Source organism: Gracilinanus agilis, chromosome 3, assembly GCF_016433145.1.
Source record: "Gracilinanus agilis isolate LMUSP501 chromosome 3, AgileGrace, whole genome shotgun sequence".
In the NCBI taxonomy this organism is placed as follows: Eukaryota; Metazoa; Chordata; class Mammalia; order Didelphimorphia; family Didelphidae; genus Gracilinanus; species Gracilinanus agilis.
In genome coordinates, this window is record NC_058132.1 from 482,927,589 (window position 1) to 483,071,767 (window position 144,179).

A 144,179-nucleotide genomic window follows, 5' to 3' on the forward strand; every position below is an offset into this window, starting at 1 on the left:
CCAATGCCTTCTCTCTGAGATTATCTCCAATTTGACTTTTATTTATCTTATTTAAACATTATTATTTCCATGTTGACACCTCCAGTAGAATATAAGTTCCATGAAAGGAGTATTTTTGTTTAATTTTTGAAGCTGTCTACCAACTTCACAAAAGTTCCTGGTGTGTAGGACACTCAGAAAGGGGGACCAGAGACCGAGAGAAAAATAGATGATGGGTTAAAGTCTAAGGGAAGGAGAGCATAAGGTCAGAATAAAAATACAAAGACAAAGAAAGTTCTGACCTGAAGTAGTCAGACAACTAGTTAGCCCTGGTGGAATAGAGTTTCACCCTTAGCTGACATACTGGTGTTTTTATTCAGGTTACAACAGTATGGGAGAAGGGAGAATGATAATTAGACAAGTGGTCTGATACATTAACATTATGAGGTGGTCATCACAAGATACAAATTGCCTGATCCTAACATAATAGGTATAGCTAATGCCCAGAGCAGGAGTTCATATGGCCTAAGGCATCTAAGCTTGTTTGATACATACATTAATTGATTGTTATTGACAAGACAAGTGGGCAGAGATAACTGGTCAGTCTTCTGGAATGTACCCTCAGGGAAGGGCTAGGAATTTGACAAGGTAAAAGGTTCAATTTAACTCAAGGTTACAGAAACCAATCATAAAAAAAATATCCTGAGTCAGCTTTTTTAGCACCCCCCCCCTAAAATATTATCAAGATTAATATGTGCCTGGAATCCTACAATTTTATTTTGCCAGTCTTTTTGTTTATCTAGGTCTCAGTAGTGGGCCTAGCATACGATAAGTACTTAATAATACTTGTTGACTTAAATTGACTTGACTTTACTAATTGTGTCTCAGAAGTAACCATGGTTGCTCCAACAATATGCAAGTAGGTCAGAAGGTCACAAAGGTCTTACCAAGCTGGAGTGGACTCAAATATGACCCACTGACAGACTTTGGGAAACAGTATAGCTAAATGGTTTGAGGCTGGTTGTCAGTTGGTTGACTGTTCTCCAATCAATTCTTTTGGCCTTATACCCATAGAAAACTGTTTGCTTATCTTTAGAGGGTTCTTTTCTACTATAGCTAGAGGAAGCACTAACACTTATAGAATCTGTTATGAGTAATTTATAGGGTAGGATAAAAATTTAGGATAGGTAGCAGGCAGGCTAAAGGCAAAATCTAGGCTGCCAGCCACGGACATTCTATAGAATGCAGGTAGAGAAGAGAGGAGAGAACTGTCAGGGCTGGAGAAAGGAGGGTTTGGATTTGTTGTCCAGCCAGTTGTGACTCTACAATCTGTGGATCTTTGGGATTCTGGAGAAGATTGGAGATACCATCTATCAAGGCAAACCTAGGTAGAGGAAGAATCTGCATCTGATGGACAGCTTGCAGATAGCCTTCCCTCCCTAGTGTTCATTGGATTACTGGCTGAGCAAGGATTTGGTTCCTGTACTCTGAAGTCATCAAAGTATTATAGGGGTGCAAATGGTGAACCTGTGAGTTTGGGAAGGAAACCTTTCTCAAGAATGAGAGGATTCCAAACTTAGCTTAAAAGTAAAAGGAAAGATTTGTTAGTAAGATAGGATTAATGGCCAGCAAGACAGCAGGAATGGCACAACCAGGGGGGGGGGGGGGAGTTGCACACCAATACATGGCAGGACAGAATGTGTGGAGCAACTGTTGGGGGTTGCTCTCTGGATGCCCCAGTTCAGGGGTTTTTGTATCCTTTACAAGAGTGTGGACTTGACTTCTTGCACTCAGGCATTCGGTGGGGGGGTGGGGAAGGAGTAGGGCTGGGGGGTCTGTCTGAGATCCTTAGGGCTCAGGCTATCAAGGTGTGGCCCAGAGGTTTATCTCTTTTGTCTAGCTTAACTTAAAGGACATCCAAGGATAATGGTTTTTGCCTCAGAAGTCACAAGGACAGGAAGGGGGAAGGGAATTTCCCTGTTCACAGGCTGCCTGAGTTAAGGGGTAGAGGGTCCCTGCCATCTCTGCACAATGCCCGTGTTAAAAGGAGCAGCCTGGACCAGTTGTGAGAATCTCAATATCCCAGCCCTCTAGCCTTCAGTCAAGGTTGTCTGCATGACAGAAGTTAGTTTAGCAGAGAAGCAGAAAGCCAGCTCAATCCTTAGGATTCTATTTGACAGTTGGCTGTTCCCTGAGTTTTAGATATACCTTGCCCACTTTCCTAATCCTGAAAATATTAAATTGGTTTTGTTTACTTCTGATGTCTTCCTCTCATAGGCCTGGGAAGCCAATTGAGCCCCAAATAATAAGAGCTGACTCAAACAAGCAGCATCTGCAGAATGACAGGAAAACCCCAAACCAGTAACATCTACTGAATGACAGGAAGACCTACAAGCAGTAACATCTGCTAAATGACAGGAAGACCCTCAAACAATAGCATCTGCTGAATAAAAAACAACAAACATCCAGCCCCCGAGTTCCTGGTACTCAAACTATATAAGCTGGCTAAGCCCCTCATTCAAAGTTCCATTTATTTTGGAGGCTGTGGGACCCAAGCTCAAGCTTGCAATAAAACAGTACCTCTTGCTTTTACATTATCTAGTGTGCCTCCTAATATGGGAAATCAGAACTGGGCCTAACACCTCTACCCCAAGGAAAGAGCCCACTATTAGATATCTTCCAAAACCTGAGTTTCCCTGGCTAGACTGGTGACCAGTAAACTGTCAACTGCCATTGACAACATGAGTGTGTAGTTTGCCCATTACCCATTTCCCACATCCCTTGTGAAGGTTATCTTGTGTATCCTATCACTAATGGGTTTCTGGGAGTGGTCCCTTTTCTATTTAACAAATCAACTGTGATCTCACTGATATACTCCTTTAAATATTATGAAACCCCTTTCATCAACAAAATAGACACTGATTACAATAATGTAAATAGAAAGAATGACAAAATAATCAAACCTGCATATTTTACAATTTTAATGACTAGGTTTGTATTGGAAGAAGAATTCTGAAGAGGCTTCTCCCTTCCCTACTTGCAGAGCTTCAGGAGACTAAAGCTATGAAACACTGCATAAAATCTCAGACTTTTTTTAAATACATTGATTAATTTTCCTCAATTGTTTTTCTTTTTTCCCCCTCTTTCTAATAAGGAATGCTCCCTGGGAAATAAAGAAGAGTGATAGATAATGGGAAATGTAGGTAGCATAAAAACAAATAATATGAATAAAAATTTATTTTTAAAAAGTGCTTTCATTAAAATATACATTAAACAACCATTTAGTATTACTAATATAATTTCATCTTTATTTGAAAGAAGTGTGTAGAACAGCCATACTTTGTACCTAGAAAAGTGAAAAATAAATGAGAAGAAAAAAATGCAAATAGTAAAAGAGGTTAAATCAAATAGAATTTAAAATTATAGGATATTACAAATGGTAATAGGATATGACCCTTCGCCAGTCTTCTTTCTGTATCTCTCTCCTCCATATATATGTCCTACTCTGGCCAGGCAACATTTATAAGTTCCTGGGGAAAAGCAGAATGAAGCAATTGACCTGATATCTTTTCTGGATGAAGACTTGATTTCTAATTATATCTGGGCATTCCTATATGCTTTTCCCTTCCAATTTTAATTTTAATTTAGCATCTTGGCTAATCAAAGAAAAACTAAACTAATGGACAGTCAGACTACCAGCATGTCTAATAGAAATGCGAAATGTGATCCACTATGTCAGAGTATGCAGGAAGTTGACCTTGAAGGTAGGAAAAACTGGATTCAAGTCTTGTGTGAAATATATTAATTGGGTAACCCTCAACAAATCACTTAGACTTTCAGTGTTTTAAGCCAGTAAGACTATAAGCTTCAGATAAGATATATTCCTATAAGTCTTTTCACTTTCTCTTCTCAATCATGTTGCACCACCCATATATCCATCAGGACAGATTCTTATAAGGTCTGATGGCTAGACTGAATTTTCAAAATAAGCAGGTCTCTACTAAGTTTTCATTTCCTCATATGGCTCAGAAAGTGCATGTACCTACATTTTGTGAGGCAAATTGTCTACTTACTTTTGATGATCATCCATATCTATTCAAATTATATCCCTCTCCTCAACCCAAATCCTTTAACAATGAAGTCTCCTTAAAACTAAGAAATGGATCATGGATCATAGATAATATGAACTGTGACTTGGAGTCCAGTCTCCAAGTTTGGGGCACAAAGAGGCTGAGTGACTTTCCTGGGGTCACTTGTTAATGGCAGGATTTAAGCCTCAATCTTCCTCATTTTGATCCTTTGCCATGCATCATGAAAATACAGATATTGTTTCAGGACAGCAACTTAATGCTTCATCACGTTAAAGGGCTCTCCATTTTTTCAAACAAGGCTACTCAGCAGTGCAGAGCATTTGTGTGAAAAGAGGATATAAAATATCTCTTCATTTAAATCTCGAGTCCAAAACTTTTTTCAAGTGACAAGTTTGTGCCCAATGAATAATCAAATCTCTCCTGCTGCTTCAGTAGTGTGCTAAAAACAATAATAACAACAACAAAAACCATAAGAGCCTAATTCCGTGTTTATTTAAATTTTTTTTGTTCTTTCCAGATTACATGTGACACAATTTTAATGATTGTTTTCTGAAATTTTATGATCGATATTCTTCCTCTCTTTTTTCTGAGACTGCAGGTATTTGATATATGTTACACATGTGCTGTCATGCAATATATAATTCCATTTTGTCATACTAGGAAAGAAGATTTTATATACAGATATTTCACATATATATAGTGATACTTTGGTTTTCCTCTATAATCCATTAGAAAACGATCGCTGAAATCCAAAATCAACAAAAACAAAGGCAATTATTTCCATACAAGTCAATGTAAATACAATTAATTTGTTCTAGACACTCAAAAATACATAAAAAAACACATTTTATAGGGAACAAATTTAGTGTTTAATACTAAAAACAATAAGAAATAAATATAAAATGAACATAAAAGACTAATGTAAAGAATAAATAAACATGTAATATGTAATTTACCTTTCTGAAGACTGTTCTAGGCATATGAAAGACAGTGGAGAGGGGAGAAAGAGGTTACTGTTTGGAAGGGGAATCCCCCTCTATAAGGACCTTAGGTATCAAGGCACTATCTGGAAAGACTTTGGAAAAAAATGACATGCAGAGGAGTTGTTACCTTGATTATGTCCCTCTTCTCAGCTGAGATACTATGGGAGAATTTCTACTTGACTGAAATGAGATATCTCACTCCCAAAGAGAGAGCTCATTCATTTTGTGTATTGTCAGGTATATATTCTATATTCTCCTCAGTATGCGATCTGTAAAGATATATGGATTTATTTGATTTTCAATACATGTATTGCTCACACTGAGCAGAAGAATGAGTGAGTCTTCTTTTTTTTTTTTTTTCACAAAATTAGCATCAAGGTCAAAGAGGCAATCCATGAAAACTGAGACAAATTTTTTGCAGAATTTTGATGAAAACTGATGATAACTGATGACAACAAAAACCGAGGTATTATTGCATATGTTATGTATTATATATTATATATACATATATATTATATACTTATATTGCCTATATGAAAAATTCATGGCCCAAATTTATTTTTCTAAAAACAATGTCACTAATAATGAATTCTCACAAAGTCCTGAAAGGTCAATTTGTAAAAGTGAGATCTGTCAAGTCTGACAGGTTCAAATTGAAGTATATTTTCAGGCTCAAAAAATTATAGTGCCATCCTCTAGATAAGGCTTTCCGTTGTCTTCCTTTAAAAGACACCCATTGAATAAAACCAGATTTCTCTAATTTGTTCTTTTTTGCCTCCAATTTCTAGCTTAGGGGGAAAAAGGCCACATGAACTTAATGTTTTTTTTTTTAATATACACTTTCTGCTGAGAAAAAAATTCCCCTGCTGGGAGATTATCCCAAAGTATTCCTGAGGATTAGACTAGAGTCCACTCTCACTAAGAAATCTCCTTGAATGAATTATTCCCCTGAATCCTGTTGTAAACAATAAGAGCAGCTCATGAAATATGTAAGATTTGTATCCAATCTATTCAAACATTTTAATTCCTTTTTATAAATGTCAGTGTTCTTCTTTCAGTTGTATTGGCAAACACCAGTATCTTTAGCCTGTATTTCTCTTTCCATCTGACAGGATGTTATTGTTTCCATTTTTTCCCCTAAGCCCCAGCAAACTCTAACTTTCAATCTTTAGATAGATGATTGCCATAACTCTCCTTTTTGGTCATGAAAAAAATACAGCAGACAGGCATAAATACAAAAACTTAAAAAAAGAAATTTTAGATGAGCATTTGATAGGAAATAGTGCTCAAAGAAGAATCTTTGTCATAACTTTGCTGGCATGTACGTATTTCCACCCCACTCCCCCTAACAATCAGTGCTTACTGTATGCAAAGGATTCAATCAGGTGTGTATGTCTCCAGTGTGGGGTAGTGAAAGAAGATGCATATTGATTAAATTAGAGAAAAGATCATGATGGAAATAAAGTAAAATGTTTTAATCTGCTCTCAGACTTCAGTTCCTTCTATGTCAATTGATAGTCTTTTTCAACATGAATCTCTTCTAGTTGTCCTGGATCCTTGCATTGCTAATAATAGTTAAATCTTTCACGGTTGATCATTGTACTTTATTTTTAATTTTTATTTTGAATATTTTCCCCTAGTTACGTTTCATGTTCTTTCCCTCTCCCCCAAACCTCCCTAACCCCCCTTAGCTGATGCACAATTCCACTGGGTTTTACATTGATACAAAATTTAGGTATGAAAGAGATTTTGCCCTTATAGAATTTACAACCTTATAGGGAGATCGAGTACAAAGAAAACTATAACACAGCTGTAATAGATAACTATGACACATATCACATAAATGCTTGTACAAAACATGTTGTGAGAGGTCCTGGGAGAAAGTCCTTATTGAGAGAAGGAATGAAGGAAGGAGAAAGAAACAGTGAAGTTAGATTTAGAAGAAATTCTACATTAAAAAAAGGAAAGGGAAGGTATTCTGGATATAAATGTCTATCTCTAATGTATTAGGATGGTATTGGGGATGAGATATGATGGTTAGAATTGGGCCAGTATCAGGATGTTAACTGTGGTTTGGGAAGGCCAAAAGAACCCAGTCCAGGCAGAGCCTGGTCTGAGACCAACACACACAGACCATTTAGCAATAGGGAAGTTTTGTTTATTCTAAGAGGAAAGGATGGCTGGGAATTTGGATGACCCTAATATTAAATAAAGTCAACTAACTAAAATCCCACAGATCTAATTGTCCCTTCACAGGGAATCTTCATAGTGTTTGATCTACATTAACCCTCACCTCTCTGACCTAAAGAAAACCCAGTCCCTGCTCTATCTAAATCTGCACTAAACCTCACCCCTTAGATGGTATTAGAGGTAGTGGTCTATGGCAGTGTGGCAGGGCCCAAGGAAAGGTCCTGGATCCAAAAGGAACCCAGACCTGGTCTTACAGTCAGATAGCCAGATATTCAGGATCACAAGGAAACACAGCAGCCAACAGCAAGGCAGCACGTAGGACGGGGAATCAGGGTAGATCAGCAACAGCAGGACAGGCAGTCAGTTTCTCCAGGTAAATCCAGAGAGAGACAGCCAAACCCCTCAGTTAACAGTCTAACCCCTATTTTCATATTCTAGAATCTTTATCCTCCTGCATCTCTCCTCTGCAAACCAACCTCTCTTGCTAAAAACCTCTCTTCCTTATGACACTAGATGTGTAGCATTAGTTTCTGTGGTATGAAATGTTGGCCAACATTTTGTTCTTGTTTCTGAAATACAGTACCTTGAAGATTCGTTTTTGATTCATTTTAATAGCCATTTATTAAGTATCTACTAAGTGTCAGGTACTGTTTGGGGGAGATGAAGGCAAAAAAAAATTAAAACCAAATAATACTTGCCCTCAAGGAGTTTACATTCTACTCAGTGGAGGATGGAGACATTATGCAAACTGATGCATCAAAGTAATTTGAGGAGATAGAGATGGTTTACAACTAAGTGTCAGAAAAGACTCAATTAGAGAAGAAAGTACTTCAACTGAGCCTTGAAGGAAAATAAAGATTCCTAGAAGTGGAAAGGGGGAAGAAGTATCATCCACATTGTTACTTTTATAAATGCCAGGAAATGTGAGATACAATGACAAATTTTAGGAATAGCTAATTTGATTTAGACCATTTTAGTTGGAACTAAGGTGTGTTATAAAAAATAATATGGGAAAAAAGCTGGAAAGGTAGGCTAAAGCTGGGTCATGGAAGGCCTTAAATGCCAGGCTGTGGAGCTTATATTTTTATTCCAATGGCAATAAGAGACCACTAAAGACTATGGAACTGCAATGACACTGTCTCTCCACCACTACCCTTTTCACCTCATGGCACACACCCATCCACCGCAATAGTATGTATGACTAAATGTTGCTATACTTTGATTTCCTTATTTGTGTTTTCCTCATGCAAGAAAGCCTTCTATTTCCAAAATATGTTACTAAACTTCCCATTTTTCATATACAAGTGCTCTTTTCTCTTTGAACATCAAAATGTGTTGTATGTTGAAATATTTGTATATTAAAATATTTCAAGTTCATTATGATCCAAAGAAAAAAGAAAATTAATTTTAAAAAATTCTCCTGAAAGTGTGTGTGTGTGTGTGTGTGTGTGTGTGTGTGTGTGTGTGTGCGTGTGTGCATGTGTGTGTGGTATAGGTGAGAAAGGGAAGATAAATAGAAAGCAGACCTAGAGAGTGAGGAAGGAGTACTCAGGGGCCTCTAGAAATCTGAACCAAAGATCAGTCTACAGAGCTCTATAAAGCTCTGCTGGCCTGTATTGCTGGATGAAAGGATATTTTAACTAAATCTTGGGGAAAGAAGGCAGAGAACTCAATGTCAGAGTCTGAATTTTGTGTGAAATTTTAAAAAGCATGTTATTTCTCCCAAGCAACATCACTTGAATGATAACTTGGATATTTGGCTTAAGTTAACTTTAGAATGAAATCTGATCATTTTTTTTTGAAAAAGCTACCAGAACTGAAGAAAGCTTCTGCGGTGTTTTCCTGAGTCCATCTGATCTCTTCTGATAGGGCAGGCATTTAAAGAGCCAGATGAAGAGCATTATGTTATATTTGGACAGTTTAGCACATTTCTAATTTAGCCGACTTTCATGCTGCTACCACCTGTCCCTAAACTTGCTTTTACAAAATTATGATTAAAGGGAAAATAAAAGTAACTCAGCAGTTGGTAACAGGTTTTATTGTTACCCAAAGATTCACACAATCTAGACCTTAGTGTTTCTTAGAAGCAGCTTGTTTCATTAGCTGTCTGCCTCCACACATCTCCTCAGGAGGGCTTACACATTCCCAAGACTCAGGTCTCTTGGGAGCCTCCTTTGATTCAGTCTGGTATAGACCTCTTTTTGGATTTTTACTGCCTCAGTCGTCAAGGCTCCCATTTATTTCTTTACTTTTTAGAGGATGAATAGACACTCACTTTTCCAGATAGGATCTTCCTAGACCTTGCAACTTCCTTTGCTCAGGGGCCAAGTCTTCTAAGAACCTTCTAAATTCAATCCTCAGGAGACACCTTTAATGACAGAAAGTTTAGAAAACTACTCAGACAGGGGAAAGTGTTCTTTTCTTCTCTGAAGCAGAGCATAAGTATTTCTTTTGTTTTCTCAGAAAGTTTAGTGCATTTCAAATGAATGAAGTATAGTGGTTCTAATTTTTGCTTAGTATAGGAGGGTGGACAGCAGTCTGATTCCCTGTTAGGGATCTCACATAGTTGCTGGAAGTATCAAATAACTGAGAGAGAAAGTATTTGGAAAATAAAATCTCTTAAATAAATTTTGAAGCTTAGGTGTCATACTCAATTCCTCACTTTGTTGCTAAGACCTGTTGATTTTTACCTTTCTATCTTTCCCATACTCCTCATTCTTTCCTCTGACACAGCCACCAATTGTGCTGGTCCTTAGCACTTTATGCCTGGACAATTACAAGTGGGTATGTCTTCCTGACTTGTGTTTCTCTCCCCAAACTAGTCAGTCCTCCACTCAGCTGTCAAAGTTATCTTCCTAAAGAAAAAATGTCAATCATCCCCAATCTCCTGCTCAACAAATTCCAGTGACTGCCTATCACCTCCCCCCCTCCAATTCTCTATTTGATATTCAAAGGCCTAATAACTAACCACCCCCAACCTTTCCAGTTTCCTCACACTGGATTCTTGGCTGTGTTCCATTCTGAACTTGGTTTCATCTTTTTCCCATTTATTTTTGATGTTTTATTGTTGTTCTTTTTTGTTTACATTTTTCATCTCTAATTCTATACAATAACTCACCTACCCTCCTTCCTCCAAATAGAAGACCTCTCACAGCAAAAAAAAAGTTAAACAAAACAAATCAACCTATTTACTATATATGCAAGTGTCTGTAGCTCATTCTGCAGCTCAATTCCATCACCTCCCATTCAAGAGGTGGAAGCCCTGTTTCCTTATTAATCTTCTGAAGTTCTAATTGGTCACTGCTTTGATTAGAGTTCTGAAGTCCTTCAAAATTACTTTCTTTTATATTTTCTTTACATTATTGTGACTGTCATTTAAATTTTTGCTGGGGTCTGCTCTGATCAAACTGAGATAACAACATGGGATAACTCATTCTGATGAATTGCACAGGGGAGGATTTCTTAAGAGGATTATAAGCATTGAATGCTTAGAGGTTATTAAGACTGACTTAATAACAGTCTCTAATGTGAAAAAAAATATTTATGAGGACATGGCCTTGAGTCTAACGATGAGCTAAAAAAGGAGAGATTTAGAAATGATAACTCTTCATGTCAAAAGGTGTTGATGTCAACCCTTTGGGTCACAGATCAGCACAATTATAGGATATAATAGCTAGGAGAGGTCTTTGCATTATCTCCTCTTATTTTATAATTGTTAATGGTTAAGCAAATGTTTAAATTGAAGGAAGGGGTAGAAGAAAACTTGCTGGACCTCAGAGAGAATCCATATGTTGCATACCTAATGCCATTGTTTTCCCAGAAGAGAGAAGGATGTGGGTTTGGGAAAGGCCTCCTGCTAGCAGATAAAGGAAGGACACATTTATTTATTTCAACTTCTAAAACTCTATCAAAGGGTTCACTGCAACTAACCCTTCCTTTCATTGCTTCTTTGCCCTTGAAAAAAATGCTGGCTTGAATTGGTAGAGGGAGCATTAAAATCCTGTATTAGCAATTTTCTGGCATTGTTTCCACTTTGGTAGAAGACATAAAACCCTGAATGTAGTAGCATCAGCTTCAAAGAATAGACACTGTAAGGATAGGGAATGTGTAGCTGGTGTATATGTTTGTCTGAATTTGTGTAGCAAAGATTGACCCTGTTTTGAAGTCCCAATCCCAAGCTATCTATTCCTGCAAACAGATTTGCATAATCATTTCAAACTCCATGTGATAAATGTGATCATGATTATTATTAGAAGCATTTAATCAGTCCATAAAAATTTAATGAAGTCCCATTATACACCTAGTGCTTTAGTAAATGTATGTCTATGTATGCTACTGTGCAAAGACAGTTTGTTAAAGATAAATTTAGATAAGTTTGTGCATGACAGGTCCGCTTTTTCAGACCTATGTGAATGATCCTTATTGTTAGCATCATAGACTCTCAGAGCAAGAAGAGACCTTAGGGATGATTTTAATCAATCTAAATCATTTAACAGTTGAAGTTAAAGTGAGTCATCTAAGGTTCCCTGGATACCAAAGTAGCTAAGTCAAAATTTGGACTTAGATCTTTTGATTCCTAAACTATTACTCTGCTTTTTGTACTGGCCCCCATTCCATTTGACTTCTAGTACTCTGCCCTCTCTGTACTGAACCACACACTATTTGATTTCATAAAGTCCAAAATTTGGAGTCAGAGGTGCTGCATTCAAATTTTAGCTCTGACACTTATTTTCTTAGTGAATAGAGTCCTGGGTCTTGGGTCAGGGAGATAAATTCAATTCCAGCCTCAGACACTTACTAATTTTGTGACCCTGATCAAATCATTTAATCTCTCTTTGTCTCAGTTTCCTTGATATATAAAATGGGGATAATAATCACAATTGTCCTATAGGTTTGTTGTGAGACTCACCTGAGGTAATTTTTATAAAGTGCTTAGCACAGTGACTGGCACACAGTAGGTACTTAATATGTATTCTCTCTTTGCTTTCCCTTTCTGAGTGACCTTAGGCGATTCATTCAACTTTTCTAGGCCTCAGAGTAAGATGATCTCAAATGTTTTTTAAAGCCTTAAATCCTATGAATTTTGCTACAGTTGCCTTTTGTAGACTTTATACTGAGTTGGCTAGACCAAGGATGAGATCCACTGTAGATTTTTACAATTTATCACTTTTTCTTGAATAAGCACTTTTTACAAAGAATAATTTAATTGTTGTGGTTATGGTTAGGCACTGACCTAGATCATTTCTGTTTCACTGTCTTTGTTTTTGCCTCCTTAATATGTAGAGAAATTTTCAGGGTTTGTGAGGTCAATATAGCAGATGTATATAATAAAAGTAAGGATGCTGGAGACAGATAAAGCTTCAGTTTTCAGGTTCATTTTCATATGAATCAGGAAAATAGAGGAAACCTTGCCTTGCCAACTTCTGCTAGTCTTTGTTGGGCAGAATTCTAAAAATTGTTTTGAGAAGACTAAAAATAAGAAATTTAAAAGGGATTTCCTAACCCTGAGTAAAAATAAGTGGTCAAAGCTTCAGAAACAGCAGCAAGAGAAAAATGATAAAAACAAAACAATAGAATTAATCTTAACCTGGGGCCTTCTTCCAATTCTTCTTAATTGTCTGGTAGGGTGTTGTAGCTCATCCCCTCTGCTGCTCACTAAAAAAGACTTCATTCCCCTTTTGTCAGGGTGAAGTTTACTATCTGATATACACCAGCAGATGGTACCAGAGAGAATGCTGGTCACCACCAGGCAAGCTCAGATGCCTACCTCTGAGGAGCAACACTATATTGAGCAGAGATGACCCAACCTGACATCACAAAATAACATCAGGAGCTCTGCAGTATGGGAAGTATGAGTTACTCTTCCTAGACATGACCCTGGCCAAATGTGTTCTCTTTGCATGTTCTCTGGTCATTTGTGTTCTCTGTATGTATATTCTCCTCATGCTGCCATGATGGTCTATTAATAAAGGAGAGTTACTTAACATATACTTGGGGAAATCTTTCTTGACATATCTTACTATGTTGCTTAATTAAAGGTCTTTTGTTTCCTTTCTGGTTGGATTAGGAAAAAAAAACAACCACAACAACTAAGAGTATCAGGGAAACCCAGGACTATGGTTTTAAATAGTAGTGACCCACACTTACCATGTATCTCAAGCTTGAGGTAATATTTAGGAGGTCAGTGGATTCTATGTAAAGTGTAAAGTTGTCATTTCCCTTTCTTCTGGTAATCTCTTTAACCAGAAGGGACACTGCCTCATTTAGTTTTAGGTCTTCTTTAAGGGAGGAGTTTCTTATCCTAAATATTTGTTGCCTCATTAATTTCACACTAATAGTGACTGTTGATTCATAATCCATTTAAACATCTTATCTTGGATCTAGTCATGTAAAAGGAGTCAGAATAGAGAATGATACCTGATATAAGAGAGAAGCTGATAGGACACATCAGCTAATGTGAATTTACTTGCCTAAAAGGAAGTCTTTGGTCCTTCTATATGTTGGTACTTGTCCTTCCTGTTCTAAGTGAATCAATGTGGTCATGGGATGAATTAGAATTAAGTAACACAGACTTGCACAAAGTCATCAGGTTCACTCTCATTTCCAAAGTTCAGTGGCAAGACAAGGGTAAAGATGACTGGCATTAGTGTAGGATGCAGTAGATGACCTTGGCATGTAAATATCTGACCAAATTCTCAGCACTCATAGCCCCTGCTTCAGTTGCCTTCATGGTCATTGGAACAAATTATTGTCATGTGACTATTATACTGGGGGAAGTCTTCATGTGCTTGGGGTTTGACATGTCTCTAACTCATCTTCCAGTTTGAGACTGTAAGGATGGGATTTGTGCAAGGGGGATGGGATGAATGGAGCCAAAGATTGACAGTTGCTGACAGTTGGGACCAGAGAGAATTCTGGGAATCTCTCTGGGGAGGAAGGAGAGGAGAGGTCTTCAGTGGAGGACTGGAAGGAGAGGAGGAGGATATCCCAGCTTGGATCCAGTCCTGAGGGTTTCCTGAGGATATTTCTTTGGAAATTGAAACCCTGATTCCCTGGTCAAAACCATTCATCTCAACCATCAAGACTTCAATCATTGAGTCAGCTAAATTTTTGGACTCCATTTTGGGAGCAATATCTTAGTCTCCTTCTCCCATTACTCAACCTTGCTGAGAGACTCCTTTTGGTCAAACTTACAATTATAGGAAAGGATAGAAATAGAAGTAGAAACAGAAAAAGAGGTGAGGGGAGAAGCTTAGAAGTAGGAACCATTGGGTTTCCCATCTAAGTGATATACCCTGTAGGAATAGTGAAAAGGGCACCCCAAAATCCCTTTGCCCTTCACCCCTTTCTCCATTCCCTGAATTGCAAATAATAAAAGCCATTCATTAGTCAGATAGCGTTCCAGAGTGCCTGAGAGACAATGAGGGAGAGGGGAACCACAGCTTGGTCTGGCTGCCTCCATCTTGAAGCTGGACCACCCACAATGAATTTAATTGATTGGGGGTGGGGAGAAGTTTGTGTGAACCCCATCCTTATTCGGGATTGTATTGCTGTACCACATACCTCATCTTTTAGGGAAGCCTCACCCCCAACTCCTGAGGGGTGACACAACCATGCAGTGTTGGGTTGACACCCCCTTAAAGTCTCCCAGTATATATTCAGCCCCAGGGGAGAGCTGGAAGAGAGACTCACCATATAGACTCTCTTTCTCCCCTCTATCAAACATTGATTACTGGCTCTCTTTATTATTACAAGACCTGTTGGTTACCATCAATTTGGTTTAGCGTATCTGCCAAGACAGTTTTATTGGGATGTGGCCTTTGTGTATGTTTCAGTGGACATCATAGATAAATGAGAAACCCTGAAAAGGGCTTGGTAAGCACTCCCAGATGCTGGTCCTGCTTGAACACTATATGCCTCTCCTTCTATGTGAGAAATATATGAGAAGCAAATCTGAAGATTTAGCTGCAATTCACTATACATTCTATGCTACTGATTAAAAGACCTCAATTGAGCAAGACAGAATCAAGATAGTGCTGTTTCCTTTTTCCTTTTTCTTTTAATGATGGTGCTAGAATTGCAGCTCATGTCCTAATTATACAGGTATAAAATAGCTTAATTGCTATTTTATTATAACAGTGTTTATCGCATGCTTAGTTTTATCAGACATCCTTAGAAATGGAGAAATCATTTTCTCCACTGATGTTTCTAAGATCATCTAGTTATTCATTTTGTTTGCCAATTATGGAATCATGATGGAAAAGTAAATCAAATGCTAACTCATATAAGTAGCAGTAAACATTTCTGATTTTAACAAAATGCTGCTACTTAAAATAAACAATTTTCTTCCCTTTCTTCATTCAATTCTTCAATGGTTCAGTGATCTTATTAAGTTGGATTCTGTCTTCAGCTGTACAGATCATGACATATACATGTGACTTCTCATTCTGTGCTAGTCTTGTCTATGCCAGTCTGTCTGTCCATACATATTTATTATGTACCTATTATGTGCCAGGTACTGTGCTCAGCACTGGGGATACAAAGAGCACCCCCCCCAAAGGAAAAAAACAACAGTCCTTTCTCTTAAGAAGCTCCTAATCTAATGGGAGAGAAAATATGCAAAGAACTAAGTACAAATGAGATTTAGACAGGATAAATAGGTAATAACCAATAGAGAGAAAGTTAGTAGCATTAAGTCATATTAGGATAAGTGTCCAATGAAATGTAGGATTTTAGCTGGGAATCAAGCAAATCCAGGGGAGGAGGCAAGGGTAAGGATCTAGCATGCATAGAGGACAATGGATGAAAATGCATGGGACTTGTCTTGTCAGAAGAACATCAAGGATGTCAGTGTCTTTGGATTGCAAAGTAGGGGGGTGGTGAGATAAATGTAAGAGGGCTGGAAAGTTAAGAGAGGGACAGTTTATGATGGATTTTGAACATGTTGTTCAATCATTTTAGTCATTTTTGGTAATTTTTTTTGTGATGTCATTTGGGGTTTTCTTGGCAAAGACACTGGAATGGTTGGTCATTTCCTTCTCCAGTTCATTTTAAGATGAGTGATTAAAGCAAACGGGGTCAACTGACTATGTGACAACAGGCATATAGTGTCTGAGGCTACATTTGAATTCAGGTATTTCTGACTCAAGACTGGACACTCCATTTACTGTGCCAACTAGCTGTCAGCTTTGAACATGTGATCCCATATATCCTTTACAGAGGTATTTTTTCCCGGATCTATTATGTTTGTATATAAGCAATATGTGCAAGCTGTGTTCTCTGGATACATGATATGCCAGCTTCCTTTTCTGGTCTTGTAGCTCCCTAATAATATTTTTAACTCTGCTTCCCTGGTGCAATTATTCATTGGTAATAGGTTGTAGCTTGCTCACATCTACTATGTGCCTATTTCCTTTTTAATAAGTCCCATTCTTGATTTTTTTGAGAAATTGTGGCATCTTATATTTGAAGTCATACACTATCACAGGAAGAACACTGATGATGAAAGTATAGGCTTTTGTGTCAGAGAAAAGCCTGTGATCATTAAAAGTCCCATACAATGAACCCAAAGCAGCCTATTCTGCTCTCCATTTCCTGTTTAATTCTGGCTCCAGCTTCTCGTTCTTGAATAATGTCTGTGCAGGATATTTGGATGGACCAACTTTTTAGGTTATCATCCTGAAGGTGTCCATTTTGAAGGAAGGATAACTTCAATACTAGTCCCTTCCTGTGAAACTGACAAAAACCTGAGGTCAGTTTCAAGCTGTCTTGGCTGACTCTAACTTGGCTCTGTAAAGTGTCCTTTACTTGAAGGGATCAGTCTATTTCCCTTCAGTGTTTGTATTTAACCTGAGTCTCAGTCTGTATTTCCCTGCTGCTGTTTGCCTGCCTTAGATTAATTCATCCTCTCCCTTGCAACCCTTGTTACATCAGTGTCATACTCCCTAAACTCAGACATTCCCTTGTTTTTCCTACCACCTCAGCTACCAGCCTTCATCATTATACCTGCCTCATCCACTATATTGCCTTAATTTCCCTACTACCTAGTTTATTCCCTTGATTATCTCCAGCCTTGGGTCCCTTACCTTGCCTTATTCCCTGTTCTTACCAGTTATTACCCCTAGCTTCAGCTTCATATTACATCCTGCAGATTCCCATATTACATCCTACAAATCCCCTTATTACATATCTAAGAGATGAAACACAGCATTATATAATGTATAATGGCCAGCCTTCGAGTGTGGATCTAGGTTCAAATTCTGACTTTCACAAATGCTATCTCTTAGATTATTGGCAAATCATGTCAGCTTTCAGTGCTCATAAGAAATTATTTGAGACTATAAAATTATAAAGGAATGATGGGTCTATATAAGTCGAATGAATTTTTACACTGGGATTTCCATACACTGGTTACAGATCTAGTTTTAGAGATCTTTTGTGGGAAGTACACTTAAGTTGGCATTTTGTTCAAAAGTAGTAGCAATAGTAACTAAACAATAAGTACAATAGGATCTTGCATTCTCCATATCTTTCAGTAAATTGTGATTATATTGGTAAATTTTAATGATCATTATTCAACTGGTAACTGAAAAAGGTGTGATCTCTTGAAGAAAGTAATTTATGATGGCTTGACAGTTCCCCATTCAAAATTTTATCAATTTTGATAGTAGGATAATTAAGAAATATTTTGGAGAGATTATAAAATTAATAATTTTGATATTTTCTTTGCCTTTTGTAGTAATAATTACCTGTGATTTTTCAAATCTTCCTCTCAAGTATATTGAGCAATCTCTCAACAATCTCAAAATAGTACTCCTTGTAGCACAGATCTTTTCTTGATATTTTTGGTTTAGTAAGTAGCTGTTTTTACATGTTTTCTATCGTGTTAGTTCTACTTCTTCATTTTGCACATTAGGAGCTATGATCTTAACATACAAATGTTGTGATTGTATTGTCACTGATGAAGAAAATAGCTCATTATATAAATTTTATCAAATCCTTTCTGTCTATTCTCCCTTCATTTTCATTTTCATCTGCAAGTGACCTTAAGGTAAGATGGTTAATTGGGTCTCTCACTAACCTTTCCATAAATTTCTGCCTCCCACTATTTTCTATTATTTTATGTACTGATGCTTCTTATCAAGTCCAACATCCTCCTGAGTGAGATTTTTACAAAAAAGTATACATTTTAAACCAACATTAACCTTGAATGTCATGTCTTTATGCTAGGCAAGTTGATCAACTTCTAAACTTTTTGATCTCATTGCATTGCCTAATTAACGCAATAAATTTCCTTGGAGAATAGTGATTGTCTGGGTTGACATCTAATCTTTTCTCTATTTTTTTGAGTGTGTGTGCACCAAGAACTTATTATTAAACTAAGGGTAGATAAAGTTGCCTCAATTCTGTATCAAGATTTTTATTCTGTCACTATTTTGTTTTTAATATTTATCATTATTCTAAAAAGTTGTTAGATAATATGACTTGGAAATGATTCCTACATAAATAATCCATCACTGTCTTTTAAAATAGAATAATTTTTAAAGTGTTGTTTGGTGCTTTTTATGGACAGAACCTTACAACTTTCTTTTTTAAAATAATGTATTAATGCTTAGGTAGGAGGATTTTTTGTTATATGTGAGCCTTTGGTTACGCTATTTTTTTCAGTCTGGAAGCATATTTTTAAATACCTTTTTGTCATCTATCCTATGTATGTCTCTGCATTGAAGTCACTGAATGTTAAAGTAAATATTGATTTAATTTTGAGTTCTTTATAGAATCCCTCTACCTCCTTATCCTCTGCAACAGATTTGGTACATGTGATGTTCCAATATCTTTATAATGAGGACTTGGCATATGTTGAAATTATTGAATGTAATTTCATCAACATGAAAATGCAGAGACCTACTTCTAAGCACAAGAAGAGGTTTAGACATTTGCCTTGTTCTCCTATGTGGCCCGGATAAGTCTATTTTTATTGTCTGCATAAATTTGACTATCTAGATCTTGAAAACTTTCTAAATACAATAAGGCCACTGTTTCTTGGATTCCTGCCTGAGGGTGAAGGATCTTTTCAATAATACTACCTGGTAAGGGGAAAGGACCTGAAAGACTTCCCCCTTTAGGCCCTACATTCTGAAGAAATGAGCCTGGAGTTTTGACCTTTTTTTTTGTCCTTTTCTGTTCTAGGTACAAGAAGTGGAGTATCTGACCTGAGAGCTCAACTCTTAGGGACCCAGGAATTCAGGTCATATATTTTAGCCATCTGAGCAACAAAGGTCTGAGGAGCCTAGACCAGCAGAGCTTTTGATGTGATATTGATGGACTAATGTTATGTTGGAATGAAGTTGTAAGACTAATTTTTCTTCTCCTCCTAGAGTCTCAATGATATATATGCTTGGGAAAAGATTATTTCTTTCATTTGTTGGGGGGAAGTATTCATATGTTTGCTTTTGCTATTACTTGGAAATAAATATGCTTTTGTGAAACCGTTTAGTTACTGATGTTAAGTGGGTAAATGCAACTGGAGTGCTAGTCACTGGACCGCTAAACCTGGAGAAATCACAGTTAATGGTAGTTCAAGCCAGTGATGGGAAAGACAGAATTCCAAACTGTCTTCAGGGTACTGGAGAAACTTAAAGGTGGGGAAAAAACCTTCAGAGAGTAAGGAGCAAGATTAAACCATGTAACATTTTTATGGTATATTTTTTGTTTTGCAAGTCCTTATGAAATAACCAAGTGCCCAAGGAAATGATGTGTCTTGTTGACTTTGGAAAACCAACTCTGCCAATGGCCTTATTAGCCTCATCAAGAAAACCCTGTATGTCACCTCTTCATTTTGCTGTAATGAACCTTTATCTCCTGGTTTCATTTTTAACAAGAATATAGAGATTGAAATTATTGTCTCCTTACTTCTCAGCAGACATAAAAGAATGGTTATTGTACAGATTGGAAATTTACCAAATACTCATCTCAAATTTGAGAGCCAGTATTTACCAGATTGCTTCTTGCTTTGTTTCCTCACAAAATTGGAAATATGTAGATGCTTCTGGAAAATAATTTATCAGCATATTTTCAGTTATGGGCTAAAGAACAATGTGAGGATCAGTATACCTACAGACTGGTGTTTGTCTGTGCCTTAGAATTAATGGTCAAGGAACTTAGAAACTTTCCAGATATGTTTTGGAAAGGTATGGGAAAGAGCTGTCATTAGCAATATTGTATACAATGCTGCTTGATTTCTGTGCCTTTCCATACTCTCTCCTCTCCATTTTGCTTTTTTCCTTCATTTTGCAACTTTTCTGAATCTACTTGCATTTTAAGAACCTAGATTCCTTTTATTAGATAGGAAAGTGGTTTGTTAAACTAATTTACTTTAAGGTATTAGTGTTGTAGACATCTTAATCTCAATATGTCCAAAACTGAACACATTTCCCTCCAAAACATTCTCTTTTTAACCTCCTCAATACTGTTGAGGCATCACCATCTTCTCAGTCTCTCAAGCTCATATCCTAGGTTTTAGCCTTGACTCCTCACTCTCTTCCATGCCTCTTGCTTTATATTCAGTCTTTTGCCAAAACCTGTCAATTGTATCTTCATACCATCTCCTGTATATTCCTCTTCTCCCCTCTGATATTGTTGTCACCTTGGCTCTGGTCCTCATCACCTCATGCCTGGATTATTGTAACAATCTTCAGGTTGGTCTCTGTCTCAGTTCTCTTCCATTTACAGTCCACTCTCTTTGTTCACATGTTGATAGAATTTTAATGTCTTTTACAACATTTCACAATCTATATTCTGTTCCTACCTCTCTCTTTCCCTGCCTCCCCAAGACATCAAGCAATGTAATATAGGTTGTTCATATGTTATCATACTATACATCATTTTTTCTTTTTTTTCCTGGGTTAATACAGCATGTTTTGAAAGAAGATACATATTGCTTATACTAGATAAAAATTAATGGAAGAAATAAAGTGAAGAATGGTATGCTCCAATTTGAATTAAAACACTATCCATTCCTTTAGGGCAGTGGATAGCTTTTCTTCTCCATAAGTCCCTTGGAGTTGTCCTAAATTCTTGTTCTGCTGATAATAGTTGCTATTCACAGTTGATCAGCATACATTTTTGCAGTTACTGTGTATAAAATTCTCCTGGTTCTTCTGACTTTATTTTGCATCACTTCATATAAGTCTTGTGAGGATTTCAGTTCATTCTCTACTTAGCTATGAAGGTGGTCTTCTTTGGATCATTTCACCTTGAATCAATAAATCCTAGTATATTTCTGTAATCTCCAGGATTGAATACAAAATCCTCTACCTGGCTTTTAAAGCCATATAACTCGCCCTTCTATGCTTCCAGTTTTCTTATATGTATTGCTTTCCACATTTCCCAAAATCCAATGTCACTGACCACCTTGCTGTTCTTACAAAAACACTCTGGCTCAGTGTCATTCCCCCACTCTTAGATTTCTCTCCCTCTTCCTGGTTTCCTTAAAATTCCATCTCTAATCATTTCCTGTACATGTAGCCATTCTCATTCCCCCTTAATGCTAGTGCCTTCTCCTTGATGAGATTTCCAATTTATTCTGCATATATTTGGTTCATATATGGTTGTTTGCATGATGTAATCTCCTTAAGACAGAGCTCTTGGAGAGTAAGTACTGTTTTGTTTTTGTTTTTGTTTTTTTTTACTATTCTTTGTATCCCTAGCACTTATCACCGTGCCTGGCACATATCTGGTACTTGATAAATGTTTGTTGACTTAACTAAAAGTATTATCCCTCCAAAGGAAATTTAAATTTTTAAAAGGGACATCTGGGAAGACCAAAGGATAAATCTTTGGGTCAAGATTTTAGGTACTGTAGTTTTTTGGTAAGGGAACAATCCATCAGGGCCTACTATGTACCAGGCATTGTGGTAACTAAAGACATTTGTGAGATCATATTGCTGAGAGGGGTTCAAGCTGCAGAGGGGGGGTCAGGCTACATCACAGAATTCCATAGTGCCCCCTAGAACTCTAAGAAAGAGGGCAGTTAACAGTATGTGGAGCTCTGGGATAAGAAGGCAGGTCACCCTGCTTGTGGGTCTTTGAGTCCTGGATCTTGAGTCTGGGGGCTGTCTTTTCAATCTGGGTGACTCTGAGCTGAGCCATTCAGTACCTGACTGCCAAGCTATTTTACTTTGATTAGACATTCAACAATATCACAGTCTACCTTAGTTTAGCTGTCTGGGTTTTAGAAGAAGAATATTTATAGGATTAGAATGCAGATTGGCAATCCAAGATACCTTATCCCCTTTGGGGGGAGGGGCTGCTCATCAGACATAGCTATATTAGGAAGCTTTCTCCTTACTTGTCAATCTTGAACCATTTCCCCCTTCCTGTTTCCTGTTATTATTAAACCCTTAACATCTAGGAACAGGGTCTGGATACTGATATTTTGGGGGATATACTCACAACCTCCATAAGTCAAGTTTCTCTTACTAGTGGCTCTGTAGTTGATCCTGACTTCTGAGCCAGTGAGCTGTTTCTAAACATCAAGCTTCACCTATTCTATCCTTTGGGGAATAATACAGAGAAAGATGTAATCATAAGGAGTTTGCCTTTCTCCACTTACCATCTTGGCCCAGAAGATATTACGTCAGATTGTCCACCATTTCTGAACTGTTAACTGACTTTCCAACTGCCTAGTAGAAAGGGAGAAGTGAAGGAGCACTTTGACAAGATCCTGCCCCTCCCTTCCAGTCAAGCCTGCTTGTGTGGGTGTGTCCCTCCATAGACCAAAGAATTAGGGAGACTACATTGCTACTGACCCCTGTCATCTTACAGTGTTTCCCTAATACAACACATGGAAATAATTTTCCTGATATCTTCAAGTTAGTCCTTATTCTTGGAGATATGTAGTAGTGGTGATAGGAGTGGGAGTGATAGACATGGTTTAAAGAGAGACAAAAAAGCAACATGAATGGAATTCTTGGTGGAAGTGACTAGTCATAACCAATACTCTAATGTAGGAAAACCAAAGTATTATTTGAATCCAGTCCTAAACTTAACCATGAACTTAACATATTTGAGTGTAAGCTTTTTGAGGACAGGAATTATATTTTGCCTCTTTTTGTATACCTAGCACTTAGCATAACATCTGGGATATGGACATGTGTTATTGAAATTTTGAGGTCTCTGATCTAAACTTTCTATGGAAGTTTAGGGGGTCTTTGAAACTACATTTCCCAAGATCCAACTGGCTTCCTGTCTTATGTAATGACATATATGATTATGTAATAACATAGACAGAAGGATAAAAATTGAGTGGCTGGATGGGCACTCTTTCTCTTTTCCAACTGAAGCAGCATGGTGGAGGGGATAAAGGCGGTTTTTTTCAAACTGACTCTTAACATGGCATTTGGCTTCATTTTTCTAATGGTTACCAATAAAACTTTTAATACCTTAGTATTTTTAAATCTATCCTTTTATATATGTTTTATTTTTTTACACTGATGGCAACCACTTGAAGTTTGGAAAAGGGATTCTCAATTTTTCAGATAGCCTAAAAATCCATGTTTCTTCTGCCATGACTCTTTACCCTCCCCCCACAGGCAGAACTCTGAGCGAACTCCAAATTCTCTCTGAAGCTTTGAACCTGCTTCTGCTGTTTTTGTGTTTTTGGTTTTGTTTTCATTTTTGTTTTTTCTCTTCTCCCTGTTCTCCCCAGCTACGCAGCTACTTTTGGGGGAAAAGGGAAAGTTACTTTTCTGGCAAAAGCCATGTCTTTGCTGATAACTCCTGCTGCTTGTTCCTGTCTGCCATTTCTTACATCCCAGATCCCCATGGCTGCCAGTCCAGCCTATGCTGGCCACCCCCATTAACCACTCCATGGTAGCTCTGCCTGACCACTGATCCCAGATCCTACCTGTTCCTTGCCATTCCCAATTCCAATTCCCTTTTCCCTTGGATGCTAAATGCCTGACCCTTCCTGGAGAACTCCAGCTGATCCTGCTAAGCTTTTGCTGCCTTCACTTGAAACTTGGGAAGTATAAAAGCCTTCTTTTTCTTTGTGCATACCAGAGAATTTACTGGGTGTGCTTCCTCTTAGACAATGACTTTTAACAGAGGAGAGCTTCTATGTCCACAAGCTCCTCCACATGGGTTTTTTTCAAGCTTGATCTAGATGCTTGTCTAGCCACCCCAACACCCCACAAGCCTACTCCAAGTGAATGCCCCAGCCTGCAGCTTTTCTAGCCCCTATGCCATTTGGCTTCCATGAGGGCCCTTCTTTTTACCCTTCAAACAGGAAGTAGAATTGGCAAGCATGACCCACATTTCCTATTTGAAACAGACCCCAGTTGTGGGTTGTTTTTTCCTCTTACCATTCCTTGTGATTATCTTGCCTGAGACTCAGGGAAGAAATTCACCCCTCTACACATGCTGACCATTTGGGCCTGCCCGACTTCAGAACTATACCCATTATGAGGGTCATTCACTCTATGCTCAGTGCAGAGCTCAGATAAAAGGAACTTGAATGGAACTTTTAAAAAAGCAGAGGTGGATTTTAAGCTTCCTCAGACCACTGTTTTTTGAAAGTCTCTGTATCTTATCGTACTTTGCCGACTGTTTGTTTTGTTAATAATTTTGCTGTTTTAAATTCATATATTAATCTGATCAATATCTTTCTGTTACACATAATTGTTTTAAGCTAAGGTTTTAGCCGCTAGATAAATTCTGCTCATGATTTTATTGTAACTCTTTAATAGTGAACAAGTCTATTCTGATTGGTAAAAAGGTTTTTAACTACACTGCTTCTAATTTGTCATTTGCTTATATTATTGTACTTCCTGATTTCTTTAAGGTTTAAATTTTTTTAAAGTTTAACTGTATTAAGCTATTTAAATATCTATTCTGTTATATGATTCTTTATCTGTACCATTTTCCTATGATTTTACTGAAAAACATATCATTGTAAAAAGACCATGAACATCTTACACAAACATTTTTTAAGTTGTAAAAGCTACTAAGTCTTATGTATACTGGATTTGTCATATCAACTACTGAGATCACATGTTTTTTATCCTATCTTGACAATTAGTACAACCTTGAAGACTATGATGCCTTAAGAATTTAAATTGTAATTATATAAGAGGTCTTTAAAATTGGTTTTAGGATTTTATAGTAACTTTTGAATGGATGATAGGTGTATATATATATACACATATATATATATGATATATGTATATATATATATATATATATATACATATGTTAAAGGATGCTGTTTTAAAAGGCAGAGAAAACAAATAGAAGTTTCCTACCCAGACTCTTTATATATAAAAGCAGGAAGCCAAAAGAGCTCCTGTATGCATGATATTTTAAGTCTTTATTTTAATTTACTTTCCCATCAGAATGATCTAGAATTTTGGTTATATTTTAGACCCAAAAAGTTTTTTTATCAGATTTTTTTAGGCTCTGCCCCACATTTGGATGGAGGCAGGTTTTGTTAAAAATATCTCAGCCAAGGTTGAATGATTTGCTATACCTGTTGAATTTGTGACAAGTATACATTTTTTTAAACATCACATCAAGTGGTTATATAGAAAACTCATATGGGTTTGTTTGCTATTGTCTTTAAATATGTTATTGTAATTTTGGGAGATTTTGGTACTTCATTTGAATTGAATTATAAATCTGCTATTTTGTATAAGCCATTTGCACTCACAGAAGTTCATTGAAAAGATTAAAAGAAAATAGATCTCCTTTTTGGGTAAGAAACATTTCACTGATTCTAAGCTATATATTTTTGATTTTTAAAACATTCTTTTATTATTTTTCCCTTCTATGTGCAATAGAGTATTTGAGTTTTTTATTTTTTCTCCTTTTCTCATTTCTTGTACTTAAAGTCTTTTAATCAATGTTAATCCTTTTTTGATTTTACAGTAATATATAAGTTTAATATCTATATCTATATCTATAAATAACTGCTATAATATTAATGCATGCCCAAAAAGCCTTAGCCTTTGGTAACCTGCCAATTATTGCTAAATATTATGGGACTGTGATTAATGATTCTGTCTGATTCCAGGAGAAGGAAACAAAAGAGCCACAAGGTCAAGGTGACCATCCAATCCCACTGGGATTGATGAGACACCACACAGTGCCAAGGTTAAAAAAGACCATACCAATCCAGGAAGGACTGATGAAACTTCCATGCTAATACTGAAGGACTTGAACCTACTGTTTGGGATTTGGGGTTGTAGCATTTCTGACACATGTTACAGGCCAGACTTCCCTGAGTTTCATCTTAGTCAAGTACCAAAGGTTGGCCATCATCCTGGCTCTCTCTATCCCTAAGAGTCAAGGCAAATCAGACCAGGGAAAGACACTTCCCTTTCACAAAGAAAATTTGGTCTTTTTCTTTCTTTTATAAGTGTGGCAACTTTCTGTATTCATGGCTACTGAATGGGTAATTGTACAATTGCTTAAATCACTTTAATTGGGCCTTGATTCAAGGACCTGTTATAAGTTTATTTTTCCTTACATTTTTACAAATAAGACTTTGATATTTTACAGTTCATTCACAAGTTGTTTTTTCCCTTTTATTTGGATTTTTTTTTTTATATTTATTTCTTTTTCCAATCAACTCATACAACCCTATAACTCAGTCATGTATCCTTAGCTGATCAGGGTTTTGGTCTTTACCCTCTTCAGGGGGAAATGTGTTATTAATTCTCCTCAGGGGAGTATGTATGATTTATAATCAGAATATATGTATTATAATCTATAAAGTAAATTTTAAATTCTTTTGAGAGTAATTTCAGGATAAGAAATTTGCCACCTCCCCAGAATCCAGACAATGAACCTGTTTCGGGAAGGCACCATGAAGATGTCTGGAGAAACCTATACTGCATCAAGAAGATCCAAAATGAACTTTGGGGTGCAGTTGGTTGAACTATGGGGAGTTGAACACATTTGTGTTGAATGTATATTCTTATGCCAAAGAGGATCACCCCCTAATTGATCTTTTGTCAATGAGCCTAGCAATCATTGGATCATTGATTTTGTCCTCTTTCCTTTTAATTCCAAATTTCTGTAATTTATAACTTAGTTATGTTTTCATGATCATTTTGGGAAGACTGGTCTCCCAACCAAGATCAAAGGGGGGAATGCGTTATTGAAATTTTGAGGTATATGAGGTAAACTTCCTATGGAAGTTTAGGGGTCTTTGAAACATTTCCCAAGAGCCAACTGGCTTCCTGTCTTGTGTAATGACATAGACGGTTACATAATAATGTAGACAGAAGGATAAAAAGTGAGTGGCTGGATAGGCACTCTTTCTCTTTTCGAACTGAAGCAGCATGTTGGCAGAAGTAATGGCGAGTCTTTCAAACTGACTCTTAACATGGCACGTGGCTTCATTTTTCTAATGGTCACCAATAAATATTTTAATACCCTAATATTTTAAGATTGCTCTCCAACAGAGTCCATGATGTGTGCTGGCAAAAGCCAACAAACTCCAGGTCTTTGTTGATGGGTGCCTGCGTCACATCTTGGACATCGGATGGCCTGAGGGGATCTCCAATGCCAGACTCTGGGGGGCAACAGTTCGGTGTCCCATCAGTCAGGATGCCATGAAAATCGGAGGACAGCGTTGCTGGACAGGCACTGAGCTGGGGCCACCAGGGAGGAGGAGGGTCGGGGGGCCAAAGCAGACCTGGCGGAGATATGCCGAGAATGAGACAGGGACCATCGGAGTGACATGGGCCCAGTTGGGGGAAGTTTCCCAGAACAGAGTCCATTGGCGTGAGATGGTTGCGGCCCTAAGCTCCTCTGGGAGTCAATAGGAATAATAATAATAATAATAATAATAATAATATTTTAAAAAACTATCCTTTTATATCCATTTTATGTTTTACTGACAGTACTTGGTAAATGTTGATTGACTGAGCTATTATTAATGCTTATAAATGTTTATAAACCTGGGATAATGATGTCATTATATTTCACTGAAGAATTATGAAAAGGATTTTTTACCATGTTTTACATATGAATACTGAATTGTAAAAGAGCTCAGGGGGCATATATAGGATTTCATAAGTGCAAATTGCCTTCTTTAGCTTTATTCTGAGTCATTAACACTTTAAAATTCATGACTTCTGACAACAATGATATTACAAGCTACATTTCGTAATGGTGAAAAATAGTGAGCATATCTAGATAATAACTATTTATCAAACTGCTAAGATGAATTTCAGTTCATAAATATTGGACTCTGTGACTGGACTATGTATTAATTTCCCTCTCAAATACTAAAATTCATATTGATTCTCCAATTTTTTTGAAAGAGAAAAAGAAAACCACCTCTATGTTTAGTGCTAAGAATTTTAACAAGCCTTATTTTTGTACCTGTATTCTAGAGCCTGCTAAGTCACTTAGGTATATTTCTGCAAGAGACAAACCCAGCAAGTCTTACTGAGTGACACGAATACTGATAAACTCCATATTTTTGCCTGTCCTTGTAAGGAAATTGATCATTTGACTTTAGGGACTCAGTATATGACAAATTCTGAATTTTTGGGAAGGAAGAGTGAAAAGTCCATTAAATGTAATGGAATAGTTGAAGATATATTCATTAAGCATCCACTGTGTATTCAGTCCTTGTGCTATTGGGGATTTGTGGCAGATAAAGAAAAGTTTGAGTTCCCTATCCTAAGAGAATCTATAGTCTATTTGAGAAAATAAAATGAATGTCCATAGGATAGCCAGTAGACAACCAAAGATTTCATATCATTCATTGCTAAATTGTGTAGGGAAGTGCTTGCACAAAGTAGACATTTAGTTTATGTTTATATATCCTTGAATCTGGGAATTTGTTTAGGAACCTTGTGAGAAGATAAGAGGTTCAACATTCTCCAAATCCTCTGAAGTTGAAAAAGGCCCTTATCTGATCAAAGGTGGGGATGAGGATGAAGACTAGCTAATGCTAAACCAAGGACTCTCTATATCCTGCAGATGGTTCCCTCTCAGGATTTTTAGCCAGAACACCATGTTTGCTCAAATTTCTAGAATACAAATCCCTTCTCTATTTTCTTGACAATTTATTGATCATCCCAGAGGTATGGCCAAGTTTTTTTGGCTTATATAAATCAATCCTTTGCCAACTCATTCCAGTTTAGACTCTTCATACTTAGTCTAAGACCTATGAATGAATTGGTTGATTGGACATTTTATAATTTACTTTCAGCTGGTAAGGTTAAATAAATCAATCACCTCTCCTTACATTTATACAGCATGGCATTCAATCCAATTTGTACAAACTGTAAATGCTAATGTAGGAGTTGAGAAAAGAGAAAAACTATTGAACTTTGGAGATGCTGGGGAAAGTTTCATTTAGAGGAGATGGAATCCTAGCCCCATTCCAGAGCAAGAAAACATAAAGTTCTGAATTTCTTAGGGATATAGGAAGTTTCATTCTATTTTTTCCTAGGTTCTGGAAAACCAAGGAGCTTCCCTGAATAAGAAATGAAGAGAGAAAATATCTTTCAGTAAGAACCTTAAACAGATTGTTCTTTTAGGGATAGTGAGGACACCCCAGCCCATCTTTATTGTCTCTAAGGAGGGACCTAAAAGCTCACGGTCAAAGAAAGGAAATTATAGTTCCCTAACAAACCTTAGAAACTTCCAAGCCCTGGAATGGCAAGTCACAGAATTTCAGAATTAGAAGTGATACAAAAAGGGATCTAGTTCTAATCCAAACTTAAACATGATTCTAGCTACACCAGTGGTGTCTAACTCAAATAGAAATGGATCATTGCAGGCAGTATATTGAATTTTTTAAACTAAAAATGAACAATATTTATATTCTATTGTATTTTTGTTGATTTTAATTACATTTTAATCTGGTTTTTACCCACTTGCATCTTTCCTTTGTTCCTTTGTTCCTTCCTTCGATTGTTCATTCCTTCCCTTCATTCCTGCCTTCCTGCCTTCCTCCTTCCCTTCCTACCTCCCCTCCCTTCTTTCTTTCCTTCCTTCCTTTTTTTTCTTTCTTTCTTCCTTCTTTCCTTCTTTCCTCCCTTCTTCCTTCTTTCCTTCTTAGAAAACAACTTACAGGATGATTATAAATATGAGCATGGAAAAGAACAAAATGAAATGAAATGTTATGGAATTGCAAAGACTGAGTTTGTCTCCAGGAAAAGATGAGAAAATATACTCCCTCTTTTTTGTACAGGAAGAGAGAACCTTGAGTGGGGAATATAGCAAATATTGTAAAATTTTAGTCATAACTTGGTTAGTTTTGCTGAATTGTTTCCCTGCCTCTTTTTAAAAGTCCTTTATTGAAAGAGATATTGTGCTGAATAAGTAGAAGGGGATATACATATACAAATACATATAGTTATAAATGAAAGTGATTCAAAAATAAAAGATATTGACATATTTTTAAAATATAGAACTTAGTAATTTGCTTAACAATTGCTGTACCTTTTCAAATGTTCTTAGATAATGTTTAGGTTCTCTATCTGAAATCAAAGTAAATAGGATCATTAGAAAATCTTCAAAGTTTTTCTAGGGGATTGCCTTCCTTTTGGCAAGGGAAAGAAAATGATGGGGGATGAAATTCAAACAGTCCCTTTTATTACTGAAAACAAATATTTCCATCTAAAGTGATTCTGGAGCAATACAGGTCAGGCCAAAATGCAATAGCTGAGAACTAAGATGTTGCCAAGCAACATAGAGCAAGACTAAAGATTATAGAAGATGAATTTATCAAAGCTATGTAAAATGAAATTTAAAAGGAGTAGAAGGGAGGGAATAATTGCTTTGGGGTCTCTTACAGAAAGTCATTGAGGAATGAAGGGGAAGAAAGAAAGAAAGAAAGAGAGAGGGAGGAAGAAAGAATGAAGGAAAGAATGAAATAATGAAATAAAGAAAGAAAGAAAAAAAATAGTAAGGAAGGAAGGAAGCAAATGAAAGAAAAAATGAAGGAAGGGAATAAGAGAGAAAGGAAGGAAGTAAAAAGAAAGAATCTTTATTTTCCTGATATTCAGATTGGGGAAACTAAGGCAAAAGATGAGTGTGATTTATTTGCAAAAAGCAAGGGTCTGACAGTTCACAGTAAAATCTGTGTAGTAATTATATTTCCCTACTTGGTATGCCTTATGAGGCTTTTTATAGTGGAAGTCATATGTATAATTTTTTCCCCAATAGTCATGCGGTCATTTTATATTAGTCAGTGCAGTCTAGCAAAAAAGGGATAGATTTGAAATCTGAGGATCCAGGTTTCAGACCTGTGATTTTGATCAATCTCCTCACCCTCCCTAAGCCCAAGTTTCCTCATCTTTAAAATGGGATATTTGGACTATTTACCTCACTAGGATACTGTTAGTCTCAAATGAGAGAATGTTTAAGAAAAAAATTGGCAAACCTTAAAATCCTATATAAATGTGAGCAATTATTTCCTTCCTCCCCTCTGTACAATATGTCTCCAGAGTTATCGTCAGTATTTCAAAGACATATCATTTTGCCTACATGGCTACTCCTTCCTGTGCAGATCCTAACCCTTCTATGTCTTAGAGAATAGTCTTTGAAGGTTCTGATGATTGAACAATTAATCACCATATGTCCATACTGGTAAAAGCCTCTCCAAACTTAGTAAGGTTAGTTTTTCCAAAAGAGATATTGATGTTCACTGAGAGTATGCGTGAAAATACCAGAAATGCCAAAGCAGTGTATTAATTAGCTTAGAGACTAATATGTAGGTTTCATATAAGTTAAGAAGAAAAATTTCCTACTTGTTTTTTTCTATATCAAATACATGCTAGTTAACTGTGTGTGTGTGTATGTCTGTATGTATGTGAACTGAGGCACAGCTATCTTGATAGATTTTTTATTTTTCTTACATTTTAATGAATTTTAGAGCAGCTTCTTTTGACTTCTATTAGTCTTGAGATCATTGGATGTGGCAGTAGGATATGATGTTGCTTAGATATGTCAACAAATTGATGATAGAGTTATATCTATGGAAGCAGAAGTAGGAAGCAAGTAATAAGCATTAAAGTGCAAAGTCTGAGGATGCTAGAAATGGCTATTCCTAGCAGAGAACCTAGTAAAAACATGGAGGATAGCAGCAGGCATTGATTCAATGTACCATTTGATGATTTCTCATTTTTTAAAAATACTTTTAATATAAGATATAAATCCACAGAAAATGGACCCAAATTCATTCATTATATGGCACTAAGTGGGAAGGAATTTATTCTGATGATGATGATAATGTTCATACTTAAGACCAACATTTAATTAAATCATTCAAAAAAATATCTTGTTTTTCTTATTCATATTTCTAGTGATAGTACAGACTTATGGGTACATGTGCCTATTGGATTCCTAGGCTCAACATATACAAACAAGCTATACGGCATCTGGTGAATAGTTGTCTTTCTTAAGTCATAATGAAGCCAACATAAAATAATGTTAGGATTATAATTCTCTGGTGAACTGTATACTAATTTACATTATTTATTTGATAGTAGAAATAGTTTGGAGAAGGTACAGACATATATTTACATGGATGGTTACTTAGCTAATCTGAATTCACCAGTCACCTTGCATCTCTATTCCTTCCCATTTCTTCTTAGCCAAGAGCATACAAATTTCCTTCATTCCTAACTTATAATCCCATTGACATCACTTTTTCTGGGACTCTATGGTTGGACAGACCTGACATCAGTCTGGGTCACATACCAGTCTTCTGTATGTCAGGAGTCACATGGACCAAGAAGCAAGCATCTTCTGAGATGCCAGGAAGCCATGAGGTCTCTGGCATCCTCCCATTGTACTCATACATGCCCAGTCAAAGAATAAGACTGAAACCAAAATCAATTTTCAAAATTTTCCTTTCTAAAAGGAAAGAGGGCTAAAATTTATATTAAAATCACACAATAAGGTTTATTTAAAATTAGAATTTAAGGTAGAATTATCCATAAGGATGGAGGAGATTAAACCCAAAGTCATTTCCATTGAAGTCTGCTTGTATAGAGGATAGCTCTAGATTAGGATATACTAGGTTTAAATTTTAATTTAGATATTATTAGTTGTGTGATCCTTGTCAAGATCTTTCTTTTCTTCAGTTTCATCTGTCTAATTGGGTATAATACAACATTGATCTTACTGTATTGTGAGATGAAATTAAATAATACATCTAAAACATTGAAATTAATTGGTTAATCAACAATTAATTAATTAACAATTAATTTATTAATTAAAATTTTACCTAAAACAGGTGACAAGCTATGTAAATATGTGGCTCCAACTTACTTTCACTCTCTAATAAAAATTTATAAATTAACATGCAGTTTCCAGGGAATTTTTATCCCAACATCATTTTATGTTGACTTCATTGTGACTTAAAAAGACAATTATTAACAAGATACCAAGGATGTGACAGTACTATGCTAGACCATGGGAAAATAGACAAAATTTAAATAAGGCCTGTCCCTAAGAGATTCACATCCTTTTAGGAATGTTTTTAGAACTAACAAAATAAACAAAAGCTGATTTGAAGAAAGAAGCACTAATGGCAGGAAGAAATAAGGAAAGATATCATGTTGAAAGCAGAAATAAAACTAATTTTTGAAGAAAACTAGGCATTCTACAAAGTGGAAATAAGGAGAGAATGCATAATTAAAAAGGTATAGGGATTCCATTAAATTATGTGAGTTCAAATTTTCTGTGCAATTTGTATGTTTTTCTCTTTTTTATTCTTCCCCACTCACTTCTCCACAGCCTGGTCTTGACATTCTGATGGTCAAATTGACATCCCAGCACATGACATTTGCAAATGTCAGTTAAAAAAACAAACTCTAGAGACCCTTTCCTTTGTTACTGATTTGGCAAAAGATTTCAAGAATGAAAAATGACCTTACTTTCTTTCTGATCAGTGAAGTTATAACTTATTGCCTTGGTATTGTATTTTATTGATTAATAACAAATGCCTTTTCTTCACTTTAAGCACCTAGCTTATTCCCCAATCTTGTCTATAACTCATGATGATTAAACTTAAGGCCATGGCCAATATAAAGTTAATTTGTCTTTTGCCTTTGTTTTCCCAAGTGATAAAGCTTACTTGTCACAAGTTGTAATCATTTTTTGCATCCTTTAGGTTGTGTAGTTTGGAAATTGTCTTTAAAAATAATCCTTCTTGCTTTTTCAGTTTATACTGTGTGTCCATGTCCCAAGCTTATCTTTGTTTTACTTGTTGGAATTGCCCATTCTTTGCCAGTAGAGGCAGTATGATTGAACATTCTTCTATTTCTCTTTTATGCTAACAAAGAACAGAAAACAAAGTAGATACCATCAGTTGGAGAATGGCTGTCCAAATTAAGGTAGATTAATATAATTGAATAATACCCTGCTGTAAGCAATGATATATGTGATGAATACAGAGAAGCATGATGAGATCTTTATGAACTGATGCAGAGTAAAGTAAGCAGAGCCAAGAAAATAATATACATACAACTACAACAATATTAATGGAAGAAACAATCCCCCCAAATAATCAAAAGTGAATACTGCAAAATTGCAAGTATCAAAGTAAGATTTGCATGAATGGTTATGAGAAGACATTCCCTACCCATCCCTATGTGGAGGTGGATGGTCCACAGGTATTATTTTACACATTGCAAGTTTTCAGACTTTTTCAATGTATTGATTATTTGTGCTGAACTTTTTCTTTTTTAAAATTATCATTTATTATATGGGGTGACTCTCTGGGGAAGGAAGGGGGAAGTATATTTGATATAACTATGATGATGTAAGAAATAAAAAAACATCAGTGAAAACTCATTAAATATAGAATTCTGAATTTTGCTGCTAATGAATAGATATGATGTTTAGTGCCTAAGCCAAACCATCAGGCCAATAATGTGAAATAAAGTGGAAATAGCTTGGGAGAATGTTATAAGAATATTTTAATTCTGAGGAATGAATGAATCAGAAGACTTGCTATCAAAAAGAAAGTGATGCAGGCTTGTAGAAGGGCTTTTTGTATTCTGCATTCTCCAAGAACTTCTTAAAGCATCCCATAATTCTTTAAGGCAAGAGCTATTAAATTGTTTAAAAAATGTGCAAGGCATCTTGTTAGCAGCCCACTTAAACCTATAAACCCTCTTTTAGATTAATTGTAAATGCATAAGATAAAATACATATAATTACAGAAGAAAACAATTATATAAACTAAATTATCAATCAAAATATTTTAAACAACATTCAAAGATTCCAGGTAAAGAACTCCCCAGAGAAAGTCCTCTATTTTCAGGTAATCTTAACAGGATGTACAGACCCCAGTATTTTATATGAACCCAAAGGTGGGGTATAATTTAAAAAGAAAATAAAATTCAGGATATCTAGGATCCTAATCAATCCATTTAATCCAGTTAAAACTTACAGAATTAGGGACATCAGGCCAACGAATCATAATTACTATAAACTTCATCTAATGCAGACGTTTTTTCCTTCTATGAAAAGCATTTCTATAAGGCTAAATTCAATGGTTTGGCTATTACTTAATTGATGCCACTTTCTTTTGCTACAAAAAGTTTAGTACTATTAAGCTTCTTAAAGTTTAAAAGTATATAGAGACTTTTGGGACACCCAGTAATGTTCCTCAGTGATAGAAATATTATGGTTCTATTGTTTCTTTTCTCCTCTCCAATTAAAATACATATATGATTTCCCAGATTCCTCTGCTCAGTGGGAGCTAGCCTCAGGTACTTTTCTCTCAGAGAGGATGGTTAGGTAGAAGTGCGTAAGTCATATCTCACTACCCAAAAAAGGATTGATTAATTTGGCTCAAAGAGTTTAATATAAAAAAGGCAAATAGAATTAATAATAATCTGATGGTTCTACAAGAAAGTGGTGTCTTGGCAGAGCCAAATGACAGCTCTATTTTCATTTATAATGCTCTTCAGGTTCACAGAAAAGAGGAATTTATTGAGTCACTTAATTTTGGTTTTGTGTTCAGTCTTGTGATGCCATCGGTATAGGGCAGTGATGGGCAAACTACTGCCGGAGGCCAGATGTGGCCCCCTGAAATGTTCTATCCCACATGCAACATTATTCCTAATCCGACAAATACAAAGAGTAGGATACAATAAAATGAAACTTTGAAAGAGTTGCCTTAGAAACAGACTGACAGATGAGCATTTCCTTTCCTTTGGCCCCCTCTTTAAAAAGTTTGCCCATCACTGGAGAGGGAATTCCAAATACAGATATCACCTCCACCAGTAGAGATGTCCAGTAGTTCTTCAAATTGTAGTCATATAAAATTGGCAGGGTCACTCCAAGGTTAAATTACTTTCCTTGGAGTCACAGAGCCTGCATGTGTCAGAGGTCATACTTTAACCCACATCTTCTTAACTCAGGCCGGATCTCTTTGTACTGCTTCTTGCTACTTCTCTCAATAGGCCTAAATGGATGAAATTTGTGTCAAGAACCCTCTGAGATTACTGTATTCATCCCTTGGTAATACTTTACTTTCCTAGTGTTTGGTAGGCAATGGCAATTAGCCCAATACTCACTGAAGATCAATAAAAGAAAACCTAATCAGAATCCAGTGATAAATCTGCACAATTAAATTGTTCTATTAAACTGGGACATTTGCTGATTTGGAGAAAGTCCCTGACATTTTATGTCCTCTGAGTATCACAAAAAGCTACACTTTATAGTGATTGTTTTCCCACATCAAATCCAATAAATGGCAATTAGTTAGAATTCCTTGATGATTGTTCTTTAATCTTCTTTTTTCTCACAGAATTAGAAATTGTTTTCGATACAGACAATGAAGAAAAATTACACATTTCGTGGTTGTTGACTGTGTGTGGGAAATATCCTAGGCCAAGTTTTAGTTCACTTTACTTAAGTGGCAATGAAATCTTATTCTTAAGTGGCTTTGCATTACCAATGAGAGTTCATGGGGTCTAGATGACTATTCCAATGGAAGAATAACTCAGGAAATTAACAGTGGCTCATAGAGATGAATAACTTTTTTCCCCTCTTGTGGCTGCTAACAAGTGTTAAATATTTATGCAATGCCCATAAAGACTCTTCTCAATTTGGGTAACATTTCATATATAAAGAGGATCTATGTCATTAGCCTGCCATGTCTATTATTCTGAAGATGTAACAATATTTTCTATATCCCTGAAGCCTAAAGATTTATACAAGTGGCTTCTCATCCCTCCTTACAACAGCTGATTCTTGCCACATTTAAGTGGCATGCCCATAATCCCCTATTTCCCCAACCACCAGAAGTGCTTTTTTCTCCCCCCCTCTTCTAGATAAAAAAAAACTCCATGGTATTTTTTACTCCCTTTCATATATGACACACAGAGCAGGCATAGTATGTACTGTGTGGGCATCCCTGGTAACTTGTATCGCATTAGGAGTACTGCCAATACCACCAAGCCCAGGACTTGCTTTCTGTAAGCCTAAAGCACTGGTCTCAAACTTTTGGGTGTCCAGATCCATTGCTGAGGATCCCCCAAATAACTTTTGCTCATTTGAAGTATATCAATATTTACTTTATTAGAAATGAAAACATTTTAGTATTATTATGAAAATAGTTCTGACCTCCTAAATCTCTGAAAAGGTCTTGGGGACTCTAGTATCCCTGGATCACACTTTGAGAAGCACTGGATTAGGGAAAAGCAGATTATCATTTCATGAATTAATTAACCAAAGATGATAGCTTTCTCTGTGCACCTGCGGTACACTTGTGCCATCTTCTCTCTTTGCCAAATTTTCTAAAATGGCTGGTTAAGAAGGAAACCTTCACTGACCAGGGTATATATGCCTGGATCTTAGAGTTTAAAGAGGAATACGAGAGGTTGCATGTCTGGATCCTCTCTGCTGGGATTGTCAACTGGAGAAGCATGAGGAAATTATGAACAATCTCCTACCTCAACTCTTGGTCTGATCTAGGCTTGGCTTTCTGCACACTGGCTTCTATCTGGCTGCTTTGGCTCTCATTCTGATTTAGCTTTTTTAGTGATGCCAAGTTCTGATATCTTTAGATAAAAGGGAGCAGGTCCCACCATTTCTGGGAGTTTCCAGAACAACTGCTATAGCCATTTGTTAACTCTGGGGGCTGGGGGTGGAGAAGGGAAGGAGACAACAAGAATCATGTAACCATGGGAAAAAATAACTGCTATTGCCATTTCTTATTCATATTTTGACTCCAGGCAACTGGGAGGAAGACTTTCCTGTGTTATGGCTAAAGTTAGTGCTCACATCAATTCAACAGACCCAAATCCCATAGCCAGTTGCAGCTAACCCATTTATTAGCCCACTGGTCTTGGCTCTACCCAGTAGTCAAGTGCCTCCATCTCTTCTTATCAAGTGCCTCATCCGAACCCCAAAGAAAGCCCAGTCCAAATTTCAAGGACAAATGAGAAGGAAGTATGAGTTTATAATATGAAACATGGAAGTTTTTTCATGACTATTCTCTTGCACAGTTCTCAAGACATTACTCATATCTTGCCATTTCTCCCCTATCCGACTGAACAACTTGAACCAGAATAGTACCTCACTGAGATGAAGGTATTGGAGAAATGATAATTAGAAATAATCAGAAAATAAACTCCTGAAGAAAGGGGGTGGGGAATCCTCAGTGCCTGCTCACTGCATGCTGCCATGAGACAGTTTAGTGGTACAGAATAGAATCCCAGATTGAGAGTCAGAGACCAGAGTTCAAGTCCTGTCTCAGACACTAAGACTCAGAATCCTCATCCGTGAAATGTAAAAGCACCTACCTCACAGGGTGGTTGTGAGGATCCAGTCAAATGAGATAATGTGTACAGTGCTTCACAAACCTTAAAGGATATAAATCAATCAGTTTACAAACATTTATTAAGTACCTATTATCTTTTAGGCACTGTGCTTTGCACTGCTATCTATTATTTTTATTGTTGTTAAATCATCAATATTATCTTTAGGAACAAGGCAAAAAATATGTATAATTCAACTAGAGGAACAAGTAATGGACCTTGGTTACATATAACACTACACATATGCCTTTACCTCCTTTTCAAGTATATAAGGCATCATGAACTGCCTTATATAAAGAATGCTGGCCTGAAAGTCAGAAGTTCTGGATTCAAGTCTCAGATGTTACAACTTGAGTGTAATCAATTTTCAATTAACTGAGTGAGGAATTAAGGTATAGTGGTTATCATGGTAATGGCTGATTGAATTCCATAGTAGATAATATAAAGAAATATATTTTAGTCAATATTTGGAACCTCTTGTCCTACCTATGAATGACTGAGTGGTTTGGCATACTGTGTGAACTTAATTTTTCTAATTCTCAGTTTCTAGATCTGGGAAAAGACAGAGTTTAGACTAGATTTCCTTAAAAGTCTCTATGAGCAATAATATTCTGTAACTAAGAAAAATAGTGATTATCTCTAGCACAAAGGAGCATGGGAAATATTCTCTGGAAAATCTGAGGGAAAAGTTCCTGCCCAGCCTCTATAAGCAAATTAGGCTATGCAGCGGTGGACATTAGGAACTGAGCAGGCCACATAGCAAAGGGCCAAAACATGATGGTCAGATATTTAATGTTTAACTTTGATGTTTGGATGTTTGAGAACTATATTTAGTGGTTAGTGAGAGAGCATCTAATTGAGTGCCTAGCAGTCTATGGTAAAAGCTTAGATACTTAAATGTAAGAATCATTTTTACATTTTAAAATTGTTTTATTAAATTTAAAATGTAAAACCCATTCTTAGGTCAGATAAAAATAGGAAGAGAGTTCTCTGTTAGTTTCCATTCCCTCTCTCTCTCTCTGCCTTTCTCTGTCTCTGCCTATCTCTATCTGCTCTCTGTCTCTCTCTTCCTCTCTATGTAAATGTATGTACACAGATACATATATACACACATATGCACACACACATACACACACATAAATATAGTCATTTCTTAGGAGATGTTTTTGATTAGCCACTTTATGTGCATAAATCATGGGTGATACTCTGTAGTTTCCTATGTTCCTACTGTACCTCTCCATTATTTTTTGGGTTACCCATAATTTTGATTTTAAAGAGATTCTAGTGTTCCACAGATTCAGTCACATTATCATTATAGGACTATCCATAGTCCATTAGTCAACAAGCTTTTAATAAATATCTACTACTTGCCTGACTCTGTGCTAAATTCTAGAGATGCAAAGAAAAGGAAAAACACTATCCTCATCCTCAAAGAACTCATATTGTAATAGAAGAGATAGCATATTAACAACTATGGTGTGGTCACATAGGATTTATATATATATATATATATATATTGTGTGTGTGTGTGTATTGTAAGGATTAAAAAATTAAAGGTTGGACTAAATGTATAAAAATGTGGTCACCAAAAATCTATTACTCAAGTCAGAATGACTTTTTTATGGCAATTTATTTACAAAAGGAGAAAGAGTGAAAATAAGGGTAATGAGAGAGAGAGAGAGTAGATAATTACTCCAGCCAGATTCAAATCAGGAAGGGCTTCAGAGGTCCCAGTAAAGGGGGGCCCAGAGGTAAACTAAACAAGGGTTCTAACCACAAGACCTTCTCCAAAACAGAAGCCTCTCCGGAGGCTTGTCTCTCCAGAAAGCCAGGAAAAAGAGTCAGCCTTTTCACTCACCCACATGGTAGTTCAAAGGGAGAGATTTAAGAACAGTATCACCAAATTGCAGAGTCTCAGTCCATGAAGCAAATCCTTCACCAGTCTCCAACTCTAACTCAAACAACTGTCCTCACAGGAAGTTGCTGCTGCTTTTATAGACTCTTCTTTGCATCACTTCCTATGCATTACTTTCACTTTACGTGGACCAATTGCAGCTTTATCTTTGCTTAGGATGTCCCAGGGGGCAATCAGTCATTTCTGATTCATTGCCCACTTTTGCACACGTGGGTCACTGACCTCCCCTACCTAAGGATTAAATGAGGTGTATATACTTCTGGTGATTAAATCTAAAAACAGTCCAGGGGAGAGTTAATCTCATCATCACAGAATGTGTGTACATATTTATATATATATATGTGCAAACAACTATACATGTATATATATACATGTAAATAACTATGGAATAGAAGATATTTGTTTTGTATCTTTTTATGCATATATTTATATGTAAAGAGATGTATACATATAATTTTGCACATACACATCTATAAACAGGAAATTATGTAAATATAAAATATATATGTATACACACAGTGTGAGATCGGGAGAATTTTCTTGCAGAAGGTAGGATTTGAACCTGTAGTAATTTGCCCAAGATCAAGCCTCAAAATGCACTATGGAGTATGCAGGAGAAATGATGAGAATTTTGCAACAGAGATGCCAATTCCCTTTTGAAATGTATAGTAAGGGAAGTGCTTTGGATATTTGAATGTGTGCTTGTGGTATTTGTCTATTCTCCCTCTGAAAGCAGCTCTCATCTGGAAACTGGGGATAAGGCTGGGATTTCACTTGAGCAGTTTAGTATTTTCTGCATAACCTGTTAGGCTATGCCAACACCCACATTTTGTATTTATTTTCCCAAGTTTGAACTATTTCAAAATAGGTTACAAGTGACTCTTGAAAAAGAACAGATTGGAACAAAGAAAATTAAGAACTTGGGGAAAAAGAAAGCAAAATGAACAGGGGGATTGTTTTAAAGTTTTATTTTGTAATTACTTCTCTTCTTAGAACCACTGGGAGTATTTTCAAAGAAAAGAGGTACAACTTAGCCTGAAAATGTTTAAAAGCCCTAAGTGCTTTGGGAAATTAAAGGAAAGGAAAAAGATGGATACCCATATGGAGTAACCAGGCACATCTGCTAGGAACCTGAGAGCAGTGGAATCTGGCATCAATAAACCCTCTGTTGTATGTTTGTGCTTTGTAGGTAATCCCAACAGTTGACAGAATTAGCAGAGGATTTAAATAAGCAGGAGGCCATACTTATAGCTGCAAATGTATTCTGAAATTCAGGGTCTTGGAGTACTATGATTTGTGGCTCTAGTCCCATGGAAAGTATTAATATATTAACTTTCTCATTTTAATTCACTGTGCAATTTTGTGTTATAGCCAGCAAATATTTATAACTATGAACTGTATTTGGAAGTTCATGTTGAAATGAATAAACTATATATTGTGCCACATTTGTAGATAGATGTAGGTTCCTTATGCAGCACATAACTTGCCTTCAAAGAGAGTATAATCAGAAGGAAGAGATAGGAAAGACTAATAAAATTCATGTCTTCTAAAGCCTCTGATGCAAACTGTCTTTTTGTATGTTATAGATTATAATGGGAATATCTTTTCATTGTCCACATCTGGCCTAAATGGTTTTCAGTTAAAATACTTAGATAAAATGTCCAATATACATTGTTGAATTACTAATGGGTTGAAAGCTTTGGATTCAAAATTGGGAAAAAATAATCGTCTATCCATCATATCTCTCTACATTATTTTTCCTAATTTCCTGATTTTTAAGAGTCTACATTATACATAATTAGTAAATGATGAGCAAGGACATGAACCTCAATTGGGCTGAACAGGCTTAGGGGAAGTGGTTAGATAGGGAAAAGGAATGATGCTGAGTAGGAATTGGAGACTGGGTGGTATGGTGGGAATGTTAGATTCAATAAAATAGGGGGACAAAAGATCAGGCTCCCTGAGGTCAGGGATCATGAGCCATTTAAATTTACAAAGGTAATGGTTTCTCTCTCTGTGTGTCTCTGACTGTCTTTTGAGCACTTGCAAGATATTTTATAATCAACTTTCTTTGCTTTTTTGTCATGAGTTGGACAAGATGGCAACTTTAAAATGATATGAGTCTGGGAACATTCTTTTAACAGTTTAGCAAGAGCAATACAAAATGTAAGGGTCGTTTAGTTTCCCAATTTGGTATGGCAGTAGGAATATGACTAGCGATGTATAGAGCAGAGTCAAAGGAGGCAAATATAGTTCCATGCCATATTTCCCCCTTGACTTTCAGGCAGGACTGTGGACTGGATATTTATTCTGCCACTCCTCCTATTCCACACTGGCCATCATTCTAGGAACAAAGATATTCTCCTCGAATATACTCAACATTGGAGTAAGTTGTGGTTCAGAGATGAATTGATCTGGCTGAGGGTTCCTAAAAATTCCTCAAAATGCCTGTGGACAGGGGCAGCTGGGTAGCTCAGTGGAGTGAGAGTCAGGCCTAGAGACGGGAGGTCCTAGGTTCAAACCTGGCCTCAGCCACTTCCCAGCTGTGTGACCCTGGGCAAGTCACTTGACCCCCATTGCCCACCCTTACCAATCTTCCACCTATGAGACAATACAACGAAGTTCAAGGGTTTAAAAAAAATGCCTGTGGACCATCAGACCTGAAAATATATCATCACCTAATCTTTCACCCTTTCTTTCCTCAGTCCAACTCCACTTTTCACTTCTTACTTAGAGACTGAAAATTAAATCAGCAGTATCTTTCCTATGGTGAACAATTTACTGTTCTATGGCTTCCCTCAGTATTCTGTGATTCTGAAACATATTCTGAGTTCTCTTAACTAATAACTACTTTTTGCTATCTCATGCCAATCTAGGTCAACTATATCCCTCCAATTTCACTTTCCCTAACCTTCCACCATACCCTCTGGAATACCTGTTTTGTTATTAACAAACTGTATTTCTACTCAAAAATTACTTTATATATATTTTGTACTTGGATGGGTATATTTTATTTCTTCCCCAATAGTATATAAACTGTCTTAAAAGCAGAGACTATTTCATTTTGTCTGTGTATTTCCAGTTCCTAGTATAGTGTCTGATATATTGAAGACATTTAATAGATGTGTGTCATACTGAATTGAATTTAAATCTTTACATCTTTTACTCAGATTCCAGGGAGGTAAAGCTACTAATTAGCATTTTCAGAGATAGAAGACTCTCTCACAATATTTTTTGTCTTTTAAATTTGGAACTTGGGATATGTATGTGTGTGTACGTATGCATAACAGTTTAGTTTTGTGTTTTTAATGTCAGCTTTTAAAATAGTCACTCTAAAATAAGCAACTAAAACCTAAGCTTTGCAATTTTGTAACAGTATTAGCTACCATTCAAATTATGTGGTCAAAGTATAAACTTCACACTCTAGACAGCATAAAGGCTTTAAACATTGTAAGAACTTAGTAAATATTTATTTAATTAAATCTAAAAAATATTATTTTTGTGGATAAAAAAATAGAAACCTAAATTTCTGATTGAGTCAATAGAGTAATCACAAGGTACAATTTAAATAATGAAAAAATCATTTCTCTTAATTGGTAGACAATACCTGGGAATTTACTTTTGAGATGCCAGTGTATAAATTTTTAAAATTAATTTATTAATTTAGATTATTTTCCCATAGTTACATAATTCAGGAATCCCCCCACCCCATTCCCTGCCCCCTGAACCTGACATAAAATTTCACTGGGTTATACATGTATTATTGTTCAAAACCTATTTCCATGTTACTCATTTGCAATAGAGTGAGCATTTAATGCCCAAACTACAATGATATCCCTTTCAAATCATGTGATTGGTCATATGTTTTACTTCTGCATTTCTACTCCCACAGCTCTTTCTCTGGATGTGGATAGCATCCTTTCTCTTAAGTTCCTTTGGATTGCATTGCTACTAGTAGAAAAGTCTGTTACATTTGATTGTGCCACAATATTTCAGTTTCTGTTCAGTACAATGTCTCCTGGTTCTGCTCTTTTTGTTCTGCATCAATTCCTGGATGTCTTTCCAGTTCACATGGAATTGTTCCAGTTCATTATTCCTTTCAGCACAATAGTACTCCATCACCATCAGATACCACAATTTGTTCAGTCATTCCCCAATTGAAGGGCATACCATCATTGTCCAATGATTTTGCCACCACAAAGAGCATGACTATAAATATTTTTATACAAGACTTTTTCCTTATTATCTCTTTGGTGTACAAACCCAGCAGTAGTATGCCTGGATCAAAGAGCAAGCATTCTTTTAAAGCCTTTTGAGCATGGTTACAAATTGCCCTCGAGAATGGTTGGATCAATTCACAACTCCACCAGAAGTGTGTTAGTGCCCCAATTTTGCCATATCCAACATTTATCACTTTACTTTGCTGCCATATTGGCCAGTTATGTCTAAGGTGCTACCTCAGAGTTATTTTAATTTGCATTTATCTTATCAGAAGGGATTTATGTAAGGGGGAAAAAGGATTTATGGGTTCAATATATTATAAGGTGGTTGCCAGGGGAAATTTCCCCAATTAAGGAATAATCTCAAGTCAAAATTGACTTTTATGGAAGTTTATTTATTTACAATTAGGAAGGCTGAAGGCAGGGAAATTGAGAGAGAGAAACTCTGGCCCGGACCATAGGCCTGGACTAGGTAAGGATTTAGAGGCCCAGCAGTTGGGGCTCAAAGGTTAATTAAACAAGGCTTCTAGCCATAAGGCCTTTTACAATTAGAGAGGCAAGAGAGGCATCCCTGAGGGTAGAGTCTCCAGAAACGCCAAGGGAAGAGAAGGAGCATCAGCCTAACTTATACCCACATGGAATAGTCTAGGACACGAACCAGCAAAGCTCCCTCAGGTTCCCTTCACCGCACCAGTCGCAACCTCACTCACTCGCAACCTCACTCCCCCTCCTCCTCTCTAGAAGCGCTCACCTATATCTTACTTTCAGTGCCTTCCCTTAGCCTCAGTGTCCAATTACAATAGATACATTCTCATAGAAAGCATAGGGGATGGTGCCTCAATTCTGATTGGTTACTCACTCTATCACACATGGGTTAGGACCTCCCAGAATTGGAAGGTGCTCTCACCCTTATGTAGACTTAATTTAATTATCACATTTAGAACACTTTTTTTCAAGTGTTTATTGATAGTTTTGATTTCATCATGTGAAAACTGCTTATTCATATCCCCTGACCATTTGTCGATTGGGGAATGGCTTGATTTTTTTTTTTCAAATTTGACTTAGTTCTTTATATATTTCAGAAATTAAACATTCATCAGAGAGTTTTGTTATAAAAATTCCCCCCCAGTTTGTTGCTTTCCTTCTAATTTTGGTTATATTGGTTTTGTTTGTGCAAAACCATTTTAATTTGATATAATCAAAGTAATTCATTTTATGTTTTACAATATTCTCTATCTTCTTTGATCTTAAATTCCTTCCTTTCCCACAGATCTGACAGGTATACTATTCTATGTTCACCTAATTTATTTAAGATTTCAGTTTTTATATTTAAGTATTCTATTTCCTCTTTTTAAAATCAAGGCAATCTATATTTTTGTAAATATTCACCCATTTCACCTAGATTGCCATATACTTGGGCAAAATAAATTTTAATAATTACCTTAATTTTCCTCTTCATTAGAAATGAGATCACCCTTTTCATCTTTGATGATTTGATTCTCTTCTTTCTTTTTTTATTAGATTAACCAGTACTTTATTTATTTTATTTGTTTTTCCAAAGTAGCAGCTCCTAGACTTATTTATTAGGTCAATAATTATTTTACTTTCAGTTTTATTCATTTCTCCTTTAATTTTTAGGATTCCCAGTTAGTTTTTATCCGGGAATTTTCAATTTTTTCTCTTTTCTAATTTTTTAAGTTGTAAGCCCAATTCATTGATCTCCTCCTTCCTCTATTTTGTTGATATAGGCACTTAGAGATATAAAATTTCCCCTGAGTACTGTTTTGGCTGTATCCCGTAGATTTTGATATGTTGTCTCCTCATTGTTATTCTCTTTAATGAAGTCCATAATTGTTTCTATGATTTGTTTTTTGACCCACCAGTTTTGAAGTATTAGATTATTTAGTTTCCAAATAATTTTAAATTTGCCTTTTCATGGACCCTTGTTAATTATAATTTTTATTACATTATGATCTGAAAAAGTTCCATTTATTATTTCTGCTTTTCTACATTTGTTTGCAATATTTCTGTGCTCTAGAATATGGGCAATCTTTGTATATGTACCATGTACTGCTGAGAAGATGGAATATTCTTTTTGACCCCCCTTCAATTTTCTCCATATATATATATATATATATATATTAATTCTAATTTTTCTTTTTCTTTTTTTTTTTGAACCCTTAACTTCTGTGTATTGGCTCTTAGGTGGAAGAGTGGTAAGGGTGGGCAATGGGGGTCATGTGACTTGCCCAGAGTCACACAGCTGGGAAGTGTCTGAGGCTGGATTTGAACCTAGGACCTCCTATCTCTAGGTCGGGCTCTCAATCCACTAAGCTACCCAGCTGCCCCCTCTTAATTGGTTTTTGAAGTCTATTTTGAGCTCATCAAGAATTTGTGTCAAATTCATATTCTTCTTTTGGACTTTGTTTTTGTTTCCTTTGCTTTCACTGTCCCCTTCTGTCTGTACATTGCTTTTTGTCTCTATAAAATTATTTAGAGTTAGATACTTTTTTTGTTGTTTGTTCATTTTTCTTATCAAATTATAGGTAGGCTCTGTTTTCTGGGAATTTGCGGCACCCTCTTAAACTTCAATCCTTCCTTGATGTTATTCTCAGCTTGTTTCCTGGGTTTTTATCAATTTCAGTGCTTAGGGGGATGATATGATGGTCTGAGGGCTGAGAGCTCTGAGAGCCCCCTCCTTCTGCTGATTCAATTGACCCTTGAGATGCTTATAGTTTAAAGGATTGCCTCAGGCTTGGGAGTAAACTTTTGGTCTCACTCTGAACTTGATCAGGTCAGGGACTAATCAAATTCTAGCCACTTGCTATAATCAGGCACACCCTTGATTGCCCTGTCCTGGAGCTCTGCCCTTAGTTTTTGAGGAAAAGGTTAGGGGAGGGGGTGATTGTGAACTGTGTTCTTACCAGAAAGTATGAACTATGTCTTCATCTCAAGCCAGACTGGTATTCCTGACTCTGCTCTGGACCCAGAGAGATCAGGTCATTTCAGCCCAGATTGCCCTGGGATGAGACTCCAGACTTCTCCACAGGTTTGAAAATTTAAGGGGAGTGCATTGACTTGTACCACTATTTGCCTTGGCAGGATCTCAGTATCTACATGTTGGCTTGGATTTAGGTTCCGAACCTGTGTCAGAAGATGTGGGGTCAGGGTGTATAGCTTACTCTTGTCTTGCTCTTCCCTCCTTGCTACAGCCTCTTGGTGGCTCTGCTCTTCTCTCACTCCAGTGCGCCACATGCTCTTTGCCTACCGTTTGGGTTTTTCTTTTCTCAAAAGTTATTTCACTGTCTTTTTCTTGTTTCTTTCACTCCTGTATTTGATTTGTGTTGATATTTTAATCTTGGCTGAGAGTATTTCTCATGTTCACACGAAGCTGCTCTGGTTACTCCTCCATCTTAGCTCCAACCCCCCACCCCCAAAATCTCTCTATAATTCCTTACTTTCTTAGATTTTAATTTTTTTCCTCCTATTTAATAACTATTGACTTTTTAAACTTTGGGATCATTACCCAACATTCTTTCTTTTCTCTATTCATTTAAGAAAAATGAAAATTAAACAAAATCCAACTGATAAATAGGTTACATTTAATAAATGTTATATTCTCCTTTCATAGATTTCCTTTCACCACCACTGCTACTCTACCTGAGGAGGCTGGTATTAGTCAATCAATCAAAAATATTTATTAAGTGTTTGTTTTGTGCCAAATGTGCTGAATGCTTAAGAATGCAAAGGAAGGCAAAAGACCAACTGCCTTCAAGCAGTTCTACTGTAATGGAAATGTAGGATCCACAAACACACATATAAGCACACATTCAAGATATATAGTGATTAGATGTGAATTAATGTCAGAAAGGAAGGTCCTAGCAACTGGTAAAACCAAAAAAGACTTCCCATAGAAGTTTTGAGATGAGGTTTGAAGGAAGTCAGTGAAATATGCTGTCTTTACTTTTCTCTATGAAGATTGATCACTGAAATCAATCTGAGTTGAGCAACATTTAATATTATTTCCTTGAGTTATCATAGTCATATATAATTAATATACATGTGTATATTGAGCTACTTATCTCTCCTTTTTGAATATAAGGACTTCTAAAGCAGTGATGGGGAACCTTTTAGTGACTTCAGAGACCAACTATTCAAAACTCATAATGCATGTAAGCCCCCTGCTTTACCCCAGGCAGGAAAGGAAGGAAGTTTTCCCATTGGGCTGCTGGGCAGAGAGGCGGGTCATGTAAGAAATGCCCTCATGAAAACATGGAGAGGGGAAAGGGAGAAGCCCCCTCAGGCACAATCTAGGAGACATGCCATGAGTTTACCATCATGGCTTTAGAGCAAGAACTATTTTATTTTCTTTGTGTCCCTGGATTTATAGACTATGGTGCCTGGCTTATAGTAGGTAATTAATAAATGGCATATAAATTATTTATTAAATTGTGCATATTGTTCTCTTCTATTTTCCATTTTATATCACTTCATACATCTCAGTTTTCTTAAATTCTTTATATTTGCTATTTTAAAAACCCTCTCCTACTGTCTTAGAACAAATATTAAGTATCAGTTCCAAGGAAGAAGAGTGGTAAGTGCTAGGCAGTTGGGGTTAAGTAACTTGACTAAGGTCATACAGCTAGGAAGGATCTGAGGTTAGATTTGAACCAGAACCTCACATCTTTACATCTTGCTCTTTATCTGCTAAGCCATCTAGCTATATATCTAATATCTGCAATGATGTGATTATATTCTATTTACCCTGTGTAGTAAGAGATTCATAGTATCTATGGTATCGAAGAGATATATGGTATTTTTATATTGTCTTTCCCATTGAAATATGAACTCCTTGAGCATAGGAACTATGTTTTCTGTCTTTTCCTTGAATTTAAATGTTGTGGCTGACCAACATTCATATACCACTATATATATATAATTAAATTAAGGGTTTGACTAAATATGTCAGAATTCTAAATCAATATTGTGGTCACCAATTAAAAATATTATAGCTCAAGCCAAAATTACCTTTATTTACAGTGAGGTAGAAAGAGTGAAAGTAGAAAAAAACAAAAAGAGGGTATAGAAGATGTATACCCTATCACACTATATATTGCTCCAGTGCTTGGTTTAACCTGACAGCGCTTCTTAACCCTCAACCAGAGGACCTAGGGTTCTACCCATACTGCTTCCTCTAGGAAGGGAAGTCATCTCTGGAACTAATCTCTCTCCAGACACAAAAAAGGAAGACCAGCTACTTACCCACCCAAGGGGCAGTCCAAGTCCCAAGTTACCTCCAAGAGGTAGATCACCAGTTGAAGATGACTACCAAAGACGAAGATGACCATGACCAAAGAAGATCAGGACTTTTATAGTCCTTTTTGTCCCTTCCCCTCTTCACAGGGGCCAATCACAGCTTCCAAATTGTCTAGCACTGCCCAGGGTGACAATGTCTGTGGAATTCACACTTCTCATCCTCTAAAGGTGTCAATTATTATAGCAACCTCTGGGAAGAAGATGGAGAACAACTTGAGTGACAACCGACAGTTTTAGAATTTAGAACTTACCCATATGGCATGAGCAAGGGGCAAAAGACAGTTGCTGCCACTGCTATAAAAACTCAGGGCCTGAGCCTTTCAGGGTCTCATTCTTGAGAAAGGCCCTGGTAGTGGGTGGGTAGTCCAATAGACCTGCAACACTGTACCTTATTGCCTCAAATATCAATTCACCTGTTGCTGACTAGGGCTGAGAGATATACAGCTAACATCTATCATCAAGAAGAACATCACAAACCCTCATTTACCTGGTCAAGGTCACAGCTGTGCCTGACCAGAGTCTGAGAGAGAGAGAGAAACTTATCCAACCAGCTGCCAACTTAATTAGTGATTGATTAGCCAACTCTAGCACCCATAGTTTGGCATACCCATCCCCAACACTAGTTTCCTTGTCCTGGATCCTACCCCTCAAGGTTAAAGCCTTGAACTAAGTACAGTGAAGATTGGTGTCATTCTAAAGAGCAATTCAATAGCTACATCTAAGGAGAAAGGGAACTATTTGTTTAAATGGCAGTCAATAGTGTTATCCATCCTTATTACCAATTAATCTCATTATAAACCCTTATCCATTAATGTAACCCCAAGCCAAGTAACCAGAGGAGCTGTGTGTACTAATATACAGCTTCTCACTCAATCACTTTGGCTTGGGCACTATATATGGGGTCAGGTGCACAGCTGAGACAAACATTTATAAGCACTGGTGGTTACCAGCACACCTTGGTGGCCATTCAAGCATCCCATTCCTCACTCAGCTTAGATCCATATACCATCTAAGGATCTTGGGCCATCTCCCTTTCAGGCCCAAATACAGAAACACCATACCCCCATATAACACAACTCTTATCATAGGATTCACAAGTTTCTCACTGATTGGGTTAAAAGGGTGGAGCTCTCCAAGTACATAACTTGTGAATTCTTCTACTTGATGGCTTACAAAGTGTTAAGTAAGGGTGTTTTCAGTTTTGGTTGATCAATTTAAAAGTTACTGTTGCTAGACAAAGAAAGTCTGATTCACATGTCACAATACAAGGATTTTCCTATCCTCTTAATAAAAAAAGCAATGAAACTAGTTCATTCCATGCTGAATAAGTACAATATGTTAAAATTAAGAGTTGATACCTCTATATTCAAGACTAGTGCCCATACAAATAGAAAAAGTTATATTGGAAATAATCATGAGAATTGACTGTGTGAAAAACACTGTACTTTTGATAAGGGGAACTTTTTTAAGAATCTTAAAATGCTGTTGAAGAGAACATGGCCAGTTCTCATGAGGGATTCATTTAAAGCACACATACATATATAAATACAATAAAACTGAATGTAGCAGAGAGAATGAGTTGACTGCTTATGTGCTCAGTACCAGAGATCTGTATGTATTATACTCACTGGATGAGAGGGAATTTTGTTGTGATTTTCAGAGATATAAAATATGAATTGATCTGCCAGAAAGAATTTGAAATGTGAAACATGCTACAAATTGCACAGAATATAGAATGTGTTTTTTTTTCTATTTGAATTTTCTCAGAATCAATGTGTATTTCTTGGCATTTGCAGACAAGGTGTTGGTAATTTTTTCTTCCAAAACTATGGCCAGTATTGAACCTTGTTAATTGAAGAGAGGTCTCTTTTCTTTTATTTCCTTTGATAGATGGTGAAGTGAAAATTGGTTTTAAATCTTTCATTATAATTAATGATCTGAATGCTAACTAGTAGCTTTTGTGATTTTGCTAACATGTTTCAAATAAGTACAGGCTAGAGCAAACCCAATTTATTCATTTATAAAGTTTTTGTAAATGTAAGAATTTAGATAAGAATGTATATCTCAAAATATCTTGATGTGTTACCATGGCATTATGTTATACTTGTGTAGATCCATCAGCATCTTTTTGACTCTGAGACACCATGATGTACACTCTATGCAAGAGGAATATCTACTGTGTCCCTACCTCATGAGATTATTATCATCAGTGGATTTGGAAATTTTGCTATACACCCTAACCATATTAAAAAAAAAACAGACCTATTCTCTTATTATTGTATGGCACTCTATATTAGGAAATTCTTTCTACTAGGCCTTGAGCATAGCAATTAATGAATAAAGAAACTTTCAAAGAATTATTAGAAAGAAAATCAGACGCAAAGAAATTGCTTTTCAAACATCTCAGACTAAATAAATACAAGAAATTTCAACAAGCACAATAACTAAGGACAATTGCACAGTATAGATTCTTTTTATTTTCCATTTGATCTTTGGTAACAGTAATTCTGGTCAGGATTCTTCTATGATTTCCTGTAATGCGTTCAGAGTTTATGTTTTGTAACATTTTTAAGGAGGCCAACGATTCTTATGTTATGGCCCCTTCTTCTGCTTTGCAATCAGTTTTAGCAAAAAATAATAGAAATCTCAAGAATAGTCCAATTTCTTTTTTAGTCTTTTGACATTGTCTCATATTTCATGTTTAATCATAGAAATTGTGAGTTCCATTTCATTCATATTTACTACTTGGAAAAGGTTTTTCACTTCCATTGTAAGCTATTTATTTTTCCTTCCAAGTTATTTCATGAGTTCTAAGTTGGCTATATTTTCCTTTCATTTATTTTAGTATATCTTCTGACAACTCTTAGAGTATATGTCCTACTTATTGTTACTAATATCATTCTCTTATACTGGAGTTTATAAATAATATATTTTTAATTTTATCAGGGTTTTTTTTTGTTAGTTCATTCTTTAGTCTCTCTGCTAATGATACATTGTAACTTTTCTCATTTTTACTTCCCTCCTCCAAAACTTGCTGTTTTTTTTCAATTAACACACATTTATTTTCTCTCTCCTCTCTCCAGCTTTCTGCCAATGAAAAAAGGAGAAATAAAAACAAAACCCTTGTAACAAATATACATTTTCAGGCGATATATGCAAATATCTTATTCCACACTTTGAGTTCATTGCTCTCTGTTAGGAGATTAGTAGCATCTGTAACAAACTCTAATTAAACACTAAAATAGAAATTTTGGAAAAATAGAAACAATTAATAAAAGTAAAACCACATTTGATTAATTATTTAGACTGGTAGCTGATTAAAAAGTAATAGACATTAATCTTATTGTCCAAAAAGAGAAAGGAAAAAAACCAATTATTGACTTGCTTGGGAATTGGATTTAAGTGAGAGGCAAAGTTGGGCAGTCATCAGCCTCACTTTCTCTTCTATAGTTATCAAAGTCCAGTGGCAAAACACATGTTAAGATGACTGGCAGAGGTCCAAGATGCATTGGATGACCTTGGTATCTTAGATGTTCAACCACATTCTAAGAGGTTCACATTGCAGGCTTCAGCTGCCTTCAAGGCTATTGGGAGAAGTTGTTCTTATCTGTCCATTCCACCAGCTTGGAGCAGACATCCCCCTATGTCAATAATGGGTTTGAGTCCTATCATTTACCCTCAACCTGCCTTGATTAATCTTCCCAGATAGTTTTATTGGAGTATTGCCCCTGTGTATGCTATAGCATCTTGGAGCCTCAGGTGAGAGTTGGATAAGAGATGGACACATGCGCAACATAGGACTCAGCAATCCCTTGTAAAAGAGATGCTAGTCCTCCCTGAATACCCCATATACCTCAATGCCAATTATAGTTATTAAAATTAATATACCTTTTGCATTCTGTACTGGGTATCTGGTAGGGGGTATAGTCAATAGAATACTGGGCTTGAAGTTAGGAAACTCCCACCTGGAATCATGTATTTACTAGCTGTGTGATGCTGAGCAAGTCACCCAATCTCTCTGTGTCTCAGATTCTTCTATAAAATGAGAATAATAATAATATCTTCAAATTAGTGTTTTTGTGAGGATCAAGTGAAATATAATTTATGTCAAGCACTTTGAACGTTTTAAATTTCCATAGAAATGCTAATTATTTTTATTCTAATTTTCATTTACAGGTTACTCTAACCTAGGACTTCTAAATCACTCTATCCTGCAGTAGTGAGCTGTTTCAGCTCTAAGTAATATTTGGGAGATTGACATTGAATTAAGAGTAGCTGAGATCATCGTTCGTAATAATTTGGAGGTCAGGGTTCTAGAATAGCAGAGAATTTTTAGCATGGAACATTATCTTGATTGGGCACATCTGATGAGATGCTGCAATGGAGGACTCAGGGCATAATATTAGAGTTACGGATAAGAAAGGGACAAAAACACCTATCAGAAATGAGGATATAACAGAAAGAAGTGGAAGAACACTTAATCAGGTGCTCCGGAGTCTTACCCAGCATAGGGCCTCAGAACATATAAACGAATACCATAAAAAGAAATCCTGATATTAACACTCAGAGTATATGAGTTTCCTATTTACTCAACCTTTTAGCACATAACTGGGAGGACTAGATGGAGGGAAAAGAGGAACATCCCAGGAGTCTTTTTGTTTTCTTCTTTCTTTCTAGCTTTATATATAATTTGCCTTATCTGCCGCAGTAGCTGGAAGTTTATTCTCATCTTGGCTTCAATAACAAAAACCAAAACCTAGCATAAGCTTATTTTTACTCTGAGAAAGAATAAAACAGTTTTGCATTAAAAGTTAAAAAAATATTCCTTTAAAATCCTGAATGAGTTTTCTATGTGTCAAGAGTGTACAGCCTGTAACCTTTGGAATCCAATAGCAGCTACTTACTTGGACAGGAGATCATTGTGTTTGAGTAAAATGGACAGCTCAGGTAGTCCAAGATGCAGTAAATGTGATTAGCTTGCTATTATAATTGAAGGGTGGACACTCTAGGGTATATACAAGGGGCTAATGGAGTCTGTGAATATTTGAATCCTCATGATGCAGTTGTTTGCTGTAGCAAAGCTCCTCATAATTCCATTAAAAGTAATGTCTTTTCTTTTCCAGTAGTATACATCTCTTAGGGTGAACTGCCTCAAGGACTTCTTATTTAGTCTTTGAGTGAGCTATTCCAGTTGCCATGAACAGTCAGAGGCAGCATGTACTCATTAAAATATTGAATTCAGTCTACATATTCATTTGGAAGGTTTAGTGTTTTTTCTCAAATCAAACTGAAAATAAGGAGAATAGGGTAGAATTCTGAACCAGAATGGAATTTTCAAGCTGTTGAGGAGTCTTCCTACTGCTGTAAATTTCAGAGTGGGAAAGGACAAAGAGAGAGAAGAATGTTTCCTCTCCTCCTTTTTCCAGTGAAAAAAGAAGAAGGGTCAAGAAAGAACAAATATTGCTCCTTAGAAAAAAGAAAACTCTGTTTAGATCATCTCTCTCAAAGCTATACAATGTGGGGATCATGATTGAATAGCATTATAAATTTCCATCACAACTTTCAAAGGGGGACAAAAAGGAAAGAAACAATGTCCTTCTCCCCCATTCATTTCCCATCACCTATCAAATAGGCAAAAATTTATGGATAAAATTATTTCATATTCTCTTAACCTGTGACTCTACTCCAGTTGAAGCTGTGAAGAACTTTTAGTATATTATAGATATTCCTTCCACAGCATTTTGCATACATTTGCATTCTGCACCAGTTTAGTATTTGATTGCACATCTCTCTGTATGTATACATCTATATTTCTGGATGAGGCATAGGCTCTTTTCAACTTACTTATTGTAATCACTATTTTGTATTAACTGGCTAAACTTCTCTAGAAAAGGTTAATAAAGTCAACATTGTTACTTTTATCATTTTTGAAATTTTTAAGATTTATAGCTTATTAAAAACTTTCATTCCATCTATTGACTTATCTACATCTTTTTTTCTTTACTAAAAAATGCTTATTTTGAAATTTGTTCTAACCAATCAATGATTGTAAACCACAATGAGAATTAATTCAGAATTGACTGTTATAGTTATTGTCATTTTTCCATTTTTGTTACTAATCAGTTTTTTTAAATGTCATTTAGTGCTTAGAATGTCTGGCACCTTCTTTCTTTCACCTTAAGAAAAACACTTTTTGTTGTTGTTTAATACAAATCTGAGAGAGATTATCTCATACATAGGATATCAGAAGAAGGATCCAGAAAGCTCTTCATAGTCAGTGTTATAGAGAAATAAGGGAATCTGTGAATCTTTAGGTTGAAAGGAGGGATAAAGGTAATGTGGTGATAGGAGGAGGAATGAAGGGTATGGCTGAATGTAGGGAAGGAAAGAATGAGGTAATATATTGGATGGTGAGGGAATAGGTGGGGTATTCAGGAGAGGCAGCTTAAAACAGGCTTGACACTGAGGCTAGAGACAGAGGATACTGGGGGATATAGGCTGAACCCTGCAAGGCAAGGAAAGGTATCTCTATAGACACAAAAGAGTTGGGCCAGTCAAAAATGTTTAAATTTGCCTTGAAGGTTTCTCTTTTTAGTTTCTTAAGTCCCTTGAGGGAGGAGTCGAAAAGCTCCTCCCTGCCAGTGAAATTGATGACAGGAGGATGTCTTGGTTAAGGACTTCCTGCCAAGATGGATGCCTGCCGTTCCCTCAAGAAATAAAAGAAAATAACTCCTTACCCCTTTAGCCCTTGCCTCAATCTTCGACACAATGATTCACCAGAGGGTTTGAGTAGGTGACAAAGGGGATTTATTAATACTAGGATTAATCAGAAGGAGAGAGGGGTTTAGGGTTTTGTAATAGCTGCTAGGGAGTGTAATGTAGACATGGCAGCATGGAATCCCTGCAAAATACAGGGAATACTCACAGCTCTTAGTTACCATCCTAACTTGAATCCTCTCAGCTGCCAGTTTTAAGAAGTTCAGATTCATCTCAGTCCTCAACATATAGATAACTAGCTTCTACTTATTCCTCTATCAGATCTGTGAGTATTCCCAAATAATTCCCAGGCACAGATATTGTAGGTAAAGCTTATATTAAGAAGGAAAGGGAAAAGCTAGAGGTGGTAATTAAGTTTAGGATGAGGGAGAGGGTGACCCTGATCTGTTAGGTTGAAGCTGCCCTTCCCCCCCACACACACAGGAGGGGGTGAAGGCACTTGGCTAAACTGGCTCTCTTGCTAATAGTGAATATATCTAATCACTAAAATTGTTGTATTGATGTTGGTAAGGACTAATCCTCTTAAGCAGGCTAACTCCTGAGTAAAAACCACGATGGCTTTGCCACAATGGCCACTCTGGTGAACCCCCCAAGTCAGGAGCAGTAAGCAGGTAATCCCCTCACCTCAACCCCCAGGAAGCAACTGTCTCAATCCTTCTCAACTGTCCCCTCACCCAAAGTTCTCTAGGGGGGATTCCCTGGAATTCTGGGTGAGGCTGACCCTGTATTTTGCAGGGATTCCATGCTGTCATTTCTACATTACAATGATTCACCAGAGGGTTTGAGTAGGTGACAAAGGGGATTTATTAATACCAGGATTAATCAGAAGGAGAGAGGGGTTTAGGGTTTTGTAATAGCTGCTAGGGAGAAAGCTAAAGGTGGGGGAAGGGTCATAGGAAGGTTATCCTGAGAGAGAGCCTGCTCTCCCAGTCAGGAAGATTTGGTTATCTTAAAATAAAGTATTTACTAGATCAATAAAATAAGGAATAGCTTGATTTAAGGATGTTCTACTTGCCTACAGAAAACTAAAACCCACAAAGTCTAGTCACCAAAACCAAAACCGCCCTTCTTCCCAGAGCCCAAAGGGAAATTCAGGGAAAATAACAGGGGTATAATATGGAGAGGTCAGAAATCATCTAGGTTCAAATTGTCCAGAGACAAAAGGACAGGCCAAGGCAAGCCCAAAACCAAAGCAGAGCCTCAGTTGGAACATCAGCTCTCTTCAAGCCTCAGGTTCCAACTGACTTTCTGTGAAGACTCTAAGACTTAACTGCCAGGGTTGTTTAAAGTTGACTCTTGCCAGAGCAAAAGCCTCTGTTGCATCCTTGCATTACAGTTTGCTCATTTGTCTTTTGAAAATTTGCACCTTGCAACATTTTCTGGTTGCTAAGATCAAAAGGGTTACTACTCTTATTCTAAGCTAAATTCTAACTATGCTTTTATCCCTAAGTTTTGTAAAATAAGAAAAGAGTTGCTATCTCCTAAACTATTCTAAGACTAATCTAAGCTAAAACTAAGACAGGTTATGGGAAAGGCATAGGAAAGGTAAGGGGATTTGAGTTTTGCAAAAATTTTGAAAAGAAAGGAAAAGCAGATTAAATGCAAACATTCACAGTCTTAAAGCTAACATTTGCTAACTAAACAAAGTAATAAATTCTATCTATGTACTTATCTAATTTCATGAACTAACAACAAAAGTATCAATTAAGAAAATTTCTGCAATCTAAGCTTCTAAATTCTAATTCACTTTCTAAAGTTAGTATATGAATATGTTAGTACACTTATGCCTATTTTAGAAACGTTAGTAAGAAAAAGTAAGACTAATATTATTTGTAAGTCTTTTGGTTAAACTAGAGACTTAAGCTATGTATAATATTTACAAGAAAGTTTAGAAAATTCTGTCCCTGTTCTAACTTATCAGACTAATTAAGCTGTCCCTGTGAGTTAGTAAAACTTATTGCTAAGGGTTAGTAAGCAAACATTTACATAATTACATTTTTTTTACAAGAAATGTCAGGTGATTTGAGTAGAAGGTGTCTGAACCAAAGGAGGAGGAAAACTCTATGCTAAGGCAGACAAACTTCTCTCTTAAGTGGCAGTTTGTGTTTCACATGTAGATGTGAAATTAGAAAAATGTTCTGTGTTGTCTAGTGTGACTTACCCGTGTAATGAAGTGTTACATACATACTCTACCGGAATTCTTCTGCAAAGTGTATGTACTGTGTGGATAGAATCTAAAGTGTTGGATGCAGTGACAATTCTGTTGGGTATAAGTTATGTTCTTCAAATGCATGGGTCCAACACTGATCCGATGCTCCTCTTCACAGTGTGGTTGTCATCCTTTACACCAATTATGTAAATGGTCATGGATGTCTTTTGTAGTCTTCAGGTTTGCTGTCCTTGTGATGATCTGCAAAGTCAGCAACACCTCACTTGTGTGGTTTGATGTTATCCCACGCTTGTCAACTTGCACTGGAATTGATGTTTTGGTGGGTTGACTTGTGTCATTTTATGTACTTGCGCTTTTCATCTTGCACTGGAACTTATGTTCTAGTGTGTTGACTTGTGTCAGGAACAAAATTCAAATGTCCATGAAATGTGATTAATCTTTTCCTCTTTCTTTTTCTTTGTGGTTTAATAAAGATGATTACAGGTAACAAGAGAGTTCCTGATAAAGTTTTTTTGTGCTTTCATTTATTCGTCGATGTCAGTGTCTAGGTCTTGGATTGATTGCAAATCAATTGTTGTGTCTTCTGCTGCTGATTCTTTTTCATTGTCATAATGGCTTATGGATGGTTCTTTTAAGTTGTAATTGGGTTTGGGATAATCATTTGGGTGTAAAATTTGGTGTAATATCTGATTGTTCACTGGTTCTTGGTCTAATTGTGGTTCTGATTCATGCTCTGATTGTTGTTCTAATTGCTGCTCTAGTTCTGTGGTCTCATGTATAGGCTGTGGACTTTCTATGGACTTATTTGATTGACTGGTTGGTGCTAATTGATCTTTGTGCTGTATAATAATTGGGTCTTATGGTTGTTGTTGGGACATGTCTTTTGCTGGCTTGACATGAGTGACATGGAACCAAGGATCCCTCCCCTTAACTTTTATTGCACTAGGAGTTGTTAAAATTATGAGGGATGGGCCTTGCCACTTGGGTTCTAACACAGACTTCCTAGTGAAGTTTCTGATGTAAACATAATCTCCAGGTTGGAAGTTGTGCAGACTAAAATCAAAGGGTACTCTTTGATGTATCAAGCCTATTTTATGAAGTTGGTTTAAGTGCTGCTTGAGTAATTTAATGTACTCATAGAGTTTGCATTCCATACCCAGATGTGATAATTTGTGAATGTTTTGAGTTGATTTGCCATGGAAAGGTGGATGGCCATACAGCATTTCGAATGGTAATAAGTGTATAATGCTGTTGGGTTGGCATCTGAGGTGGAATAGTGCCAACAATAAAGCATCAGGCCATTTCATATGAGATTCTGCACAGATTTTGGCTACTAGAGTCTTCAAAGATCTATTCACTCATTCAATCTGTCTGCTGGACTGTGGTTTGTATATTGAGTGAAGATGTTGTTTGACTCCTAAAGTCTCATAAACTGTAGCTAAAATCTTATTAGTGAAGTGGGATCCAGAATCTGAAGCAATATGTAAAGGAATAGAGAATTTGGATATTAATTCTCTCAGTGAGACTTTCACAACAGTCGCTGAAATGTTATGTTTGGCTGGGAAAGCTTCTGGCCACTTAGTTAATCTATCCACTATCACTAAAGCATACCTGTAACCTTGACTCCTTGGTATAGTGATGTAATTTGTAAGCATTCAAATGCTGTATAGGCTAATGGTTTGCCTCCCAGACTGTGGACTTTTATAATTGTCTGGGTGAATTGCATACAAATTCTGCACCTCTGTGAAACTCTCATAGCAACTTCATATATGCCCCTTGCATTCCAATATCTATTTATGGAATCTGCCATGCCCAGACTTCCATAATTCCCTTTTTGGTGTAATGCACTGCAGAAGGTGAAATATAGGGATCTAGGCAACATAGATTTTCCATTTGCCCCCAGCCTTGTTAGTTATACAACATGATGTTTCTTCCAATTCTTCACTTCCTTTGGGGAGTATGCATGTTTGAGATCATCTTCCTCCATCAAAGATAAGTTTAGAATTGTACTTGGTCCATACCTCACCGTGAATTTGGCTATGATATCTGCATGTTTGTTTCCTGATTCCACTGGCCCTTGGATCTTAGTATGAGCCTTGCAATGAATGACTGACACTCAGGCTGGTAATTGGATTGCGTCCAACAACTGATTAATTAAATTTCCATATGTTATCTGTTTGCCATTTGATGTAATGAAACCTCATTTTTTCCAGATTTCACCAGAAAGATGTATGACTGTGAAAGCATAACTCGAATTGGTAAAAATATTCATTTTGCGATTTTTGGCAAGCTTCAGAGCATGAATCAATCTAATTCTGCTCCTTGAGCACTCATGAAGGATGGTAATGATGAGTACCAAAGGGTCTCAGAGGCTGTCACTATGGATGCTCTGGTATATCTCTGATTGTCTACTATGTATGATAATCCATCTGTGAATAAGGTCATATTGGGGTTTTCCATGGGTTTGTCGGATAAATCTGCCCTTGTTTTATGCACGATAAGTGTATCCTCACAGAAGTGTAGACTTTGTCTCTCCAGAGGTAAATGTGGGATCTGAGTCGCAGGATTTAAGTTTCTGTACCAGTGAAAAGTTATGTTTTCATTAGCCAACAAGATTGCTTGGTATTGTGATAGTCTTTGGAAATGAACACTTGTAGTGTGGTGTTTCTTAAAGTAGATTCCACTTGGTGTGGGGAAAATACTTTCAGTTCACCCCCTAATGCCAAGGAAGATGCTTTTCTAATCATGATGGCTACAGCAGCAATAGCTCTTAAACAGATTGGCACACCACAGATTACTGAATCTAATTTCGAGCTATAATAGGCAACTGGTCTTAGGTTATTCCTGAATGATTGTGTGAGAACACTAAAGGCTATCCCTTTATCCTCGTGGACATAAAGGAGGAATGGTTTATAGTGATCAGAGATACCTAGGGCTGGAGCTGATAGAGTAAGTGATTTTAATTTCTCTATAGCATGGACATGGTCTTTTGACATTTTTAATGGTTCTGGAACTTCTTTCCTGGTTAGTTCTATCAGAAGTTTAGTGATGAGAGCATAACCTGGAATCCAGTTTCTACAGAAACTCCTTACTCCTCTGTATATCTTGTGTTCTCTTTTGGGAAATCTTTCTGGAGCCTTTTTCTAGGATGAATCCTAAATAATTTACTTTTTCCCTCACAAATTGAACTTTTGTTTTGGAAATTTTATGGCCCCTTTTGCCTAGCTCTTTAATTAAGTGTACACTGTCAGTATAACAGACTTCAGCAGATGGCGACATTAGCAGGATGTCATCAATATAATGTACCATTTTGCTTTCTTGGAAAGTGATTGACTCAAGGTCTCTCTGTAGAATTTGACAGAAGACTGAAGCTGAATTTAAAAACCCCTGGGGCAAATGGGTCCATTGGATTGATTTGCCTTCCCATGTGAAAGCGAACAGCTTCTGGCTGTCTCTGTGCAGGGGAACAGAGAAGTACACAGAGCTCAGGTCCATAACAGTAAACCAAGCAGCTTCTGGTGGTATGACTTCTATGATTTATGATGGACTTGGTACCATGGCATAGGTCTTTTGCAGATGGTCATTAATTTCTCTGAGATCTTGTACTAAACGCCATTGAGCCTTCCCATCAGGAGATAGTTTGGCTTTCTTCACAGGCATGATTGGTGTGTTATATTGTGAAAAGCCATATCTTAATATACCCTGTTGCAATAAACTATTTATGATGGGAAAAAAAGGATTTGACTGAATCTAAGTATATCAAATCAATCCAACAGGGAACTATATGCAGTCTTACACTTGAGTTTAGCAATAAAATTCAAAAGCATAGATTAGAGGAAGCATAGTTTGTTAGCAACATTTTTGGAAAAGACCTGGTAGTTTCAATAACCTACAAGGTCAAAATGATTCAGCAATGGAGTTAAGAGAGGCAGCATTTTCAGAAATAAAGAGTTTATATTTCTTTTGTAATATTTCTCTGGTCAGAACACATCGAGAGTATAGAATTAAGTTCTGCATATTGAAGATTAGGAAAGGAACTGATGAGCTGGAAAGCTTCCAGAAGAGAGTAAAGAAGTTGGTGGAAGGCCTCACGTCCATTTCAAACAAGGATTATTTGAAGTAAATTGCATTGTTTATGGTAAAGAAGAGATTACCCAAGGCAGGAATAATAAATACATTCACTTAGTTGAAGGGTTATTATGTTACAGTTCTGAGGATCTCAATATCTTCTTTGTGGAACTCTGATTCCTCATCTTTTTAAATGTAAGTACTTAAGCTTCAGTTATGTCCATCATGGTCCACTTGTGAGCAATACTAAGGGAGATGACCAGGTGAGATAGAATGTCTCTCTCTCTCTCTCTCTCTCTGTCTCTCTATCTCTTTCTCTCTCTGCCTCTCTCTGTCTCTCTCTGTCTCTGTCTCTCTCTCTCTGTCTCTGTGCCTCTGTGTCTCTGTCTCTCTCTCTCTTTTGCCTTTGGGCACTCAATGCAACCAATTTCATCTCTCTGAGCAGGACTTTCAAAATGTCCTGCCATATAATTATGACATCTGTTTATTTTTATTTTAAAAACCTCATTAATCTTTAATTTCTCTAAGAGCATATTGATTCTTTGGCCATGAACAGTGATCACACATTAAGAATACCAATAGCTATATGATTTTCAATTAAAGCCCTACTTGAAAGCACTTATTTTGAAATGGAAATGACCTTGAATTATTCTAACATTAGAGTTTCTTTGAAAGAAAAAAAAACTAGAATAAGCAATAAATATGTGTGCTTTTCTTAATTCATTAAAATATTCCTTAGATTTGTATAGGAAAAATTCAAGGGCATTCTCTAAGGTCCCATTCAACTCTGAAGTTATTTTCTTATAATTTCATTTAAGTGTCACAAGAATCCTATGAATTACATGTTACAGGTATTGTTATCCCTATATTGATAAGAAAACTGTAACTCAATGTGTTTAAATGGTGTTCCCATGTCAAACAGTGATTAAATTTGATAAATTTGATTTGAGTACAGGTCTTATTATCAGACCAAAGTGATATCCTCTACACAACTCTTAGCCCTTTGTTCTCTCTTTGCCATTATGGACAAAAAAATTAGCAGAGGAAATAGAAACAAAACCAAAAGTGGAATAGTTCTCTCTTCTCCACTATTTTCATATTCCCAGTCACCATGAACACCAATCCAATGTCTTCTTTGATCCCTCTTTTTTTAATCTAGTTTTTTTTAATTCTTTTTTTGGGTCATTAATATTCGTCATCAATCTCAGTTCATTCTGAGCTATTCTTAGAGAATCATGCCACTCTTTTACATTTATGTAAACATCTTTTGTTTTACGTGCTTTTGAATTCCTGCTACCTCCTAGCCCCACCCTCATTTTAAGATATTTTTAAAAATTGATTTCTCATGGATTTTAATAAGACAATGTCATCTCTAGCAAGGATTTTTATATATTAATTTGATCAAGTTTTTGGATACTCTTCCCTGCTTCATCTTTTTAAAGTGCTATTTTGATTCCTTTATATATCACATTAGATTCAGAGATGATGGAATCCAAATAGTTTAGTTCCACTCTCATCCTGGTGAGAATAGATCCCTACAGAAATATGAGAAATTATATTCTATTTCACATATATTTGTGCTTCCAGAAGTTTCATCTATAAATAGTCTTTTGATGATTTGGCATAATTAGGGCTCATTGATAAGCTTCATCTAGATTCATTTCTTCCCTTTGCTTCTTCTGCTTTTTTGTAAAAAAAATATTGCTTATAAATTCCAATTATTCCCCTCCAGTGACAATTAATCTCTGATCTTATTTATATGATTATTCACTAATGGCACATATCATAATTTGTTTGTGCCTTTTAAGTGCCATATAACTCTTGTCCTTGTCCTTCCATAAATCTTCCACAAGATGTCAATTATTCTTATTGGAGAAATTTTCTATATCCTCTTGAACTCATATGAGTATTGTGAAGTACCTGGAATATTTTATCCCTTTATAACTCATTCCTTGCATCTGTGGATGACTGGCCCACTCTCATTTCTGGTTAAGACTTCTATGTTGCTGCTTTTAATACCATCAGGAATACAATTCTTTACACCATATTATAAGCAAGAGATGTGAGTTTCTTTATTACTTTTTTGGGATGCACAATTTTGTATTTTCTGAGATTGTTTTTCCAAATTTCAAAGACACATAGGAGGTTTAAAATATTGGATGTTTAAAAAAATGGTATTTTGTTTCCAGTCTTTTAAAGTGCTACACAATTTCAGAGAAGTATTCTAGTTTGGTCTTTTCATCACATTCATTTCTAAGGTCAGTTCACTGCTCATCTGCAGAGTCTACTCATTTACCTGCCTACTTTCTCTCTGTTTGTCTCTTTATCTATCTATCTTGATGAACAAGCTCAATGGGCTATTTATATAAATACACATCACAATTTGAAAAAAAATGGCATTTCTCCTTAGAAATTTCACCTTGAAACCTCGTTGCAATGTGAAGATTTGGTCAGACTCCAACACCTTGAAAAAGGTAAAGTACTGTGTGAATTAAATATATAGGCAACCATCAGAATGGAAGTCTTATGTTATAGGAGTTGCTGAGTCATGTGTCTTAATTTGCCATTATGGCAGGCAGGATTTCAGAAGTTAAGCAATGTGAAGTGTGGGGATAGAGGTGAAGCCCTGGCCAATTGGAAGATTTTATGGCAGGGTTTAGATTGAACTTGAAAAGCCAGCCCATGAAGTGGGCTTCCACTCTCTGCTGTTTTCTGGACTCATGAAAGGAGCTCTCTCCAAGTTGTCCCACAGCTCTCTATATAAACCCTCTCTGGTAAGAGGTGACTACCTGGCAGGGAACACACCAGGCTGTGAATCCAGAAACTAAGATTCTTGGGCTTCAGTCCCTTCCTGAACTGAAGCCTGATCCTTGGCTGGTCTTAATTTGTCTGGGCAGATTATGCTAGTAGGTGGGCTCCCTAGTCTGTTGTGAAATGGACCAGGGCCCAAGGAGAATCCAGGACCTGACAAAGCATGTGGCTAAAAACTTTGGGTAGTTGGGCTGGTAATATTATCTTCCTGATCTCTCTTTCTTTCTCTTTATCAATAAATACTTGTAATTTATTGTAAAGTCACCAAGATTAATTTTTATTCATAAGAGTAACATCTTGGTGAAAGAATGTTTCCTTTATAAGAAATAAATTAGATACATATGGAGAGAGAGATTCATTAATATTCACCTCATCCAAAAGTACAGTTTACCTATCATCATCTCCACAAGCATTTTTTTTTCCAAATGTGTCACTGAAATTTAGACAAATTTTGTCAACTAGGTGTTGAATTATTTGGCCATCTAGCCCCTAATCATATATACAAAAAGAAGAGATGAAAATGAAAATTGTTCCAATTGTGGTATAGGAAGGAGATAAATAGCCAGTCAGAATATTCCATCAAAATGTATATTTTGGGTAAGTGCTGAAGATTTATAATTAACTAGGTTCAGAATTGAGTAGAAATTTAAGATTCAATTTAGCCATTTATAAAATTGTATAGTGCTTTCAACAATATCAAATTTCTTGATATTGCAAAAACCCATTTTATTAACATTAACATTCTCCCAGTAATGATGTACATCCTAGTGACATTTGAACTGAGGACCACTAACTACTTTAGAAAAAATCAAATTATAAATAATTCAAATGGAAATAGAGATATTCATAAGCAGGCCATAGCATGCCACTAGCAATACTATTAAACAGGGGGAAAACATCTCTTCACCTTGTCAAATCAATAAATATGGATCAATACCTTCTATGTACAATGTGCTTTGATACAAAGATGAAAAATAACACTTTTCTTACCACCAAGAAGTTTATAGTCTATTGTGAGATTTAAGTTTAAGTTCCTATGTCAGATGGCATTGTGGAAAGTCCAGTTATTACTAATTCATTTTCATCCACTGATATGGTTTTCAAACACTTGTAATAATTAAAATTATGAGGTTGCTAGTAGCTTTATAACTTTATTAAATCAAAGTAGTAGTAGTAATAAAGTGAGGGAAAGGTAGGAGAGAAGTAGAGAGATACTTAGCTTATTAGCCTATTGGCTGCAATGATTGATTGAAGCTGACCTCCAACAAGGGTTCCTCAGCTCTCCACAATTCAGCCAGAAGACCCTGACAGGTTCCTGGGTCTCCCCTTATAAGCTGTTTTCTCTTCCCACTAGCTCTCACACATCACATATAACAACCAACCATAGTTTCTTAATTTGCATGGGCCACCCAAAGTGGGCAGCACTTGTGGAATCAGTTTTCTATATTGTTGGTTCCTAGGTTCTTTAACTTCCTTTCTCTGGTGGCTTATCTATACCTAAATTTACTCAGTGGTCAGGTCACTGAGCAATGATGTTAAAGAAAGGCAACATAATGAAGAGAGAAATTTGTTTCCAACACACTCATGCCAGAGTTTTGCTTCTATGCTGTATTTCTTCTTGGAAATAAGTTTCTTTGATCACATTTACTGCAAATCACTTACAAACAATTGTTATTAGGAAAAATCGAAAGTGTGAAATACAAGAAGAGCTAGCTCACATAGGTCATTACCAGAGTGTCTAGGAGACTGGCCAATAGCCACCAAACCAAGTGTTCTACAATAACTAATATTTCCTTCATGTATATTTCTTCCTTGAGTGAGATTATAGGAGCAGTGGGTAAAAAAAAGGGAGCAGGATATCTCAGGGTGGTAGTATTACCCTGTATTTGTCATTAATATTTGATATCATTGAGGACCACAGCATACTTGAGAGTATAGGAATTGGAGGGTGAGGTTGGGCATATTGGATGGAGCCTCCATTCAGATGCAAAATGACTGGTGGTGGGGTTCTATTTTCTATCTGAGTCTCTCTATTTTTCACAAATTACTTGTGATTTTGTAAGCATTTCTCCTAATGCCATTTCTAGTACCTTGTACCTTGAAGTTGACTACTGAGCAGTCTAGTGCTTAGACTAAAACAAGAATGTAAACAGATAATCATGGTACAAAGTAGAGTGGGGAAAAGAGAAATATAGGCAAAATGTTTCAGGAACATTTGAAGAGGGAGAAAATCCTTTCAGATGGAAAGATCAGAGAAGGTTTCATAGAGGAGGTAGCATCTGAGATGAGCATTTTTATTTTTTTGTTTGTTTGTTTTTATATTTTTAAACCCTTAACTTCTGTGTATTAGTTCCTTGGTGGAAGAGTGGTAAGGGTAGGCAATGGAGGTCAAGTGACTTGCCCAAGGTCACACAGCTGGGAAGTGTCTGAGGCCAGATTTGAACCTAGGACCTCCCGTCTCTAGGCCTGTCTCTCAATCCACTGAGCTACCCAGCTGCCCCCTGAGATGAGCATTTTTAGAAGAGGACTTTCAAATTAAAATTCATTTCATTGATAAAATTTTATCAACTTCCCATATAAATCACATTGTAATAAGTACTCTCCTACCATAGTTCTTTTGCATTAAATATACATAGAAATATGCAAACAAAAATACACATAAGTATACATACATTAAAAAAAACTGGAATAAATTGATTGCTACTGTTATATTCAAGCTCTGGGAGTTGGTTTGTCTCACCTTGCTTGACAGGGGGAGACAGTTGAAGACCTCAGAATGTTCACAGAGGGTGTTAGGAGAGGGAAAAGTCAGTTGGCCTGAGGATATAAGTAGCCCTGACAGCCATCTGGGAGAGGTCTTTGGGTCTTTAGTCTTGGAGCTTGGACCTGGGAGCTTGGATCTTTGATCTTTGCTCTGAATCTCCCTAGATATTTAGGCATTTGATCATCATTAGCTATTTAGGTATCTGGGCCCGGGAGGAGGGAAGGAGAAGAAGCAGATGGAGGTGAAGGGTAGATATTTCCTGAAGGCTGTAAGGCTGACATATGAGAGGAAGGAAGCTGAGAGAAACCATCCATACATCTGCAGATTACTCTCTCTGGTTTGGCTGTGGCCAAGCTGAACCAGAGGGGAAAGAACAATAGCTCCAGCTTTACTAAACAACAGTCCTGAGGGATTACTGATCACAGTTATTAGTGACAGGGTCTCCTATCCCCAATCCGTTTCTGATTATTCCTTTCCCTATTTAACATCAATAGATAAAGTTTTATTTAAGTACCTTTCTGAGTGGTCATTATATCAAGGCCAGTGGGGAGGGAGCAACGTCAGATGAAAGCGTTATCCAAGGCTAATAGAGCCCAATATTAATAATCAATCCAACCCCAGGTGGGACCTGAAAGGGTTACTCATCCACCTGACCATTAAGGGTCCTGCCTGGGCACTGTTATATAGAATAGGGCAATTATAACATCCAGCTGGGTGACAGGGACCAGGTTATCCCTTGCACCAGCTATCTAGGGAAAATATAGAGGCACAGCTTCCCAACCAATATCCCCTAGAAGCAGTAGCATATTAAGAGCCCTTACTATCTACAACTACTATTACTATGAAACAACTATTTATTTATTCTTTTTTATAACACTACCGACCACTTATGCAACCTTACACTTCTATAATTAGTAGGATTGAAAGAAACATTTTAAGCATAACAATTTGGGATCCACATTATCCATTGTACTTAACTTGAGTTTCATAACCAGTAGCTGGGTGGTATAGTAAAGCCCAAGTTTGGGGAAGACTCATCTTGTATTCAAATCTGACCTTAGACTCTGACTAACTGTGTGACTCTGGGAGAGTCATTTAACCCTATTTGCCTCAGTTTCCTCATCTGTAAAATGAGCTGGAGAAGAAAATAGCAAACTACCTTAATATCTTTGCCAAGAAAATCTCCAGTGAGTTCAGGACATAATGGAAAATGATGGAACAACAATGATTTCTCATCTAGAGTGCTGGACCTGGAGTTCAAATTCTGCCTCAGATACTTACTAAATGAGTAAATTACTTAACCTATTTTTGCTTCAGTTTCCATGAGATAATAACTGTATAATGCTTTGCAAAGGCTTGCAAAGCACCGTATAAATGCTAGCTATGAGGATGTTGATGATAAATCGACCTTGGAAGAAATACAATAAATACTTCTTCAATTTCAAGATCAAAGACAAATTTAGAATTTGGTAGTGCTGGGGAGAGAATTCATCTTCTCCAAATATAGCTAAAACTGTGTCAGAGTGTACTAGAGCATTCCTGGTCAATGCCGTATATTCAATGTAGAGTTAGTATCAACCACAGTCTTATTCTTGGGTTATGTATCTATCTTATTCTCCAACCCATTAACAGCTGTAATTGCAAAATATGACTGAGAGTAACCCTCAATAAGAGGTAGGAAAATTTGCCTCATGACCCTTATTGTGGGACGAAAAGGAAGATTTATTTTTCTACATAACTAGAAGAAGTGTTGGGTCTCAATACATCATTTCATATGTCACAATGTTAATTCAAAGATCTGTATTTAAAGTAAGACATTCATCTTGTCATCCTGTGCCCAGGATAATAAAATCCTCCAAATTAAGCTAGTCTTGTTCTCAGACAATGGGCATAAACTTTCTAACTGAAAGCATTTATGAAACATTTCCAGGTTCATGGGGCTATCAGACCTTAAATATCACTTCTGAGAATCCCAGGTCACTTTCAAGCCCAGTAAAGCATCAAAATAGCTTTTTAGTATAGTATATGCCATAAATACCCAAGAAGTGCCAAATTGGAGCAGACAAATATGACATCAAGAAATTCTTAGTGGAACATTTCAATAGCACCTTTTTGGGAAAGACTTGTGAATTTGCGTATAGATCCATTCTAATACAGACATAAAAATAAGGTCAGTTCAACTAATACTAGGTACAATGTGCTCTACCTCTGAAATTGGGAACTATATATTCTTTATGTGAAATATATACACTATACATAGATATTTTATACACAAAAATGAGTGAAGCCTAGAAATGTATGCTACTATGATTTTGGCAAGTCCTATAAAAAATCACCTTGTTACAAGCCCATGTTTGCAAACTTATGGCACACATTCCATAGGGGCCTGCTCCTTCTTTTCCACCATGTGCTGGAAGACATTTCTCACATTATCTGCCCCGCTGCCCAGCAGCTCAATGGGACTGCTTCCTCCCTCCACTGTCTGGGGTAAGGTGGGGTTGGTGGGCTCACATGCAGCATGAGCACTGCAGTGTGGGCACTAGGTCGCTAAAAGGTTCACCATCACTGTTAGAGGCTATATTCTTCCCCCAAAATCATTACAACTTTTTTCTAAAACTTTCTTTTTTAATTATGGATCATTTGAGAGCAGATAGGTTACAGACAGAATAAGTCTAAACTGTCTTTTACTTGTGCAACAAGAATTGCAAAGAAAGTAAAAGAAATAGAGAGAAAACACTCCATTTTCTTTTATTGAGGACCATGAATATAGTAAAAAACAGAAAACAAAACCCCCTAATCTCCTGTGCATCATAGATGGTTTTAGAAAGAATTAACCATAACCCATCTATGTCAGCCTGTAAAATGGATAAGATTATACTCATATCCACAGGTAGAGCTATAAAGTTATCAGTATCACCATATCACGTGTTGTCCCTTAACATACCCTCAGAGCAAGCAAAGTAGACATTTCCTTTTCTCCCCCATTTTCTAATGAGAAAATAAAATGACTATTTCGATCTTAAACTTATCTTTCACTTTTTAGCTCTTTAGCCCTGTGTAGCTGAATGTATAAATTTATTTTCTCTTTAAAGAGTTACTTTTTTCTTAATAGTCACAGTCTTACTATTTCAACAATTAGAGCCACATTGAGTGAATGAGAATGGAGATAAATATAGCCCACCAGAAAGTACTTTGACACTTCTGGAAGTTCCAAAGAGAGTCTATTAATTTCCTCCTTTGGGCTATGGTTTGGAATCTCAATTTATATGTGGCGATTCTGATCAACAAATGAGAAGCAATGTTTTAGATGTATCCATAAACAGGAGAAAGAGGAATAGGAGAAAACAATAGCAATTATATTTAAATACAGGCATTTATACCAATATTTCACTGTTAAATATAACATGCATAAGGCATTTTATATGTAAATATATGAAGCCAAATATCAAATAGAGCTAAAATAAAGAGAAAATATAACACAGTAACTGTTCTTACCTCCTGTCTTACTTAGCTCTGTCCTCAGCAAAACAGTAAGGTCTCAAAATTTAAATTCCATTATATGACTCTGTATCTACTCTTAAAAATGAACAGTTCCCTTCTCACAGTCTATTTCTCAATAAACTAATTTCTTGTGAAAAGCAGACTTTTTGAAATACAATCAATACAGATTTAAAAAGCTCAATGCAACAATAATATGCCTTTACCATGAAATATTTTTTCATGGTTTTGTAATTCCCCTATATTTTATGAGACTAATGCAGTAAATGGAATTTCTTCTATTTGTCAAGGAAGTATCAAAATAAAGCAAAACTTTTCCTTTTAAATCCTCCACTACAGTATTCCTATCACTATGTACAATATTCGCCTGGTTCTGCCTACCTCATTCTGCTTCAGTTCCTGTAAATTTTTCCAGGTTTTTGTGAACTTCTCCTGCTTTTCATCTTTTAAAACACAATATTATTTCATTACAATCATATATGATAACTTACTTACTCATTCCCCAATTGTTGAATATCCAATTCTTTCATCCCACAAAAAAAAAGCTGATTTAAAGTATTTTTTTTTACACATTAGTCCTTTCCCTTTTTGCTTTTTGTCTCCTTGAGATACAAACCTAGTAATTGTATTGCTGGATCAAAGAGTAGGTGCTTTTTACACCATTTTGGGAGTAGATCAAAATTGCTCTACAGTTTGGTTGAATCAGTTCACAACTTCCCCAATAGTGCCTTACTGTCTCAATTTTCCATTCCCCAATTGAAGGGCATACCCTCCTTTTCCAGTTTTTTGCCACCACAAAAAGTGCTGCTATAAATATTTTCATACAAGTCTGTTCATCTATGATCTCTTTGGGGTACAAACCCAACAATGGTATGGCTGGATCAAAGAGCAGGCATTCTTTTATAGCCCTTTGAGCATAGTTCCAAACTGCCATCCAGAATGGTTGGATCAGTTCAAAACACACCAGCAATGCATTAATGTCCCAATTTTGCCACATCCCCTCCAACATTCATTACTCTCCCCTTTTATAATTTTAGCCAATCTCCTAGGTGTGAGGTGATACCTCAGAGTTGTTTTGATTTGCATTTCTCTAATTATTAGAGATTTAGAACACTTTATCATGTGCTTATTGATACTTTTGATTTCTTTATCTGAAAATTGCCTATTCATGTCCCTTGCCCATTGATTAACTGGGGAATAGCTTGATGTTTTATACAATTGATTTAACTCCTTGTATATTTGAGTAATTAGAGTTTTTTTGTTATAAAACTGTCAGAGTTTTTTGTTATAAAGAATTTTTTTCCCAATTGATTGTTTCCCTTCTGATTTTGGCTGTGTTGTTTTTTGTTATGAAGTTTTTTGTTATGAAGTTTTTTGTTATGAAGAATTTTTTTCCCAATTGATTGTTTCCCTTCTGATTTTGGCTGCATTGTTTTTTGTTTGTACAAAAGCTTTTTAGCTTAATATAATCAAAATCATTTATTTTACATTTTGTAATTTTCGCTAACTCTTGCTTGGTTTTAAAACCTTTCCTTTCCCAGACATCTGACAAGTAAATTATTCTGTGTTCACTTAACTTATTTATAGTTTCCCTCTTTATATTCAAGTCATTCAACCATTCTGAATTTATCTTGGTGTAGGGTGTGAGATGTTGGTCTAAACCTAATCTCTCCCATATTGTTTTCCAAATTTCTCAGCAGTTTTTGTCAAATAGTGGATTTTTGTCCCCAAAGTTGGGCTCTTTGGGTTTATTATACACTATCCTGCTGATGTCACTTACCCCAAGTCTATTCCACTGATCCTCCCTTCTGTCTCTTAGCCAGTACCATACTGTTTTGATGACTGCTGCTTTATAGTACAGTTTAATATCTGGTACTGCTAGGCCACCTTCCTTCACATTTTTTTTCATTATTTCTCTTGATATTCTTGATCTTTTGTTATTCCAAATGAACTTTGTTATAGTTTTTTCTAATTCAGTAAGAAAGTTTTTTGGTAGTTTGATAGGTATGGTGCTAAATAGGTAAATTAATTTGGGTAGAATGGTCATATTTATTATGTTAGCTCATCCTACCCATGAGCAAGCAATGTTTTTCCAATTGCTTAGATCTAGTTTTAATTGTTTGGAAAGTGTTTTGTAGTTGTTTTCGTAAAATTCCTATGTTTGTTTTGGTAGATAGATTCCTAAGTACTTTATATTGTTTAAGGTGATTTTAAATGGTGTTTCTCTTTCTACCTCTTGGTGCTGTGCTGTGTTGGAAATATATAGAAATGCTGATGATTTATGTGCATCTATTTTGTATCCTGCAACTTTGCTAAAGTTGTTGATTATTTGTACAAGCTTCTTAGTTGATTCTCTAGGATTTTTTAAGTAGACCATCATATCATCTGCAAAGAGTGATAGCTTAGTCTCCTCATTGCCCATTTTGATACCTTCAATTTCTTTTTCTTCTCTAATTCCTACTTCTAGTGTTTCTAGTAGTATGTTGAATAATAGAGGTGATAATGGGCATCCTTGTTTCATTCCTGATCTTATTGGGAAGGCTTCTAATTTATCCCCATTGCATATGATGCTTGTTGATGGTTTAGGTATATACTGTTTATTATTTTTAGGAAAGGGCCTTCTATTCCTATATTTTCCAGAGTTTTTCATTAGGAATGGATGCTGTATTTTGTCAAAGGCTTTTTCAGCATCTATTGAGATAATCATGTGATTATCGTTTGTTAGATTGTTGATATGGTCAATTATGTGGAGGGTTTTCCTAATGTTGAACCATCCTTGCATTCCTGGTATAAATCCAACTGATCATGGTGGATGATCCTCTTGATCACTTGCTGGAGTCTCTTTGTTAGTATTCTATTGAAGATTTTTGCATCTATGTTCATTAGGGAGATTTGTCTATAGTTTTCTTTCTCTGTTTTTGATCTACCTGGCTTTGGAATTAGTACCACATTTGTGTCATAAAAGGAATTTGGTAGGACTCCTTCTTTGCTTATTATATCAAAGAATTTCTGTAGTATTGGGATTAGTTGCTCTTTGAATGTTTGATAGAATTGACTTGTGAATCCATTAGGCCATGGTGGTTTTTTCTTAGGGAGTTCTTTGATGGCTTGTTCAATTTCTTTTTCTGATATGGGATTATTTGGTATTCTATTTCTTCTGCTGTTAATCTAGGCAGTTTATATTTTCGTAAATATTTATCCATATCACCTAGATTGCTATATTTATTGCCATATAATTGGGCGAAATCGTTTTTAATGATTGCCTTAATTTCCCCTTCATTAGAGGTGAAGTCTCCCTTTTCCTCTTTGACACTGTCAATTTGGTTTTCTTCTTTCCTTTTTTTTATTAGATTGACCAGTACTTTGTCTATTTTATCTGTTTTTTCAAAATACCAGCTTCTAGTCTTATTTATTAATTCAATAGTTCTTTTACTTTCAATTTTACTAATTTCTCCCTTGATTTTTAGTATTTCTAATTTAGTTTTAATCTAGGGATTTTTAATTTGCTTGCTTTCTAGTTTTTTAAGTTGCATGCCCAATTCATTAATTTCTGCCCCCCCTAATTTGTTAATATATGCACTCAAGGATATAAATTTCCCCCTGACTACTGCCTTAGCTACATCCCACAGAGTTTGGTAGGATGTCTCATCATTGTCATTCTCTTCAATGAAATTGTTGATTGTTTCTATGATTTCTTCTTTGACTAGCTGGTTTTGGAGAATCATATTGTTTAATTTCCAATTGGTTTTTGATTTGCCTGTTCAGGTGCCCTTACTAATTATTATTTTTATTGCACTATGATCTGAGAAGGTTATATTTATTATATCTGCTCTTTTGCATTTGTTTGAAATGTTTCTATGTCCTATTACATGGTCAATCTTTGTGAATGTGCCATGTGCAGCTGAAAAGAAGGTGTATTCCTTTTTGTCCCAATTTATTTTTCTCCACATGTCTATTAAATCTAATTTTTCTAGGATTTCATTCACCTCTCTTATTTCTTTCTTATTTATTTTTTGGTTTGAATTATCTAGATCTGAATGAGGAATATTTAGATCTCCCACTATTATGGTTTTACTATCTATTTCCTTCTTGAGCTCTGCCAGTTTCTCCTTTACAAATTTGGATGCTATACCATTTGGTGCATACATATTGAGCACTGTTATTTCCTCATTGTCTATACTGCCTTTTATCAGGATGTAATTACCTTCCCTGTCTTTTTTAATCATATGTATTTTTACTTTGGCTTTGTCAGAAATCATGATTACCACTCCTGCCTTCTTTTTCTCATTTCCAATACTACTTTTTAAAGAGATTTTTCTCATTAGTAGGTTTCTTCAGTCTCTTTTACTAATTAATTGGCATATTCTGTCTTTTATGGTGTTTTGGGGGATCAAAGCTATTGACTAAGCTATTGACTCTTTTTTCATTATTTTCTGGTATCCATTTCTTTTTTCCCCAATTTTTGTAAATTTCTTTTATTTATTTTAAAAATCCTTTTTGAGGTGCTCCATTAATTTTTTGGAGCCTTGAAACCAAGTCATATTTTCTTTCAAGGCTTTTGACATAGCAGTATTTATTTTGTCATTTTCTTTTGAGTTTGTATTTTGATCTTCCCTGTCACCAAAATAACTTTCTTCATTGAGTTTCTTTTTTGTTGTTTGCTCATTTCCCAGTTTTTCTTTCCTTTTTACTTAAAAAAACTGTTAATGTTGGACTTTTTTTTCCTGTGGTGAAGGGAATACTATTTTAAGCTTTAGATTCTTTGTGAAACTTCCTTCAGAACTAGCTCTGGAAATCTGTAAGCTTTCAGTTCTTACAAAGTCGTATGATGGAAGAGGTATTTTTACCTTTGCTTTGACCTGTAACCACAAGCACTCTTTTCTTCCTTGGAACTGTGACCTGGATCTACATATGGGCAATGTGACAAAAGTCTTTCATTGAGAGCCAGCAAAGGGACCCAGTAATATCCAAACCAGCTTATCATTTGTGCCTGAGAAATCTGGAAGGATTTCCTGTTGATTCTGCCACCCCTCAATGCCCGTCACCATAGTAGGGCCTGCCATGATGTGCTGCTTCACATTTCATTCCTACCCTGGTGTAATAGATCTCTTGTGCTGACCTTCTAAGTTGTTTTAGACTAAAAAATTACTTTACCCTATATTTTTGTGAGTTATGCTAATCTAGAATTCAATTTTAGGTGTTATATCAGAATTACTTAGTGGATAATTAGGTAGAGATGAGGTGGGACTGTGTACCTTCTCTGCCAACTTGGATCTATCCATGGAATCATCTTTTTGGTCATTCCTTATGCTTCAATAGAATTTCATTGTATTAGTATTACGCAACAAATACATGTATATGCCTGTGCGTATATATATATATATGTATATATATATATATATATATAAATATATATATATGCATATATGTAATGTCTATTTTTCCTTATGTGTATACATATTCTTACATGTATATACATAAAATATACTTGTATGCATACATACAATGGTATAGCAATACAACAAGACAAACAGAGGTTAAGTGATTTGCTAAGAGTAAGACAGCTCCTAAGTGTTTTAGCCTAGAATTAAACTCGTCTTCCTATTTTCAGCCCCAGTGCTCTATCCATTACATCACCTAGCTACCTATTTTATTTTATTCTTTCCTTTTCCTTACCCCTCATTGCATTAAATAACAAGTCTTGCCATTTTTACCTCTATAATGTTGCCATCTCTCCTTTTACCAACTCTTTTGCTGTGACTCTAACAAACACCTTCCTTGCCACTCCCCACTCCCCTGGATGACTTACACAACCTTTTTATAAGACTTTCTTTCTATATTCTTTCCCTTCTCTAATGCAACCTATATTCTGATGACATATTAATATATATTACATCGATCTGAGCATACTAACCCTCTCGTCAAAAATCTTAAATAGCTCTCTAATGGCTACCAAGTAATGTTCAAAGAGATATTTAGGGTCTTCCAAAATCTGGAACTACTCTACCTTTCCAGCCTTATTTAAAACACTTCCCTTTATGCACTCCTGAATACATGTTCTCATTCCTCTAACTTTCAATACACTGTTTGATTGTTTGGAAATGCTCTATTTTTGTTTGTTTATTATATTCTTACCCATCCTCCTATCCTTGAAAAAAAGTCCAACTAATTTGCTAACTCCAAGAAACTCTTCTTCATTATCCCATTTCATAATGCCCTTCCGCTTGAGTCTTCACATGCACTTATAATAACTATTTTCATGTAATATTATGCTGTAAAATTATCTTATGGCAGTATCTAATGAAATAGCATGCTGACAAAAATAAAGCTCTTGTTATATTAAAATCCAGAGACCAGAAGAGGTAATGATATCTTCAAGATATTTGTCCTTCTCACAAGTGTCTCAGCCTGAGACACACCTGGCTAGAGACTATATAAAGTGACCTTAATTCCACTGAATCCTTCCTCAGTGGCATTGCCCATGTGATCTCAAGTTCCTTTCAAATAATATAATCTTTTAATTTAAAAAAAATTTTCCCTTCTGTTTACACGTTGGTATGATTTTCAATAACTGTTTTTTGATATTTAGCAATTTATGTTATCTCCATTCCTTTTCTTTCCCCAAGACCACAGGTAATATGATATAGGTGTTACATGCATTATGAAACAAGCAATAACATTCCCTTTGTGGTTGCCATAAAATGTAAGAGAGAAAAAGGGGTTTTTTGTTTGGATATTAATATTTAAAGGTGTGGTCTAACTTAAAGGTTTAGACTATGTACTCAATCCATGGCTTTACTCCAGCAGGGCTCCAGAGGTCCAAGCCAGAGAGCCCAAAGTCAATTAACAAGGGGTTTAGCCATGAGGGCTTCTCCCCATCAAGAGAGCCTCTGGGAGGCTAGTACCTCCAGGGAGGCTGAAGTAGTCAGACTTCTTCACTCGCCATGTATAGTTCTAAGGGAAAGATTTAAGAACAATCTCACCAAGTCCAAGGTCCTAGCCAGAGCTTCTCCTGGCCCAGGCCCAGGCCGAAGAGAGCTGAACTCACTGTACAGCACTCTCTTTTAAAGGGGCTGCTTTTGCATCACTTCCTGTGCCTTCCTCTTAGTTTACATGTCCAATCACAACAGGCACTTTTCTTAGGACTACCCAGTCAGTAAATTTTGATTCATCACTCACTCTAGCACAGGTGAGTCACAGACCTCCCAATTTGTGAATTAAGTGGGGATGTCTCACCTTTGGTGATTAGATTAAGGATGGGCTGGGCAGATTTAATTTCATTATCACACTAGATAGTGTTAATATTAAAAATGATAAATGCTTGTATATATATATATATAAATTAGTATTTTAATTAAAGCCATGCTGATAGATAAAATCATTAGACCACGCGCTTGTAAGCATTCAAACCTGCTGCCTCCAGAAGCGCCTACTCGCCAAAGAGACCACTCCCTCCTAACCCAGGAGATTTAAACTCTCCCCTGCGTCAAGACGTCGGAAACGGAAATCAGTTGGACCATGTTGGATCACGGGAAATGTAGTTTTGATACATTTTCCTTGTCCATAGAAATATATATTTTTAGAATGGCATTCCCCAATTTTCACTTTTACAATAGTAAACTACTACTGAGAAAGAAATAAGTCTTGTTTAAACTTTATAGCTATTTTGGTGGACACTAAAATAGTCAGGCAAGTCAACAAACATTTATTAAACCCTTACTTTCTTCCAAGAAAAATCTGTATGTGCACAGAAAATATTTAATGTGTTATGGCATTGTTCACTCTTCCCTTTGACCAAAATAGAACCCTATGTGCCTCTCCTTCCAAACTATAATTTCCTTCAGGACAGGGATAAATTTTGCTTTTGTCTTTTCATTTCTTCAGATCTAGCAGAGTTCTTTTTTTTAAACATTTATTAATATTCATTTTTAACATTGTTACATGATTCATGCTCCTACTTTCCCCTTTACCCCCCGCATACCACCCACCCATGGCCAATGCACATTTCCATTGGTTTTAACATGTGTCATTGATCAAGACCTATTTCCAAATTGTTAGTTGCATTGGTGTGGTAGTTTTGAGTCTACATCCCCAATCATGTCCACCTCAACCCATGAGTTCAAGCAGGTCTTTTTCTTATATATTTCCTCTCCTGCAGTCCTTCCTCTGAATGTGGGTAGCGTTGTTTACCATAAATCCCTCAGAACTGTCCTGGGTCATTGCATTGCTGCTGGTACAGAAGTCCATTGCATTCGATTTTACCATAGTATATCAGTCTCTTTGTACAGTGTTCTTCTGGCTCTGCTCCTTTTGCTCTGCATCAGTTCCTGGAGGTCTTTCCAGTTCACATGGAATTCCTCCAGTTTATTATTCCTTTTAGCACAATAGTATTCCATCACCAACATATACCACAATTTGTTCAGTCATTCCCCAATTGAAGGACATACCCTCCTTTTCCAGTTTTTACCACCACAAAAAGCTCAGCTATAAATATTTTCGTACAAGTCTGTTTATCTATGATCTCTTTGGGGTACAAACCCAACAATGGTATGGCTGGATCAAAGAGCAGGCATTCTTTTATAGCCCTTTGAGCTATAAAATTGCCATCCAGAATGGTTGGATCAGTTCACAACACACCAGCAATGCATTAATGTCCCAATTTTGCCACATCCCCTCCAGCATTCATTACTCTCCCCTTCTTTCATTTTAGCCAATCTGCTAGGTGTGAGGTCTAGCAGAGTTCTAAGCACATGGTAGGTGCTTATAAATGCTTTCCAACTAATGTGATCCTTTGCTTTAGTAGCTCATGTTTTAAAGAGGAAGTTACATTCAAATTATTGATTAATTAATTGCCAGATTTGCAAGTAGGTCAATCTAAACACATTGATTTATATATGATAGACATATAATTTGCTAGCATTGCTCATTGAAGCAATTTGATGGAGCCAGAATATTCAAGCAATGCTCTAACACATGAAGAATTTGATTAAAACAAAAGATCATAATGATTTTCTAAAATGATCCTTGATATTAGTGTGTACATCAGACTTTAAATATTTTGATTCACTTAAAGGCTATTATTCAAAACAATTGCCAGTAATATGCTTAGAAATAACTGCTGGCACTTTCACATTTTATTTTTCTAACAAATAGTTGTTTTTTAATTACTCATAGCTGAAGAGAGTATCTCTCCTCCGTAAAAAGCTTAATACAATTTATTTGCCTATGAGAGCAGTGTCTAGAGCTGCTATCACTGTGGAAATGCTGCAACTATATCTTACAAAGGGTGACCTTTGTATGTGCTCTATACCTGTAATTCCAAGGCTAAATACTCATAATGTAATTTTATCTCTTTGAACTTTGTATTTGGGCCAAAGAAGTTTGTCTGGGAGAGCTATATCCTACTTAAATCAGATGAACTCTGAGTAATGATTCAGAATCAATTGTCTCATGCATTTCTCATAATGAGTTCCCTGTTGAAATAGAGGGCTAAGAATAATATTGCTGAGAAAGAAAAAATACATCCCATTGTTTGTTTACTCTTTTGCTTGTAGCAGTGGATAATTTAGGGTGAGAGAAAAAGCAATTGCTTGCCTGCCCCAAGAAGGTGTACATCATTCTGATCAGGTTGGTTAAAGTTTTTAATGGTGTTTTGTTTTCTGAACATTTGATCCTCTCTCTCCTGTGACTTAAACATTTGGAAGCATTGTATTAGCAGCTTTGTAGAAGAAGGCAGCCCTTCTTTGCGTGGAGCTCTGGGAAATAAACTGATCTGAACTGGTGATATGAATTTATAAGCATTCCTGCTAACACACAAGTTTACTAAATATTCAACAACTGTTAAATCAGAGGGAGTTTAAGGAGGGACAGTTTGGCTCCATGGTGTTACGTGGGTACCTGACAACAGTTGTTCCCATTCCTAAAACTGTTTGAATTTCCTACCCTCTCCAGGTATAGAAAGCTGTGTCTGAATTATGCTCCAAAGGGATTTACTACCCAAAGATCCCATGCTCGGGCAAATAGTGAAGAAACTCTACAAGAAGTTATACATCATAAGAATATCCTAGCAATTAGCCTGAAATGAATCAGTACAAAAATTACAAGCTACCAGCCTAATCTAGTGACATTAATGGAGATCAGGAGCTAGCATATTAGAGGTCACTTGTCTCTAGTCTAATGTTCAGCTTAGAATGCATATTTTCCTAATTCCAATTAAATTGCTAAAAATAATTATAATATGGAGTCTATTTACAGGAAAAGGCTTTGGTGGTTTGGGGATTTAAAATAAGTATCATTTGAAGGAGTTAGTGATATGTAGCCTAAAAAATGAATTGGGGAGAGTAAACAATTGGGTTCTTCAAATATATTAAAGGTTATCAAATCAAAGGGATTCATTTCATTTGAATCAGAAAGGAAGAATTGGGGAGAGGCTATAGTCAAGCATATTACAGTTTTCATATAACTGAAGAGACAATATCTTATAGGAAAGGGAGTACTGAATTTGTAGGCAGGAAGCCTTGGGCTCCAAACCTGTTTCAGATATATAATTAGGTGACATAGGGCAAGTCATTCACAGTCTGTTTCCTCAGCCATAAAATGGGTTAAACAATCAAATCAACCACACAAAAAATTATTAAGTGTTTACCTTGTGCTATTTACTCTAATGTTATTTTTAATTTATGTTATTTTTAATTTAAAATTATTTATTTGTTTGTTATATTAAAATATCCTCTCCTATCTCCCTATTAGAGAAGGCATCATTTGACGAAAGATATACATATATATAAAACTATGTTTTACTCATTTCTATTTATCAGTTCTTTCTCTGGAAAAGGACATACAGAAGTCATGCTTTAGTGGGTGGAGAGTGATAAATAAGTACGTTCTAGGAAAGATCACACACAGAACAATGAATAAATAGCATTCTATAATAAAAATAAGCTAAATACCTTTAATGTAGAAGGGCAAGAAAATAAATTCTGCAGATTCTCTCTGGTAACAATAACAGTAAATATTATTAAAATAATAACAGATTTTTCAATAAGTCAAAAGAGGAAATAAAACTACAATATTAAAAATTAGAATTGAAATAGGCTCAGAAATCATACATCTCAAAGAAGAAATCAATACAACAAATAATCAAGAAGACACTTAGAAGATATTATGGAGAGTCTGCATATTAGAGGAATTCTGAAAAAGAGACTGATATGTTTGGAACTAATAAATAGAGATGTGGCAGAAGAGGCACATAAAGCAACTTTGTGTTAATACTTCAATTCAATAGTACCATATGACTGTTTTCAAAGGTAGGATTGACAGAAATGATCTAGGAGTAATAGGTCTCTCAGACAAACATACTTTAGAAAATAATATAAGAGAAATTCCAGTGAGTTGAAAATAGATGGCAAAGTATTGGTGAACAGAATCCTTAGTTGTATGGGGAGAAAACCAAAGCTTTAAACACTAAAGAATGAAATGACTAAATTTCAAAACCAAACAACAAATACCATAAGTAGCCAAGATAAAGCAAAAAAAAAGTAAATTTGAATAACCACATAGTAATTTTAATTCATAATAAATCAGTGAACACTGAAATATTATATTCTCAAAAGCAAGAGAAATCAAGTTGCACTTCCAAATAATATATTGAAAGAATGGGTTTCATTAGTGATAAAAGCAGGATTTCAAAAGGACTTCCATTTCTTCATTTGCATTATGAAGTGATTGAAATTTGATGATTTTGAAGGTCCCTTCTTTTTCCCTAAACAATGAAACTACTAAATAAGCTCTCACTTCTATTTGTCACTCTTCTCCTATTGAGGGAAGATAGGTGCTACAGTGGAAATACTTACTAGCTGTGTAACCTTGGGCAAATTACTTAACTCTGATTGCCTTAGTTTCCTCATTTATAAAATGATCTGGAGAAGGAAATGGCATTATTTACAGTATCTTTGCCAAGAAAACCTCAAATGAGGTCACAAGGTAAGATATGAATAACGAACTATTGAATTTTAGATTCAGTTAATTTTATATCTGCAACGTCTGTCCAAAATACATGGATTAACATGTAATCTCGAATAAGATTTTGTGAATTTTGTTGCCTGTTTTATATTAATGACTTCAGAATATTGTGTACTCTGTAGTTAACTACTCTTCTTAGCTAAACAGAATTCTGGGCTTCTACAATTTGCTTTCTTTTCATGTAGTCCTCTCTGCCAAGGCAATTGAACCAGGCCTTAAGAGCCCTTACTTGGAAATAGTCATATCTCTAGATTTTCTCTTCCCTATTCTCTTCACTTTCCCATATTCCCCATCTGTCTATCGCTATAGAGAGTTTAATCCTTGGAACAGAGTTTACCCTGGGAAGCCATTACTGAATTAAAATTATTTTTTTTGTGACTTTATCATTCACTCCCTTCAATGGTTATCCCAAACCTTATCTTCTCCTCATCAAGCCACCAAAATTTTCTTCAACCCCCTCTTTCTCAAAAGATTTTCTGGACATCTAATTTCCTGAAGAGAAAAAAAAGAGAGAGATCATCATTTTTGAATTCTTTTTTTATCCTCTGCCCCACACCTCAAAATCATCTTTCTTTTTATTCCATCCCATTTTCCTTTACTTTTATCTGAGAAAAATTTGCTAAAGTTAATGACTCTGTCTACTTAATCGTATCACCTCCTCTTTCTTCTGGGCCCTTGTCCTATTAATGCAGTGGTTCCCAAACTTTTTTGGCCCCCTTTCCAGAAAAAATATTACTTAGAGCCCGCTGTCACATACTATTACTGTCCCCTTACAGTTATTCATTGCCCCTAAATGCACCTGTGGCCATCACTGCTCTCCTGGATCACTGCAGCACCCACCAGGGGGCAGTGGCACCCACTTTGGGAATCACTATATTAATGATTTCCATTCTTCATTCTTTCTTAAACTACTGGCTTTTCTCTTGATTTTTACAAATATACTCAAATCTACACTTTCCTTACAAAACCTTTCATTGATGTTGTTGTCATCTCATGCTATTATTTTGTATCTTCTCTCCCTTTTGCCACCAAATTAACAGAAAAAAAGTTTATCTCAGTTTCCACTTTTCCCCCATCATCTCTCAGTTCTTCATTGTCTGACTCTTAACCTAATCATATGACTGAAACTGCTTTCCTCAACAGTACTAGTGATCTCTGGATCAATTGATTTGATGATCATTTTTCAGTCTTCATCCTCCTTGACATATTTGTTGCTTTCCATACTTTTATATATCACTTCCACCTGGGCATTGCCTCTTTCTTTGACTTTCTGCAATTTCCTGTTTTTTTTCTCTGACAAGTCTGAGTACTCCTCCCTCTGCTTAGGAGGTTGGAAAGAATGACCTGTGATACAGAGGTGAAAGCTGGTCCAGAGCCCATGTGGATGGAATACTAGTAGTGGCGCTAGGTGGTAGCGACAAGAGTAGCAGCAACTACGGGAGCTCTAAAGCCAGAGATGGTAAAGGGACCTCAAAATGGCTTAGAAAGAGATTGCAGAGTACTCTTATATTATTAGACATGTTTTTTAAGTTTCCAAAAGTGTTAAATTATTGGGATTCATACAAAACACAATTATTGATATCTTACAACATTGCTAGCAATCTGTGATACTTATCAAGCTCTCTTCTGGGAGGGGGTGCTTCTTAGTTCCTAAATCATAAATGCTATCATTTTCCACCAATTATTCTCTTATAATAACTTAAGTCCAAAGAACAGGTAAAGGAAGGTATCATAGAGTGGCATTATTATTATTTTAAGGTTTTCTATAAAATATAAATTTCTTGATTTTGCTCTAAATAGTGATAATGCATGGAAAAGTTTGTTCTCAATTTAAATGAGAAGGAGTAATTAAAATACTTCTGACATGAAAGGAGCAGAACCAAGAGAACATTGTACACAGAAACTGATACACTATGGTACAATCTAACATAACGGACTTCTCTACTAGTGGCAATGCAAGAATCCAGAACAAGGCTGAGGGACTTAAGAGAAAGAAAAGTAGCCACATTCAGAAGAAGAACTGTGGGAGGAGAAACACAGAGGAAAAACAACTGCTTGAACACATGGGCTGATGGGGATATTATTAGAGATGAAGACACTAAACAATAACTCTTGTCCAAATATCAATAATATGGAATTAGGTCTTAATCAATGATACATGTAAAACTCAGTGGAATTGTGTGTCGCCTAAGGGGGGTTAGGGAGGTTTGGGGAGAGGGAAAGAACATGAAACATGTAACTATGGGAAAATATTCAATATAAAAATAAAAATATAAAAAAATAAATAAAATAACTCTGACGCACTTTCAAACTTAGCTAGTGGTTAAATAAGCTCTTAGAAAGGCACACTATTTCAGTTAGTTCAGTCTCCACTAAAATAGATTTGAATCTCTTCTTGTTATTGTTCCTTATGCAAATGTAAATTAAACTCTAGAATACAAAGATGTGTCATAGAGTTAGGATTCTGAGGAATTCAAGACACAGCTCTTCTGGGAGATTAACCTATATATTAGATTCTAGACCTGGCAGGATTCCATTCCGTGAATTCATCCTTCAGCAAGTTGCTTGCTATCCTTATATTATTGTACATCCACTTTTCTCATGTGACAGATGGGGGACTTATTACACCTGTCATCTTTTTTTTTTTTTTTACAGTTGTATGCTTTTGACTTTCTAGAAAGGAAGACCTCCAGTATTTTTCAAACCAAACCGAATTGTTTATTGAGCCATAAACAATTAAACCAATTCAAATGATCATAAAATACTTCCTGTCTTTGCATCCTGAAAATCACAGATTAATTGCCTGAAAACACCATTAATAAATGTTTGTTGAATTAAATTCTTTAGTTCAAGAATCTATAGTGCTGTCTATCAGTTCAAAGCCAAATGACCCTGTATAGTTAAGATTGACTCTTGGGGCAGCTGGGTAGCTCAGTGGAGTGAGAGTCAGGCCTAGAGATAGGAGGTCCTAGGTTCAAACCCGGCCTCAGCCACTTCCCCGCTGTGTGACCCTGGGCAAGTCACTTGACCCCCATTGCCCACCCTTACCAATCTTCCACCTATGAGACAATACACCGAAGTACAAGGGTTTAAAAATTAAAAAAAAAAAAAGATTGACTCTCATTTAACCTATATTAATCTTATCTCCCAGTGCTCTCCAAAACAAAACCTCTGTAATCTCATTTTGATGTGCTCTCCTAGACAAATCCCTCAACTTAACTGATAGTATCATCATAGCTTTTGTTCCCTGATCAGCATTCTCATTCATGCTTTTATATGCTTTAATAAGAGTATTCACAGCCAAATTCTTGCATAGTAGATTGATATTTGGCAGCAGAAGACCTCAGTTCAAATACTAGTTCTACCACTTCCTAATTATGTGACATTGAAAAAATCATTTCACCTCTGGCTCTGAATTTTTTCGTCTGTAAAATGAATGTTTGCATTAGATAATCTTTTGTTTTCTTCCTACTCATGGTCACATCATTCAATCCATTTCTTTTCATTTTTCAGGGCTGAATATATGCAACTTTCTTAGTAAGATCTTTTTTGATGACTTTGCCTCTTCTCTGAAGTTATTTAGCTCTTTTCTTAAATCTAGTGTGGGAAGCCATTCGATGTATTAAAGCCATTGGAGAAATAGGGTCAAATTTAGGTCCTGTTATCTGGTTTCCCTACGTGACCAATCCAGACTGAGGCAGTCTTTGTGTTTGGTCCTGGTCACCTGAGCCCCGAAAGGCTCTGGTACCAGCAGGTAGGTTAATCCAAAATCAACTTGATCCCTCCAAGAGGCTATTAGGAGTCATTTAGAGAAACAGAGTCTGTAACAGATATTTTATCTTGATCCCATTACAAAATCATCAACAAGTAAAACTGTGTGTATGATTTTTCTGCACTGCATGTCAGGACAGACAGAATGGGCCATCTAAGATAAAAATCTGAGGCTCCTCTTTTGACTCAGTCTTTGATCCCCACCTTTATTAGACTTCTTATTGGAGAGCTTTGAAGTGGCAGACCAGCATCTGCTGAGTTAATGATTCCTTTCCTAACAAATGTTAATTAGATAAGAGTGCATATTCAGATTAGAACTGGCTCCTTTAGGATTTGACTGGTGAGCATCTCCCTAGGATATTTCCACTCCCTGAATTATCCCCTGCTGAACTGGGGTTTGGAATTTGACCATTTGTCTTTGCATCTGTATTCTTTAGACTTCAATGGATTATGTGTGATTTATTGCCCCTTACCAACTGTGACTCCTTTTTTGCTTGAGATCAGTATATAATAAACTTTCATGCCCGCAGAATTCGGGACAGCATGGGCTAACCATTAGTCTAGTTGTTCTCATTTTCTTTCTCCTGCCTTAACCATCCTATGCCACCACGCCACTCAGGACCCCAAAAAATCATATAGAGGCATGGCTCCCTATAATCTAGCACACAGCTTAGTACTTTATTATGTATTACTTTATCCTATAATTAATTATTTTACAGATATATCAGAATACTGAGCACCTTCAAGGCAGTGAACTCATGTTTTTCCTGCATCCCTTAAAGCTGTTTTAAGCATAGAACAGGTAGTCAATAAATATGATCAATTAGTAAATTAATCATAACTCTCCATAGTTCTTTCTGAAGAAGCAAGCTTAAATGCTGCATTCACCCAATAAGTGGAGTACTTACCACACATAGATGAGCAAACTGGGCAGCAGCTTAAGAATCTAAATATATTATAATTTCACTATAAATCATAAATGTGTGAATGTCAGATGCTGCTCCCAATAAGGTAGATGAATCTAGAAACTAATAGAAAAAACAATTGATTTTTTCAGATTCTGTGTCAAATAGCATTTTTTTTCTAGCATCCTAAACCCACTAAAATTATTATCTTAGTGAAATAGTCTTTGTATAATGTGTTTTAAAGAAAATTATTTCATAGGAACAATTGAATAATTTTGTTTTTAACAGTGCAAGTAGACATGATTTTAAATTATTAACAAAATTACTTGAAAGGGAGGTTAAATATATATTCAATACATTTTCTTACAGAAATTCATTCAACATTTTTTAAGCATCTAAGATATATTAGGCAATGAGGAAAATACAAATTTAGATGTGCTGCCATCTTAGTCCTCATACCACTGTGTTGCACATGGATTTAAATATTAAAAAACTTGGTTATTTCCCCAAGAATAACTATTAACAGATGCATGCATCTGCTAACAAAGAATGCATCTTTTACCTCTTCCTCAAGCAAAAGACCCAGACTTGAGTTTTGACTTTTTCTTTTAAGGGGAAGTGTGTCCACTTTCTGATTGGCTTGATAGTTCAACCTTTGGAGCTTCCCTGACAGTCTCTATTGGTAGACATTTAGAAAGAGTAGATGGACTTGAGAGATATCAACTTCTCCTTTATTACTTTCATCACAGGATAGATGAATATTTGCCTAAATAGGGAAACTGTCAAAATACCCTGTTTTCACCAGCCAGTAAGTGTGATTTATACCATCATACTTACAAATGGATCGAAGTTCACCATGGCCGATGAGTCCTGTCTTCAAATATCCTTAATTCTTGAAGAGTCTTAACAAAAGACAAAAGTTCCCAGTTCTGTTTCATAGCTTGGGGATTGGGAATATCCCTAACTTGAAAGCTAAGGAGCTTGGGGAAATGATTTCACATAGAAATATTACTAATGAGAGGACATTTAGGTGGATTTATAGCTAGGCCTAGAAACAGGAGGTCCTCAGTCCAAATTTGGCCTCAGACACTTCCCAGGTGTGCGGTTTTGGTAAAGTCACTTAACTCCCATAGCTTAACTCTTACTGCTTTTCTACCTGGGAACCAATCCACAATACTGACTTTAAGATAGAAGGTAAGAGTTTCAAAAAAGAATTTTCTTCAGGGAATAGGAGTCAATGTCAACTATCAATAAAATGTTTACTATGTTCCAGGTACTATGTTAGGCATTGGATATAACATAAACAAAGAAAAAACTAAAACACAAAATATTAGCTCAGAATTGTGTAAAAAAATGTATGAAATACCATGTTAGGTCCAATGGAAAGTTATTATCAGTTGGAGGAGGTATAAGGGAAAGTTTCACAGAAAACTATGAATATATAAGTTTTATAAAACTTATATACTCATAGTGTATATATGAATCATACTGAGTTTGCAGCCTACTGAAACTTTCTAAAATTTTTTTCATATGACCTGTTGGTTAACTATACCTCTCCCATCCCATGTTTACAAGTAGATATTGATTTCCTATCCTTAATTATAGGCCTTTGAATGTATCTCTATGAAACTCCAGTTTCCTATGACAACTATTCTTTGGGTCTTATTACCTACCTTGTGCCTAAGTCCAAGAGTTCTATATTCTAGATTATATCACTTTATCTTTTCTTCAAGAATACTGAGAGAGGATTTTCTGATACTTTGGGCTGTCTGTGCCTCTGTTCGTCTCCATTTATATGGATAATTGAGAGTTGACTGCATAAGAATAAATTATTATTTTAAAAAAGTCACAGAAAAATACATTATTAGAGTCATGATCACAGTTTTTACTCTATTCCCATCATTTTACAGGTAAGGAGATTGAATCCAAAAGAGATGAAATAACTGAAATTTAATTGAACAAGCATTGACTCCTGAATTGAAGACACTCTGCAAGGTGCTACTGAAATAATGAAAAAATTGAATCATTGACAATAAGTTTATAATGTATTTTCTTAAGTTTATGGAGAAAAGTAATGGAGAAAATACATTATAACTTAGATCTCTTATTCTGAGTCTTATGCTTTTGATTTATTTTGTCCTTTGGTATTTTTAAAGAATATTTTTAGAGTTAAAAGTCATATAAAAGCCAGCACAACTTGGCAGGCTAAGTAGAAAAGTAAATGGTTAGGGTTATATGTTGCCTGTTTTAGTGTTATTTCTTTTAGATACAATTGTGAAAAAAGAGGATGTTTCCTGCTTCATGTGATGGCAGGAATGGCAGAAATGAAAAGGTATAATCTTCAATTGTTTTTGTACAAGAAAAGACAATGCATTGGACATCTACATTTCTTTATTTATTCAGGACTCTGGCAATAGAGGACCATGCTTAGCTTTGATGAAATTCAGTGGAGAATTCTTTTCATGTGAGGATTGCTTGAAAGAATGGAGACTGTTTAGTCTGGAGGAGAGAAGAACTGATACTACATTGTCTCCAAGCATCTGAAGGGCCGACATGTCAGAGGGCTTCAAATTGTTTTGCTTAGGTTTAGAAGATAGAACAATGGATGGTAATTGAAGAGAAACAAATTTAGGCTCAACATAAGTAAAATCTCTGATAGAGAGCTGCCCACAATGGGAATGAGGTATCTTGGGAAGCAGAGATTTCTCCCTCATTAAATAACAGAAACTTTCAGCAAAGTCCATGCCATGATTATTGTCTGGTGTGTTTTACAAGGCAGGATTCTTACTCAGGTATGGTTGAGTATAGATTACCTTTGAAGATCCTTTTAACCTTGTGGTTCAGGGTTTCTGCCTGTGTTCTAATTACATATTCTAATTGATGGCTATGAGGATGTCAAAGTAGAGAGTGTGGCCCATAGAAGGATGAAGGGCTTAATAGAATACAGAAAATGCCTTCATAAAAGACCAGCATAACAAGTTCATAAACTTGGATGAGTAAATTTATTGTAGAAATTTATATTTAATAAGTTCATGTTATATCCTCATTATTATTATTAATTTTATCTGGAGCTATGATTTTAAAAGTATAAGGAAGATACTGAAAAAGAGATTTCCTCACTTCTCAAAATTATGAGAGAAACAGAACTAAAACAGAGAATGAACAACCCCAACCATATAACTTAGCCTGCCAGTGTAAACTTCCCTTGTGTATAATAGTGTCAGAGTTGGCTGGGAAATGTAGATATTAAGCAGCTTGTTCATAGTCACACTGACAGTGTATATGAGAGGTAAAACTTGAGCTCAAGCCTTCTCAACTCAACCTTCTTTAATTTTGCCTCACTGCTTCCCTGGGACACTAATATATGATAAGAATTTGGATTAAGCAAAGATGAGAAGAGTGGACTTTTAAAAGACAATTATGGGTACTTTTAGCAGTAATGAGTAGTTATCATTTCTCATCAGTTTCCACTCTAGACAAAATACACCTATGTTTTAATTGAAAACTGTCCCCACCAAAGGAGATCACAGCATGGCAATTAGGAATCATTTGGACCCAGATATTTATACTGAATTCAGCACTCTATCTACTATGCAACATTGATTCTTTGCAGGGAACATGTTAACTCTGGGGAAGAAGACAAATATCAGGGATTATAGGAAAAATGCCAAATGTGGTTCCATATTTTAATTTTCTAAAAACAGTATTTCCGAGCTATTCTTAATTAAGAATAATGCTATGTAGTCACAGTAACCCTGTAAATTGATTATTCTATTTAGTACTAAATTCAGCACACATTTGAATATCAAAACTAGAAGAGCTGCTGTGCTCCTGGAACAGAGTCTTTTCTCTGTTAGGTAAAGTCTGTCTTCCAACTTGGATAATTTGGCTTCCCAGAAAGTAGTTCTATCTCCTATTGAGGAGAAAATGTCTTTTATTTGTCACACCACCTTTCCAAGCATAACCAATAATAATTATATAACTAACATAAAAAGTCAGATAGGAAACAAAAACAAAAGTTATTCACTATATGTAGGTCACATACACAAAACCCAGTCTTGAAGAGTTGCTGTATTTTTCATTTCTGATAAGAAGAAAATGTGTTCAAGAGTGGAAAAAAAACTTCTTGAAGAAAAAGAATGGCCATATCTGGACACTTCAGTTACATTTTTTTGGCATCATGTAATTGGAAAGAAATTATAATAGATTTAATTGAATTTTCCTCACAATAATCAACCTGTCTGATTGAACTGTTTAGGTAAAAGTATTTCTCAGTCATTTCTCTACATAGCAAGTTATAAGTTGTCCATAGTCAAGTATTATATTTGTGTGTGTGTGTGCATGTGTGTGCATGTATGTTTTTGTGTTGCTGCAGCTTTAAAATACTTAGTTATGGAGTTAGACTCCTTGAGCTGAGATAAATGGAGTGTGAGAATGATTTATAGAAGGATGATACAAAGAGAGATTATGAGTATCTGAATGGAATAGTGAATAGTATATTAAACTCAGAGTCAGGAAGGCCTGAGTGCAAATTTTATGCCAGACACTTACAAGCTATATGACCCTGGGAAAGTTATTAATCTCTTTTAAAATACTTTTTAAAGGTTTTTTCTCCAGATTAAATGCCAATACAATTTTCAATAATTGTTTTCTGACATTTTGCTATCCATGTTCTCTCCGTCCCCCCTATATCCTGCCTTCCCCACAACCATATGAAATATAATATGAGTTGCAGCTGTATTATTATACAATAAAGAATTTCATGTTCATCATGTTGTGAAAGAAAACACATAATACTAAAGAAAAATTCTTGAAGGAAATAAAGTGAAGAATGGCATGATGCAATTGGCATTCAGATTTCATAATTTCCTTCTATATTAGTTGATAGCATTTTTCATCAAGAGACCTTTGGAATTGTAAAGATAGGATTAACTCTCTCCTTGCCTATTTTTAGCTAATTAAGTCAAGAACTTAAAGTACCCCCACTTGACACTAAGTAAGAGAGTTCACAAGTAACTTGCTAGAGTGGACAACAACTCTAGAGGCCACTGCCATGCCCCTGGGCAGTGCTAGGCAAATTGAAAGACTGCAATTGGTTCCCATAAAGTGGGGAAGGGGCAGGAAGTGATGTGGAAAAAGGACTATAAGAAATCCTAAACTTCCTGTCCAAGGGACTTCTCCTTTGAACTTCTTCTCCTTTGGAGTTCATCTTTGGATACTGCATCAGTGAAGGAGAAGACTCTTTCCCTGGATTCTGCATTGGCTTGCTGGGTTAGTAGCTGGCCTTCCTTTCCTGGCTTTTGGAAAGACTGATTCCAGAGAAGCCTTCCTTTCCTGGAGGAGGCTGTGTTGGGGGAACCCTTGCTGAAGACACCACCAAGACTCCTAGCTTAAGAGACTACCACGACTCTACATGGAGACTGGGACTTGAGAGCTCTTGCTGGGTGGTGAGCTGGACTTCTTCGGAGAGAAATTATAGGGTATCTAGCTAGGCAATACTTTCTACTTCCTTCCCACATTTCTCTCTTTTATGATATCTCTATTATACTAAATTATTAAGAACAGCTAAGGTACATGTGACTTAAGAGTTAATTTTTTAAAATGGCTACTGCAATATTACCATATTTATTTATTTATTTGTTTTTTAAACCCTTACCTTCTGTCTTGGAGCCAATACTGTGTATTGGCTCCAAGGCAGAAGAGTGGTAAGGGTAGGTAATGGGGGTCAAGTGACTTGCCCAGGTTCACAAAGCTGGTAAGTGTCTGATGTAATATTTGAACCTAGGACCTCCCGTCTCTAGGCCTGGCTATCTATCCACTGAGCTACCCAGCTGCCCCCCACAATTACTTCAGAACTTTCATATTTAGCATAAAACCTAAATTTTAAATTCTTATAGAATTTTCTTGGATCTTTTCAATTGCTGTTAATAGTTGTCACTCACAGCTAATTATCGTACTTCTTGCTATTATTGTGTGCAACATTCTCCTAGTTCTGCTCACTTCATTTTGCATTCTTTCATATTAGCATTTCAGGTTAATTTTTTTTTGGTGAATATCTTGTTCATCATTTCTTAAGGTTTAATTGTATTCCCTTACAATCATATACCACAACTTAGTCATTCCCCAATTTACAGATATCCTTTCAGTTTCCAAATCTTTGTGATCACAAAGTTAGTTGCTATAAATATTTTTGTACTAGTATATCCTTTCTCCCTATCTTTGATCTCTTTGGAATATAGACCTAATAGTGATATTACTGGGTGATCAAAGCGTTTAAACAGTTTTATGAGCTTTTGAATATGGTTTCAAACTGCTCTTGAGAATGGTTATATCAGTTTACAGTTTCAACATTGGTAACCCATTTTTCCCATATTCTCTCCAACATTTGTTATTTTACTTTTATTTTTATCACATTATCCAATTGGATAGATGTGAGTTGGTAGCTCAGAGTTGTTTTAATTTTTGCTTCTCTAATTAATAGTGATTTATAACATTTTTAATATGACTAAGGATAGTTTTAATTTCTTCATCTGAGAATTGCCTATTCATATCCTTGAACATTTGTCAATTGAGAAATGCTCAGTATTCTTATAAATTTCATTTAGGTCTCTATATATTTGAGAAATGAGATTTTTGTCAAAGACCCTTGTTATAAAAATTTCCCCAAGTTAGTGGTTTCCTTTCTAATCTTGGTTGCATGGATTCCAGGTCCAGTGATCTATAGGTTTGGGACATCTTATTGATCACTTAGACCAGTGATGGAAAACCTTTTAGAGATGAAATGTTAGGCCCTGCCTCCACCCCCTCGTCCAGACTGAGTGTCATATATAATGTGCAAACCTCTTTTGATTTTAAGTAGTAAAAGATATTTAATTTACCTTTCATAATGTTTACTTTGTCTTGTTTGGTCATAAATTCATTTCTTATCTATAGGTCTGACAGTGGTGCTTTTTCGTGTTCCCCTTATTTGTTTATGGTATCCTCCTTTATTTCTAAATCATGTAATCCATTTTGACTTATCTTGTCATATGGTATGAATGTTGCTTTATGCCTGTTTTCTGCCATAGTTTTCCTGTGTTTTTTCAGTAATTTTTTCAAATAGTGATTCTTTCAAAAGTATGGATTTGGTATTTGTCAAATATTAGGTTACTATGGTAATTTACCACTGCAGGTTGAGTGTCTAATTTATTTCTTTGATCCATTTCTCTATTTTTAATTAAATTTTTAATTTTAATAACAAATTTCCACATAACTTTTTTGAAGTTATGTGATTCAAATTGTTTCCTTCCACTTATGAGAAAGAATGCCATCCACATTGAGAGAAAGAACTATGGGAGTAGAAGTGCAGAAGAAAAGTATATGATTTATCACGTTTTATGGGTATGTGTTTTGGGGTTTTAGTTTTAAAAGATTATTCTATTACAAAAATGAATAATATGGAAATAGGTATCAAGTGATAACACATGTATAGCTCAGTGCAATTGCTTATCAGATCCAGGAGGGAGGAGGAAAGAGGGAAGGCAAAAAAAAAATGAATCATGTAACCATGGAAAAATATTTTAAAATAAAAAAACCAAACATAAAACAACAACAACAACAACAAACTGTCTCCCTTATTTCTTCCCTCGCCACTCCTGGAAGCTGGCAAGTCAATCTGGGTAAAACATGTATTATCACATAAAACATTTCCATATTATTCATTTTTGTAAATGAATAAGCTTATAAAACCAAAATCCCAAATCATATACCCAAACAAACAAGTGATAAATCATATGCTTTCATCTGCATTCCTACTCCAATAGTTTTTTCTCTGAAGGTGGGTAACATTCTTTTTTATAAGTCCCTCAGAATTGTTCTGGATCATTGTATTGCTATTAGTATATAATTAAATCTTATTTCATTATTCCACAATATTATTGATATACAATGTTTTCCTGGTTTTGCTTAATTCATTCTGCATGTGTTCATGTAAGTCTTTCCAGATCTTTCTGTAATTATCCTATTCATCATTCCTTATAGCACAAATAGTATTCCATTACCACCATATACCACAATTTATTCAGTCATTCCCTGACTGGGGGATATCTCTTTAATTTCCAATTTTTTCCCACCACAAAAAGGAAAGCTATAAATATTTTTATACAAGCAGGTCTTTTCCCAATTTTTAAAAAATCTCTCTTGGGTAAAGACATAGAAGTAGAATTATTTGATCAAAGGGTATGCATTATTTTATAGCTTTTGGGCATAATTCCAAATTGCTCTCTGGAATAGTTGGATCAATTCACAACTCCATCAGCAATGCATTAGTGTCACAATTTTGCCACATCCCCTCCATCATTTATTATTTTCCTTTCCTGTCATATTGACTAATCTGATAGGTGTGAGGTGGTACCTCAGAGTTGTTTTCATTTGCATTTCTCTATTCAAGAGAGATTTAGAACTTTTTTTTCATATAATTACTGAAAGCTTTGATTTCTTCATCTGAAATCTGCCAAATTATATCTTTTGCCCTTTTGTCAATTGGGGAATGACTTGGATTCTTTTAAATTTTACTTACTTCTTTATATATTTGAGAAATTATACCTTTATCAGAAATATTTGTTATAAAATTTTCCCAGTTTATTTGTTTTGCACAAAATTTTTGAAATTTTATATAATCAAAATTATTCATCTGCCAGTATGTTTCTAAGGCAACTCTTTCAAAGTTTCATTGTATTGTGTCCTATTCATTGTATTCATCAGATTAGGAATAAAGTCCCACATCCTAAAGAACATTTCAGGGGGCTGCATCTAGTGGGCAGTAGTTTGCCCATCACTGGTCTAGAGTGATTTTAAATATTTCTTTTTTAAACTCTTCCTGCTGGGCTTTGTTCTAAATATCCAGAAATGCTGATGACTTATGTGGGTTTATTTTGGAACCTGCAACTTTGCTAAAGTTATTAATTATTTCAGCTAGTTTTCAGTTGATTTTCTAGGGTTCTCGAAGCATATCATCATGTTGTCCACAAAGAGTGATAGTTTAGTTTCTTCATTGCCTAGTGTAATTCCTTCAATGTGGGAGGCCAATAAGAGCAACAGAGTCTCAAATAGATGAAAATCTGAGACTTATCTTTTGACACCTTTTATGATTCACACCTTTTCTTATTGAAAAGCACTATAGCCTTCTAGGAAAACTTTAAGTTCTTAGTAAAATAGCACTTAATGAGTTAACAGCCTTTTTTCACTCAGCAGAGTAAAGCTGCAGCTATGGGTATATCTCTCTAACTGCTCCAGGCTTCCCAAGGTCATGGAGTGCAAGCTCAGGCAAAATAACTTTTAGATGAAATGAGACTCATTTTTAACCTTGAGACTTTTTCTCATCTGACATTATCTTCATAAGGAAATTCTTTGTAAAACTATAACTTTATTGTGCTTTGATATGACATAATTTGTGTTTCTGCACAAATGCAAAGTTTCAGGGGGGTTCTTTTGTGTGAAATGAGTTTTGAAGTATATATAATCAACTCCATGCTGCAAGGAAGAAGCAGCTATGAGCTAACAGAAAGATCTCTCATGTCCCATTAACTCCTTATCAACTAAACTGTCCTTATCAGATTATCTGGAGATGATAGATCTTGAGACTTCAATTTATTTTTCTTTTCTAATTACTAAAGCTAGCATTTCTAGAACAATATTAAATAATAGTTGTGATAGTGGGCATACTTGCTTCACTCCTGATCTTATTGGAAAGGTTTTTAACTTATCCTCATTGCAGATGATACTTGCTCATGGTTTTTAATGAATATTACTTTTTATTTTAAGGAAATGACCTTTTATTCTTATGCTTTCTAGTGTTTTAAATAGGAATGGGTGTTATATTTTGTCAAAGGCTTTTTCTGCATCTATTGAAATAATCATGTGATTTCTGTTATTTTGATTATTGATACATTCAATTATACTGATAGCTATTCTAATATTAAAACAGGTCTTCATTTCTGGCGTAAATCTCACTTGGTCATAGTGAATAATCCTTGTGATGTATTGCTATAATCTCTGTGCTAGTATTTTATTTAAGATTTTTGCATCAGGCTTCATTAAGGAAATGTTCTATAATTTTCTTTCTCTGTTTTTGGTCTTCCCGGCTTAAGTCCCAGCACCATATTTGTGTCAAGAAAAGAATTTGGTAAGACTCCTTTACTTATTTTGTCAAATAGTTTATATAGAATTGGGATTAATTTTTCTTTAAATGTTTGATAGAATTCATTTCTGAATCCATCTGGCCCTGGGGATTTTTCTTAGGGAATTCATTGATATCTTGTTAATTTCTTTTTTCTGAGATAGTGTTATTTAAATATTCTATTTCCCCTTTTCTTAATCCAGGCAATTTATGTTTTTGTAAATATTCATCCATTTCCCCTAGATTATGAGATTTATTGTCATATAATTGGACAAAATAGTGCCTTATGATTGCTTTAATTTCCTCTTCATTGGAGGTGAAATCACCCTTTTCATTTTTGATCCTGGTAATTTGATTTTCTTCTTTCCTTTTTAAAATCAAATTAGCCAAATTTCTATCTATTTTTTTCATAGCATTACTCTAGTTCTTAACAAGTATTGGATTTTTTGATGGTTGTTGCTTTATAGTATATTTTGAGATAAGATAGAGTTAGGCCAATTCTTTAATTTTTTTATGATTTCCCTTGATATTCTTGGTCTTTTGGATTTCCAGATGAATTTTACTATTTTTTTCTAGCTCTATGAAATAATTTTGTGTAGTTTGGTATGGCACCAAAGAGGTAAATTAATTTAGGCCTTGATGTTGATATACATTTTATTTGGTGAAATATACCTGCTTTTTTAATGTTCTGTCTTTTTGTCCTACAGCTTAATGGAATGTCTCAGATTGACCTGAAATAGGTAGCCCTAACTATCAGTGTCTGGCACATAGTAGGTACTTACTAAATGCATGTGGACTAACTGAATAATTGTAGTTACTTCAGAAATAGGTCCATAGAAACATAGATTTATATCTGCAATGGATTTTGGAGAACATTTAACATATGAGGAAACTGAGCTGTGTGCTATGCTTTTCTGTCTACCTCCATGTGAATCTGACAGTCACCTTAGCTGCATGGGAATTCTGCATATAAACAGCCCCTAAGGGGTGAAAAGAAAATGGTAAAATGAATAGTAACTTTGTAAGAATTCTGATAATTATTGTTGAGATGGGAATCGGGTTTAATCAAGGATATGTATCATTGTTTCATTAAAACTCAAGGAAGTAAAACATGTTTTGTTCATTTTAATAAATCAACTGCATTACTTTTCCTTTAATTTAGCAATTTTAAGAGTAGAATTTTGGGGAGATATTGGGGATGTTGGGATAACACATTCATTAAGAACTGATTAAAACTAGTTGTCCTCCCAGCTTTTCTGTCTGATTTACTACTAATCCATTGTTATTCTGGTGTGCCTTTCATGTATATAGTCTCATTTAAAGAGTCAGACTAATGCAGAAGTAATTGCTCAGGTCAGACAGCTAATGAGAGGTATTGCCAGACTCACTGTCCCAACAAGAATGCTTTGTGCATATGAAGTGAGAATTAAAATGGTCTTTCCCTTTAGAAATAAGACTGGGTTGGCTGGTCAGAGAAAAGATGACTGTGTCTCTACTTTCTCAAAAAGAGAGTAAATATAGAGAAAGTTGATTGTACCCATTTGTTGGTGGCTAGTCAGCTATAGCTATATAAGCACTGGTTCTGATGAAACTGACAGACTACCTGACTGATTAGACTTTCACAGGCTTCTGTGTGGCCGTTTTTTAGAGAATGCTCTGTTCAATTATTTCAAATACTAAAATGATCTCAATGATTAGCAAACAGGAAAGTACTGACACCCTCACCCATCTACGTAAAGTTTGATTTTTAATGAAAATGGAAGTGAGAAATTGTAATCATTTCAAACTTTCATCAAAATTCCTAATAATTTTTTTGGTTTATATGTTTCTCGATTAAATCAAGATAGATCTCTGCCTACACCTTACCCTTCTAATAATGCTATTATACACATAACTTTCCTCCAATCCTTAAAGCTCATAAAATGTTATTGAATATGCAGTAGGATAGAGACTAGAACTTGTGATTTTACTGATATAGGGAACTCCTGGATAAGGACACTCCTTCTACCAATGCAGGTTGTAAACTTTTGTGCAACATTTAGTCTTTATTTTTGCTTATGATACAGAAGTTAACTTACCTGCCCAGAGTCACATAGCTGCTTCAAGTCAGAAGTGTGCAATATAAAGAAGATATATTGGATATTTATTATTTTAATCTCCACAGTGCCAGAAAGAGGAGTTAGGAAGCAGTATGACCAGAATACAGATCCCAAATCTAGCTTGTACAGTTCCAAAGTTATTAGGATACCAGAGAGAATTTTAAAAGTCTAGCTAGCCAGAAATATTGAGGTTTCTAGATTGTTCAGTGGATGAAGCAATGGACCAGTAATCAGGAAAACCTGTGTTCCATTTGGGCCTCAGACACTTAATAAAAAGTCAGTTAATCTCTGTTTGCCTAAATCCACAGGAAAAGAATATGACAAACCCCTTTAGGATCTTTGCCAAGAAAACCCCACGACAGTATGATCTATGGGGTTTTGAAGAAAGCAGATACAACTGGCATGATTCAACAATAATAGAAAAATCTATTGTGACTTCCAAGACACTCCTTTATCTAACAAATATACTGACCAAGATATGGTTAGGGTTATAAATAGATTTAAGGTTAAGGTTATTGGGGTGTTTTTGCACCTTGGCTAAGATGAACATATATTTGACATGACTTCACATATATAATTAATATAATATTGTTTGCTTTCTCAATGCTTGGTGAAAGTTAGGAAAGAGGGGGTGTTTAAAACTTGTTTTTTTAAATGAATACAAACATTAAATTTTTCTAACAGAATAATGTGATGAAATCAAGGATTTGGCATGTGTACTGTGCCATGTACAGTACAAAAAGACATGGACTAGAGAAGAAACAGGCTTGACAGAATGAGGACTAAAAATCAAACTGTGGCCATTTTTCCTCCTAGCATTTATTTAAAAGATACAGATTTCATGTAACTGACATCCATATTGTTTTATTCCCAGCCTTGAGAGTTGGTGAAGCAGTAGAAGGGGAGGTAACAAAGAATAAATCATAGGAAATACAAGAAAATTTCTGGAACTCCAAAATATCTGAATAGAAGACTACTTCACAACTAGGTAAATTAATAGAGCATTCTCAAAAGAGAAGAAGGAAGATGGGTAAAATCTCAAATAAAAAATCAATAATACTAATCAGATACTATGATTTGTTAAAAAAAAACACAATATGACCCAATGAAAGGAAAAGTGTTGTGAACTAACCAGGACTTATGGAATAACAGTAAGAATTTCCAGAATGGTCCAAAAGGAAAAAAAAGAAATAAATTTGAAACTAGAACTCTCAATTCAGAATTACTTAAAAACAAACATAATACTGGGAATAGAAGATGACTACATGATGGACAATCTCTCCAAAAAAGAGAAGCTTTTGAGAAAAATAATGGTATATTAAGGATGCCATTATAATGAAGTGGAGAAAAATTTGACAGAAAAGAATGTAAGGCAAACAATATTAAAAGAACACATGAATTCTATACAAGCTAAAATGATAGACTCTTAAGAGTCTATGTAAGAAATAATGTAAGGATCATAGATCTTCTGGCAAAGCATAATTATTTACTTAAAAATCTGAATACCATTATGCCAGAAATATTATTTTTAAAATTGCTAACAGAGCTTCCATGAGCAATATAGGATCAATAAATGTGATGATCCAAATAATTCTTTACCTCCCTTTCAATTATTAGTCCAGTTCATTATACATGTGCAGGAGAGATGCCTCTTCATGATATACATCCTGAAAGACTAACTCAATGTAGTGTCAATCTAATTGTATTCCATAATCTGGACAATTGAGATTCTCCAATCACTAAGCTTTCTTTTCAATTGCTATTGTTAACTTGGAAAAAAACAGAACTACTATAGTCAGAAAAACCCAAGTCTTTAATCAGGATAGGGATAGATCCAATATTCGGTCACCACACAGAGCCTTGCACCAAGATCTACACAGGGACTACACCCTGGGAACTCTGGGAATGTATCCCTGGGAGAAGACATCAAGCTAGATGCCAAGTCCAAAGAGGAACAGAACTTGGGGGTCTTTTATACCCTCTGGAGAACTTGGTATGGCAAGCCTTCATAGACAAACTATAAGCAGGCTGCAAAGAGGTCTGCAGTCAAGCCCAGGGGTATTGGGGAGTGGTCAACTATAACAATTACAAAAGAAAGGGTCACACTAAGAGCTGGGCTTCCAGAGAGAGGACTTTAATGCAATAAGAGAAGCTTCTAAAATAAATAAAAGTCTTGACATTTTGACTATGTCCACAGATCCCACCCACACTAGGATCCTCAAACAGTTTAAAGTCTATAGTTCAACCTAAATCAGATGTGCCTGGTACTGGGGTTTCTCAAAGGGCAGGGGTAAAATTGAGGTGTTCAGATTTCACTTTGACACTATTTTACAGTGGATTTTTTTTACATTTCATATAGACAATCTACTCACCAAGAAACAAATCAGGCAATTTTAGTAACTGTGAGCTATGTCTGGCCGTAGGTTATCCCAGGATTAAATACTAGTATTTAATCACCCAAGGATTCATATTAAGTAATGATAATGACAATAATAATAATTAGCATTCACATATTGCTTTAAGGATTTCAAAGAATTTTACAAATATAATGTCATTTTATCCTCACGACTCTGTGAAATGGATGCTATTATCATCCTCATTTTTAAGGATGTGGAAACAGAGGCTGAGTGACTTATCAAGGATGATGCAGGTAGTAAGTGTCTGAGGTAGGATTCAAACCTATATCTTGGTTCCAAATGAAGCTCATTAACTCGTTGCACTACCCAGTTAAAAACTGGCTATACATAACCAGTTTCATAAATATTTCATTGTTTAAACTTCCCATAGCAACATTCACAATAAGAGACATTGTAATTATTATATTTCTTCTGTGAGCAATGGCATTTGTATACCTTTATTTTCAAAAAGGTACTTGACTCTTATTATTCTTATTTCTTATACAATTATTTTACTCCTGTGCTAATTGCAACTTAAAAGAGCATTGAAGTTTATTTTTCCAAGAGGAAACATGGATAAATTCAATGTTAAAGATAGGTGAATATAACCATCCATATAAAGCAAATTTTATTTTTGATTGTTGTAATCTATTCTCAAATTATATTAACTGTATGATTGCCCTGTGTGTATTATATCGCACTCTTTTTTTATGGAAAGCAGTCTCCTTGCTAGTTTTATCTTCTGCAGACATGTAAACATTAGTAATCATAATATCCATAAAGGAAGAGGCAATGATAACAGTAACTCACACTGAAGTATCATTTTCCAGTTATTTTCCTTTTTGATTCAATGAATTAAGACAAAGTAAGTTCAAGGAACATAGTTGTTATGTACCAAAAAGGGGTTGAATAAATACTCATTAAATGATTGAATGAAGAAAAGATGTCAATAATCAGAGAATAATAGAACTTTGAATTTAAAATTATCTAATTCAAATCACAGTTTATAAATGAAGTAGCTGAGATCCAGAAGTGACAGGGTCATAGACACAGAGCTTGAAGGCAATTTAGATGCCAAGTATATTATATTCCCCTCACCCATCCATTTTGTAGATTAGGAAACTTTTTTACAAGGTTAATTGACTTACCTTTGGTCTTTCAACTAGGAAGGATGTAAGGCAGGATTTGGACCCAGGTTTTCTTAACTCCAATGCCTTTACAGAACTGATCAATCTAAAGGCACCTCACTGCTTTGAATTTTATCTGGGTACACACCAGGCTAATTTAAGAAAGAAGTTTTAAAAAAGCCTCAAAATTCTAAGTATGCAACATATTGCCAAATCACCCCCACTGAGAGATGACCATTTAAAACACTTCAGAACGCATTCTGCCTTTAAATGAAAATTGTTAAAATTAAGAACTAATTAAGAGAAGTGGCAAGAGTGATGATTATTTTTGGATAGAATCAGTTTAATCTAGACTTTGGCTTTCTGATGGTGTATAGAAGGTAATTACACTCGGAATATGAAATGATGTAAAGTCAAAAGTCTGGACAAGCTCTTAAATTCTTTAAAATTGTTTTCTTCCTTCTTCAACTTAAACTTCATTGCTCACCAAAATAGTTGTGATTGGAATCATTTCTTAATTATATAGTGTTTCAAGCATTTTTAAGGGAATTCCAATAATGTAGATAAATAAGAATGTGACAAAGCATAACTGTGTCATTTATGCACCTACACATACATGTATTTTATAAACACATATTTTGTGCAAACATAATCGATGGAAACATTATAGCCAATATTTCTACAATAAATGCTAATATAAGACAAATTAATTAAAGAGATTTAATGAAAGATATTAAAATAGGGTTTGTGTTGTGCTTGACTCTGAAAAATATCTACTTTTCTAAAGTATTTCTCTGAGACGAGTAGAAAACTGCAGTACCTCTCTGTTCCTGAAGATCAGATTTTCAAAGAGTGAGAATTATATGTCTTTTGTGTATGCCTTTTTTTGGTTATGTTAAATATATCATTTTGTGTGGCTTTATTTCTTGCAAGTTAGCATAAAGACCCCTGGGCATTAGTGAGGGAGAGAGAGATGGAGAGAAAGAGGGAGAGAGAGGGAGGGAGTGAGGGAGATTTGGACATCTGGAAGGAGAAATTCCTCAGAGTCTCTACTACAGCAAGCTAGTAAAAGAGACATGCTCTACATGCTGGTTTCTTCATTTAGGTACCTCTTCTTGATGTGACTCTCAAACTATATGACATTTTTTTTCAAAACATTGAAACCATAAGACCAGGATCTCTCTTCTCTCTCAAGCTCTCACCAAATCTAATCTTTAACATAGAAGTGCAGTAAATCTGTACTGATGAGGAAAATCTATATAAGTTATCATAAACATATAGCCATATTACATATTTTGGTTACCTAAAGACAAAGGAGCAAAAACGATTCTAAAATTCATCATATGATGGGACAGCTAGATGGCTAAGTAGATAGAGAGCCAAACCTGGAGACAAGTAGTCCTGGCTTCAAATCTGACCTCAGATACTTCTTAATTGCATGACCCAAGGCAAGGCACTTCACCCCAGTTGCCTAGCTCTTGCCACTCTTCTGTCTTGGGACCAATATTTAACATTGATTCTATGGCATAAGGTAAGGGTTTGAAAAGATTAAAATTTTTAAAAAGAGGATCATAAGATTTATAACTGGAAAAATCCATAGAAACCACATATTCTAAAACAATCATTTCATACACGAGGTTGCTGATTCTGAAGTAGTCGAAGTGACCCACTTGTCTAATAATATTAAAAAACAATAAGGGATCGGATCCAAGTCAAAATTTCTGATTCCTAATTTAGTGTCTAGATCTCTTATCTTGAAGGAGCTTACATATCAATAGCAAAGATTTGTTTTGGCATCTGAGTTCAATGACTATAGATTAATTCATTCAAAAAAGTGTCAGAAAAAAACCCAAAACAAAACTCCTTTTCAGTGGCAGTGAAAAGGATCCAAATCATATCTGTTTATTTCAAATTCTGCAATTTAAATGAGTTTTTTTTATTAAAGACTCATTTGGAGAATGATGATCCTGCTCCTTTGTACCCAAGTGCTCCAAAATGGGAATGCAATTTTATATCATGGTGGTTGTCTGAACTTTTTCTTTCTCAATTTTATAATGAAAGCACAGATGGGAATCATAGCAGGAGACATTAAGCCAAAGAATAATTTATTGCAAAGCCTGTTCTGCCAAGATATGGCTATATGTGTTTGATAAAGTGTCATATTTACAGATAGGGTACATCATTTGCTATTTCAGATTGTATATAGCATGTCCTGTTTATCATTAGCCATTCCTTTCAAGCCACAGTGACCTATTTGCCTCTTCCCATATTTTTTAATAGAGAAAATAGAATCCATTCACCTCATTATAAAAGTCTAAAATGAACCTGCACTTCCACACTTTTTAGTTGCTTGGAAGGCTATGAATACACAAGGCATTCAAGTATCACACAGTGCATTCTAAATAGAGGAGCTATATTAATATTTTTAAAGGCAGCACAGAATGTGGAAGATGCAATCTAAAAGATTCTTTTGTAGAGGATTTAGCTAAATTCCTTTATTGTTTTAAACCAAGTTTTCTTTTAATGGAAACAGTTATGAATTCACTATTTTTCCAATGTTTGCCAATAACTATACAAGATCTTTGTATTATGATTCTGGCATTCAGCAAGTTACAAAAAACAAAAGCCAGAAATTTCTAAAAAAGAAAGCAAACCATGAGTAATATCTCTATTCTGGTTTGAGGAGCAGCAATGTTTTGGGTTCATGATTTAGAAAAAAAAATAAATCCCTAGAAAAATGAATAAAGAGATGCTTTGATTGACAATTCTATGCATACTTTAATGAAATGGCAATCAAGAAACGTTCTCCTAATTACTATAAGGATACCATCTGTTCTGCAACTCAGTTCTTCACATATTCTCAGCTTCAACAAGGAGGGAAGTAGACACCATAGGTCTCCAGAATATAAACCACTGATGATGGCCCACACGTCTAGTAGGGAAACAAAGTATCCTCATGAACAGAATTATGAAGTCCTCACCCAAAGGCAGAACAGTGAGCTATTTGACTTCCATTACTTTATGCTCATTCATTGCACTATAAAATCGTGTTTTACAAAGCACCTGTTTTATTAGCATTAATGCTATATTCACAACTATATGGTATCTTCCTAAAATCATCTATTAGGTTTGTGTCTTCCATAGAACCTGGCATATGATTATAGCAATTCATAATTACTCCTTTTATTTAAAGATAGATTTTCTTGATACATTTTGTTTTTATGTTACCTAGATTTCCCCCTCTATCCTTTCCAATCTACCTCTCAGAGAATCATTCCTTACAATGAAAAAGTTATTTAAAAAAAGAAAAGATAAAAAAGGCAACAAAATTAAACAAAACTGGTGAATACATAAAAAAGCAACTGACATTTTATTCAATGTTCTACAAGCTTTTCCTCCTTTCTCACAAAAGTATGAGGTGATGTTTCTTCTTGGGGGTCAAGTTTGTTCTTTATATTTTATTTATTTTAAATGGGAGTTCTGCTTTTTCTTGTTTGGAACTGAGCAGAAAAGGTTAAGGAGGAAAAAGGGACTTTCATGTTGATATCTAAAGTTTGATTATGTGTGATGACTTCTCAAGTATAAAGAAGACCATCGACAAATCAATTCATTAAAGCTGTACACTCTGTAGCAACTGAAATCACACCAGTTTTATGTTACTCTGTGATAGTGCATTAGGGAAATTTTTAACATGTGCAAAGTGACCTAGCAGTTAATGTGCCATATAAATGCCCATTGTTATTAGTGTTATCACTATTATCGCTCTTGTCTTTTTATCTTTTTTTTATGGTCTTCAAATAGAAATAGTCTGAGGTCAAAGCCATTATTCTTGTATATTTAATGTTAGCATTATCATCATAATCTTCATCAAAATAGTCATTATTTCAATTGAGGCTAACCTATTTATATGTAGACATGTGCCTGTGTATATATGTTGAAACAAATTATAAAACATTTAAATTATATAATGGTGTAGATGTAGAATTAATAAGCATTTAATATATATGAGGCATTATGCAAGGTGCTTAGAATATCAATAGAAATGATGAGATAATCCCTGTTTTCAAGAAGTTTATATTTTAATTAGGAGAAGGAGAGTACTTATGTTAGCAAATAGGATATTAATATAAATATATACAAAGTATTTAGGGAGAAAAGGCACCAGAAGTTGGGAACATTATGAATGGCTTCCTATAAATGGTGGTCATTGAGCCATGTATTGAAGGAAGAGAGAGATTCTAAGGGGAAGAAGTGAAAAGATAATGCAATCTTAGGCATTGATTATGGTAACTGCCAAAGTTATATAGATGGGAGATAAAGTGTGATGTATGAGGAAAAGATACAAAGCCAGTTTGACTGGTTCAAAGAATGAAGAAGATGGAATAATATCCATTGAATCTAGAAAGACATTTTGTAGCCAGATTGTAATGGATTTTAAAAGCCAAACAGAGGAGATTATAATTTATCTTTGCACTGCATTATTAAAGTTTATAAAAGATCTGTATGAATATTTTAGAATATTTCTATAAGAAAATAACACATGATAGTTTTAAGATAAAGTACAGGTATAAATACTTGGTTTCTTAATATTTTCTTATAATTTTCTAATCTAATAATTTCTGATTTTCTAATAATTTTCTTAATATTAGTAAAGTACAAATGAAGTTATGCCTGCTTTTAAACAAAAGGGTACCGGTGAATGAATTTCTCTGTCTCTCTCTCTCTCTCTCTCTCTCTCTCTCTCTCTCTCTCTCTCTCTTTCTCTCTCTTTTTCTTTTTCTCTCTCTCATCTGTCTAATTCTCTATCTCACAGCAGAGACAGCTTTGCCACTCTTCTAAGGCATGCAGTTACACAGAAATATTGCATATTAGAAGTCATCCAATACTTCCGTGTGGCATGACATGGACTTGATCCTGGGGCTTCAAGACTATTAAAAGAATATAATATCGGGGCAGCTGGGTAGCTCAGTGGATTGAGAGCCAGGCCTAGAGACAGGAGGTCCTAGGTTCAAATCTGGCCTCAGACACTTCCCAGCTGTGTGACCCAGGGCAAGTCACTTGACCCCAATTGCCTACCCTTACCACTCTTCCACCTATGAGTCAATACACACAAGTTAAGGGTTTAAAATTTAAAAAAATAAATAAATAAATAAAAGAAAAAAAGAATGTAATCTCAAGGATGTTTATAAAATGTGAATATATTCATAAATAGAATAAATAATATTAAAATGTGTATGTTTCTGGGATTTGAATACCATTCTAGTTAATATGGACTTAATTATGGGCTGGGCCTTATATAGAATAGTTACTAGCTAATTTAGTTTTGATATTAGAGCAAAATGAGACAGTAATGGGTCATTCAACAGTTATTAACATTTGACACTCTTGAATGTAGCAGAAAAAAAGAAATTCAAAAAATACAGACATACAGAACATCTCAAGTTTATTTAGCTCAGAGAAGCCACCTAATTTGAATTACCCATTGTGACAAACCAGACAAGCTAGAGAGTACTTCTGGAGATATTTGCATTTGTTTCATACTGAGGAAATGAGGAAATGGTGTAAAAAAAGGTAATCTTTTAACCTTAGAGACAACAAAGCCTCAAGGAAGTTCTCAATATCTTTTAAGGAAAAAGTAGCCTTACTTACTTGCTTGAAGGATTGGAGGAGAAACTAGGATGTTGCTCATGCCACAGATTTCCTCATCAAAAGGTTGGTCACAGCCCAGCAAGACAGTCTTCAATAAACCCAAAGAATCCACATTTTGGGACAAAACCCCACTATTTGACAATAACTGCTGGGAAAATTGGAAAACAATATAGGAGAGATTGGGCATGGATCAACATCTCACACCCTATACCAAGATAAACTCAGAATGGGTGAGTGACTTGAATATAAAGAAGGAAACTATAAGTAAATTATGTGAGCACAGAATAGTATACTTGTCAGATTTATGGGAAAGGAAAGATTTTAAAACCAAGCAAGAGTTAGAAAAATCACAAAATGTAAAATACATAATTTTGAGTACATTAAACTAAAAGGTTTTGTACAGAGAAAACCAATGTTACCAAAATTAGAAGGTAAGCAACAAATTGGGAAATAATTGTTATGATGATAATAACAGATAATTTGGAGAAGCAGATAAATGTGTCAGGGCCAGTAGACCTTCAAGTCACAGGCACTGATTGACAGGTTTCAGTGAGAAAGGAGGGGGTTAGACACTCTTGGATCTCAAACCCCTCCCTCCTAAGCAGTTGATGTTTCAGTTGGAAAATGGACACTGGCTAAGATTCTTCTGGTAAGTTTCTGTTATGGCTGAACCCCAATGATGTTCCCTTTCTTTAATTTATATTCCTCACAGGTCTGATAGAGGAATAAGTAGAAGCTAGCTATCTAACTGTTGAGGACAGAGATAAATGATCTTCTTAAAACTGGCAGCAGACAGGATTCAAACTAGATGACCAGACTTGAGTTGTGAGTATTCCCCCAAATAATTTCCAGGCACCGATTTTGAAGGTAAAGCTTATATTAAGAAGTAAAAAGGAAAACTTGAGGAATTAATGAAGGTATTTGGATAAGGAAAGATGACCCTGATCTATTAGGTTGAAGCTGCCCTTCACCCCCCCCACAGGAGGGGGTAAAGGCACCTACTGAACTGGCTCTCTTGTTAGATAATTTATATATCTAATCACTAAATCACTAGATGATTATTATATTGATATTGATGAGGATTAATTCTAACAAACAGGCTAACCCCTGAGTAGAAACCACACTGGCTTATGCCACAATGGCCACTCAGGTGAACCCCCAAGTCAGAAGCAGTAAGCAGTGTGTCTGCTCACTTCAACCCCCACAAAGCAATTGCCAACTTTTCTCAACTGCCCCCTCACACAAAGTTCTCCAGGGGGGTCCCCTGGAATTCTGGGTGAGGCTGTCCCTGTATCTTTGCAGGGATTCCATGCATCCATCTCTACATAACATAATATTTATAACAAAAAACTCAAAGATCTCATTACTCAAATAAATAAGGAACTAAATCAATTGTACAAAAAAATCAAGCCATCTCCCAATTGATAAATGGGCAAGGGACATGAATAGGCAAATTTCAGATAAAGAAATCAAAACTATCAATAAGCACATGGCAAAGTGTTCTAAATCTCTAATAATTAGAGAAATGCAAATCAAAACAACTCTGAGGTATCACCGCATACCTAGCAGGTTGGCTAAAATGACAACAGGGGAGATTATGAATGTTGTAAGGGATTTGGGCAAAATTGGGACATTAATATATTGCTGGTGGAGTTGTGAATTGATCCAACTATTCTGGATGACAATTTGGAACTATGCTCAAAGGGCATTAAAAGACTGTCTGCCTTTTGATCCAGCCATAGAGTTGCTGGGTTTATACCCCAAAGAGATAATAAGGAAAAAGACATGTACAAAAATATTTATAGCCGAGCTCTTTAATATGGAATTAGGTCTTGATCAATGATACATGTAAAACCCAGTGGAATTGCGCATCAGCTAAAGCTGAAATATGGATTTCATGAATTCCATAGGTCATGAGTTCCATAGGTCATGTTGAAATAATAAAATCTGAAGAGGAAAGAAACTTGAATGGGGGCAATAAAAAATGTAAAACATCTCTCTGAGTGTTTCTAAGTGTTTCTAAAATGGCCTATTTTTATTGGAATTATTGCATTTAGTTAATACCAACTCAGTATTTAGTGTAGTATTGATGAAGTTGCAATAGCTGAATATGACAAATAAATGATACCTGTTTTATAAGCAATATAATTTTGAAGCCATGAATGTGCTGATATTGAAGATATCTCTAAGATAGTTCCAAGTAAGATAAAAAGATCATGGATCATTCTTTCAAAATAATAAAAAGACAACAAAAATAAATTAGCCATCATCACTCAAATGCTCCTCATTTCCATAAATTTCTCATTAAACTAGTCTCTATTCATTCCTAGAACATCCATAAAAAATAGGCATTAATAGATGGTTTTCTATAGGAAACTATATCTTTACAATTTTACAAGTGACTAAAGATTAGGAGAATAAAGTATTATGACCTCAGACCAGACTTGAAGTTATTTGGGGGAATTGTTAGATCCAGATCTGTGATTTTGTGGATAAAGGGAACTCCCAGCATTGAAAATCCTTCTACCAATTCAGATTAATGAATGCTTTGCAACTTCCAGTCTTTAAGAGTAGTCTGTGTCACTGAGAAGTTAAATGATTTGCCCAAAATCTTATGACCAGTATTTGTCAGAAGAAATACAAAGAGCCTGGTTTAAAATCTCTGTTCAATAGTGGAGCATAGAAAATATAAAGTTGGTTATGATGCTTCTCACTGATCCAGATAAAACAGGAGGAAAGCTAAGAAATTAGTATTAAGTCTTTTCAATCTCAGATTAGATTACTTGTGAATGAATGTACCCCAAATCAGTTGGTAAACCTTCCTTACTACCAGCAACAAATCTCAGGAGTGGCAAATCCCTTGCCTTTCACTCAGACCATTAGTCTTCTGTCTATAGGCCAGTCACCACAGCCATCATCCACAGAAGCAGTTCTGGTGGAGAAAGGATCAGTCATCCTAATCATTTATCCACCAATTACCATCTATAGGGCAGGAAAACCAACCTTAATGAAATAGAAAGGCAACTATGAAGAGAGAAAAGACAGCAAATCCTAGGCAAGTCAAACTAGCACTACCACCACAACCACCTCCTCAGACCACAATGAAGATAGCCCAGGGCCCCCAAAACAAAAAAACCTTAGGAGTAGAAGTTCCACCCAGATCATTAGGCCTAAAACTTCCAGCTTGGATATTACAACCATCAATGAGGGAAGCAATCACCATGGAATACTGATAGTCAATGAGTACTATAGGTGTGAGACAATTAAAAAATAAAATGGGGTCAGTTGGGTGGCTCAGTGGATTGAGAGCCAGGCCTGTAGATGGGAGGTCCTGGGTTCAAATTTGACCTCAGACACTTCCTAGCTGTGTGACCTGGGCAAGTCACTTGATCCCCATTGCCTAGCACTTACCACTCTTCTGCCTTGGAATCATATTGATTCCAAGTAGTATTGATTCTAATACAGAAGGTAAGGGTTTAAAAGAAAAACCAATAAATAAATAAATAAATAAATAAACAACTACATAAACAAATAAATAAATAAATGAAAGCTTTTATGACATTGAGAAATCATTGAAATATTTCACATGTGGGGCTGTTGTGGAGAGGATTATCAATCAGGTCCAGACTTAATTAGATGGTCTTTAAATTCCCTTATAACTCTGAGCATCTGGAGTTCTTTGAATATAATATGCCAGTAATTATTTGTTGAGTAAAAATTGAGTCAATGAAAAGATGAATGGTAACCTTGAGCAAATTATGACTCGAATTCAAGAAGTGGCCTAAAAATTATCACAAAAGAAATATATGATGGAAATAAGTTTTACTGTCTAGACATATAACTAAAATGATGAACAGTAAAATGATAGGTAAGGTGGAAAAAATGTTCATTTTGGAGGCAGTTGACCTGAATCCAAATTTTATCTAATGCTCCACACCCAGGTGAACTTGAGAAAGTTAACTTTTCTGGGCTTTCCTTATTTGTAAAATGTAGGAATTAAACTAGTTTGCCTCAAAAGTTTTCTTCTAATTCTAAATCTTGGTTCTATGACTTAAGATCCTCTGAGAGCCTATCTGCTATTATTTTGATAGCTTTGACTTTCTAAAAGAATCAGATCAAATTCTCCAGAATATTACATAAATACTCTACAGAGTATTTATAGAAGGAGATAGATAAAAACAAACTAAGTAGACATATAAGAGAACGGAGTCAACTTTAGAAGTATACAAGGCTTTCCCCAACTGTCAGTCAAAAGATAAGAATAGGCAATTTTCAGAAGAAGAAATTAAAATCATCTTTTGTCATATGAAAAATGCTACAAATCACCATTAATTAGGGAAATGCTCGTTAAAACAACTCTGAAGTATCACCTCATGCTTCTCAGACTGGCTAATATGACAGTAAAAGGAAGTGATAATTATTGGAGGGGGTGTGGCAAAATTGAGACACTAATGAACTGTTCGTGAAGTTGTGAACCAATGCAACCAGTCTGGGGAGCAATTTGGAACTGCCCAAAGAATGTTGAAACTGTGCATACCATTTGATCCAGCAACCCTAATACTAAATCTATATCCCCAACATATTAAAGACAAGGAAAAAGGTCTCATTTGTAGAAAAATATAGCAGCTCTTTTTGTGAAGATAAATAATTAGAAATTCAGGGGTTGTCTATGAATTGAGAAATGCCAGAACAAGTTGTGGTATATGATTGTAACAGAATACTATTGTGCCAAAAGAAGTCACAAATGAGATGATCACAATAAAACCTGGAAAAACTTATATGAATTGATTCAGAGTAAACTGAACAGGAACAGAGCATTGTACATGGTTACAGAAATAATATAAGATGATCAAATTTGAATGACAACTATTTTCAGCAATTTAAATATTTAAGACAATTCCAAGGGACTCATGATGAGGTAGGCTAGGAAATACAAAAGAAGTAATTCATGGAATTGCAATGCAGATTGAAGCATAATAAGATTAAAGTTTGAAAAAATTCAAGTTTGTAACTAATAGCTCAATAAATAACATAATAAATAATAATAATAAACAATAATAAATAAGTAAAGAAAGAGAAAAATAACTGAAATGAATGTAGTAAGATAAGATGATTATGTGTGTCAAATATAATTGTTTCCAAGCCATTGAACATGTTCTAACACTAAGTTTTAGAAATCAGGCTATCTGCCCATTTTTTTTCAACTATAGAAGCTACCTCTAAAAGTCATATCCTCATAGATCCTTTTGAATTTCCTCTCAGTCTCTTATTGACAGTTTTCAGAGTAAGTATCTGGCTCAGACAGATGTAGAAAACAACAAAAAGTATAGGAAATGCAAATTCTTTAGTGCAGAGGTTCATAATTATGTTAATAAGATTAGAATCCTAAAGTTTGAATTGGCTCTTACTATATGACATAGCTATTGGCAATGCAAAATTTTATTGCCTTTATTAAGTTACATTAAGATTTACTTTTCAAGCAATTTTATTTTATTTTTAAAAAATTTTATTTAGAATATTTTTCTATGGTTCCATGATTCATAATCCCAAGTCCCCTGCTCTCTCCTTCCCACTCCCAAAGCTGACAAGCAGTTCTACTGAGTTATACATGTATCATTTTTCAAAACATATTTCTATGTTATTCATATTTGCAAAAGATGATCCTTTAACATCAAAACCCTAATCAGATCCCTATCGCACTATGTGATCAAGCATATATTTTTCTAATGCATTTCGGGTTCCACAGTTCTTTCTCTGGATATGGATAGCATTCTTTCTCACAAATTCTTCTGGATTGTTTTGGGCCACTGCATTGCTGCTGGTAGAAAAGTCTATTACGTTACATTGTGCCATACTGTATCAGTCTCTGTGTATAATGTTCTCCTGGTTCTACTCCTTTCACTCTGCATCAATTCCTGGAGGTCATTCCAGTTCACATGGAATTCCTCCATTTCTTTATTTCTTTCAGCACAATAATATTCCATCACCAACATATACCACAATTTATTCATCCATTCTACAATCAATGGACACCCCCTCATTTTCCAATTTTTTGCTACCACAAAGAGCACAGCTATAAATATTTTTGTACAAGTATTTTACCTTATTATCTCTTTGGGGCACAAACCCAGCAGTGGTATGGCTAGGTCAAAGGGCAGGCATTCTTTTAAAGTCTTTTGAGCATAGTTCCAAATTGCCCTCCTGAATGGTTGGGACAATTCACAACTCTACCAGAAGTGTATGTGTCCCAATTTTGCCACATCCCCTCCAACATTTATCACTTTCCTTTGCTGCCATATTGACCAGACTGCTAGGTGTGAGGTGGTACCTCAGAGTTGTTTTACTTTGCATTTATCTAATCAGGAGGGATTTAGAACACTTTTTCATGTGATTATTGATAGTTTTGATTTTGTCTTGTGAAAACTGTCTATTCATGTACCTTTACTATTTGTTGATTGGGGAATGGCTATTTCAAGCAATTTTAAATCAAGTTGTTACCACTGACATGGCCTAGGAAAAGCTCTCAGGATCAGCATGATTCCAGAAAGTCTAACAAGGGGAAGACACTAGCAATAGAAGATGCCCCCAGAAATCAGGTATCTGCATCATGAGACGTTGTGTCCTTGGATATAATGGCCTGATCAGCAGGGATTAAGTCACCTATCCCTTTCACGATTCTTCCATATGCTGTTATTTAATTTTGTTCATAAGACATCTGTGCCCAAAAAGAGTGGCCCCTAATGGCCATGCATTTACATGTCTATTACTCATTTTTAACATCACATTAAGAAACACTAGTGCCTCCATGAAAGGAATAGTGCCTTCTGGGTTCTTATGTATTCTGGAGGGTTAATCCTGAAATGTAAAGACATCATATCCGGAATGATTCATTGAGGAATGACTCCCAACAAATCAGAGGGGAGAATGAGAAAAACTGATGTTGAATTGTACTATTTGTTAATGATATTTCTACATAAAATAATTTTCCTCTTAGCGTCCCAAGGTCAGGTTGAAACAAACTGCTTCCATGCTTATAAGGATACTCATAGCCTCCCTCTTTCCCCAAGCTATCAAACTGGGCTAGGACCATTTGTCTTTTGATAAGACCTTGAAAAGATTAAAGGCAAGACTGAGAAGCTGTGGTGAACTATGACTCATTTGAAATTAAGTTTGTGCAGCCATCTGTTAAGGAAAAGTTATGCTGGCATCTTCCTTATTTAGGGAGACTCACTTCTCTTGTAATGAAGTATTGAGGGAGGAGTTGAGTTTCTAAGTTTACTTCCTCATTAGTTATTTACCAATTAGAGATGTATTGGGATATCCAAAGGAGGGACTGAATAATGAGCTCCCAAACTGTATTTATAGATCTGCAAGAAGGTACTTCCAGATCTTAGATTTTGTAGAATATTTTAGACTACAATTTATTGGTTAAATGCTAGCCTAATCAATAAATTGATATTCTTACCTAAAAATCAGTCTCTTGAGTATTTTTAATCCTATCAATACCATTCCTCACTTTATTTTCTTCATGAATTTTTCTCTAGTATAAGTGATATGTGTCTTCTGTCATATAGAAATATGAATAAGCAAACAAATAAATTAAGTAGGTGGAATTCAATCTGCACCAGTAGAAATACCTACAAAGGGAAGGTTGTTTACACATCAAAGTTATGTGTCCTCAATGAGAGTCCTTAACTTCATAGAGTGATAACTTAAAATAACTGACTATTCGGGAGTATGAACAAGTTTTATTTCTTCTAGTCATAAATTCTTATTTATTGTCAACCTTTGCAAAGGAATTAAATTCTAGGGAAGATAACAATAGTTTTAAAGTAAAGGGAAGGTAAATAAAAGCAAGTAAACACCTTGTAGACTGAATTAGACTAAAAAAATCTCTCATGCATGGATATATTCACCAGGCCTTGGTACATGGGTAAATAAATCACTCTATGTCCAAATGACAGTTCATGTGATTAGTATCTATGCACCTTTCATATCTCAAGGCAAGAGCACATAAATATGAACAACTTTGTGAAGCTAGCATCCATTAAACAGAGTAAAAGCAAGGTTTTCAATATGCAGATTTGGATAATTTACTATGTTAATGGAGAATGTCAGAGTCAGATGGAAAATAGGCTCTTAAATTTCATTATATTTTTGTCTCAAGTCTTATACAAAATTCTTATCATTTGGTGCAAAATAAGTCTTCTAAACATAGATAGATAGATAGATAGATAGATAGATAGATAGATAGATAGATAGATAGATAGATAGATAGATAGATAGATCCCCACCCCTGTCCCCCCAAAAAAAGGATGCTCTCCCAAGCTTGGGTTATCAGTCTTCTTTTTTGATGTTTTCATTTACTCCCCTCCGGTCAATCATCATTCCTTCATCCTTAGTTCTATATTTTCAAATGCTTTTGGGACATTTCTATTTTGATAATATGTAATTAAATTTACCATTTTTGCCACAAATCCAGGTCCTCTTCCTAAACTCCTTATTTCTACAAATGGGACCACAGATGTCTCAGAGAAGCAAGTTCAGTGCTCTCCTAACACCTCCCTCTATAACCAAAGAAATGGCTTTCAGAGTGAATTCATTCTCTTTCCTATCATTAGTTTGCTAACACTACACTTTTCTGAAGAGTCTTACTGGTCTGACCACTCAGGATAAAACTACATACATTTTTCTGTCTCCAACATCCTTGATTTCTCTGTGGCATTAGAAATTGTTTACCACCCCCTTGTATTTAATACTATTTCCCCTTTTGGTGTTCATTCCTTTGTACTGTTCTAAGTCTTTCCCTTTATAATTGTTTCCTTCTACTTGTCTCTTCTTGGTTTCTACTTCTCCTAGCCACTTAATGTGGCTATCCCCAAAGCTGTAACTTTATGTTGCTTTTCTTTCTCTAGCATTCCCTCAGTGTGTTCATTCTCCCTTATGCATTCAGCTATGAATTCCATGACTCTCAAATCAATGTTTAGCCTCAATCCCTCTTAAGGTCTAGTTCTATTTTTTCCATTGAGTACTGGATATTTTGATCATGGGTGATCCATAAACAAATCAAACCAGAAATTTTAAGATAAAATTAATAATCTTCATCCCAAAATCTTCCTCTCCTAACTTTTCTACTTTTAAAAAATTAAGTTGCTATCATTCTCCCAATCACTTATTCTCAAAACCTAAGAATTATTCCTAATCATTTCTTTTTTCTTATCTGTCAGTCACCATGACCTATGTCTATCATACCTTATCATCCTTTTCCTTTTCCATTTCAATTTTACTAAATCAGACCCTTAATCTATAGCCTGTACTCTCACAATAAAATTATAATTAGTCTCTGGATTTTCAATCTGTCTCTCTTCTAATCTATCTTATTTGAGAGTGTCAAATTAATATTCTTAAAGCTGAGTTCACTGGCACGTATCTTCTGAGAATGAGCCTAGTTAAATCAGAAAGACTCATCACATGCTTGGCTTCAGAATGATGATTTTTTTTATGTCCTTTATATTTAGCTAAGTTTCTAAGGATTTTTAATCTGTGAAAGTCAAGGTAATACCTACATTGATAAAATCATAGGTAATTAAAGATTAAACAAAACATCTCATACATAGGGCTGTGGCATAAAAGATGTAATCAGAGTTTTGTATTATTAATAACACCATGTTATACCTTAATATACCTATAATATATAATTATATTTCAATACTATATTACATGTTGTTACATTAAAAAATTAAAGTAAAATTAGAGACATTGGTCTGGGCTGATCAATTTATTAATTAGACTAGCAGTAACCAACACATTTGGTTGAACATAGCCCCTAAGGTAAGGTTCACCAACACTAATATATTTTATTAAGTATAGAGTTGGATAGGTGGGAAAGATAATGCAATTGGTTACAGTGTAGACAATATCATGGGTGCAAAGATAGCATGATTGGTTATTTTAACAGAATTGGGCTAACACACCCATGTGGAACTAGTGACCAACCCTCTTTGACAATTAGATGTTAATTGTTTTATGGAACTCATAAGTTTTTTGTAGACCCTATTAGTAGATTTGAGTTAGCAGACTTCCTAGCATCCAGAATGGTTTGTTAGGGAGATAAAACCTTCCTTAAATGTACAAAGTTAGGCAAGGACAGAAAATATATCTTTTGAGGATGATAATCTAATTTGTAGCTTTAAAAAAGTTGGTCCAAGTCTACAATTAATACAACATAAAATCATTTAAATGTATATGGTAGAAATTATATATATATATATATATATAATTTATATTTTTAAGATTAATCTATGAATATATATATATATATATATCAATCTAATTAACATACTAGCTCACATTTATATAGAGCTTATAAAGTACCAGGTACTGTACTAAATTATATATATATATATATATATATGCATATATATACACATATATATAAAACATATTATGATCTCATTTGATTCTCAATAAGAGATAAGTGTTACTATTATTCCCATCTTATAGATGAGGAAACTTAAGGAAACAGTAATTAGATGACTTACTCAGGGTCACATGAATAGCAAGTATCTGAGGTCAGATTTGAATTCAGATCTTCCTGACTTGAGGCTGCTTTCTACAAAGCTGCCAATATGAAAAGAAAAGGAGGTGGGTCAGTCATGTAATAGGTAAGGAGGATAACTGATGAGTAGTTTACATGCTCCACTATTATCTTATCAACCTTAAGACACTGAGAGGATGGTCCCCTGTAAGTTAAGTAGATTCTTTATGGAGGATTTATTAGAGGAAATGGCCAAGAGGATTGGTTTACAGACTGAAATACTGGAGGCATTTCCCATATTGGTAAGTTCATGAGCCCACAGAACTGTCATAGTAAAGTTCTGAAAATGTATGCAAACACAGTTAAATGAGCATAAGTATAAAAAGCCTGACATATTCCTGTAAGAAACTATCAGGAGCTAAAAATGTTCTAGGGATTCTAAGAGGAATATATGATGAGAGAAAATGTTCCACACATGGGAGATAATTTATGTAAAACTTAAGGAATAGGATGAAAAATGTACATGGTGAGAAACAACATGAAATTACTCTGGAAAGAAAGTATGTAGTTGTTATTAATGGTTTTAAATACTCAGTGGAGGTTTGCCTTTTATTCTGAAGGCCCCAAGAAGTCATTATACCTCCTTCGGTAATGGGATAGGGTGATTAAATGAATGAAATTTTAGCAACATTAGACGTAATAGATATTAGGAGAAAAGTGAATAGGGTTAAAAAATAATATAACTTCTTTTCAGCAGCACATGGTACATATACAAAGATTGACCATGTACTTGAGCATAAAAACATCACAAACAAATATAGAAAAGCAGAAACATGCAAATTTTTAAGATCATAATGCAATAAAAATTACAATTAGCAAGGGTTCATGGAGAAGTAAATTAAAAATTAATTGGAAATTAAATAATCTAATTCTTCAAAACTGGTGGTATAAAGAACAAATCATAGAAACAATTACTGATTTCATGAAGAAAATGACAATGAAGAAAGAACATATCAAAGTTTATAAGATACATCCAAAGTAATACTCAGGGCAAAATTTATATCTCTGAGTGCCTATGTTAACAAAAAAGAGAAAGAGGAGATCAATGAACTGGGCATGCAACTAAAAATATTAGTAAAAGAACAAATTAAAAATCCTCAGATAAAGACCAAATTGGAAATCCTAAAAATCAAGGGAGAAATTAATAAAATTGAAAGTGAAATAACTATTGTACTAATAAGACTAGGAGCTGATATTTTGAAAAATAAACAAAATAGAAAAAGTATTGGTTAATCTAATTTTAAAAAAGAAAGAAGAGAATCAGATTAACAGTATCATGAATGAAAAGGGCAATTTCACCTCTAATGAAGAGGAAATCAAGGTAATTATTAAGAGCTATTTTGCCCAATTATATGACAATAAAAATGGCAATCTAGGTGAAAAGAATGAATATTGTTTAAAAAATATAAATTGCTTAGATTAACAAAAGAGGAAATAAAATTCTTAAATTTCCCCATCTCTGAAAAAGAAATTGAATAAGCAATCAAAATAAGTAAAGGAGTCTTACCAAATTCTTCTTATGACACAGTTAAGTACTGATTTCCAAGTCAGGAAGACCAAAAACAGAGAAAGAAAACTATAGACTAATCTCCTTATTGAATATAGACACAAAAATCTTAAATAAAATACTAGCAAAAAGACTACAGCAAGTTATCACAAAGATTACTCCCTATGACCAGGAAGGATTTATACCAGGAATGCAAGGTTGGTTCAGTATTTGGAAAATCATTCACATAATGGACCATATCAGCAACCAAACTAATAGAAATCACATGATTATCTCAAAAGATGCAAAACAAAGCCTTTGACAAAATACAGCACCTATTCCAATTGAAAACCCTAAAAAGTATAAGAATAAAAGGGACTTTCCTCAAAATAAGCAGTATTTAGTTAAAACCATCAGCAAATATCTACAATGGGGAAAAATTGGAAACTTTCCCAATGAGATCAGGAGTGAAAGAGGGATGCCCATTATCACCACTACAATTAAATATTGTACTAGAATTGCTAGCAATAGCAATTAGAGAAGAAAAAGAAATTGAAGGGATCAAAGTAGGTAATGAGGAAACAAAACTATCCCTCTTTGCAGATGATGTGATAGCATACTTAGAGAATCCAAGAAAGTAAACTAAAAAACTAATGCAAATAATTAATAATTTTATCAAAGTTATAGGGTACAATATTTCCAAAAAAATCAACAGCAAGAGTTAGAAAGACAAACTCCATTTTAAAATCCCTCTAGACCAGTGATGGGCAAACTACAGCCTGCGGGCCAGATGTGGCCTCCTGAAATGTTCTATCAGGCCACCTGACATTATTCCTAATCTGATAAATACAATGAGTAAGATACAATACAATGAAACTTTGAAAGAGTTGCCTTAGAAACAGACTGACAGATGAGCATTTCCTTTCCTTTGGCCCCCTCTTTAAAAAGTTTGCCCATCACTGGTATAGGGAGTTGCCCCATATCAGAGTTCTCTAAACTGATAAAATCTTAAGCCCAGTCGTTACCTATAGAACCATGACTATATCATAAGGCAGTAAGATTATTGGTATAAGTATGTTTCCTTATTATTATTCCTTCAAAATTTTATAAAGTATCTCTTCTTATCCACTCTTCAAGAATACTTCTATCCTTAGGGCTCAGAGAAAGTTCCCTACTTTGATAAACTTTCTAACACTTCTGAATCAGAGTTTTATATGTGACATACTTCTTTGTTTCTTATGTGCAGAGAAAAATTTTAACAACTGGAAGAGAGATTCAATATTTCAACCACTGGTATAGTCAACATACTAGACAACAGTCTAGTTTTGTTTATGTTGCTGCCTTTACTGATGCTTCTGAACCATGGGATTGCTCAATATTTGTTTTTCTTTAAAAATATTTTTTTTGGTTTATATCTTTTTGCAGAGGGAAACTATTTTCTCCTAAAGGGAAAGGAAAAATGAGTTTGGGTTGAATATTTTACTTGAATGAATGTACTCTACCTATGACTTTTTTCTATTTGAAATAGCACTAATTATCACATGTTGTTTCTTTGACATTAATTACCCTTCAACCTAGACCAATAATTTCAGTAAACTGTTAAGCTTCACACATTTATTAACATCCCTTAAAGTGAATGAAGGTCACAGAGACACTGGAAATTCAAGAGATGACTTCATAGAAGAGGTTCTCTGATAAGAGATATAATAGAAACAGCAAAATACAAAAATTAACCCCAGACAACATAAGCAAACCTTTTCATTTCTCCTTTTTAAACATTTTTCCATCCTTTTAATGAAAACCTACTTTCCTTTTCATTTCACATTTTTATATCCTGAACACAAAGATGAAGCTTATTCCATCATTATTATAGCTGACAGGAAGAAGGAAGTATTCCCTTAATCTCTTTTGTGATATAGCCACATAACTATTGAGCAGATTTTTCATTTCCTTTCTTATATGTTTGTAATTCAATACTATTTTGTGACAGAAAAATACTTAAAGTTAAATGACAAATGAAATCTTTTAACTACAGATAGGTGAAAGGCGTTCTTGAAAGCAAAAAAAAAAAAACAAAACAACTTAGGATATGGCTATTTTATGGTTGGTAGATCTATGTTTTAATGGAAACTGTTCAATTCTTTGAAAAGAATCTGTCCATGACACTCACTTGCTGGAAAACCTTCAATGACTCCCGAATGACTAGCAAATTAATTTTTAATTGTGAAAAATTATTCAAGGCCCTAGGCAATTTGAAACTGCTCTACCTTCCCAGAATTCTCTCCCACTATTCTCCTTCATGTGCCCTGCTATCCATCTGTATTGGACTATTTGTCATTCTTGCCTCTATGTAATTGTTCAAATGACTCCCTTTTCCTAGAATGACTTTCCTTTTCCACATTCATCTGTCAAATTCTTTCCCAAAATGAAAGCACTTGTCACTTAGGGCAAAAAGAATCACTTGAAATACTATTATTTCCATAATGCATAACTTTTTGCACACAAACATATTCACTAGTACACATATACATTCACAAAGTAAGTGACCTTTTACTCCTCTAAAGACCAGCAGCATTTAATCCATTTTTTTGTATAGTAATAAGGACAAAATGAACAACAACAACAAAAAAAACATGAATCACTAGGAAAAGCTCATGTTTTAAAGGAGAGAGAAATTGCTTATTCTGCTCTGCCAGATTGTTATTTTATATTTTTATTTCCTCTACTAAATTTCAACAATTTTGAGGGGAGAAATTTCAACTTGAGCATATTCTTATCATCAAGAATCCAGGATCCAGAACAATCTTTTTGCAGTTAACAAGTACTCAAAAATGTGTGTTGAAATAATTGCTCCAAATCACTTGTCACTTGGGGCAAAATATTGGAAGGTAAAAATCTTTATGGACACGGTCATAGGTTTTCTGTAACAGAGCACCTGGTTATCATGAGAATAAATTACAAGCTAATGACAATCGTTCTTTGCACCTTTTATTTGAATATTGAATGTTTCTATTAAATGTCAAACAAACAAATGAATCACCAGTGTGTTTTGGTTTAAACAGCTCTCGAATTCAAATTGAAATGTTTTGGAAGTTTGCACAAGACATACCTTTTTTCTTTTATTTTTTTTAAAGCAAAATACATTTTAAATAATTTTTAGAAAGTATTTACATATATTTATATACTTTCTATGTTCTGGGATCCTGACCAATAGTGCCATTTACCAAAGCCAGCATTTTTTTTTTGCAATGATCTATTTTTTCCTTTACACTTTTTCCAAACGAGGTATTTCAATAAAGTAATTACTTCTTAGACTGAGTTTCTCCCTTCCCTCGCTTTTAGGTCTTTTGTGGTTATTGCTGTTGTTCAGTATTGAAAGACTCTTCATAGTATCATTTGGAGTTTTCTTAGCAAAGATATTTGCATGGTCTGCTATTTCTTTCACCTTGTTTTAGAGATTAACTCAAGAGGAAGAATCTTTCTGAATCCAGGCCTAGCACTATGTTCATTGTACCACCTCACTACCCAGATTTTGGATTTTATCTCTAGAATTTAGAACCTGAAGAAAATCTAATTTGATGCTAGGTTTACTTTCTACTGAAATATCTTCAATGCCCCTACCCATTGTTACCCATATTTTTAAAAATCCAATATGTTCTTGAAAGGTTATTTTTAATCTTAGAATTTATGGTGCTAACATGATCTCACAATAGTTTACTTTATTTACTTTAATTTTTTTACTTTAATTTTTTTATTTTTAGAAAAATTTTCCATGGTTACATAATTCATGTTTCTACTTTACCCTTCACCCCCTCAACCCTCCCTGTAGCTAACTCGCATTTCCACTGGTTTTAACACGTGTGCTCCGTCAAAATTTATTTACATATTATTGATAGTTACATTGGTGTGGTCTTTTGGGGTCTACCTCCCTAATCATATCCTCATCAATCCAAGTGTTCAAGCAGTTGTTTTGTTTGTTTGTTTGTTTGTTTGTTTGTTTTCCACTTCTGTAGTTCTTCCTCTGAATGTGGGTAGCGTTCTTTTCCCTAAATCCCTCAGAATTGTCTTGGGTCATTGCATTGCTGCTAGTACAGATGTCCATTATAATCTATTTTACCACAGTGTATGAGTCTCTGTATACAATGTTCTTCTGGCTCTACTCCTTTCACTCTGCATCAATTCCTGGAGGTCTTTCCAGTTCACATGGAATTCCTCCAGTTTATTATTCATTTGAGCACAATAGTATTCCATCACCAACATATACCACAATTTGTTCGGCCATTCCCCAATTGAAAGGCATACCCTTGCTTTCCAGTTTTTTGCCACCACAAAGAGTACAGCTATAAATATTTTTGTATAAGTCTGTTTATCTATGATCTCTTTGGAGTACAATCCCAGTAATGGTATGGCTGAAATTATACTCCAACAAATTGAAGTACTAAAACATCTTGAAATCTTTTTTTGAACTTTTCCATCTTAAGGTTTTTATTTACATTCTTCTTTATGCCAGCAATGCTCTTCTAATAGCTGAAATACTATTTATCTTTAGAATCTTCATGATTTCTCTAGGAAGAAAATTATTTCTTCCTTGACCAAATTGCTGGTAACACTTCATTATTTTGTTTGCTTTTATTTTAATTATTTTAAATTACATATGTTTTAACTGAGTTCCATATTTTCATATCTTTCCTTCCCTTACTATACCTATTAAGAAGTCAATTAATAGGGTACCAACTATATATACATAGAGTAGTCAGGTTGTTCAATGGATAGACAGCCATGCCTGGAGATGGGAGGTCCTGGGGCTCAAATATGGCCTATGTGACTCCAGGAAAGTCACTTACTCCACTTAACTAGCCCTTACCCATCCTTTGCCTTGGAACTTATGCTTAATATTGATTCTAAGACAGAAAGGATTTTTAAAAATTATATACATGAAGTCATACAAAATATATTTCCATATTAATCATGGTGCAAAATACCCCCCCCCCAAAAAAGTATGTTCAATTTAACTCAGATTTCATCAATTCTCTTTCTGGAGGTAGACAGAATTTTCCACCATATCTCTTCTGGAATTGTATTAGATCATTATCTTGATCAGAGTAGCTAAGTCTTTCACAGTCGATTATCCTTACAACTTTGCTATTACCATGTACAGTGTTTTCATAGTTCTTCTCACCTCACTTTGCATCATTTATTACTTCTCAGGTTTTTTTCTGAAAACATTTCTTATAGCACAATAGTATTCCCACAATCATATACCACAACATTTTCAGCCATTCTCCTATAGAAGGGCATTTCTTCAATTTTCAATTTTTGTTACTACAAAAATAGCTGTTATAAATATTTTCCATTCTTATTTATTTTACTCTTTAATTAATCAATTAGGAATATTTTTCTATGGTTACATGATTTATGTTCTTTTCCTCCCCTCCTTCATCTCCCCTCCCAGAGCCTACGAGCAATTCTACTGGATTATACATGTATTATTTTTTGAAACCTAGTTCCATATTATTAGTATTTGCAATAGAGTGATCATGATATAAATATTTTTAAGCAAATAAGTCCTTTCTCTTTTTCTTTGATCCATCTGGTAAACAGATATAGTAATGATCTTGGTTTAAAGATCTCTCTACTTGTATAGTCCTTTTGGTATAATTCTGAATTATTCTCTAGAATTGTTGAATGTAGGGTAGAATTTTAATGGAGTACACTGGAACCCCAAGAAGGCAGGGTCAGTTGGAGCCAAGGTATAAAAGGGGACAAAACCCTAAGCTGAGGAGTTGGTTTTGGGGAGCTGATAACCTGTTATCTCCTGAATCCAGCAGACTCAAGACATTACCGACCCTTTGGCATCTGTTCCTGTGACCATCTGTGAATTTCTGCCAAGTCTGCATTCAAAGACTGCTGAGAGATATCAGAGACTCATTTAGCAGCCAATTTCTCTATCTTTAACATTATCAACAGATACCTTCAATAAACCCACTTATCAGCATTAATAAATCTAGAAACATTTAGGAAGGAATTGAGGTTTGGAGCTTTTGCTTTGGTCACCTTCAAAGACTTATTAGGCTTCAATAGATATTCAATAAATATCTCCCATATCCTCCTTCCTTCATCTTTCTTCCCTTCCCTATAGTTCCAGTCGGTTACTAAAACATTTATGTCAGTTCAGATAGCATTTGATTCATCCAACCAAGTATTTAAGTAGAACAAGCCACAGACTCACCTGAGAAGCTTCAGCCATTTTCAATTGAAATTCAGTTAGGCAAGGAAGGGCTGTGAATAATTTTGTCCCCCAATATCAGTCCATTTACATTGCAGTTGGACAAAAGACCTCTCTCTCTCTCCTGGGAAACATTTTCCTCATCCAATACTGAGAGTATGGAGTGTATCATTCCACTCTTTATAGGGAATCCATTAGCCCCAAATTATTTTTGGGAATCCCCAAAAGTAATTCAACAGGCTCCTGAGCTGATCTGAGAGGAATTCCAACTGCCTCTACTTCATTTCCCTCACCCATCCCCCACTCTAGGAGCCTGTTGTTTTTACATGGAGTAGTTCACAACTCTACAAATAGTGTAAAAGTCACCCCATTTTCTTACATTCCCTCCACCATTTTTTCCCTTTACTCTCCTATTAGCCATTCTGATAAGTGTATTACCTCAAAGTTGTTTTGATTTGCATTTCTTTAATCAAATAGCTATTCAGAGAGGCAATTAGGTGGCTCAGTGTTTGGAAAATCTGACCTAGAGACAGGTTTTGAGTTAGAATCTGGTCTCAGACACTTCCTACAAGTGTGACTCTGGGCAAGTCACTTAAACTCAATGGCCAGGTTTTATTTTTAATAGTGATTTGGAGCATTTTTTATGTGACTGTTGATATAGTATTTAAGCAAAACTTTTGTAATTTCCTGTTATCAAAATTGTTTCCCATGATTTCATTTCCCATGATTCTTTCCATCTCCTGTTTAGTCATAATTTTTCCCCAAATCAAATGATATGCCAAGTACCTTTTTACATGTTTCTCTAATTTACTTATGACATCATTCTTTATGTATGAGTCATATGTCCATTTTGACCTTATATTGGTAAACAGTAGGGAATGTTGCTCTATAACTACTTTATCCCAAGCTTCTTTCTAGTTTTCCCAGCAATTTTTGTCAAAAATATGAGTTTTTACTCCAAAAGTTTGGATCTTTGAGTTCACTAAATACTAGATTACTATAATTTACAACCTCGTAGTGGGTATCTAATCTATTCTACTAACCCACCACTTTATTTTTTAGCCAATATCAGATTATTTTCATGATTACCAATTTGTAATATATATATATATATATGTATATATATACATATATATTTTAAATCTTTTACTGCTAGGGTGAAAAGGATAGATTTAATATTTCTGCTTTGCTACATTGGTTATGAGGTTTTTTTTCTAATACATGGTCAATTTTTGTGAAAATGTCATTCATAGCTGAGAGAAAAATTCTATTATCATTCATTTTTCTCCAGAAATCTATCATACATACCTTTTCTAACATTCTATTAATTTACTTAATTTCTTTCTTATTTAGTGATTTTATCTACTTCTGAGAGGAAAAAATTGAGGTCCACCACAGTATAATTTTATTATCTATTTCTTCCTATAATGCATTTAACCTTTCCTTCCAGAATTCAGATGCTATGTTCATTTCATGTATATATTATATATATGGTATTGATATTATCTTCATTGTCTATGATGCCTTTTCAGCAAGATGTAGATTCTCTCTCTTTTTTTTTTTAATTTTAAACCCTTTACTTCTGTGTATTGACTTATAGGTGGAAGATTGGTAAGGGTAGGCAATGGGGGTCAAGTGACTTGCCCAGGGTCACACAGCTGGGGAGTGTCTGAGGCCGGATTTTAACCTAGGACCTCCTGTCTCTAGGCCTGGCTCTCAATCCACTGAGCTACCCAGCTGCCCCAGTAGATTCTCTGTTAATTGGGTATATTTTTATTTTTGTTTTGTTTGAGGTCATGATCACTACTCCTACTTTTTTCAACTAAAGCATAACTGATTCTCCTGTAGCCTCTAATTTTTACTCTGTTTATACTTCTCTGTTTCAAATGTGTTTTCTGTAAATATATTGTTGGATTTTGGTTTCTGATTCATTGTATTATCTGCTCCTGTTTTGTTGATGAATTTATCCCATTCATGATTTCTGCTATGATTACTGTTTTCCTCTTATTTTCTTCTGTTTATCCTTCTTTTTCTTTTCATCCTATCCTCAAAAATCTGTTTTTCTTCTGACCATTTCCTTCATTTATCTGTCTGTCCTTTTAATTACATCCTCACCTCCCCTTTTTCTCTCATCATCTTATCCCAATGAATAACATTGAGAGAGTTTGGCTGGTTCCTTTACTCTATCATCTTGGCTCTATTACTAGAAATCTGCTGATACCACTTTTTAATCTTTTATATTCTGTTTCATATTATAGGTATTTGAAAAATCTTTATAAAGATATCTGAGAAGGCTTTACCCCAGGGGCCGGCAATGTATGGCTCTTTCTGCAGGAGCCATAAAGTCAACCACAGCACAGTAACTAACAGTTTACGTATGACATTGTGCATCACATGATAAGTCACGTGATCCTTTCTGTACTGCGGCTATCTTCTAAGATAGAAGCGCTCTCATTGATATTGCCATGTGAGACAAATCCCGGTCTTTAGTTAGGCTTGGTAGGTGTGCCGTGTGTTCCTCCTTCTGCCCTCCTTTTACTCTTTCCACACCTGTTACTAACATCTTGGGGTTCTGTATAGTGATTGATCATTTTTGTCTACATTCTCTACCCCTCTGCCTCTGACTTACATGGCTTTATCTCAGTGCATTCATGGGGTCTGCACACCCTATTTGTGGGATTGTTATTGTTTTTAACTTTTTTACCTGCTCTTAAAGGGGAACTATAGTCAGATTACATCTTTACATATGCTTCATTAGTGAGAAGCATTTCTCCCCAGTATTTGTTTCATTTGATACAGAATGATTGAGAAGGCAGCACTGATAAACACCTGTACCAGGAAATGTGTGTGATGTGTCCTGGCCAGTTTTCCATGAAAAGGTACCCTCCTCCCCCACTACTTACTAATGCCTGCACACAAGTCATGTTATTTTCTGTAATCTTCTGATCTCCTACTTAATTTATGTGGCCAAATGGCTTAACCAGCAGGCTGGCAGCTTTTTCTTCTTCTGTTGCCTGACTTGAGAGAGGGAGAGGAAAAACTATTCTTCCCTGAATTTTTCTCTCAATTTTATTTCAGCAATTTTCTTAGTGTAAAGGAGTTAAATATGTATGTGTGCAGTTATATCAGTACTGTAGTGCCCCATTAAGTCTTGTTTTTTGATTAATAATCAAAATAATTCTGATTAATAATCAGCAAAACCATGCAGCACCAGAAGTCACATTAATGTACATTATTCATCATTGGTTAGCACATAATAACGTTATTAAAAATAGTTCAGAGACTTATTGTACTTTAAAAGTGTTGTTCTTACATAAAAGGCACATATTCACTTATATTCAGTTTTAAACATATTGTATGGCTCTCACGAAATTACATTTTAAAAAATGTGGCTTTTATGGCTCTCACAGCCAAAAAGGTTGCAGACCCCTGCTTTACCCTGATGTCTAATCATGATATAAAGTAGTGGTTCCCAAACTTTTTTGGCCTACCGCCCCCTTTCCAGAAAAAAATATTACTTAGCCCCCTGGAAATTTATTTTTTTTTATATTTTAATAGCAACTAGTAAGAAAACTAAATGCACCTGTGGTCATCACTACACTCCCTTGATCACTGCAGCACCCACCAGGGGGTGGTAGTTTACTTTGGGAATCACTGATATAGAATCGTCTCTGTGTTCTTAAAAAAAAAAAAAAAAAAAAACACCAAAAAACTTAACTTTCTGTCTTAGAATTGATTTTAAGTATCAGTTCCAAGGCAGAGGAGTGGTAAGGGATAAGCAACTGGGGTTAAGTGGGTTACAAAGCTAGAAAAGGATTACAAAGCTAGAAAGAGTCTGAAGTCATATTTGATTCTAGGACCTCCTATCTCCACTTCAGGCCTTCTATCCAATGAGCCACCTAGCTGCACCTTTCCCTATGTTCTAGACCGGAGCAGAGACTCTGAGAGATGCTAACAGGATGGGAATATGCCTGCTGATAAACTATAATTCTATTTTAGGAATAATCTATATAAATTGGGAAGCTTACTTGGATATTTTGATTACAATGTGATTAATTTTTCAGCCATGATTTCACTATACGTATTAAGTTATAGAGAAACTGAAATTTTCAAAGTATGATACCCTAACAAATGAAGTTTCCTAGCTATATTTCTTGAGTTTCTCTTGTTTACTGAAGATTTAAACTTGAGGTTAATAAATCTATTTGGATTATCAAATTAAATAGTCATGCATTTAGCATTGACTGTGTACCATGTAGTGTGATAAATGCTACAGATACAAAGACAAAAAGCAGATTCCTTGCCTTCAAAGAGCTTACGTTCTGGGTGTTGGGGAATAAAAGGAGCTTATGAACAAGCATTATAATTAATATGAGAACTTGGACAGTAACAAATATGGTCATTAGGAGACTCTTCAATGAAGAATTAATAATTAAATTGAGTCTTGAAAAAAGTGTAACATTTTAGAACATTAATCTTTTTATTTGTTTGTATAAAAAAGGAAACATGCATATGGTCAAATATTTTTGAGGTGTATGGAGATTTTATTTTTCACTTTTCCAATCAAATATAAAAAGGGATAAGGTTCAAATTTTAAAGAAGTCTATTAACCTCTTCCTGAAAGTCTATGCTATGTTCTTTAGATTACAACACAAAAGCAAAACTATTGGTTAAAAAATGACATCAATCATTTGTTTTCATGACAACTAATAAAAATAATGTCTTTTGTTTGATTCAATTCATTAAAAATGATTTTAAACACTTGGAATATATTGTGTGTATATATTTGTTTGTTTGTTTATTTATTTATTTTTAAAACCCTTACTTTCCATCTTGGAGTCAATACTATGTATTGGCTCCAAGGTAGAAGAGTGGTAAGGGCTAGGCAATGGGGGTCAAGTGACTTGCCCAGAGTTACACAACTAGGAAGTGTCTGAGATCAGATTTGAACCTAGACCTCCCATCTCTAGGCCTGGTTTTCAATCCACTGAGCCACCCAGTTGACCCTTATTGCATATATTAACACAACTTAAATTTTCCAAACTTTTATTTCCAAATAATAAAGTTGGAAGAAACCATAGGGGCCATCAAGTTCTTCCCATTGTTTTTTTAATAGAGAGTGTGTGAGTGTGTGTGTGCACGCACGCATGCATGTGTTCGTGTCCATGCATGTGTGCAAAAGCATTCTTTTCAAATTCCCCCAAATGTAATCTATATCCTTATTTCAGAGTCAGGCTGACCAGAATAGAATGAAAAGGAAACTAGCACATAATATGCCTATAAAAGAAGACTTTAGTATTCATTGAGAAGGAGAGCTGTGTTCATTATTAGTATTTGTGTTGCTTCCCATTCTTTTCAGATCTATAGGTATAACATAAGGTCTCAGAAAAATATAACAACAACAACAATAATAATAAACTTCCTAAATTGATTATCAAATTTCTTGAGAATACTTTCTATGTATCCAGCACTATGGTTGGTGGCATAGGCCAGCAAATGAAATTTAAATTGCCAGGACCCAGAGACTCAGTAACAATAAAAGTATTTTAATGAGCTTTGTCATTTATACTCTGTTGTATGCTAGCAATACACTTATTTTCAGTGTTGATTTTTAAAAAACTTTGAATGCTTTTTACACTTTAAAAATATGTGTCAGCTCTTGAAGAATGGCACCTTGTCTTCCCTGGGTGTCAGTCACATTCTAAATAGCAAAGAACATTAGCATATTTGCAAATATTATCCATTAAGTATTATGTTGTGGTGATAATTAGTCTTTTCTTCACCTCTCCTTAAAGTCTTTGCTGGTTGAGTGCAAAGATTCATTTGTAGCTTTCTGATTTCCAAAAGTAATTGGCAGTAGCATTTTCTATGTACATTTGACTTTTTTAAGAGGAGAGGAAATAATATTTTGGAGACAGGGCATCTAGTCAACCCTTCTCTTCCTTGATTTATTTAATTTTATGAAGCTCTATTTCACATTGGCCATTCACCAAAGCCTCCAGTTTCTAGTTTAACAATTTGTGCTAAGGGCTATTGTGTTGAATATAAAAGCCAGTCAATAGAAGTCATTGAACATTGAGGAATAATTGAAAACTCAGTAAGAAGAAAAGCAAGGAACAATAACTGTTGAAGACTATATGACAAAAGTCTCTAGCTTTTTACTATGTGATTGTTCCTTTAACCATGATTGTCATAGTTTTCCTTTTTTATTCTTATAATAGTGGAGATAGTCAAAGAATGTTTTTTTTCTTCTACCTTTTCTCCTTTAAGACTGACAGTTTACTGAGCACACACATACTTTAGGGAAAGGACTATAAGACAATGGTTTGCAGTGAAAATGGTGGAATTTGAAGTCTTGGGGCCTCGGATCAAATCTTGCTTCTACCACTCACTCTTTTTATGGTCTTTGTCAGGACACTTCTACTCTGCACTTCAGTTTCCTCAACTCTATAATTTAAACTAGATAATTTATAATGGCTCTAGATCTAAAATTATTTTGATTATTTCCCTGTACATGATACTCAAAACTCTACTCTATCCTATCCTTTGCTCAGCTGTCAAAGTTATCTTCCTAAAGACCAGGTTAGACTATGACACACACATATGCTCCTAATAAAAAAAACTCCAGTGACTACCATTGTCTCCAGAATGAAATATAAAATCCTTTGGTTGCTGTCCAAAGCCCTCATAACACCTCCTCCAACTTTTTCAGCCTTCTTACAATTTCCTTCCGACCCTATAGGCTTTACATTTTAACTGGATATCTTCCTCTCAGCATCAGCCACTGGACTGGAAAAGATCAGAGCACCCCATTCTGAAAGGGCAATGTCAAAGAATGTTCAAATTAAAGAACAATTGCTCTCATTTCACAGGCCAGCAAAGTTATGCATTTGATTCTGCAAGCTAGATTTCAGTAATAGGGAAACTGAAAATTATCAGAAGACTGGCTTTTGAAGAGGCACAGGAACTAGATTCCAAACTGTCAACATTAGTTAAATTCAGGAGGAATAAGAGAGTTCTAAAAACAACAACAAATATCTATGTCTGCTTCATTGACTACACTAAAGCCTTTGATGATGTGGATCACAACAAAATGTGGGAAGTCCTCAAAGAGACAGAAGTATCAGATCATTTTACTTGCAGTCCAGGAAGCAATGGTTAGAATCAAACATGAACAACTGACTGGTTTAAAATTGGAAAAGAAGTACAACAAGGCAGTATATCGTCACCTTATTTATTAACTTAGACACAGAATACACCATGTGGATTACAAAGTTGGATGAATCGAAGCAGAATTAAGTTGCTTGGAGAAGTATCAACAACTTCAGATATACAGATGATATCACTCTGATGGTAGAAAGCAAAGAAGAATTAACAATCTTGATGGTGGTAAAAGTGGAAAATATTAAAATATTAAAACTGGCTTGAAGCTTCACAACCAAATAAACTTAGATTTTAGCTACTGATCCCATCACTTCCTTGCACACACAGGGAGATGAAATGGAAGCAGTGTCATATTTTATATTCTTGAGGTCAAATATCAAAATTGCCTTGGCAAATCCTCCTTGGAAAAGAAAATTCCTCACCAGAACTCCCTGCAACAATAAGATCACAAAATGGATTTATTCTCACTCTAATACCACTCAAGTAAACATTCTATTTTTTGCTTATACATTGATATTTTACTATTAAGTGCTATTAAGACTTCTTTAATAGATATCTCTAGTTGCCAGTCAGTGGGCTAACTTCTAACAGGACAAAAATGAAACAGGTTCTGCCCTCAAAAAGCTTATGGAGAAAATCGCATATAAATTTAGATAACAGTCTAATTAATCTAGGTAAAATATACTAATATCCTTTAGGAGATTTATGCTTCAAAAGGATATATTTATGTGATTTTTAAAGCTATAAACTGTTGAACACCATCCAAATTAAGTCAGAGAGAATGAACTGTTCCTCCATATTTTCCCCTAAAGCTTCATAAATACCAATCCATGTAATTATGTAAGACGGGACACATTGGAGTGGCAAATTATGGGAAAGCATTTTGTTAGGTACAAAGAGGAAGAAAGAAAACCAAATCATGGCCTTATAGCAGAAAATTTGGGCTCTGAGAAGCAAAGGATAGTCAACAGATAGGCCTATACTGGCTTGATTATTGATGAATAGTTCTAGAATTGGTCAGAAACATTAAAGAGGAAAATTTTTCCCTTACTATAACTTCTTCCTCATGGAGATTTGACATCAAACACTCCTGAACTTCTTACTAGCAGTCCTGGAGTCAAGGACTTCTCCAACCATACCTTCTTCATTGAGCTATCCTCCATTCCTTCCTCAACTGAAAATTAGATTCTACCTCTGAAACTATCCTGGGCTGTGTTAGTCAGCACTGGCCCTATTTTGGGTGAATGGGTGGATTGTTCTAGGCCTCTCTTGACTTCCTAGACATTTCTAACCATCCATTGGCCTATATATTCTCTCCCCCCTCATTTCCTTTTCAGGTCTCCTTTATGTGTTGTCCTTCCTTATCATGTTAAAATCTAAGTACTTTAAGGTCAATGATAGTCTAACACTGTGATGGCAAACCTATGGCACACGTGTCAAAGATAACATGCATAGTCTACTCCATGGGTATGCATAGGTCCCTGGCTTGGTTGACTGGGAGCCTGGCCCAGGCCATGAATATTGTAAAGACTTTTCAGGAAGCCATGTTGGCCAGGCATAAATGCCAGTTACTTGGTTAGAACACAGAATGCACTGAGGGCATTTTGAGCTGGCATGAGACCAAAGTCAGTTGGGATTGGTCTATGAAAGCAGGAGAAATCAATACATCTTTCTCTCAAGATTGAGAGAGTTGGTGGGAGGAAGGGTTTGTCTCAGCATTGTCTCAGAGACAGGATTAAGTGCCTAAGATGCTGTTAGGGAATTCTATATCTACGAACATCCAGCATCAATATTGCCAACAACCAAATAACAGCATAAAGTCAACTGAAAGATCACTATAAAATTATCCTTTAGTGAACTGAGGAAACTTCAAGCCTTAAGGCTAGGCCTTTGGGGCTAGCCAGCCAATTGGCCAAACAGACTTCGAATACCAGCTTTACAATCAACTACATAGATAAATAAAAGATTAGGGTTCCCCTTTGATCCCTCTTTCCTTCACAACTTCTCAAACCCTTTCCTTTACTTTAACCATCACCATTAAATAGCTAAATTAAGAAAGCCATCACTGATCTGGTTATCCAAGAGTCCCAGCATATTGTCAGTTAGAGAATCATCTGGCCTTTGGTGAAAAGAGTTTTACTATTAATGATCTGAACAAATCCATATTACATTGTAGTCAGTCAAGAATTATCATCCTCAGAGTTACTAACCAATCAGTAACTAATTGGGGAAGTAATCATTTCCTCATTACTTAGGTGGGAACTAGGGAAAGCAGTTGACTGGCTATTCATATCTGCAGATTCTACACAGCTTCAAGTAACAGCTAAGATCAGTAAAGCTTTCTGATAAGCAAACCTATCTTAGTATCCAGATAGGAGGTTTCATCAAACCTCTCAGCAGTTTCCACCTTCATTTGTAAGATTCCTGGGGCTGTTTAATAGTCATCTATAGAGTTTCCAATCAGTACCCCAGGGTCATTACAATACAAAGAGTGGGGCATTCTAGCCTGTTTCCACCTAGCAGGGGCTGAGAGCAACTGAGCTTGGCTCAGCCATGGTCATCCCCTTCCACCCCACCCTTCAGCCTCCCCAGCCCCAGAAGTGGTGACCATGCCACTCAGGCCCCTGGGAGCCCAGGGGTGCAGCTGTCCCAGGGATGGTATCCTGACCTCACCCCCTAAAGTTTTGTATGTCTAATATTTTTTTCTCTCTCTCTGCTCTGTCATCTATCTCATCTATCTTTCTAGGGGAAAGATTATATTCTTTTCTTTTATCATAGTGCCAAGAATAGAAGGTGGGGCATATCTTCTTGGTCGTTATGTGGTTTTATATGGAGTAACACAGGTGGACTTTGTAGTAAATTTTGTCTTTAGATTTGAAGGGGGAATGAGATTAAATATTTCAATCTAATATATGCTTTGGGTTTAAGGAAAATTTATTAATGAAAAATTATAGTACTGTAGGAAACCAGAAAAATTTTCTGGCCTTGGAAGATTTTGCAGCATTTTGAAGAAAAAATCTCATTCAAAGAAAATTGTAGTTTGTCCCCTTGATAAATGCTTGGCAATAATGGGCCAAATACAGAGGCCTGAGAAATGCAGCCTAGTAGTCATATTCTATCCACTGGTAGACTAACAGCCTCATTAATTTAAACCTTGTATTTAAGCACTGAGCCATATCACCCTAACATTTTACATGTGGCAGTACATTTTTTAGCAAATAAATTTATAAATAATGCCCTTGTCCTTTAACTGAAAGATGTATGACCCATTCAAACAACAGAGGCCTAGTTTTACTTTAATATGAATATTAACTAAGCTAGGGAAATAGAGGCAATCAATAAGAACTTGTCAACAGTATGAATGCAATTTAAATTTTAATTCTGTCTTTAATTCTTCAAGGATCTATGATTCCACAGGTATAGATCCTCCTTTCTTTTAAAAACATTTTTAATTTAAAAAAACACATTACTTTTTGTCTTAGAATCAATATTACATATCGGTTCCAAGGTAGAAGAGAAGAAAAGTCTAAGCAATGGGGGTCCAGTGACTTGCTCAGAGTCATTCAGCTAAGAAGTGTCTGAAGCTGAATTTGAACCTAGAAAGATATTCCTTTCTGAAAAAAGATCACAACCCATCTATTCCTCATAAGTTTCTTTGGCTAAAAACAAAACAAAACAAAAAAACTCTGTGAGACTATGCTTTTGTGATGGACCTTTCAAAGTTTAACTAGAGAGAGAACTAGTGGAGGGAACTAATATCTGTGTATCAGTCTATAATTAATGTGGGATTATCATTATGAAAATAAAATTTAATTTAATTTTTAAAAAGAAGTTAATTACATAAACACTTTGGGGGAGTACTTCTTGTTAAACAAAGAAGTAGTTGGATCTCTGAGGACTCTACTTTTTTGTTTATTGCATAACTATTGCCATAAGAACTAACTAATTTGCATTTTGCAGGACAGAGGGTTAGGTGTCCTCAAGGAAAAAAAAATAAGGAATGTTTGAGACTAATGATAGGAGTAGTGGTTGTGAAAGGGAAACCTTTTCTTCTTTTAGAAATACTTTAGGCAATATTGTGTAGTTGATAGAATGCTAACCTCAAATCCATAATGCTTGGCACAAGGTTGGAATTTAATAAATGCTTGTTCCTTCCTCTGGCACATAATGGTCAAGTGACCCTGGGCAAGTAACTTAATTGTTCAGTATTCTAGGTTACAGTGTCAAACCCACTGGTCATAGGATGTGGTCCATAAAACTACATGAAGCAGAAAAAAGATTAAAATGTAATTCATAAATGTTTAGCAAAATAAATAAAAGTAAAATGAAACACTATTAGTATTAATATGTATTTTCTTTAGTCACTTTACGGATCCTTTAGTACAGTTTTTTGGTCCCCATTTCTATTTGAGTTCAACATTACAGGTACCTCTCTAAAGATGCATAGAAGGCCCTGACTTTCATTGGTAGGAATAATCTCCCTATATCGGTATTCCTAATTCCAATCAGATCACAGTTTCAATCTCTTCTGCAGTAGTATTAAATGAACTTTAGTTTTCTTTTTCCTACTTAGTCCTTGAGACTGTTTGGTTTCATAGTCAAAAGAGAAGCAATGAAATATGGAGAAATGGGGAATCTGGCCCTATTTTTTCTATAATTGTCGTAATGCTCCCATCAAGAATATATATGTTCCTTCTAGTTGTTACAATTTCCACAAAACTCAATATTGAGCAGTAATTCCAGGTTCTGTTTGCTATGTTGTAATAAGGGAATTAAGGCAGTGTAATAAGAGGATTAGGCTAGGGATAGTAGCTGGATGTAATAAGGGACTGAGGTAATGGGGTAATAGGTGATAATAATATGGGAATAAGGCAAGGTAAGGTTGCAATAGGGAATAAGGCCAGGCAAGGGACTAAAGGTAGATGTGAATAGGGAGGAGGCACTGTGGATAGGGGTTTTGAATCCCTAAGGCAGTAAAGTGAATAAGGAAGGTATAATGGTAAAGGTGGTAAATTGAAGTGGTAGGAGAAGTAAGGGAATGGCTGGGTTTAGAGAATATAAACATGGAGGTATAAAGAGTTGCAAGGGAGAGGATGAGGTATTTTGGGCAAATAGCTACAACTTGGAAGAGACTGGGACACAGGCTTGAGACTGAGACACTTAAGGGAAACAGACTGAGCCCTTCAAGTAAGGAGGGCACTTCTACAGGCAAAGGTTTGGGCTAGCCAAGAATGGCTTGAAACTGACTAGAGGGTTGCTAGTCAGTTTCTCAGGTTTACAAAGGAACAGTTCAGAGGAAGTGTTAAGATTGCATTTCCTCCAAAATGGACACCTCCAACTCCCTTCACAACTCAGAGACTATATGATTCCTTTCTTCCCTTCTCCCTCTCTTATCAATCAACTAATGAAGTAACCAAAGGTTTGATTAATAGACAAACTGGGTTTATTAATTTAAGAGTTGATTGGAAAGGATAGAGGATACAAGGTAACCCTAACAGCCGCCTAAAGAAAGCTTCAGGTGGGGGAGGGAGACAGGAACGTGAAACTGAGAAAGGACCTGCCTTAACTCAGCTCTCAAGTTGGTTTATAATCAATGGGGTTAGGAAAGTTGGATACAATGATTCAATAGATAATTTGTAACAAAGGTAAGCCCTATTTGACTATTTAAGACTATCAAGTTTAAAACTAACACTCCGCTCTACCCTCCTTTCAAACCCTCACAGAAATTCAGGCAGGGAAGGAAAAATGAAGATGGGGAATAAGGGAGGTAAGGGAGATTCAAAAGAAATAACTAAGCTAACAATTTTTAAGAGAAAAGCTGCAGAATATAGGCCAGGTTTCAATCCAAAGAAAGAGGTCTGATTGACCCTTCTACTCTCCACGAGTCTCCCAAATCAATTGACTTTTCCTCAAGATTCCAAACCCTATCAACTGTCAGAAAGTCTCTGCAGCAAGGCTTTGCAGGGCTGACATGTTGCACTACAATGTGCTTCTCAAAGAAACTCCTAGCAATCTGCCTCTCATCTATCTGGTCAGGTTTCAATGAAAAGAATCTAGATAGAAGGAAATTTATCCATGAGGAGAAGAGATTCAGAGACAATAAAGGGTGACTTCAACACTAGATGACCATTCTAAAGTGAGCAGCTGTCAAGGCAGTGATTCAGTCTCTTGGTTTGGGGAGAGGGGTATACAAAAAATAGTTTGCTTCCCAAACTGGTACTTAGGAAAGAAGATGAGGCTTTAATGCTCATAAACCTCCCTACCAGTGGATCCAAAGCAAAATTAGTGTGCCTCCTCCCTATTTGCTTTTAGCTGAAGTTTTATAACTTCTTCCTCTTTTCAACTTTATTTTCATGTCATCTATACTATGCAATCTGCATTCCTCTCTTGCAGTCATAGAAACCTTTGGTTTTCTTTGCTCTGGGGTTGACAGATTTTGATAGGTATGCTTTAGTCCCATCTTTCCTGATGATAGTTCTCCATGCCACTAATAGGTCATCTCTACTATGTCATCTCCACCCCATTCCACCATAATGATGCCCTCTACCCTTGCATTTCTGGCACCCTTTAATGTATTATTTCCTCTATTTGAATGCAAACTCTTTAAAGACAGGGATTATCTTCCTTATATCTATTTATATCCTCAGTACCTAACTAAAGAAATCATATGTTATATGAACTTAATAAGTGCTTTGTCAATTTATCATCTATATCTATTTAGGCAGCTAAACAGAGATATTGTAGTTCTGTGCTATCTGCCTTACAAGTATATAAACTTCTTGAAGGTAGGAATTGACTTTCTTGCTTCTAATTATATCCCAATTGTATATAGAATGCATAACATAATAATTTAATAAAGGTTCTATCATATTTCTATCATCTTACTATCTAGTTATCTCAAAACTTCATGAGATCCTTATCATTATCTTCAAATGGTAGTCAATTTAGGGAGAAGGGAGGAAGATAAAGAAGAGGTGAAATTTGTACAGCTTTCTGATGTAGTTTTCTAGCTCCTTTGATCTCCTCTGTACTTTCATGTGGCTGCACACTAGTACTTTAGTGAAGAAACTCCCATTTTAATTTTTTGATGATTTTGAGCCTTAATAACAGTTTTGGGGATGAGCATACATAAATAGTGATGGGTCCTATCATTATCTCTGGATAGAAGACCAAGGAGAGAATATTAAGGTGGTTGATTTTCCAAAGTGAAAAGAGGAGCTTCAAAACCTTTAGCATTTCCCCTACTGGGGAAAGACATGAACAGATACACTGACTATCCTGGGGAGGTAAGGAATTAACTTCAGTGATTTTTTTTTGTGACAGAGAATAGGAACATCTATAACTGGTTCATTTTATATAAGATAAACATCAAGGGAAAGATTTATCAAATTGATATTCATATTATTTTATGGTATAACAATTAAAAGGGCCCCAGTAATCAATGTTTGATAGAAGGGAGATAGAAAAAGTCTATGTGGTGAGTCTCTCTTCCAGAACTCCCCTGGGGCTGAATACACACTGGGAGACTTTAAGGGGGTGTAACCCCAAAACTGGGTGACCTGGATGGTCCTGCTGCCCCACAAGAGCTGGGGGCAAGACTTCCCTATAAGAGCAGGTATGTGGTACCCCAATCAGATCCTGAATAAGAATGGGGTTCACACAAACCTCCCCCCAATCAGTTAAGTTCACAGCGGTGAATCTGGCTTCTGGCTTCAAGATGGAGGCAGCCAGATCAAGCTGTGGTTCCCCTCTCCCTTGTTGTCTCTCAGGCACTCTGGAACACTATCTGACTGTTGAATAGCTTTTTATTATTTGCAAATCAGGGACTGGGGAAAGGGGTGAAGGGCAGAGAGATTTTGGGGTGCCCTCTTTGCTATTCCTATAGGGTCCATCACTTAGGTGGGAACCTTAGTGGTTCCCACTCCTAAGCTTCTCCCATAGCCCCTTCCCCTTCTATTTCTATTTCGATTTTTCTGTTTCTATCCTTTTCTA